Below are 144,179 nucleotides of genomic sequence, written 5' to 3' on the forward strand. Positions count from 1 at the left end.
AGATCAGGCTGCACAGAATTTTATCCTAAAATGTCCCCCTTAAATTGGGGTGTGTGTTATACTCCTGTGCATGTTATATACTGATATAGTATATATATATATATATATATATATATATATATATATATACATGGGCATCCGCAGAACTTTTTCTAAGGGGGGGCATCATTTCAAGGCCACTCATGCTCCGCCCCTTTTCGACAATCTCATGAAAATCTTTACACTGGTAATACATATGTGTTATATAACAGATAATTCATCTTCACTTTGTATTGGAAGTGACTCTGGCGGCTGTGTTCCATGCCCATATAGCCTAGAGAATGTACATCTTTTTACATTGCAATACATCTGTTGTGGCCATATTTTGATCTCATACTGTCACTGTATAGGCTGTTTTCATCAAGATAAAAATATGGCCACAACAGATGTATTGCAATGTAAAAAGATGTACATTCTCTAGGCTATATGGGCATGGTACGCAGCCACCTGAGTAACCTTGCGGACGCCCATGCTTTCAAAAACCAGCCCTGGAAAAAATTTCATACCAGCCTCACAGCATTATTATACCAGCCCAACAGCATAACGTCATTATTTTCTTGTTCATGAAAGGGAAAAACCATGCATTTTAAAGCACATTTGATGAAGAGAGTATTAGATATAGATATGAAATCACATAGGGCTTATATATATATATATATATATTCAAATTCCAGTTAATAGTGGTAAGTGATCAATCATCAAGGGGGACCCCAGAAACTCTGAACGTGGGGGGGGGAACCACCTTCTGCAGAAAGAATACTCTAAGGTAAGGGGGGTGGGTTACTAATATAAGGAGGAAACCCTTTATATCAGTGCCCCTTAAATTATCGTATTCACTCCCCCCTTACATCAGGGACCCCCGACTGGCCTGGCGGTGCTTTCACTGACCTCCTCTCAGGTGCACTGTGCAGGGCTCAGTCAGTTGGCTCCAGCTTGGAGGTCTTATCCTATAGTCTCCTATCCACAGTCCACACAAATCTGACTTCTCCCATGACCCCCATCCCGGCGGTGCTCCCACTTTTGACTCCTCTCCAGACTCCCTCAGAGACTTCAGACATGCTACAGGAGATGGACAGAGACTGCAGACTTGATGCAAGAGCTCAATGCAGCCTCACCAGTGCCCATCAAATTCAGCCTCACTGTGCCCACCAAATGCAGCCTCACTGTGCCCATCAAATTCAGCCTCACTGTGCCCACCAAATGCAGCCTCACTGTGCCCATCAAATGCAGCCTCACTGTGCCCATCAAATGCAGCCTCACTGTGCCCATCAAATGCAGCCTCACTGTGCCCACCAAATGCAGCCTCACTGTGTCCATCAAATGCAGCCTCACCGTGTCTATAAAATGCAGCTTTACTGTGCCGTGAATGCAGTCTCACTGTGCACATCATTGCAGCCCCTCCTGTGCCCCATGTCCCAGTCTGCAGTCCCTGTCTGTGGGAAGGTGTGTTGTTTATGCTCGGTACAGTACCTTGCATGCCAGCAGGATATCCATGACGGCCAGCAGCAGGCAGGGTCTGTTCTCGTTTTGGATGGGGACGGTGCTCCTTCCAGAGGATCTGTCTGCTGTGAGATGGAGTGGTCCCTGGCCACCTGCACCTTCAGCCGTCCTCATTTTCTGGCCCCAGTCTGCCTGCCCTCTGGTCCTGGGGAAGTGGAGTGAAGTGGAGAGCACTGAGTGGGAGTTGGAGAGAAGGGGGAGCAAAGAGTTGGAGAGAAGGGGGAGCAAAGAGTACTGGCGGGGTTGGAGAACACATGGGTGGGGGCAAAGAGTGAGGGGGAGTGGAGATCACAGGGGTGGGGAGCGGAGAGCGCTTGGGGGGGAACTTGAGAGCACTGGAGGGGCCAACAAGAACAGGGGTAGAGAGCACGGTAGGCTGAGAGCACTGGGGGGGCTAAGAGTGTGGGGTGGTGAAGAGCACTGGGGGGGGGGGGGAACAAAGAGCAGGGGTGAGTGGAGAGCAATGGGGGGGAGCTTGAGAGCACCAGTGGGGGCCAGAAAGAACAGGGGTGGAAAGCACGGAGGACTGGAGAGCACTATGGGGGGTGGAGAGCACATGGGTGTGCGCAAAATGCAGGGGGAGAGGAGAGTACAGGGGTGGGGAGTGGAGGGTGCTAAGGGGGAGCCAAAAAGGACGGGGGACTGGAGAGCATGGAGGGTAGAGAGCACTGGGGGGGGGGCTGGAGAGCACCAGGGGGGCAGATAGAACAGGGGTGGGGAGTAAGGAGGGCTGGAGAGCACTGGGGTGGGGGCTAGAGAGTGATGGAGAGAGCTGAAGAGCACTGGGGGGGGAAAGAACAGGGGGGAGCATTGGGGGGAGGAGAGAGCACTGAGGAGAGAGCACTGGAGGGGAAAGAACAGGGGGAGAGAGGAGAGCACTGGGGGGAGTGGAGGGCACGGGGGGGGAGAGTACTGGGGGGAACAGGGGCGGAGAGCACTGGGGATGGTGGCTAGAGAAGGATGGGGAGAGCTGGAGAGCAGCAAGAACAGGGGAGGAGAGCACTAGAGGGGGTGGCAGGAGAGGGTGGTGGTGATGGAGACCACTGGGGGGGGCAGGAGAGCGTGGCGGTGGAGAAGAGCACTGGGGGGAGGCAGGAGAGTGTGGTGGTGGATGAGAGCACTGGAGGGGGTGGCAGGAGAGTGTGGTGGTGGAGGAGAGCACTGGAGGGGGTGGCAGGAGAGTGTGGTGGTAGAGGAGACCACTGGGGGGGGGGAAGGAGAGTGCGGTGGTGGAGGAGAGCACTGGGGGGGCAGGAGAGTGCAGTGGTGGAAGAGAAGAGCACTGGGGGGGGCAGGAGAGTGCGGTGGTGGAAGAGAGCACAGTGGTGGAAGAGAGCATGGGGGGCAGGAGAGTGCGGTGGTGGAGGAGAGCACTGGGGGGGCAGGAGAGTGCGGTGGTGGAGGAGAGCACTGGGGGGGCAGGAGAGTGCGGTGGTGGAAGAGAAGAGCACTGGGGGGGGCAGGAGAGTGCAGTGGTGGAGGAGAGCATGGGGGGGCAGGAGAGTGCAGTGGTGGAGGAGAGCACTGGGGGGGCAGGAGAGTGCGGTGGTGGAAGAGAAGAGCACTGGGGGGGGCAGGAGAGTGCGGTGGTGGAGGAGAGCACTGGGGGGGCAGGAGAGTGCGGTGGTGGAAGAGAGCACTGGGGGGGCAGGAGAGTGTGGTGGTGGAGGAGAGCACGGGGGGCAGGAGAGTGCGGTGGTGGAGGAGAGCACTGGGGGGGGGGGGCAGGAGAGTGTGGTGGTGGAGAGCACGGGGGGCAGGAGAGTGCAGTGGTGGAGGAGAGCATTGGGGGGGGGGGTCAGGAGAGTGCGGTGGTGGAGGAGAGCACTGGGGGGGCAGGAGAGTGCGGTGGTGGAAGAGAAGAGCACTGGGGGGGCAGGAGAGTGCGGTGGTGGAGGAGAGCACTGGGGGGGGCAGGAGAGTGCAGTGGTGGAGGAGAGCACTGGGGGGGCAGGAGAGTGCGGTGGTGGAAGAGAAGAGCACTGGGGGGGGCAGGAGAGTGCGGTGGTGGAAGAGAGCACGGGGGGGCAGGAGAGTGTGGTGGTGGAGGAGAGCACGGGGGGCAGGAGAGTGCGGTGGTGGAGGAGAGGAGCACTGGGGGGGGGGCAGGAGAGTGCGGTGGTGGATGAGAGGAGGACTGGGGGGCAGGAGAGTGCGGTGGTGGAGGAGAGGAGCACTGGGGGGGGCAGGAGAGTGCGGTGGTGGAAGAGAAGAGCGGGGGGGGGCAGGAGAGTGCGGTGGTGGAAGAGAGCACGGGGGGGCAGGAGAGTGTGGTGGTGGAGGAGAGCACGGGGGGGCAGGAGAGTGCGGTGGTGGAGGAGAGCACGGGGGCAGGAGAGTGCGGTGGTGGAGGAGAGGAGCACTGGGGGGGGCAGGAGAGTGCGGTGGTGGAGGAGCGCACTGGGGGGGGGCAGGAGAGTGCAGTGGTGGAAGAGAGCACTGGGGGGGGGTCAGGAGAGTGTGGTGGTGGAGGAGAGCACGGGGGTCAGGAGAGTGCGGTGGTGGAAGAGAAGAGCAGGGGGGGGGCAGGAGAGTGCGGTGGTGGAGGAGAGCACTGGGGGGGGTCAGGAGAGTGTGGTGGTGGAGGAGAGGAGGACTGGGAGGGCAGGAGAGTGCGGTGGTGGAGGAGAGGAGCACTGGGGGGGTCAGGAGAGTGCGGTGGTGGATGAGAGGAGGACTGGGGGGGCAGGAGAGTGCGGTGGTGGAGGAGAGCACGGGGGGCAGGAGAGTGCGGTGGTGGAGAAGAGGAGCACTGGGGGGGGGCAGGAGAGTGCGGTGGTGGAGGAGCGCACTGGGGGGGGGGGCAGGAGAGTGCAGTGGTGGAAGAGAGCACTGGGGGGGGTCAGGAGAGTGTGGTGGTGGAGGAGAGCACGGGGGTCAGGAGAGTACGGTGGTGGAAGAGAAGAGCAGGGGGGGCAGGAGAGTGCGGTGGTGGAGGAGAGCACTGGGGGGGGGGTCAGGAAAGTGTGGTGGTGGAGGAGAGGAGGACTGGGGGGGGCAGGAGAGTGCGGTGGTGGAGGAGAGGAGCACTGGGGGGGTCAGGAGAGTGCGGTGGTGGAAGAGAAGAGCGGGGGGCAGGAGAGTGTGGTGGTGGAAGAGAGCACGGGGGGGGCAGGAGAGTGCGGTGGTGGAAGAGAGCACGGGGGGGCAGGAGAGTGTGGTGGTGGAGGAGAGCACGGGGGCAGGAGAGTGCGGTGGTGGAGGAGAGGAGCACTGGGGGGGGCAGGAGAGTGCGGTGGTGGAGGAGCGCACTGGGGGGGGGGGCAGGAGAGTGCAGTGGTGGAAGAGAGCACGGGGGGGGGGGTCAGGAGAGTGTGGTGGTGGAGGAGAGCACGGGGGTCAGGAGAGTGCGGTGGTGGAAGAGAAGAGCAGGGGGGGGGGCAGGAGAGTGCGGTGGTGGAAGAGAAGAGCAGGGGGGGGCAGGAGAGTGCGGTGGTGGAAGAGAAGAGCAGGGGGGGGGGGGCAGGAGAGTGCGGTGGTGGAGGAGAGCACTGGGGGGGGGGTCAGGAAAGTGTGGTGGTGGAGGAGAGGAGGACTGGGGGGGGCAGGAGAGTGCGGTGGTGGAGGAGAGGAGCACTGGGGGGGTCAGGAGAGTGCGGTGGTGGAAGAGAAGAGCGGGGGGCAGGAGAGTGTGGTGGTGGAAGAGAGCACGGGGGGGGCAGGAGAGTGCGGTGGTGGAAGAGAGCACGGGGGGGCAGGAGAGTGTGGTGGTGGAGGAGAGCACGGGGGCAGGAGAGTGCGGTGGTGGAGGAGAGGAGCACTGGGGGGGGGCAGGAGAGTGCGGTGGTGGAGGAGCGCACTGGGGGGGGGGGGCAGGAGAGTGCAGTGGTGGAAGAGAGCACGGGGGGGGGGGTCAGGAGAGTGTGGTGGTGGAGGAGAGCACGGGGGTCAGGAGAGTGCGGTGGTGGAAGAGAAGAGCAGGGGGGGGGGCAGGAGAGTGCGGTGGTGGAAGAGAAGAGCAGGGGGGGGCAGGAGAGTGCGGTGGTGGAAGAGAAGAGCAGGGGGGGGGGGGCAGGAGAGTGCGGTGGTGGAGGAGAGCACTGCAGCCCCCCTCCCCCCCTCGATCCTCCTATCCAGGCACTTTAGCACGGATCATGGGCATCTACTCCTGTGTATCACAGCGCTGGATGGCTGTGTTCGACGGCCGCTCTGTAACACAGTCCCGCCCCCCCCAGACCGGCTCATGTGATAGGCGGAGCGTTGATTCTCTCTACTATCACACGAGATGGTCTGGGGGGGCGGGACTGTGTTACAGAGCGGCCGCCGAACCCAGCCATCCAGCGCTGTGATACACAGGAGAGAGCGGACTCAGAAAAAAAAATAATGCAGCATGGCAGCGGCGGCGGCAGTGGCAACACCTTGGGGATTCCAGGGGGGGCACTTGACCCCCCTTGCCCCCTGCTGCGGATGTCCATGTATATATATATATACAGTTGTGCTCAGAAGTTTGCATACCCTGGCAGATATTTGGCATTTATGTTGAAAATATGACTAATCATTCCAAAAAACTGTCTTTGATTCAAGGCTAGTGATCACATGAAGTCATTTATTATCACATATGTTTCTGGCTCCTTTTAAAATCATAATGATAACAGAAATCCCCCAAATGGCCCTGATAAAAAGTTTACATACCCTGGAATGTTTGGCCTTGGTATAGACACAGAAGGTGGCACACACAGGTTAAAATTACTATTAAAGGTTCATTTCCCACATTTGTGACTTTTTAAATCACAAGTAGTGTCTGTGTATAAATAGTCAATGAGTTTGTTAGCTCTCACATGGATGCACTATGCAGGCTAGATACTAAGCCATGAGGAGCAGAAAAAAAAGTCAAAAGACCTGCGTAACAAGGTAATGAGACTTTACTAAGATGGAAAATTATATAAAAAGATATCAAAAGCCTTGAATATGCCAGTCAGTACTTTTGAATCATTTAATAAGAAGTGGAAAATTTAGGGATCTCTTGATACCAAGCCAAGGTCAGGTAGATCAAGAAAGATTTCAGTCACAACTGACACATGAATTGTTCGGGATACAAAGAAAAACTCGCAGGTAACCTCAGGGGAAATACAAGTAAAAATAAAAAATCCAAAGCGCCAAAAGAATCTAACTATTGGTATGAATAAGTGATACCATATAAATTAACAGCTACAATGAATAAGACCTTGCAAGTGCAAAATGATACTAATAATAAAAATAAATATACCGCGCAAAGTGCCACAAATGTTAAATAAATATCACATTTGAAAACTGATGCGACTTTGAAAAATCGCTAAAAAGTCCCATGCAGATAATTTACTCTGAGTGCCACAAAGATTAGATAGATATCACATTTGAAACCTGGTGCGTTTTTAAAAAAGTCGCTAAAAAGTCCCATACAGAAGATTTGTTGCAAACATCAGTAAACTTGAAGCAAAAAAAAGTTCCAAATCCCAATTAAATCGTGCTCTACAAAGTGGATACAAATCCATGCTTGATAAGTGTTCACAGGACAGTCCCCCACCTGGATGTGAACTCACCCCTCCAAATGGACCAACTATTTCTAGTTTGGTCAAACACGAATGTGGGGCAGTCCCCGTGGATTTTCTATGGACTGATGTGGTTCGGGATTGATACTTCCTCATATGACTGGATATGATAAAGAGGGCTTCATTCCTCTATATACTAGCGTTGTTTGGCATAGATGTCCCTTATGCAAATGACAGAAAAAGCCTCATTGTGCAGCAACGTTTTTAAAACATTTATTCAGTATAAAAAACATAGTAATTCAACTCACATGTAAGGGTGCCTGTAAACCCAGTGTGAAGAGCAGGTAAGCTCCGAGCGGAATCTGCCCAAATGCAGTGGTATGCTGCCCCCACTGCGGTATACCGGTTGATTTCCGGGAATTGTGTCACGATGACACAGTGCTGTGGACTGACCTCTACGTGTGTTTCAGCCGATTAAACAGGCCATCTTCAGGAAGTTTTATTATCAGGGGAAATACAGGCTGCTCTGGAAAAAGATAGTGTGGTTGTTTTTAAGGAGCACAATACGATGAAACTTAAACAAAAAAGAGCTGCATGGTCAAGTTGCCAGAAAGAAGCCTTTACTGCAAAAAAAAAAAAAAAAGCCTGGTTACAATATGGCCAATAATACCTTGACATGCCTAATTAGGCTTTTTTGTGCCATCGGTGCGGTAATGGCTTCCTTCTGGCAGCTCAAACATGGAGGTCTTTTTTGTTCAGTATTGTTGAATTGTGCTCCTTGAAAACAACCACACCGTCTTTTTGGAGAGCAACCTATTTCCCCTGAGACTACCTGTTGGTTTTTCTTTATATCCTGTGCAATTCTTCCACCAGTTGCGGCTTCTTGATCTACCTGACCAAGGCTGACCAAAGAGCCCCAAATTTTCTACTTCCTAAAAAGGGATTAAACAGTACTGACTGGCCTATTCAAGGCTTTGGGTATCTTTTTATATCCTTTTCCATCTTTATAAAGTGCAATTACTTTGTTATGCAGGTCTTTTGACTGTTCTTTTCTACCTTTTCATGGCTCAGTGTCTAACCTGCTTAGGGCATCCAAGTGAGAGCTAACAAACTCATTGACTATTTATACACAGACACTAATTGTGATTTAAATGTGTTAAGTACAATGTAAAAATGCACTTTCACCCAGTGGCAGTGCAGTTTGTCATCTTGGATGGACGGGAGTCCATTGTGCATGCGCACTCCCATTGGTAGCTGACGCCTAGGTGTTGGCTTACCAATCCATCCTGGCATGGCGTTGGGAGTGGAGTGGACCGGACCTCTAAGCCCTTGTACACATGGTCGGAGATTCTGACAACCAAATCCGTTGGATTTTGTCCTAAACTGTTGCATACACACACGGTTGGACAAAGTTGTCGGAAAATCCGACGTGATTACGTTATTCTGTTACGATGGGACTACATTCACGCTAGTAGCCAATAGCTTTGGTGTAGGAATTTGATCTGAGCATGCGTGGCACTTTGTCCGATCGGAATTCTCTACACATGATCGGAGTATGTCCGATCGGAGCCTTTTGTCTGAAGGGACCAGATGGCTTGCGCCCGAGGGTACTTGGGGAACTCAGTGAAGTAGTTGCCCAACCATTGTTCCTAATTTTTACTCACAGTTTACTGCTGGAATGGTACCAGCTAATTGGAGAAAAGCCAATGTAACACCCTTATTTAAAAAGGGCCCAAAATACATCCCTGGGAATGACAGACCAGTTAGCCTAACATCAATAGTATGTAAACTCTTGGAGGGGATGATAAGGGACTATATACAAGATTTTAGTAATGAGAGCTGTATTAGTAGCGGTAATAAGCATGGATTCATGAAGAATTGTTCTTGCCAAAACAATCTACTAACCTTCTATGAGGAGGTGAGTTGTCAGCTAGATAAAGGAAGACCTGTAGACTTGGTGTATCTGGACTTTCCAAAAGCATTTGACACAGTTCCCCATAAACATTTACTGTACAAAATAAGATCCGTTGGCATGGACCATAGGGTGAGTACATGGATTGAAAACTGACTACAAGGGCGATAAATGGGGAGTACTCGGAATGGTCAGGGGTGGGTAGTGGGGTCACCCAGGGTTCTGTGCTGGGACCAATCCTATTTAATTTGTTCATAAACGACCTGGAGGATGGGGTAAACAGCTCAATCTCTGTATTTGCGGATGATACTAAGCTAAGCAGGGCAACTTCTCCGCAGGAGGTGGAAACCTTGCAAAAAGATCGGAACAAATAGATGGGATGGGCAACTACATGGCAAATGAGGTTCAATAATGCATTTGGGTGGCAAAAATAGGAATGCAATCTATACACTGGGGGGAGAACCTCTGGGGGAATCTAGGATGGAAAAGGACCTGGGGGTCCTAGTAGATGATAGGCTCAGCAATGGCATGCAATGCCAAGCTGCTGCTAACAAAGCAAACAGAATATTGGCATGCATTAAAAAGGGGATCAACTCCAGAGATAAAACGATAATTCTCCCACTCTACAAGACTCTGGTCCGGCCGCACCTGGAGTATGCTGTCCAGTTCTGGGCATTAGTCCGCAGGAAGGATGTACTGGAAATGTCGCGAGTACAAAGAATGGCAATAAAGCTGATAAAGTGTCTGGCGGAAATTAGTTATGAGGAAAGTTTGCGAGCACTGAACTTATTCTCTCTGGAGAAGAGATGTTTAAGAGGGGATATGATTTCAATATACAAATACCATACTGGTGACCCCACAATAGGGATAAAACTTTTTCTCAAAAGGGAGTTTAACAAGACTTGTGGCGACTCATTCAAATTAGAAGAAAAAACCTTAAACTACATAGAGGGTTCTTTACTGTAAGAGCGGCAAGGATAGTTTCATAGTTTCATAGTTAGTAAGGTTGAATAAAGACATCAGTCCATCCAGTTCAGCCTGAGTGAGTGTCTACCCCTATCCCTGTACATTGCACACTCACATTAGTCCCTACCCTCAAGGAGCCCACAATCTAAGGTCCCCATTCATATACTAGGGCCAATTTTGGACAGAAGCCAATTAACCTACCTGCATGTCTTTGGAGGCACCTTTTGCCTTTTGATGTGGAATTCCCTTCCACAGGTGGTGGTCTCAGCGAGGGGCATTGATAGTTTCAAGAAACTATTAGATAAGCACCTGAACTACCAAAACATACAGGGATATACAATGTAATACTGACATATAATCACACACATAGGTTGGACTAGCCGGGTGCGCACTGCAGATGTGAGAGTCACGCTGCATGTCATGAATGGCCGGGCAATCTTTTGGGACCTGTGACATTTCCCCGAAGATTACAGGGAGGTAGAGGCTGCCTAGGCAGCCCAAGCGGAAGTGGGAGCTGGGTACTTGTCAAAACTAGGTAGCCGCTCCCCCCCTCCAAAAAAATGTCCTTAAAATGGAAGTTACAATTTTGGGTGGAACTCTGCTTTTTAAGGCCTCTTGTACTGAGCTTTCACTGATCTCCGCTTCCATACCAGACACTTTCCCCCCTTCCTGCCCAGGACAATTTTTAGCTTTCAGCACTGTTGCACTTTGAATGACAATTGCGTGATCGTGCAAAACTATACCCAAACTAAATTTTTATCTTTTTCTTCCCACAAATAGAGTTTTCTTTTGGTGGTATTTGATCACCTCTGTGGTTTTAATTTTTTGCGCTATAAACGAAAAAAAACAAAAAACTGATGGGCACTGATAGGCGGCACTGACAGCACTTATAGGTGGCATTGATGAAGAGCTGCTGACAGGCATTACTGAGTGGCACTTTGATGGGGCACTGACAGGGATTACTGATGGGGCATTGATCAGCACTGTTATGGGCACTGACAGGCATTTATTATTTGGACAGGCTGGCAGGTGTTGGGCACTGATTGACAGCTGATAGGCACCTTTTGCCTTTTGATGGGGGCTTTGCTGATAATCAATGTGCTGATTATCAGCACAGACCCCCCCCTCTGACCGGGAGAGCTGCCGATCGTGCCGATCGGCTCTCCCTGTCAGCTTGAACCGAAGAAAGCCGTTTACTGGCACTTCCTGGTTCACGCGATGATCAGCTGTGATTGGTCACAGCTGATCACATGGTAAGAAGCCTGGTTCAGAGGCTTCATTGCACGACTGGAGTTGCAGTGTGTCGGACTGACTGATAAATCCTTGCCACCGTCATTCTGCTATATGGCGGGCAGCAAGTGAATATATATATATATATATATATATATATATATATAATTTTAAGTAATTTTTTTTTATTCTTAGATGAATGCACTTTTCTACTTTGCAAAATTATCCTACAAAAGTACAAAGAGGGAAAGGATGATTGGCAGATTTCAGTAATAAAGTTTACATTTTACCAGGGAGAAAACAGCGATAGTTACAACTGATCTAGTGGAATGTTTAGGAGGAAATACTATGAATGAATCATAATGAAGAAAGTAGCTAAAGGACAAAACATAAGGAGGCATCATTTTTATAAATGTTAGAAGCTTTATTTGGTTTTGAACAATCCACCGTAACACATTTCTAATTCAGGAAGTGCTTACAAATTTATGATGTTAAACTGTTTTATTTCAATCTTTATTTTTTTTAACCAGAAATAGAAGCAAATCTTGTTTATGTCCAAAACAAAACAATACAAAAAAAAAAAAAAAAAAAAAAGCGGCAGTTTAGGGATGACAGTTACAGAATAAAAGTAATATAATACAATTTTAAAATAATAATAATAAAAAAAAAACAGCATTGAACCATCAGATGTCGAAAACAGAGCTGAAATCACATCTTAAAAAGAAAAAAGAAGGGGGGGGGGGCATTTCAGTGTACTACTTAAATTAAAAAAATTCACACAATATATATATATATATATATATATATATATATATATATATATATATATATATATATATATATATATATATATATATATATATTTTTCATAGCTCTGATTTTAAAGCAACAGTATCAGCATTTATGTGTATACAGTTATCAGACTGAACAGTAGAAGTAATATGATTCGCAAGCTGGAAAAGTTACTAGGAAAAACATACACAAACTATTCTTATTTAGCAGTAAAATAGATTTATTTATATAGCATACCATTTTCCAGAGTTACTTTGTTCAATACAAATCAGTTTACTACAGCTAATATTTTCATACAAAATGTCCTTGTTGCTGTCATAATGCTCACCACTTCTGGCCATAACAACCATAAAAAATGAGCATCATGCAAACCGTGTACTAGAAAACAAATTAAGATATTACCAACTGATAGCTGAATTAAGCAGGGTACTGTTGCATTAAAATATTTAATGAAATCTGCTATTATGTGTTAGGAGAGGGTGATGAATTTCAGTCATATAACTAGTTCAATGCACTTTACAGTGTTTTTAATACAACAGGTTGCAACTATCTGTAAAGCCCTGGGAAAGAAAATATAGACTGTAAAAGCAAGTTAAAAAAATAGATGGAAAAATAGATTTCCATGTACAAATTGTTATATTAAAATAGATCAGTAAACCTCTCATGACCAGCATCTGGCTTCCAAGTGAAGTATATGTGGTGGTGAGAGGGTTAAATGTGCAAGGAATTTAATAAACAGCTGAAGATTTGTTGATTTAAATTTTTTCACCTTTCTTTTATATCTCTATTCTTCACTCAGGAAGGTTAGCATTATATAAAGGCTGCAAATGTATGTACAAACACACTGATATATATAATTATATACATGCTGAGTTTTGGGGATGGGGAAAATTCATTCTTTCTTTTTGGCAACTGTCAGTTCTAGCTTTGGCAGGCGGACACCTGCCTTAGTTGCACTGTCGTTGCTTGAGGAAGAAGAGACTCTAGACTTTCGGGAGGAAAGCGATGCACCGCTTCCTTGGACGTTTTCATCGTCACTTAATGTGACCTCATAAGAACCCTTTGACTTGGACCCCAAGCCGCCAAAAGTGCCAAATTTTATTTTTGATTGCTTTCCCTTCTTTTTGCCCCCCTCAGCAGATAAAGAACTGCCAGCCTCTAATGTACCACTTGGTGAGGAGTGTGTTGATTCATCTTTCTCTTCACTGAAGGAAGATGATCTCTGTCTTGTCTTTTTGCTTGTAAACAGAGAAAACTCATATTTTGGAGCCTTTTCCATGTCTAAGTTTGTGGATACCAGACCACCTTCAGCTGACCCTAAACTAGCTTTCGGACTTTTGAGGTCCCCTTTTGAACCAGAAACTGAGACATTCGAAAGGCTAGCATCTTCTTTTGCTTTAGACTTGAAGTTCAGTTTTGGCATTTTTATCTTGGATTTCTTTATTTTAATCTCACTTTCATCAATTTCCAAGCCAGTCTCACCAGACTTCTTCACCAGTACATCTGCAGAAGGAAAGTCTACATCAACTCCCACCTCTCTTCCTGCCAAATCTGGTCCAGATGATGTAAATTTGGGCATTAAAAGTCGTGGGAAAGTAATTTTAACGTCCGAACTTTCTAGATTTCCACCTATTCCTTGAACATCCAAACTTCCTTTTACTTTGGGTCCAGTCATCCCACCTTTCATTTTTGACCCTACTTCAAAACCTTCTGACCCCTGCATATCTCCTGACAGATTTATATTTTGTCCTAATGAAATGCCTTCCTTTATCTTGGAATCTTTCAGAGAAATGTTGATGCCTGGAGCTGAACCTTTAACTGCAGCTGATGACTGAAAAGAAGGTCCTTTTATACTCAAGTCTGCATTCTCAATTTTGCCAGAAACATTAGCAAGACCAACATCTGGCCCAGAGAGAGAAATGTCCCCTTTCGGCAACTTAGGCCCTTGCAGGTGTGAACCAGATAGATCTAAAGAAGGTACTGTAATGTGAGTATCTAAACTTTTTGTACCAATAGATGGCAACGCAGTGCGTATGCTTGGCTTCACTCCACCAGAAATGTCCACATCACTTTCAATCTTTGGTCCTTTTAAATTAATATCAAACTCTGAATCAGAGGCTTTTGGGGAAGATATATCAACTGTTGGCAATTTAATTTTCCCTCCTGACCCTGGAATTCCTACCTTAGGAGCTTGAAACTGAATACTTCCTGAAGTAAGCATATCACTTTCGATTTTTGGTCCTTTCAAATTAACATCTATCCCTGGTACAGATGTCTTAGCTGCAAGAGCAGGTACTTCACTGCTAATATTAATTGTACCATGGGTCACATCTACGCTAGGAACTTTTATATCTGTGGCAATTTTGGGGCCAGACAGATCCGTTTCTACCTTAGGAAGTGAAACACCAATATCAGGAGCTGTTGCTTCAACTTTTGGACCTGACATACTAAAATTAGGAAGTTTGAATTTCGGCTTCTTGACCTTTAGATCGGGGCCTTCAATACTAACCCTAGAAGATGTTAATTCAGCTTCAGGTGTCTTAAATCCACCACTGATGTCTAAATCTGGAGTCTTTAGTTCTGCACTAGGGCTCTGCAGTGAAGTTTCTCCTTTTAGCTTTGGAGATTTGAGGTCAAACTCAACATCAGGGAAATTAATTTTGCCAAAGAGTGGCTTTCTTGTTTTAGGTGCTTTTATACCAAGATTTGTGGAAACTGCTACATCCCCACCTCCAACATTTAAGTCTGCATCTGGAGCATTAAGATTTATGTCACTGTCTACTTCAGGTGCACTTACATCAAAACCCCCTTTTTTGCCTTTTATTTTTGGACCACTCATATGAATTTTGGGCATTTTAAATTTCCCCTTTTTTCCTTTACCCCCAACACCTAACTCAGGTACTTCAGAATCAAATTTTACATCAGGAGCGTTAACATCTACAGAAGGTGATTTGATATCTGCTTTAGGTGACTTAATGCCAAAGCCAAACTTTGGTTTCTTTACCTTGGGTAGTTTTAAATTACCTTCGGGGCCTTCAATATCTAAGGTGGGAGTTTTTACTGTGAGGTCTGGAGATTCCACATTGACACCACCTGTTGACAAGTCAATTCCTGGGCCTTCAAGTTTACCTTCTAATTTAGGGGCACGGATGTCTCCTTTGAAGTGGGGAGCCTTAAAACCCAAATCTGCTTCCAATTTTGAAGTGGAAAGATCTGCCTCTCCTTTAATTTTGGGGCTTTTCACATTTATATCTGGCATTGACACTTTTGGTAAATGGACATCAGTTGATGGCATGCTAACTTTAAAGCCTTTTAGCTTACCCTCAGGATCTTCAATGTTTACATTTGGACCTGATATATCAATACTTCCTTTGGGAAGACTAGCATCAATGTCTGGACCTTCCATTTTTGGACCAGAAACACCAAATGTAGGCATTTTAAATTTGGGCATTTTAAATTTTCCTTCGGGGCCTTTCAGATTGACATCTGGGGCATCTATTTCCACTCCTGGAACCTCAACATCTAGATCTGGGGCCTTTATGTCAGCTTTGGGGCCTTTGAAACCTCCTAACTTAGGACCTTTCAAATTAAGGTCAATATCGGGCATTGACATTTCTGGCATATGTAATGAAGGTAGCTTAAATGTGGGTCCTGTTACTTTACCATCAATATCTACATCTGGAGCTTCAAGATCAACTTCTGGGCCTTTGATGTTACCTTTCGGACCTTTAAAATCTCCTTCTACTTTAGGACCTTTCAAATTTAAGTCAAAATCGGGCATTGACATTTTTGGCATTGAAGGTAACTTGAACTTGGAACCTTTAACTTTACCATCAATATCTACATCTGGAGCCTCAAGGTCAACTTTTGGGCCTTTGAGGTTTACTTCGGGACCTTTCAAATCTCCTTCTAACTTTGGACCTTTCAGATTTAGATCAGCACCAGGCATTGAAACTTTTGGTAGACCAATATTCATTGAGGGCATTTTAAATTTGGAGCCTTTCAATTTGCCCTCTGGTCCCTCAATGTCAACATCAGGAGCCTGGATATCAACACTGGGACCTGATATATCAACACTTCCTTTGGGTAAACTGGCATCAATATCTGGACCTTCAATTTTTGGACCAGAAACACCAAAAGTAGGCATTTTAAATTTGGGCATTTTCAATTTGCCTTCTGGGCCCTTCAGATTGACATCTGGGGCATCTATTTCCACTCCTGGAACATCGACATCTAGATCTCTGGCCTTTATGTCAACTTTAGGACCTTTAAAATCTCCCATTTTAGGCCCTTTCAAATTAAGGTCAATGTTGGGCATTGATAATTCTGGCATTTGCATTGAAGGCAGCTTAAACTTGGGACCTTTCATTTTACCATCAATATCTACATCTGGAGCGACAATGTTCGGGTCTTTCAACTCTCCTTCCAATTTTGGACCTTTTAGATTCAGATCAATATCAGGCTTTGTGAATTTTGGTAGATTGATATTCAATGAGGGCATCTCAAATTTAGGACCTTTAAGTTTGCCCTCTGGTCCCTCTATATTTAAATCAGGAGTCTGAATATCTACATTGGGGACAGATATATCAATACTTCCTTTTGGCAAGCTAGCATCAAATTCTGGGCCTTCAACTTTTGGACCAGAAATGCCAAATTTTGGCATTTTAAATGTGGGCATTTTAAGTTTTCCTTCTGGGCCTTTTAGATTTACATCTGGGGCTTCAAATTCCACTCCTGGAGTTTCAGTATCTAACTGTGGGGCCTTTATGTCAACTTTAGGACCCTTCAAATTCAGATCAATATCAGGCATTGACATTTTTGGCATTGAAGGTAACTTGAACTTGGGACCTTTTACTTTTCCATCAATATCTACATCAGGAGCCTCAAGGTCAACTTCTGGGCATTTGATGTTACCATCAGGACCTTTCAAATCTCCTTCTATTTTAGGACCTTTAAAGTTTAGGTCAAAATCAGGCATTGACATTTTTGGCATTGAAGGTAACTTGAACTTGGGACCTTTTACTTTTCCATCAATATCTACATCAGGAGCCTCAAGGTCAACTTCTGGGCATTTGATGTTACCATCAGGACCTTTCAAATCTCCTTCTATTTTAGGACCTTTAAAGTTTAGGTCAAAATCAGGCATTGACATTTTTGGCATTGAAGGTAACTTGAACTTGGGACCTTTTACGTTTCCATCAATATCTACATCTGGAGCCTCAAGGTCAAGTTTTGGGCCTTTAATGTCAACTTTGTGACCTTTTAAATCTCCTTCCATTTTGGGACCTTTCAAATTCAGATCGAAATCAGGCTTTGTGACCTTTGGTAGATTGATATTCATTGAGGGTAATTCAAATTTGGGGCCCTTTAATTTGCCCTCTGGTGCCTCGATGTCTATATCAGGAGCCTGAATATCTACATTTGGGCCTGATACATCAATACTTCCTTTTGGAAGGCTAGCATCAATATCTAGGCCTTCCCCTTTTGGGCCAGAAAAGCCAAATTTGGGCATTTTAAATTTGGGCATTTTAAGTTTTCCTTCTGGGCCTTTTAGATTGACATCTGGGGCTTCAATATCTAACTCCGGGGCCTCAACTTTGGGACCTTTCAAATCTCCTTCTATTTTAGGACCTTTAAAATTTAGGTCAAAATCAGGCATTGACATTTTTGGCATTGAAGGTAAGTTGAACTTGGGACCTTTTACGTTTCCATCAATATCTACATCAGGAGCCTCAAGGTCAACTTGTGGGCATTTGATGTCCACTTTGTGACCTTTCAAATCTCCTTCTATTTTAGGACCTTTCAAATTTAGGTCAAAATCAGGCATTGACATTTTTGGCATTGAAGGTAACTTGAACTTGGGACCTTTTACGTTTCCGTCAATATCTACATCTGGAGCCTCAAGGTCAAGTTTTGGGCCTTTGATGTCAACTTTGTGACCTTTTAAATCTCCTTCTATTTTGGGACCTTTCAAATTCAGATCGAAATCTGGCTTTGTGACCTTTGGTAGATTGATATTCATTGAGGGTAATTCAAATTTGGGGCCCTTTAATTTGCCCTCTGGTCCCTCAATGTCTACATCAGGAGCCTGAATATCTACATTTGGGCCTGATACATCAATACTTCCTTTTGGAAGGCTAGCATCAAAATCTAGGCCTTCCCCTTTTGGGCCAGAAATGCCAAATTTGGGCATTTTAAATTTTGGCATTTTAAGTTTTCCTTCTGGGCCTTTTAGATTGACATCTGGGGCTTCAATATCTAACTCTGGGGCCTCAACTTTGGGGCCTTTCAGCTCTCCTCCTATCTTAGGACCTTTCAAATTAAGGTCAAAGTCAGGCATTGACATTTCTGGCATATGCACTGAAGGTAGCTTAAACTTGGGACCTTTTATTTTACCATCAATATCTACATTAACTTCTGGGTGTTTTAGGTCTAAGTTGGGATCTTTTAAGTCTCCTTCGAGCTTAGGACCTTTAAGATTTAGGTCAACATCTGGCAAAGACATCTTTGGTAGGTTGACATTCATAGAAGGCATCTTCATTTTGGAACCCTTAAGTTTTCCTTCTGGTCCTTCAATATCCATATCTGGAGTTTCAATATTTACATCTGCAGTACCTATTTTAACTTCGGGTTTTTGATATTTTAGATCAATATCTGGAGCATCTAGTTTGGGACCAGAAAATCCAAATTTAGGCATACTAAATTTTGGCATTTTAAGCTTTCCTTTGCCTTCTGGACCATCTAAAGAAACATCTGGTGTCTCCAGGTCTATGTCAGGTGTTTTAATATCAAGCTTGGGGCCATGTAATTCACCTTCAACCTTTGGAACAGACACATCCATATCTCCTTTTAATTTTGGTCCTTTCATATTTAATTCAACATCTGGCATCGACACTTTGGGACTTGTTATGTTTAATGAAGGCATTTTAAATTTATGACTTTTACCTTTTACCTCCAGATTTGGCATTTCTACATCAGGACCACTGACTTCAATATCTGCTTTTGGAGCTTTTACTTCAACACTGGGTGTGTGTACCTTGGGACCTGAGAAATTAAATTTGGGCAGCCTAAATTTTGATTTTTTAGTTTTTGTTTCTGGTATGTCAATGTCTGCTTCTGGCAAACCTATGCCTAATTCTGGGCCTTTAAGACTACCACCCTTTGATGCATCAATGTCACCTTTAACCTTTCCACCTTTCACATTAATATCTAGCTCTGGCATAGATACACTTGGCTTTGAAAATCCCCATGATGGCAATTTAAATTTGGGACCTTTAACTTTGCCTTCAGGTAGTTCTGCAGATAGAGATGGGCTGTGTACATCAAAACCAGGACCTTTAATATCAGCTTTTGGAGCCTTTATATCAGCCTCCAGATTTCCCTCAGGTATGTCCACGCTCCCTTTTAGTTTGGGGGCTTTTAAACCAAGATCTATATCAGGCATAGATACATGTGGCAAATTCATGTTCATTGATGGCATCTTAATTTTCTGACCTTTTACCTTCCCCCCTGGAAGTTCAGCATCTAATCCAGCTTTAATATCTACATTTGGTCCAGAAAGATCAACATCTGCTTGTGGAAGCTTAATTTCTGGGCCCTTGATGCTTCCTTCTGCATTTGGCATGGATAGGTCTCCTCCTGCCTTAAGCTTTGGACCTTTTAAATTAAGATCAACATCAGGCATTGAAATCTTGGGCATATTAATATCCAAAGAGGGCATCTTAAATTTGGGGCCTTTAACCTTGCCATCAGGACCCTCAATATCCAATTCAGGTGTTTTTATATCACCTTCCACTCCTTCAATATTGGGCCCTGAAAACCCAAACTTTGGCATTTTAAATTTAGGCATTTTAATTTTACCTTCAGGGTACTCTATAGCAATATCGGATGTCTCTAAATCAAGTTGTGGGCCCTTTAGGTCAACATTAGGTGTCTTAATTTCTCCTTCTATCTTGGGTAAAGAAACATCTGCATCTCCTTTCCAGTTAGGACCTTTGACATTCAAATCAAAGTCAGGTAGACTTGGAAGATTTACTGTTGGCATCTTGAATCTTGGACCCTTTACTTTTCCATCAAGGTCCAAATCAGGAGCCTTAATGTCCACCTCAGGTGCCTTAACATCAACATTAGGCCCTTTCACATCTCCTTCTACTTTGGGACCTTTCATATTTAAATCAAAATCTGGCATAGATACCTTGGGCATATTAAAATTCATTGAGGGCATCTTAAATTTGGGACCTTTAACTTTACCTTCTGGCCCCTCAATATCTAATCCTGGCCCTGAGACATCAAGATCAGCATCAATGCTCGGGCCCTCTAACTTGCCTTCTACTTTAGGGAGAGAAACATCAGCCCCTCCTTTCAAGTTTGGAGCTTTTAAATTCAAATCAATATTGGGCATAGACACATTAGGGAGATTTACTGATGGCATTTTGAATTTCGGTCCCTTAACTTTTCCGTCAACATCTACATTAGGAATTTCAAGATCCACCTCAGGTTTTTTAATGTCAACTTCAGGACCTTTGATATCTCCTAATTTTGGGCCTTTCATACTCAGATCAATATCAGGCATAGTTACATTAGGGAAATGAATGTTCATTGATGGCATCTTAAATTTAGAACCTTTCAGTTTACCTTCAGGTCCCTCAATGTCCACATCTGGGCCAGAGAGATTAAGGTTTGCTTTTGGAAGGTTAACATCCACTTCAGAGCCTTCAACATTGGGTCCTGAAAACCCAAACTTTGGAATTTTGAATTTAGGTATTTTCAGTTTTCCCTCTGGGCCCTCCACATCAAGTCCTGTGTCAACATCCAGCTCTGGACCTTCCAGTTCAATATTAGGACCTTTCAATTCTGTTTCTACATTTGGGAGATCAACATCTACCCCTCCTTTCCATTTAGGCCCTTTTACATTTAGATCGACATCTATATTAGGACCTTCAACTTTTGGTCTGGACATACCAAACTTTGGCATTTTAAACTTGGGCATTTTATATTTTCCTTCTGGGCCTTTGAGATTTACATCAGGAACTTCTAAATCAATATCAGGTGTTTCAACATTGAGCTCTGGCATTTTAACATCAGCTTTGGAGCCTTTCAAATCTCCTTCAACTTTAGGGCCCTTCAGACTAAGATCAACATCAGGCATTTTTGGAAAATGTACTGTAGGCATTTTAAATCTGGGACTTTTTAGTTTACCATCCACATCTATATCTGGGGCCTCAAGGTCAACTTTTGGGCCTTTGATGTCAACTTTAGGACCTTTTCCATCCTTATCCAATTTGGGACCTTTCAGATTTAGATCAAAATTAGGCATTGATACGTCTGGTAAATTAAAATTCATAGAGGGCATTTCAAATTTAGGGCCCTTAAATTTACCATCAATGTCTACATCAGGAGCCTTAACATCTACATTTGGACCTGATATATCGATACTTCCTTTGGGAACACTGGCATCAATGTCTGGACCTTCAATTTTTGGACCAGAACCCCCAAATTTAGGCATTTTAAATTTAGGCATTTTAAATTTTCCTTCTGGACCTGTCAGATTGACATCTGGTGCTTCTAATTCCAATCCTGGGGTCTCAACATTTAGCTCTGGGGCCTTTAGGTCAGCTTTAGGGCCTTTGAAACCTCCAATCTTAGGACCTTTCAAATTAAGGTCAATATCGGGCATTGACATTTCTGGCATATGCACTGAAGGTAATTTAAACTTGGAACCTTTAACTTTACCATCAATATCTACATCTGGAGCCTCAAGGTCAACTTTTGGGCCCTTGATGTTTACTTCGGGACCTTTCAAATCTCCTTCTAACTTTGGTCCTTTCAGATTTAGATCAGCACCAGGCATTGAAACTTTTGGTAGACCAATATTCATTGAGGGCATTTTAAATTTTGTACCTTTTAATTTGCCCTCTGGTCCTTCAATGTCTACATCAGGGGCCTTAACATCTACATCTGGACAAGATATATCAACACTTGCTTTGGGAAGGCTAACATCAATATCTGGACCCTCCACTTTTGGACCAGAAACACCAAATTTGGGCATTTTAAATTTGGGCATTTTAAATTTGCCTTCCGGTCCTTTTAGATTGATATCTGGTGCATCTAATTCTACTCCTGGAGCTTCAACATCAAGCTCTGGGGCTTTAATGTCAACTTGAGGGCCTTTCAAATCTCCTTCTATTTTAGGACCTTTCATATTAAAGTCAATATCAGGCATTGACATTTTTGGCATTGAAGGTAACTTGAACTTGGAACCTTTAACTTTACCATCAATATCTACATCTGGAGCCTCAAGGTCAAATTCTGGGCCTTTGATTTCAACTTCCGGACCTTTTAAATCTCCTTCTAACTTTGGACCTTTCAGATTTAGATCAAAATCAGGCATTGTTACCTTTGGTAAACCAATATTCATTGAGGGCATTTTGAATTTGGGGCCTTTCAATTTGCCCTCTGGTCCCTCAATGTCTACATCAGGAGCCTGAATATCTACATTTGGACCTAATATATCAATACTTCCTTTGGGAAGAATGGCATCAATGTCTGGACCTTCCATTTTTGGACCAGAAACACCAAATGAAGGCATTTTAAATTTGGGCATTTTGAATTTTCCTTCTGGGCCCTTTAAATTAACATCTGGAACATCTATTTCCACTCCTGGAGCCTCAACATTTAGCTCTGGGGTCTTTATGTCAGCTTTTGGGCCTTTGAAACCTCCTATCTTAGGACCTTTCAAATTAAGGTCAATATCGGGCATTGACATTTCTGGCATATGCACTGAAGGTAATTTGAACTTGGATCCTTTTACTTTACCATCAATATCTACATCTGGAGCTTCAAGGTCAACTTCTGGGCCTTTGATGTTACCTTCGGGACCTTTCCAATCTCCTTCTATTTTAGGACCTTTCAAATTTAAGTCAAAATCAGGCATTGACATTTTTGGCATTGACGGTAACTTGAACTTGGAACCTTTAACTTTACCATCAATATCTACATCTGGAGCCTCAAGGTCAACTTTGGGGCCTTTGATGTTTACTTCAGGACCTTTCAAATCTCCTTCTAACTTTGGACCTTTCAGATTTAGATCAAAATCAGGCATTGTTACCTTTGGTAAACCAATATTCATTGAGGGCATTTTGAATTTGGGGCCTTTCAATTTGCCCTCTGGTCCCTCAATGTCTACATCAGGAGCCTGAATATCTACACTTGGACCCGATATATCAATACTTCCTTTGGGAAGACTGGCATCAATGTCTGGACCTTCCATTTTTGGACCAGAAGCACCAAATGTAGGCATTTTAAATTTGGGCATTTTAAATTTTCCTTCAGGGCCTTTTAAATTAACATCTGGAGCATCTATTTCCACTCCTGGAGCCTCAACATTTAGCTCTGGGGCCTTTATGTCCGCTTTAGGGCCTTTGAAACCTCCAATCTTAGGACCTTTAAAATTAAGGTCAATATCGGGCATTGACATTTCTGGCATATGCACTGAAGGTAACTTGAACTTGGAACCTTTAACTTTACCATCAATATCTACATCTGGAGCCTCAAGGTCAACTTTTGGGCCTTTGATGTTTACTTCGGGACCTTTCAAATCTCCTTCTAACTTTGGTCCTTTCAGATTTAGATCAGCACCAGGCATTGAAACTTTTGGTAGACCAATATTCATTGAGGGCATTTTAAATTTTGTACCTTTTAATTTGCCCTCTGGTCCTTCAATGTCTACATCAGGGGCCTTAACATTTACATCTGGACAAGCAATATCAATACTTCCTTTGGGAAGGCTAACATCAATATCTGGACCCTCCACTTTTGGACCAGAAACACCAAATTTGGGCATTTTGAATTTGGGCATTTTAAATTTTCCTTCTGGGCCTTTCAGATTGAAATCTGGTGCATCTAATTCTACTCCTGGAGCTTCAACATCAAGCTCTGGGGCTTTAATGTCAACTTGAGGACCTTTCAAATCTCCTTCTATTTTAGGACCTTTCATATTAAAGTCAATATCAGGCATCGACATTTTTGGCATTGAAGGTAACTTGAACTTGGGACCTTTTACTTTTCCATCAATATCTACATCTGGAGCCTCAAGGTCAACTTTTGGGCCTTTTAAATCTCCTTCTATTTTAGGACCTTTCATATTAAAGTCAATATCAGGCATCGACATTTTTGGCATTGAAGGTAACTTGAATTTGGGACCTTTAACTTTACCATCAATATCTACATCTGGAGCCTCAAGGTCAATTTCTGGGCCTTTGATTTCAACTTCCGGACCTTTCAAATCTCCTTCTAACTTGGGACCTTTCAGATTTAGATCAAAGTCCGGCATGGTTACCTTTGGTAAATCAATATTCATTGAGGGCATTTTGAATTTGGGGCCTTTCAATTTGCCCTCTGGTCCCTCAATGTCTACATCAGGAGCCTGAATGTCTACATTTGGACCTGATATATTAATACTTCCTTTGGGAAGACTGGCATCAATATCTGGACCTTCCATTTTTGGACCAGAAACGCCGAATGAAGGCATTTTAAATTTGGGCATTTTAAATTTTCCTTCAGGGCCCTTTAAATTAACATCTGGAGCATCTATTTCCACTCCTGGAGCCTCAACATTTAGCTCTGGGGCCTTTATGTCACCTTTAGGGCCTTTGAAACCTCCTATCTTAGGGCCTTTCAAATTAAGGTCAATGTCAGGCATTGATATATCTGGCATATGCAATGAAGGTAGCGTAAACTTGGATCCTTTTACTTTACCATCAATATCTACATCTGGAGCTTCAAGGTCAACTTCTAGGCCTTTGATGTTACCTTCGGGACCTTTCAAATCTCCTCCTATTTTAAGACCTTTCAAATTTAAGTCAAAATCAGGCATTGACATTTTTGGCATCGAAGGTAACTTGAATTTGGAACCTTTAACTTTACCATCAATATCTACATCTGGGGCCTCAAGATCAACTTCCGGACCTTTCAAATCTCCTTCTAACTTTGGACCTTTCAGATTTAGATCAAAATCAGGCATTGTTACCTTTGGTAAACCAATATTCATGGAGGGCATTTTGAATTTGGGGCCTTTCAATTTGCCCTCTGGTCCCTCAATGTCTACATCAGGAGCCTGAATATCTACATTTGGACCTGATATATCAATACTTCCTTTGGGAAGACTGGCATCAATATCTGGACTCTCCACTTTTGGACCAGAAACACCAAATTTGGGCATTTTAAATTTGGGCATTTTAAATTTTCCTTCGGGGCCTTTCAGATTGAGATCTGGTGCTTCTAATTCTACTCCTGGAGCTTCAACATCAAGCTCTGGGGCTTTAATGTCAACATGAGGGCCTTTCAAATCTCCTTCCATTTTAGGACCTTTCATATTAAAGTCAATATCAGGCATTGACATTTTTGGCATTGACGGTAACTTGAACTTGGGACCTTTTACTTTTCCATCAATATCTACATCTGGAGCCTCAAGGTCAACTTTTGGGCCTTTTAAATCCCCTTCTATTTTAGGACCTTTCATATTAAAGTCAATATCAGGCATTGACATTTTTGGCATTGAAGGTAACTTGAACTTGGGACCTTTTACTTTTCCATCAATATCTACATCTGGAGCCTCAAGGTCAACTTTTGGGCATGTGATGTCAACTTTGGGACCTTTTAAATCTCCTTCTATTTTAGGACCTTTCAGACTTAGATCAGCATCAGGCATTGATACCTTTGGCAAGCCTATATTCATTGAGGGCATTTTAAATTTCGGGCTCTTTAATTTGCCCTCTGGTCCCTCAAGGTCTACATTGGGAGCCTGAATATCCATACTTGGACCAGATATATCGATACTTCCTTTAGGAAGGCTGGCATCAATATCTGGACCCTCAACTGTTGGACCAGAGACACCAAATTTGGGCATTTTAAATTTGGGCATTTTAAATTTTCCTTCTGGGCCTTTCAGATTGATATCTGGTGCTTCTAATTCTACTCCTGGAGCTTCAACATCAAACTCTGGGGCTTTAATGTCAACTTGAGGGCCTTTCAAATCTCCTTCTATTTTAGGACCTTTCATATTAAAGTCAATATCAGGCATAGACATTTTTGGCATTGAAGGTAACTTGAACTTGGGACCTTTTACTTTTCCATCAATATCTACATCTGGAGCCTCAAGGTCAACTTTTGGGCCTTTCAAATCTCCTTCTATTTTAGGACCTTTCATATTAAAGTCAATATCAGGCATTGACATTTTTGGCATTGAAGGTAACTTGAACTTGGAACCTTTAACTTTACCATCAATATCTACATCTGGAGCCTCAAGGTCAAATTCTGGGCCTTTGATTTCAACTTCCGGACCTTTTAAATCTCCTTCTAACTTTGGACCTTTCAGATTTAGATCAAAATCAGGCATTGTTACCTTTGGTAAACCAATATTCATTGAGGGCATTTTGAATTTGGGGCCTTTCAATTTGCCCTCTGGTCCCTCAATGTCTACATCAGGAGCCTGAATATCTACATTTGTACCTGATATATCAATACTTCCTTTGGGAAGACTGGCATCAATATCTGGACCCTCCACTTTTGGACCAGAAACACCAAATTTGGGCATTTTAAATTTGGGCATTTTAAATTTTCCTTCGGGGCCTTTCAGATTTAGATCTGGTGCTTCTAATTCTACTCCTGGAGCCTCAACATCAAGCTCTGGGGCTTTAATGTCAACATGAGGGCCTTTCAAATCTCCTTCCATTTTAGGACCTTTCATATTAAAGTCAATATCAGGCATTGACATTTTTGGCATTGACGGTAACTTGAACTTGGGACCTTTTACTTTTCCATCAATATCTACATCTGGAGCCTCAAGGTCAACTTTTGGGCCTTTTAAATCTCCTTCTATTTTAGGACCTTTCATATTAAAGTCAATATCAGGCATTGACATTTTTGGCATTGACGGTAACTTGAATTTGGGACCTTTTACTTTTCCATCAATATCTACATCTGGAGCCTCGAGGTCAACTTTTGGGCATGTGATGTCAACTTTGGGACCTTTTAAATCTCCTTCTATTTTAGGACCTTTCAGACTTAGATCAGCATCAGGCATTGATACCTTTGGTAAGCCTATATTCATTGAGGGCATTTTCAATTTCGGGCTCTTTAATTTGCCCTCTGGTCCCTCAAGGTCTACATTGGGAGCCTGAATATCCATACTTGGACCAGATATATCGATACTTCCTTTAGGAAGGCTAGCATCAATATCTGGACCCTCAACTGTTGGACCAGAGACACCAAATTTGGGCATTTTAAATTTGGGCATTTTAAATTTTCCTTCTGGGCCTTTCAGATTGATATCTGGTGCTTCTAATTCTACTCCTGGAGCTTCAACATCAAACTCTGGGGCTTTAATGTCAACTTGAGGGCCTTTCAAATCTCCTTCTATTTTAGGACCTTTCATATTAAAGTCAATATCAGGCATCGACATTTTTGGCATTGAAGGTAACTTGAACTTGGGACCTTTTACTTTTCCATCAATATCTACATCTGGAGCCTCAAGGTCAACTTTTGGGCCTTTCAAATCTCCTTCTATTTTAGGACCTTTCATATTAAAGTCAATATCAGGCATTGACATTTTTGGCATTGAAGGTAACTTGAACTTGGAACCTTTAACTTTACCATCAATATCTACATCTGGAGCCTCAAGGTCAACTTCGGGACCTTTCAAATCTCCGTCTAACTTTGGACCTTTCAGATTTAGATCAAAATCAGGCATTGTTACCTTTGGTAAACCAATATTCATTGAAGGCATTTTGAATTTGGGGTCTTTCAATTTGCCCTCTGGTCCCTCAATGTCTACATCAGGAGCCTGAATGTCTACATTTGTACCTGATATATCAATACTTCCTTTGGGAAGACTGGCATCAATATCTGGACCCTCCACTTTTGGACCAGAAACACCAAATTTGGGCATTTTAAATTTGGGCATTTTAAATTTTCCTTCGGGGCCTTTCAGATTGAGATCTGGTGCTTCTAATTCTACTCCTGGAGCTTCAACATCAAGCTCTGGGGCTTTAATGTCAACATGAGGGCCTTTCAAATCTCCTTCTATTTTTGGACCTTTCATATTAAAGTCAATATCAGGCATCGACATTTTTGGCATTGAAGGTAACTTGAACTTGGGACCTTTTACTTTTCCATCAATATCTACATCTGGAGCCTCAAGGTCAACTTTTGGGCACGTGATGTCAACTTTGGGACCTTTTAAATCTCCTTCTATTTTAGGACCTTTCAGACTTAGATCAGCATCAGGCATTGATACCTTTGGCAAGCCTATATTCATTGAGGGCATTTTAAATTTCGGGCTCTTAAATTTACCCTCTGGTCCTTCAAGGTCTACATTGGGAGCCTGAATATCCATACTTGGACCAGATATATCGATACTTCCTTTAGGAAGGCTAGCATCAATATCTGGACCCTCAACTGTTGGACCAGAGACACCAAATTTGGGCATTTTAAATTTGGGCATTTTGAGTTTGCCTTCTGGGCCTTTCAGATTTACATCTGGTGCTTCTAATTCTACTCGTGGAGCTTCAATGTCTAGTTCTGGGGCTTTAATGTTAGCTTTGGGACCTTTCCAATCTCCTTCTATTTTAGGACCTTTCAAATTAAAGTCAATATCAGGTGTTGACATTTTTGGCATTGACGGTAACTTGAACTTGGGACCTTTTACTTTTCCATCAATATCTACATCTGGAGCCTCAAGGTCAACTTTTGGGCATGTGATGTCAACTTTGGGACCTTTTAAATCTCCTTCTATTTTAGGACCTTTCAGACTCAGATCAGCATCAGGCATTGATACCTTTGGCAAGCCTATATTCATTGAGGGCATTTTAAATTTCGGGGTCTTTAGTTTGCCCTCTGGTCCCTCAAGGTCTACACTGGGAGCCTGAATATCCATACTTGGACCAGATATATCGACACTTCCTTTAGGAAGGCTAGCATCAATATCTGGACTCTCAACTGTTGGACCAGAGACACCAAATTTGGGCATTTTAAATGTGGGCATTTTCAGTTTGCCTTCTGGGCCTTTCAGATTTACATCAGGTGCTTCTAATTCTACTCGTGGAGCTTCAATGTCTAGTTCTGGGGCTTTAATGTTAGCTTTGGGACCTTTCCAATCTCCTTCTATTTTAGGACCTTTCATATTAAAGTCAATATCAGGCGTGGACATTTTTGGCATTGAAGGTAACTTGAACTTGGAACCTTTTACTTTTCCATCAATATCTACATCTGGAGCCTCAAGGTCAACTTTTGGGCCTTTGCCATCAATTTTGGGACCTTTTAAATCTCCTTCTATTTTAGGACCTTTCAAATTAAAGTCAATATCAGGCATTGACATTTTTGGCATTGAGGGTAAATTGAACTTGGGACCTTTTACTTTTCCATCAATATCTACATCTGGAGCCTCAAGGTCAACTTTTGGGCATGTGATGTCAACTTTGGGACCTTTTAAATCTCCTTCTATTTTAGGACCTTTCAGACTCAGATCAGCATCAGGCATTGATACCTTTGGCAAGCCTATATTCATTGAGGGCATTTTAAATTTCGGGGTCTTTAGTTTGCCCTCTGGTCCCTCAAGGTCTACACTGGGAGCCTGAATATCCATACTTGGACCAGATATATCGATACTTCCTTTAGGAAGGCTAGCATCAATATGTGGACCCTCAACTGTTGGACCAGAGACACCAAATTTGGGCATTTTAAATTTGGGCATTTTCAGTTTGCCTTCTGGGCCTTTCAGATTTACATCTGGTGCTTCTAATTCTACTCGTGGAGCTTCAATGTCTAGTTCTGGGGCTTTAATGTTAGCTTTGGGACCTTTCCAATCTCCTTCTATTTTAGGACCTTTCATATTAAAGTCAATATCAGGCGTGGACATTTTTGGCATTGAAGGTAACTTGAACTTGGAACCTTTTACTTTTCCATCAATATCTACATCTGGAGCCTCAAGGTCAACCTTTAGACCTTTGGAACTTTTCAAATCTCCCTCCAACTTTGGACCTTTCACGTGCAGATCAGCATCAGCCACAGATACGTTTGGTAAACCTATATCCAATGAAGGCATTTCATATTTTGGACCTTTCAATTTCCCTTCTGGATCCTTGATGTTAAACTCAGGAACTTTGATGTCTATATTTGCACCTACATTTGGGCCTTCCACTTGTGGCTTAGAAATACCAAACTTTGGCATTTTAAACTTTGGCATTTTAATTTTTCCTTCCAAACCAACATCAGAAGCATCTAAATTAACATCAGGAATATGAGCATCTAGTTCTGGACCCTTTATATTAAAATCATGTTCTTTCAAATCACTTTCTCGTTTTGATCCTTTTAGATCAATTTCTGGCACAGACATGTTTGAAAGTTGCACTGAAGGCACCCCAAACTTGGAACCTCCCATTTTACCATCAACATCTATACCTTGACCCTGAAGCTTGATATTTGGGCCTTTGACATCTACTCTGGCATCTTTTAAATCTCCCTCCGCTTTTGAATGTTTAAAACGGAGATCAACATCTGGCATTGACACTTTTGGTAAGTTTATATCGACTTGGGGTTTTTCAAATTTAGGACCTTTTAGTTTCCCTTCTGACCCCTCAATGACTCCTATTTTAGGACCTTTGATATTAGCACCAATATCTGGCACTGACACTTTTGGCAAGTTGGACTTTATTGATTCTATTTTCAGACTTGGGCCTTTTAAATCACCACCATCACCAATATTCATATCGATGTCTGTACTGGATAGATCAATGTTTTGTTTGGCAATGTTCACATCTACACCAGGACCTTGCAAATTGGATTCTGCAATTCCAAATTTTGGCATTTTAAATCTGGGTATTGTTATATTTACCTCTGAACCTTTCAAAACATTGTCTGACAAGGCACCTTTAAACTCCGAGGACTCATTTGGCAAGTTCACAGTTTCCTGTAAACCTAAATGAGGACCTTTAATATTTATGTTGGTAGATGCAGCTTGTGAATTTGTGATACCAACTGCAGAACCTTGGAAATCTTTTTCTAGCTTAAATCCATCTACACCAGGTGTTTTAACACTAGTCTTACCCTCTGTTGTGTATGTGTAAACAGATTTTCCAGGAAGTTCAATAGCAGTGTCTGATATCCCTTCATTTGTTCCCAGGACACCAAACTTTGGCATTTTAAATGATGGTATGTGTATCTTTCCCACAGAACTGTCTACATTAACATCTGTTCCTTTTACATCTAGACTGGGCACATTCAGGTCTATTTTTGTGGTAGTGGCTTCTCTTTCAACTGATGGTGGAATGAGGTTCAACTGTGGTTTTTCATGGATATTCCCATCTTGAATCAAGGTTGTCTGAGTATATGTTCTGTCAAGCTTTGTTTCCAATGAACCAGACTTTGGCATCTGAAACGATGGAAGTCCTATATTCACTGACCCACAACTGGTGTCCAAAGGAAGTCGATTTTTTTCATGTTTCTTAATATCTCCAGTTATAGTTGAAGAGTGGGTTTCTTTTATTGTAATATTTGATGGTATTTCACTAAGGTCTGCAGCTTCCATTTTAACGTCTGCTTTCTTAATGTCAAATTGAGGACCCCTGATCTTCACACCAGATGACTGGAAGTCAAGTTTAGAGGTTATTGATGTTGTGTCCTGTTTGGGCACCCTAGCAATGTTAGGGTTTGTTAGGCCAATGTCTACAGAGGAACTTCCACCCATATTGAGGCCTTTAAACCTATCATCATGCGCGGTTTCAAATCTAGATGTCCTCATCTCAAATTTCTTTTCATAGCTTTGGAATTTTGGAGCTGAAACATTTGCACCAGGCAAATTGATGCTTAATGAAGAAGTGCTGCCAGTTTGGACACTTCCAGCAGCATCACTGTAGCCTTCAGGAAACTCAAACTGTCCTTTGCCCTGTTCATGGTACCTCACAGTGGTACTGTGTACGTTGACAGAGTCACTTGGCAGGTATTCTCTTCCTGCCTGATTTTTACTGGACACATCAATACCAGGAATTCGGATAACCGTTTTACCCTCATCTGTCTGCACACTGGTTTTAGATATCTCAGTAATTTCATGACGAGGAATCTTGATTTTATATTCAGGACTGCTTATGTCAATTTCTTTTGAGTCTTTTGCTCCTGTCACATCAACAGTGTATGCGGTCACTTTCCTTGTAACTGTGATGGTCCTTGTCTGAGTCTCTGGTTCCAGAGTCTCATCCGACTTCAGACGTGGTTTAATCTTTTTTGCATAAATTCGTCTGTATTCCTCATCATCCCCACTCTAAAAAAAACAATACATTGACAGATTGTTGAAAAAATGCCTTAAATCATTACTGATATAAAATTATAAATATTAGAAACTAACTGTAAAAACAAATTAGGATGATAATTACATTTCTGAGCTATTAAATTGCATATAAATTTGCAATAAGCATGAAGCCATTTTTTGTTCTGGGCACAGATAAGGTAAGGTTAGAACCTTTGTCAGGTTGTTTTTTCGGTCTGCATAGTAAGAGGAATTCCCAGAACACGTACCTCCATTGGAAAATTTCCTTGCAACCTCTGTTCTGTTTAGAACTTTTAATTTCTTGTTAAATTTTAAGTCCAAGACTGGTTCGACAAGTGCCACTGGTGTGAGAGCACAAGTCACATTACATTTCAAATTAAATGATTCCCTATGAGACCCTTCTTAACTGATCTGACACAAGTCTCTCTAACTTTAAAAAAAAGGTATCTGCACTATTTTGGTCTGAGTTTGATATGACTTCAATGTCATAGAGTGTAAAAAGTCACATTAAGTTGGATCAAAGTCGGACTGAAGTTGCAGGGCAAAGCTGGATCAGAAGTCGCATGTCCTGGTTCACATTGGAGCAATTTGGCATCCGATTTGACATGTCGTATGCCAATATGCCAATTCGGTAGCAATGGCACTGTCTGAATCAGGGCAATGCCACACTGATTCCCAAAAGTAGTTTCTGTACATTTGGTGACTTCGGGTACGATTTCCATTGACATCTGTGCAGGAAACCGCACAGACGTCTCTGAAATTTAACCCCCCCCCCCCTGTCGGACTGAAGTTCAGCTGAACTCGCATTTCATTCCCGCTGTCAGTGTGAACCTGGGATAAATGTCAGAGCAGTGTGAACCTGGGCTACATGGTAGCCTTACAGAATTTTGCGCCTGTATCAAAATGAAAAGCATGCAGGACACAATTATTCTTGTGTGGGTAGAATGTCCTGGTTGTTGCCCATCTTCCCACATTAAACTAGAGATGATAGTAGTTTAAAATGAAGCAATATAAATCTCATTTGTTCTTTCAAGTTAAGATCTGTGCTTGTGCTACTGCTGGGAGATGATACCAGTTTTGGGAATTTACATGACAAGGCTTTGTTCTTGTATTATGCCTCAATAGTTCCATCATCAGCCCCACTTGGGAAATACATTTTTTAAGGACAAGCATGCAGACTGCTTTGTAAATTGGGCACATGTATATCAATTAAAGCTAGTAAAACATATTGCCATCTGGATATACAATCTCCTTGAGATCTGCTAATAATTATTCACTGAGTTTGCCTACCCGATTGATCTAAATTTAATGGATTGCTATTGTATAATCTTGCACTGTAGAGCTGTTGGTGTAGGTACATAAATTAAAAAACCTGACAGATTCTAACCTTTCTGCACTGTATTAATATAAGAAAAAAAAATAGCACTACAGCCAATACTCTGACACTACTGTTCACAATGACTTTTTTTTTTTTTTTTTACATTTATGGGCTGGAATAATAAATACAGTACAGACAAGGCCATACCAAACTACTAGAAATTATTTTTAAAGTTGTACATGCAGTATAAAAGGATTATTTTGACTTCCAGAGGACCTGTAGTTCTATGCAACCAATATTTTACAGCAGGCACTGTTGCCAGACAGCACGTAGCTTGGTCAAGAACACTGGGACAAAGAAACCTCCAACTTCCTGATTGGACAATTAAATCATGACACCCTGATGAGGCCCATGTCTCTGTTTACTCTGCTCTCCCCTTCTGTTAGCATGATGTCTGACAGCCCATTTGTGTTGTAGCAGAGCCAGACTGGTTCAATACTGCCCTGCCTTCTCCAAGTCTAAAGGCTTCTTATGCACAGAAGCCTACAAAAAGGCTCATACATTTATGTATTTGCCCTAGCTGCATTTAAACTACATTTAATTTTATTTATTTTTTTACAAATATCTATCCATGTTATTACTCCAATTGGAGTTAAATTGCATGCATTCTTACTCCATTATACTATTATCCATTAGACTGTTATAGCCCACTATACTAGGAACGTTTATTACTAGTCTTTCAATAGGCTTACCAAAACTTCTGAATGATTTCTGAATATGGTTCATAAGCTGACCAATGGGGCAATCTACTTTAGTCTGGGTTCACTTCAGAAATGCATGAATTAAAACATACCTAATGCTCAAACTCCCTTTTACCTCATTTTGTATAGATTTGGTTATTGTGAAAAACCTGTCAGTTTTCTGCCCCAGAGGCTATCACTGCCATACTTTTTCACCGTACCACAATTGTACACAACTGCAATCAGGTGAATGGGTTGCATTTAGCAGGTGGCCACCAAGTGCAACAAGGGGGACTATTTTTACATGCTGTGACACAAAGCATTGTGGCTTAGGCATGTATGAAGTCAGAGCCTCTGTCAGGGTACCCTGAGGGCTCCCTGAGAGGACTAATGGAGTCTGTAAGGCTACATTCACATTGTCTATTGGGTCAGTGCGAATAGTAGTGGTAGGAATCAGAGATCAGAGATTCCTGCTGCAGCTTTCAGCAGCTAGGTGCGACCACCGGTCCCGTTCACTAACACTGGCGGCTGTAGCTATTTGTGGCTTCCTGCACAGCCAGGGATTACCTGCAGTGATCGCTGCTGGACGCAGTTTGTATGACTGTAGCCTTGGGGGAAAATTCCCTTAACAAAACCTGTGTTCAAATGTGACAATGACACAGTGCCCTCTATAGGTAGGAGGAATACGTGCACCTCCCTACATGTGTACACCAACGTCCACTGTAGTATTAGTGCACCAGTAATAAAAGAAAATGAAATAACTTTGCTCACCAGAACAACATCTGGGCTTTTCACGCTGAAGACGTCATGTGAAAAGGTTGCGCCGGGCAGAGGGGATCGGTCACCTTTCCTCTGTAGCTTGAGACCTACTGTGTGATGCCCGACGGTCGCCAGCACCTTCTGTATGTCCTCCGATGACATATTGTCAAAATAGACTGTTGCACCCACAATCTGATCACCTAAACATATGGAAATAAAAACAAGTGTTAGGCTGGACATAGAAAGTTAGTTGTGTTTCATTCCTCCCTCCAGCAGGCAAGCAAGGTGAATGAACAACCCCCCAAATAATACATAGATTTGCAGAGTTTGTCAGCATGTCTGTTTAACAGAAGTAGATTTAACAAATCAAGTTCTGTTGAACAGGCAGGGCCACACACATCAAAATTCTGCTGGTCTCTGCTGAGTCTGCCAAATTTTGATCCAGCTTTAGGCTCACCACATACTATACATCCGATTGTGCAATTTCCTTTAGATCTACCAACAAGTATGTAGTACAAGGGCCTGTCTGATTGGATACAAATTAATTGGATAGCTTAGGCAAGTTCTCATATTACATACAATTGGTAAATATATAGTTGTGTATAGACTGTATGACCAGATTGTAACGTAAAGGTGATCCCAAGTCTGCAGGAACTCAGCTTTTATTACGTAGTTAAAAACTACGGTACTTCAGGCGTGAAGAATCACTTTATCTCCAGCCTTCTAGATTTAAGGTCTATGGGCGCTTAACTCATAAGCAACACAACAGTAATAGACTGTAAAGGGAAATTATAGAAAATAGATTTGTTAATGAAATAAAAAAATAAAAAAAAACTCAAACAAGACTCCATGCACATATCAGCACTAAAATGTTAATAAGTGGTACCAGTTAGGTACTAATACCATGTGTGCATTTACTAAATAAGATTTTTAAACAAAAGGGTATATTGTTTTATCCATTTTTTCCTTAAACATTTTGAAGACTAACATGTTAAAAGGAGAACTATAAGCAAAGCTTGTTTGGCTGGACTTCTCCTATGGAATGAACCTATGAAATTTGTTTTGCACTCGTGTGACCCGTTTTCAGCAGAGAGTGGACTGAAGTCCTTTCTCTGCAGACGTCACCAATGTCTGTCCAGGCACCACGTCATCCCAACAACAGAGTCTGGATCTGCCAGGTGCTTGGACTAAGACCCATTTCAGCCTCTCAGTGAGCTGAGAGGTTAAGACGGCTACTCCACCCCCTCCACAGCCCAGCGCTCCAATGAGCGAGGAGGGAGAAGAGAGCTGTGATTGACCGTCTGCAGCTCTCTGCTCACAGAGCTGTGAAAACCGAGCTATCTGCCATGTTCGATCGCTCGGTTTTCAGTGTAGAGACGCTGGGGGGTCAGATGCAGCACCCACCTAGGTAAGTAATAATCAGAGGAAAAAAATGTTTCCTTTACTTTTCTTTTAATGATTACTTTTAAAGGCATTTTTTTTTTTTTTTGTCAAGTGTAGTTAAATATATCAAATATATTTAAAATAGAAGTTTAGTGAAAGAAAAAAAATATATATTTTTACCATAAATGAGGAGTGTCCTTTGTGCTTGTAGCTGCTATGTTCAATTCAAATCTGATGTCCTCCCCCCCAATAACCCCACATCGGTGATCTTTAAGTGCCACAGGGGTAATGAGCGGCTGCAGCTGTGACAAGCACTCAATAAATGCTTCCTAAGCTTGCCCTTTCTGCTCCCATTCATACAAACCAAACTAGCGGTTTCCACAATGAAAAGCATTCTGTGATTGGAGGAAGCAAACCTTTCATTCATCCACCTGTCCTATATTCATAGACTGCTTTTCACTGTGGGAATAGATGGTAAGGCTTCAATGAATGGCATACAGCGGTTCAAAAAAGGCAGGCTACATGGCACTTGATGAAATCAAACCTGTCATGGGTGCACCCCCTCATATACTGCCATAGCACCAGAAGATCACCGCTGCAGGGATATTGGGGGGCAGGGGACTTTGTAATCAAATACAGCAACCATCAGTACACAGGCACGCTTCATTCATAATCAGCACCATCCCATGCGTTTTTTTCTAAATTTTCACAAAATTTCAGTTTTAATATTCATCTATTTGCAGCCAACAAGTGGATCTCAGGGCACACAGCTATTCGTAGGCCTGTTGATAGCATTCAAAATAACTCGGAGTTATGCACACGATCCGAAATTCGGACGACAAATCGTCCGACTTTTTTTGTTTATTAGTCGCAAGTAGAAATTGAATAGGTTACTGAAGTCAAGAAAATTCTCGTATGACAGAAAAAAAAAATTGGAAGTGATGTCATATGTTGTAGTGTATTTGTATTGTATTTCTGTACAACAACTCTATTGACTAAACGAAAATCGTACAATCTGGTATTGTACGAGGAAAATTTTCATACTTGTCAGATCGAATAATATCGGATGAACTGTCGTGATCGGCTCTCGAAAGCACTGTACTAACGATCTGATTATCGTACGATTGTATTGAAAGAGGTCTTTTTGTCCGATTGTCAGATCATGTGTACGGGCCACTAGTCATAAGAGATACTCATTTCCCTCCCTAATGATTTCAGGGTGGCCCATAATGTAAGCAAGTAAAATAGTTTAGGTACAGATTATGTTCCCTGATACCTGCATCACAGGTATTACATGTTGATTTGTAAAAAAAAAAAAAAAAAAAAATGGTTTATGAATAGCAAAAATAAGACATAAAACATCAATAAAATAAAAAAAAAGGAAACCTAAAGTGTTTGTAAACCGTCACATATATCCAGTGATGTGGACTGGCCTCAGATGATACACAGAAATGAACATATCACAAATTGGGGTTTGATTTGCTAAAACTGGAAAATGCAAAATCTGGTGCAGCTCTGCATAGAAACCAATCAGTTCTTTTTTTACTATGGCATCCTTATTTACCAAAAGATACATTGATTATTTAAGCAATGAAATGTTGGGGTTCATTTTTTTATTTTATCTATCAGTAGTCTATTGTCAGATACAATTATGGTTTTATTTAGCGTAATCCTTCCCCTGACTTTGAAGCACTTACCTTCTTTTACAACTCCCGTTTTGGCAGCCGGTGAGTTCTCCACCAATTGTTTTACAAACACTCCTTCGTCATTCTGGTCTAGGGTCAGGCCCATAGACCCGCTGCCTTTCCAGTTAGGTAGCAAAACTTCTCGTGTATCCTCCTCCTCCATCTTTAAAAAAAAGGAAGGAATCATAGCTTTAGCACTAATTATACAATAATAAGTATACAAGTGTCATCTTTATGCACCTATCAACATCTATGAGCTTCAGCATCAGAACAAAACTGCTATACCCAGCACCCCATTCACACAATCATTCGGCATGTCTAGAATATGCTAGAGCTGGAATGAATGGGTAGCCAGGAGGGGGGCTCAGCATACAGTCCTGGGTGTTCCCTCCTGCTTTTGCATCTTTCAGGACCTCTTGTTAAAGTCTCTAAAATATAAAACAAAAAACACAGACCCACAACAGCAAAAAGGAAATTACTTTCCAAAAAACAGGGGACTTTAAAGGCATCATATTGAGACTAATGACATAACTGAATAAACCAATATTTATTACATCCTGTTAAAAGAAACAGTGGAGTAATACACAACCATCAAATAGGAGGTACAGACATATAACACATGAAATTAATAGCAGTACAAATGCATATAGCCAGCTTGTCTGTGCTGACGCATTTCACAGTCCAGAAACGGCTTCATCAGGGATAATGCGGAAGCATTTGAAAAGTTGAAGAACATTTTAACAGTATAAAACATCATCATTCTTTAGAATACAGTGTATCGCCATATGTGTTCATAGGCTTACCACAGCATTTGTCACCCATATAATATCCACTGACACATGGGGGGATGCCGCAACCAAGGTCTAAACACCAATCCCTCACTATACTGCTTTTAATTCTATGTATTTTAGGTTCGTAACTCATATATAGTGGTATTTTGTTAATTACTCTACTGTTTCTTTTAGCGGGAAATAAATTATGTTTTATTCAACTGTATCATAAGTCTTTAAAGCCCCTATTTTTTGGAAAGCAATTTTTGTTGTTCTGGTAAAAATTGGGATGTGGCATCGTACGCCCCTTCCATTAGATATTTTCTGTTCTTATCAAATGCTAGTCATAATCCTGCACACAATCCCTACCCAATCCCTAATCCCTAATCCTCTGCACTGTATCTGACAGCAGCCGTATTATATAGAGCATTGAAGAATCAGATAGCATGGTGTTCAATCATGTGATCACTAAAATAACAATGATCACATGGCATTATTTACAAATAAGCTGGCTAAACTGTCATTGAGCCTCACATGGAGAGAGTCACTTTGGCAGTCAGCAAGCTCCAGCTATTAAAGTGAAGTGCAAACTTGGGGGGGGGGGGGGGGACACCAAAATAGTTAGGTTAAAAAAGTCCATCTTGTTCATCCAAAAAAAAAAAACAACATACAATCCCAGATACACAATTCTATACCCACAGTTGATCCAGAGGAAGGCAAAAAAACAGCAAAGAATGATCCACTTTGCTACAGCAGGGAAAAAAAATTCCTTCCTGATCCCCCCGAGAGGCAATCGGATCAACTTTACCTATAAATGTAAGTACCCAGTTATATTATGTACACTTAAAAAATAATCCAGGCCTTTTTAAACCACTTAACCACTTCCCACCCGGCCAATGCATATATACGGCCGGGTGGGAGCCGTCTATTCCTGACAGGCCGTTCAGGAACGTCCTTCAGGAATAGCGGGATCGCGCGCGCTCGCGCAGCGGCGCGATCCCGATGTGCTCGTGTCACCCGGACACGGCACATCTCAGATCGGCAGGAGGGCTCTGTGATTGGCCCTCCTGATCACATGACGGCCGTGTCCAATCACGGCCGTCATGTGATGTAAACAAACAGCCGGTTGCTAGGCAATCGGCTCTCCTCTCCTCACACGGAAGTCACCGCTGAGGAGAGGAGAGCAGAACGCTGCAGCCGGCTGATGATCAGTGAGTATGGGCTGCTTTTTACAGCTTTTTACTCACTGATCATCAGTGTAGTGTCAACACACAACACACCACACAGTCCCCACACATGTCCCCAAAACACACATGTCCCCAAAACATACATGTCCCCAAATAATAAAAACACATGTCCCTAATAATAAAAACATGTCCCCCACATATGTCCCACTAAAATCACATGTCCCAATGATTATCTGCACACATATGTACGTGATCACCTGCACACATATGTACATGATCATTTGCGTACATATGTCCGTGATCACACAAACCAATTATTATACACTTAACGGAATTTTTTTTACCAAAAACATGTAGCAGAATACATTTTGGCTTAAATTTATGACAAAATTTGATTTTATTGGATTTCTTTTCAAATAGAAAAAAGAAAATATTGTTTTTTTTCCAAATTTCCGCTATTTTTGCGCTTATATCGCAAAAAAAAAAAAAACGGAGTCGTGAATAAATAACACCAAAATAAAGCTCTATTTGTGCGAACAAAATGATAACAATTTCATTTGGGTACAGTGTAGCATGACCGCGCAATTGTCACTGAAAGCGCTAGAGCGCTGAAAGCTGAAAATTGGGCTGGGAAGGAAGGGGGTGAAAGTGCCCTGTATTGTAGTGGTTAAGGACCGTAAGGATTGGCCCCCTTAATGACCTGGCCATTTTTTGCGATACGGCACAGTGTCGCTTTAACTGACAATTGTGTGGTCATGCAACGCTGTACCTAAACGCATCCTTTTTTTCCCACAAATACAGTTTTCTGTTGGTGGTATTTGATCACCTCTGCATTTTTTTTTTCTTGCACTATAAACAAAAAAACAGAGCGACAATTTTGAAGAAGAAAACTTTTTTGCTATAATAAGACCCCTTTTACACCGAGTCGCTTTACAGGCGCTACAGTCCTAAAAATATTGCCTACATAGTGACTGTAAAGGGCCGCTCCTGTCTCTCCAGTGTGAAAGCCCGAGTGCTTTCACAATGTAGTGGTGCGGGTAAGTGCTGGGCCGGCAGCGGGCAGGGGTCACAGTGGCTGCATTTGATGGGCACAGTGGCAGCATTTGATGGGCACAGTGGCTGCATTTGATGGGGCACAGTGGCTGCATTTGATGAGGCAACAGTGGCTGCATTTGATGGGGCAACAGTGGCTGCATTTGATGGGCAACAGTGGCTGCATTTGATGGGCAACAGTGTCTGCATTTGATGGGTAACAGTGTCTGCATTTGATGGGGCACAGTGGCTGCATTTGATGAGGCACAGTGGCTGCATTTGATGGGGCAACAGTGGCTGCATTTGATGGGCAACAGTGGCTGCATTTGATGGGCAACAGTGTCTGCATTTGATGGGTAACAGTGTCTGCATTTGATGGCCACAGTGGCTTCATTTGATGGGCACAGTGGCTGCATTTGATGGGCACAGTGGCTGCATTTGATGGGCACAGTGGCTGCATTTGATGGGCACAGTGAGGTTGCAATTGATGTTTTTTTTTTTTTGTATTTTTCTGAATTTTTCAGTTTGTTTGCACCCCCCCCCCCCCCCAAAAAAAAAATAATAATAATAATTGAGCACCAGCTGCCACTGGTTTTGTCTGTATTTACTTATTTAGATGGTGTAAATGTGGATGGACATACTGCTTGTACACCCTTTGCATTCTCACAGGAGCCCTAAGCCAGCAGAGGTACTATCAGAGGTGTATGGAGGCTCTTCTGCAGTGCTGGAGAGGGAACCTGGAAGGAGTCCATATCCTTCCAAATCTTTTTTTTAGTTTTGGATAGAATGTGGAATTAGAACCTCCTTTACAATTCTTTTATTGACATCTAGGATTCGCTATTTGTTTTGTTGATAATTGCTTCTGGTACAGAAAGAGATAGGAACATTTTTGGAATCTTAAAAATTCTACAAGGGAGAAACACATACTAGGGGGAACTGCTCAGAGCTGGCCATATACTGATCGAAGCAAGAACCAAATTTCGATGAGTATGTGGGCTCGACATAAGTCAATTGTTTAATTGACTTTTCCCAAAGAGACATATTCCATTTTTGCCTCGTTTTAGTAGATAAATTAATCTGTTAAAAAAAAAAAAATTGTATGGCCAGTTTAAGAGGCAATATATTCTTGCTTTAGAGCTTATTTGCACCAGCCAGGTCCATTGTGGTGCTTTTAACTCGTGTCAAGGTGCAATGATGATTACTAGCACTGCATGACACACACAATAGAAGCTAGAAAACAAATCAAATGCTTAAACTGAGAAAATGTACCATCTTAAAGCGGGAGTCCACCGGGACTCCGCGTTTTTTTTTTTTTTTTTAAAGCCAGCAGCTACAAATACTGCAGCTGCTGACTTTTAAAATAGTGACACTTACCTGTCCAGCGCGCCCGCGATGTCGGCACCCGAAGCCGATCGCTAGGTCGTCTGTCGGGTCCTGCCGCCGCCATCTTGGGTATGGGAATCAGGAAATGGAGCCTTTCGGCTTCATTTCCCGGTTCCCTACTGCGCATGCGCGAGCCGCGCGGCGCAATCCGGACGGTCCCCGCTGCCCCTGGGAACTGTGTGTTTCCCAGCAGGCAGCGGGTCACTTGCGCAAAGGGGCGGGCAGTTGCGGAAAGGGGCGTAATCTATGCCCCTTTCCGCAGACAGCTATCCCGGAAGTGGGTGCAGTTACCTGGATTATCCAGGTAACTGCACCCCCCTCCCCCCTGAAAGGTGCCAATTGTGGCGCCGGAGGGGGGGGGATTCCGATGAGCGGAGGTCCATTTTAGGGTGGACCTCCGCTTTAAGAAAAAAAATAAGGTAGTTTTGAAATGAATGGCAGCAACACGTCTCAAAAAAGTTGGGAAAGGGCCATGTTTACCATGGTGTAGCATACCCTCTTTTTTAACACTCTGTAAATGTCTGGGAACTGAGAAGACCAGTTGTTGGAGTTTTGGGAGAGGAATTTTGTCCCATTCTTTCCTGAGATAGGATGCTAAATGCTTAACAATCCTGGGTCTACTTCGTTGTATTTTTTTTGTTTTGAAATGCACCAAATATTTTCAATTGGTGAATAGTCTGGACTGCATGCAGGCCAGTTAACTGCTTGCCGACCCCCTCATGCCGATATATGTCGGCAAAAGGGCTCGTACAGGCAAACTAACGTACTTGTACGTGGCCCGTGCCCGTCCGCGGCACGCTCCGTGAGTCGGGTCGCGGGTCCTGCAGACTCGATGTCCACGGGGATACCAGCGATTGCCTCACGGGGAGGAAGAATGGGGAGATGCTAATATAAACAAGCATCTCCCCATTCTGCCTAGTGACAGTGTCACCGATCTCTGCTCCCTGTGATCGGGAGCAAAGATCAATGATGTGTCACACGTTGCCACGCCCCCTAGAGTTAGAAACACCCCCAGGGCACACTCAACCCATACACTCCCCCTAGTGGTTAACCTGTTCACTGCCAGTGTCATTTACACAGGAATCAGTGCATTTGTATAGCACTGATTGCTGTATAATATACAATGGTCCCAAAAATGTGTCAAAAATGTCCGATGTGTCCACCATAATGGTGCAGTCACAATAAAAAAAATCGCTGATCGCCACCATTACTAGTAAAAAAATTTTTTATAAAATTAATAAAAATGCCATAAAACTATCCTCTATTTTATAAAGGCTATAACTTTTGCGCAAACCAATCAATACACGCTTACTGCGATTTTTTTTTTACCAAAGATATGTAGAAGAATACGTATCGGTGTAAACTGAGTAAAAAAAAAAAAAATGATATATTATTTGGGGATATTTATTATAGCAAAATGTAAAAAATAATGTGCTTTTTTCAAAATTGTCGCTCTTTTTTTGTTTATAGCGCAAAAAAAAAATACTGCAGGGGTGATCAAATACCACCAAAAGAAAGCTCTATTTGTGGAGAAAATAATTTTTGTTTGGGAGCCACGTCGCACGACCGTGCAATTGTCAGTTAAATCAACGCAGTGCCGTATCGCAAGAAGTGCTCTGGTTAGGAAGGGGGTAAATTCTTCCGGGGCTGAAATGGTTAAAGTGGAACTTCACTCTCCCAATCAACATTGATTTTTTTTAGGCCTCATGTTGTAAAGCGCTGCGCAAACTGTCGACGCTATATAAAACTTGTATAATAAATAATAATAATACATCCACTGAGTTTTCAGGAGAAGAGCAGGGGTTTTCTCAGCTAAGCACTCCTGCATGCATGCCTGATCTAAGAGAGGATGGATTCCAGGAAGTACATGCTACATGAATCATCTGCCCTTTCTCTAAGCTGGAAGGCCCTCACCGGTTTAAATCCGGAGGACGTGAAGTTCACGGTTGCCAAAAATGTTAAATTTCAATTTGTCTGACCACAGAACAGATTTTTACTTGCAACATACCATTTTAAATGAGCTTTAGCTCAGAGAAGACAGTGGCGCTTCTGGATTATGTTCAGATATGGCTTCTTTTTTGCATGTTAGAGTTTTACCTTACATTTTGGATCGCACGGCCAACTTTGTTCACAGGCAGTGACTCAGAAGTATTCCTGAGCCAATGCAGGAGTGTCCATCACAGAATCATTCCGGTTTATAATACATTGCTGTCTAGGCACCCCAAAGAATACAGGCATGCAACATTGCGTTCCGGCCTTGTCCCTTGCGCACAGAGATTTCTCAAGATTCTTGGAATATTTTGATGATATATTTGAATTCTTTCCAATTTTACATTACATATTCAACAATTTTCAGATGCAGATTCTCACAGATTGGTAAACCTCTGAGACACTCTGGGGGTTATTTACGAAAGGCAAATTCACTTTGCACTACAAGTGAATTTGCCTTTTGTAACTAACCCCCAGAGTGTCTCAGAAGTAAAGATGGGCAGAGGTTTACCAATCTGTGAGAATCTTCATCTAAAAATTGTTGCACTTGAAACTGCAGTGAAAGTGCACTTGGAAGTGCAGTCGCTGTAAATCTGAGGGTAGATCTGAAATGAGGGGGAGCTCTGCTGATTTTATCATCCAATCATGTGCAAGCTAAAATGCTTTTTTTTTATTTTCCTTGCATGTTCTCTTCGGATCTACAGAGACTGCACTTCCAAGTGCACTTTCAGTGCAATTTCAAGTGCACTTTGCACTTGTAGTGCAAAGTGGATTTGCCTTTCGTAAATAACCCCCTCTGACTCTCTAAGCTGCTCTCTTTTATACTCTATCATGTTACTGACATGTTGCCAATTAACCCAATAAGTTGCAAAATGTTCTTTCAGTTCCTTGTTAGTATCACTTACTTTGCCATCTTTTTTGTTGCGCTGCCCCAACGTGTTGCTGGCATTAATTTCAATAATTTACCTTATATTTTTCTTAAAATGGTACATTTTCTGAGTTTAAACATTTGATATGTTTTCTAATGTGAATAAAATATGTACAGATTTGCAAATCATTACATTCTGTTTTTAAGTAGATTTTACACAGTGTCCCAACTTTTTTGGAATTGGGCTGATAGACAGACAGAGCTTATTACATTAAACTGCTTTGAAATATAAGAAGACATGTACCAGTGCTCTCACTACTGCAATTCTCTATTGCTTCATGTTAATTAAATTTATTGCATCATGCCTCACACTGTTCCTGGCATAAATGTTATACCAACTATACAAACCACTATGAAGCAGTGAAATAATTGGCACCACTCAAAAACAAAAATAGTATCATAGTCAGCCAGTAGAGGGAGCACCAAGCAAATAATCCACAGCAGAGGCTACACATATACACAGACACATGGCACAGCCACATGTGCAAGCTATTCAAGATACAAAATGGAGGCTAGCAGACTGAGTCATACCCAGCAATTTTGTGAATAACAGAAATAGACAGAATTAACTAGAACATTGGTTCTAATATTATGATCATTAAATAACTTTTTTTTTAATTATATTAGTTTGCAACACTAAAAAAGGCAAAGCATGTTCAACACAAGAACTTTTGGAAAGATCAGATACTTCACCAGCATGAAAGTACATATTTTGTTTCAGGGATCGGTCATATCTTGGCACATGGACTGTAAGGATCTGGCACAGAATACTTTTTGGGGTCAATAAGATAAATATTCTGATTTGATAAAAATAATTAATAAAATTATGTTTATTGTCCAAGGGTTTTGCATTCAATTGGACAAAGAACCTTAGCTTATAACTTATGGACAGCTTATAGTTTATGGATTCTAACACAAGCTTAGATAGAAATGTGGTAGAGCTGGTCTCGAGCAATGATGCCTTAGACCACGGTTGTCAATCACTGCTTGTTAAGTATTTGTCTCCTACAGAGCAGTGTGGTCAGACAGTGGTGGAGGCAGGTGGGGAGCTCTGTAGACTACGCTAGCTCTGGATCTACTGTACCAATACAAATTGGCAAAGTGCTAAGCACTATCCTGGGAGACAGGATAAAGAAAATACTGTATATGAGGTGAAACTTCATCTTTAAAGTGACACTAAAGGTAATTTTTAATTTTTCTTTTAACAACAAACATATCATACCTCTACTGTGCAGCTTGTTTTGACCCCTGGTCTTCTGGGGTCCCTCGGCGGCTGTCTTGGCTCCTCCCCACATCAGATAACCCCCTGGGAGAAGTGCTCTCCCGAGGGGTAACCTTGCGGCCATGCTCCCAAGTCCAGCATTCGGCCATAGACGCCGAATGCAGGATTCGGCCCCGTCCCTTGGTGGCTACGTCATTTGGTTTGATTGACAGCAGTGGGAGCCAATGGCTACGCTGCTATGAATTTATCCAATCAACAGCCTAGAACCCCCTAACAGACAGAAGACAAGTTCGAGGGTTCAGGTAAGTAAAATGGGTGGGGCTGGGGGCCAGTCACTGACAGGTGCTTTTTCACCTCCATACATAGGATGCATTAAGGTGAAAAAACACTTACCTTTACAACCCCTTTAACTCCTTGCTCGCGTAATCATCTCACACCAGGATGCAGTGGCGACCCATCCATACAGAGCCCGGGGCACCGCCCCCCCACCCCCACCCCCCCCCCCGCAATCCAAGTGCAGGTGCACAGATTCAAATTCTTTTTTTTTAAGCACATGATTAGAGCCCAAGGCTCCAATTGGCTTCAAAAAGGGTGGGCTTGGGGTGTTCTTCCTGATTCTTCTCCCGGCCAATCAGAAAGCAGTTGTGGGTCCTGAGACCTGATTGGCCAGGGGGTCTCAGGCCCCACTTCCTGTTTTTCCTGTTTGACCATGAGGAGAAGGAACGGCCCTGGAGCGAGGTCTCCATGGACAGCTCACCCGCAGCCACATCCAGCACTCTGGCTCAGACAATGGAGAGAGGAGGAGGGGCGATCACAGTGTCATCCCGGCTGGAGTCCACATCTACCTTCTAAGGTAAGGAGGCCCTCACCTTCCCGTCCATCCATCCCCCGCCGAGGATGTTTGTCCCCCCCCCCTCAAAATATTGAGCACCAGCCAACACTGCCAGGATGATATGATATTTCCTCTGCACCCAAGACAAACTCCATGGCTGAAAAATCCCAATTGCCGAAATCCTTGCATTGCAATCTACTGCTTCATTAACATTTTAGCTGCCTGTCTGTTTTGGAGACTCTTTAAGTGCATGAATAGAATGCATACCTCATTTACTCATTGATACTTCTCTGGGATCTATCGGTGCATAAGAAAGCTTCTGTTTGTCACTCTAAGATATATCTAATGATAGCCCAGCACACGGTCATAAGTTCCAAAATATATTAATAGATAGTACAGAAAGTTAATTAATGCGTTTCAGCCCCCCAAAGTCTTAAGCCATAGCCCATGACTAGGTGTGCAGGACTATTACAACATTTATCTTTGATGATGCTTTAGTGCTGATACAGGGGTAGGCAAGCTTTGAGAAGTGGAGAATCTTCCTGAACCACATAAAAGATATCAAAGATTAATGAGGCGTGGCACTTTTTTCTTTTTTTTTTATATCCAACTTCTTTTCAAGTATTAGGGCCGGTTCACACAGCGATCCGCGGCGAGGCGTCTCCGACTTGCCTCGCCGCGACCTGCGGGGACCTCAGCGGCGACTTGCAGAGGACTTCTGTATAGAAGTCAATGCAAGTTGCCCCCGAAGTCGCCCCGAAGTAGTACAGGAACCTTTTTTCTGAGTCGGAGCGACTCGAGTCGCTCCTCTCAGAACGGTTCCATTGTACAGAACGGGGGCGACTTGCGGGAGCGAGGCGAGCCGTGTCGCCTCGCATCGCCTCGCTGTGTGAACCGGCCCTTAGGGGTCGGCAAGGAAGGGACGCAATCTACTGATCATCTTCCCACAATCAACGGGTTGCGTACTCTCTCATACATTTTCAATTATGCGAGAAAAGAGGGCGCACCAGCCTTGTGCATTATCCTTTAGGTACGTATTTATTGAAGGCATAAAAAGAAAACTACTCACAAACAATCGTATAAAATCTTGCAGTAAGACAATAAGAGTAGTCATCCAGTAGCAGCATTTAGTACCAAACAAACAGGACTCTCCAGAGGTCACAAAGAAACTCACACCACTCACTAAGTGTAGTAAGAGTAGTTTTCTTTTTATGTCTTCAATAAATACGTACCTAAAGGATAATGCACAAGGCTGGTGCGTCCTCTTTTCTCTCTTTGATTTCTAGGGTTCCCCACCCTTGAGGGCAGCAAGGCCAGTGTGTGCTTTTTCGTGGCCGATCTGGTGGTCCGCTATGCGCAGGAGTGCTTTTGTTTTGTTTTTGTAATAATTTTCAATTATGTGCTTGCAGAATCAATAATTCAAAACATTGAAGCCAGAAGGTTAAAATGACTGTCAGGCAATCAGCATTTTCAGAAAGGGAGGGTAGCATTGGCAACTTTAATTTGTCTCTTATGATAGGTGTTTTTTGACTTCAGTTATTTCATTTTATATTTTAGAAGAAGTATCCACATAGAATTACCACCCAAAGAAAACAAAAAAAAAACCTAAAAGCTTAAAGAGGAAGTAAACCCTGATGCGTTTTACTTCCTTTCTTTTACTCTGCAAAGTAAAAGCACAATGTGCTTGTATGCATCGCATACTAGCACATTATGTGACACTTACCTGCAAACAAAGCCTGTGCTGTCCCCGCTGCAGGCCGAAGGCCGGTTCTGTGACTGGCTGGAGCCACGTGATTTCACTCCAATCACGGCACATTCGTCTGAACAAACGGCGGGGGGGGGGGGGGGCGCTTATTCACAGCACTTGCACCAATGACATCGGTGCAGTATACAGTAAATATCTCCTAAACGGCACACGTTTAGAAGATATTTACAGTACCTATAGGTAGGCATTATTCTAGGCTTATCTATAGGTACAACTCGCAAAGGGAGGTTTACAACTTCTTTAAAACAGTTTGGATTTAGGTGGACCATGGACCACTAAAAAAAAAAAAAAAAAAAAAATCGGTTCTTATTCAGGCTTATCAAATGAGATCCTTGCAATTCTCCACTCTTTTTTTCTGTTGAACCTTGACTTCTGGCTAGCAAAATAAAAACTGTTCTACCTCACTACAGATTTATTCTTTCTGCCAATTTAGAGGGAATCTTGATTGATTTGCAAGTAATAAGCACTAACAAGCGAGGCCCACTTTCTTTTCCCCAAATCCTATACACTTATTGTTGACACTTTATACTAGGAAGTGAAAATTGTATTACAATTGTAAGTACATTGAGATAAAATGGAAGTGTTACCTTGGCTTGTTGCGTTAGCTACTTTCTACAAGACCTTGCTGGCTCGGTCTGCACGGATGTTTGCATGAGGACTGTAAGACAAAAGAAAAAACAAAAAATGTCAAAATAAACTCAAGAATGCTTGTGATAACAGCTTGCTAAGTTTTCAACGTGACAAGATTGACATTGTGCATATATTTAGGGAAATACTTTCATGCTAGGGTATACAATGAAATCCTCAAATATTCTGCATACATAAACAAACACAGACACACATACAGAAGGGTGTGGGCTTTTATAAAACGTGGATATCCATAAAAGCCATGTGATATTAAACAAACCTCCCTGTGTAAATATTATACAATTGAAGACAGCGTCTCCCTCTCCCATGACTTTGGCCACAGATCAACCAACCATGAGACCCAAATTAACCAGACACTAAAGCTCTGTATGAAGACAACCTGAATCTGCCCTCCCCTAAATCCTGAAACAAATGGATTAAAATGCTTGATGCGCACAAGCTTGTCACCAGTTTAAACCTGGAGAGTGAAAAGTGCACACCCTGGGGCTGTTAAAAGCATTAACTGCTAATTTATCTCTAGGGGAACTGGGTATAACTATTTTAACTTACCTGATCCTCTGCTACCGCAGGCTAATCTTCACTGCTAGACTGGTTCCTGCAGCTTCTTCAACCCTAGGCTCCGGCAGTCTAAGGACCTCTGACGTCATTAAGATGGGTAGTTGTGTACTGGATGTGAGGATGTCGAGGGACAACCAACTTGCCAGAGCATAGGGGGAGCGCTGTCTGCTATGAGGCAGAGGATTTGGTAAATAAAACTGCTTTTCCTGTCCCCTAGATATGAACAATTAGTTAACCCTTTCAATGTGTGGGGTCAACCTCACTACAAGGGTGGACTTTTACCTTTCCTGGAGTTGAACCTTATACCAAACCAACCAAGTCACAGAAATGGGTGGTTATCACCTGCTTAGCAATTGGCGTTTGGAATGTATGCCATCCCACTGTGCGTTGCGGTATTTCTCAGAAGAAGGTGCATCAGGATGTTGATGACCAACACACACTCAGTCTAAATCCTCAATCTACTCTCCAATTTAAAGCATCTACTCTCCAGTTTAAAGCAACCAAGCTGGTTACACTGGTAAGAATAAAATGTATTTCTTACAAGTACAGAAAGAACTATGCAAAATAGTTTGAGATATTTTCCTAGCGTTGGTTATCCCCCAAAACTCCCATTACCCCTCTAGACTTTTCCTCAACATTATTATTTTTTTAATCTTCTTTCTATAGAAAGAATCACTCATTACTTTCTATGACATTACCAGACTTTTACCAAAATTCTTGCAGTGGCAGCTGCTAGGAACAGAACTGCCATCTTCCAAGCACCCTTTCCCCACATATAATGTGTAGCCAGGCTTTAGGGAGTCAGGGCAGCATTCTATTTTGCCTGTCTAAAAGTACACATCATCTGAAGTGTCTCACAACAGGGTCAAGTAAAAAATTATGGAGGAAACGCTTGCTATGAAGATAAAAAGATTTGATTCCTACCAATATTTTGATACAATGATCTTAGACAGTTTAAAGAGGTTGTAAACCCTATAAAAAGAAAAAAAACTGTAAGACAAAAGGCATAGTGAGCTAGCATGCATCGCATACTAGCTCATTATGAAATGCTTACCTTAGAATAAAGCTCTCTCGGCCACACATCACTAAAATGGCTGACATTTTCCCCGGAGTTTCTTCCGGGGAAAGAACTTGGAAGAAACATCACAGAAGATGTCACTCCCATGCATGCCCATGCATGCGCGTGGGAGCCGCCGGTCACAGCGAAAGGGGTGATAAGAAATGGCACGGGCAGCCGTTTCTTCAGAGCACATGCGCCAATCACGTTGGCGTATATAGTAAATATCTCCTAAACGGTTCAAGTTTAGGAGATATTTACAGTACCTACAGGTAACCCTTATTATAGGCTTACCTGTAGGTACAACTAAAAAGGAAGACTTTACTTCCTCTTTAAGGGCCAGTTCACACCACATGCAGTCCAGTGCATTTTTTTCTGCATCAAAAATGCATGGAAAGTAGATTATATGGTTTCAAATGGCATAGTTTACACCAGTGTGATCAATTCCAGGGGGTCCTGCACTGGACTGTACTGGAAAGTGGTAAAAACACATCAAAAATTCACCAGACCCCAGTACAGTAAAAAAAATAAAAAATAAAAAATTATATAGGGGGAAAAAACTGCCTTATTAATAATAATAATAATAATAATTATAATAATAATAAGGAAAAAAGCATTGGAATGCAACCGGAAATGCACCAATAACCCACTGTAAGGCGTTAACACGCATATGCATCAACGCATTCTGAATAGATCTGGAGTGCGTTTCTTTGTAGTGTGAACAAGCCCTAAGGCCTTTCTGATACATCATTGGGAACTGACATCATTGCTGTCCAACCCTCCTTCACCGCACAGTGAAAATCCTTCCCAAAACTTGTCATCCCCTGATTCCTCCCTATAGTCCAATCTTTCCACTGTCCTGTCAAATAAAATCAAGCAGAGCAACAGAAAGGCATTTTCTCAGTCACTATGATTGAATACAACTACTGGTGAGCATATATCCATTTTCATGTTACCTAACACATTTTGAAGCTTGAAAACCGAGCTTGAAAAGGCCATTGTACAGAGATATACCGTTACAATACAGTCATGGTGCCTGCTAAAATGTGTTTCTGTTACATCACTGAAAAGACGAACTCATTCATGTTGATATATGCAGATCAGTAGGACAAACATATGAAACTTTGTATTCCGATCAACTCTTTTTTTCTTAAACTTCCTAAGAAGGAGGGTTGTACAGCTCATTCTGGTGACCTCAATCCCCCAAAAGGCAATTAGGGGCAGCGGGCAGACTAGGCTGCTTGTGGCCATGTAGTGTTTGAGATTCTCCTAGATTTGTACAACATAAAAATTTTCTGTATAGTCTAATGTAGGCCCATCTATGAAAGTGTAAAAAGTTTTGAACTTTAGCCTTACTTTAAATTGTAATTACTTTCACCTTCAATATTGTAACTGATATAAACATAACATAAAACCCAGTTCTCACAAATTTGACAATGTTCTTGGATAATTTGGCCATCCATCACAAAGGTAGAAACGGGAGCCATAAACTGTACAGGGGGTAAGCTCATGTTGGGCCAAATGAAATTAACTGAAGCCTGCCTAAAAATCAATATAGCATACTGCTGTGGCCATTAGCCATCTCAATAGTCTATTCTGTTCAGGATAATCCTTTAGTGGTCATTCTGTCTTACCAATTCAAGAAATGTCAATCAAACGCCAGAGCAGCACTGTGGCTTTTAAGTTAACACTTGTGAAAGGCAGCATTGGGTCCCCATTTAAAATCATGATCAGGACACTATCTGCATCGAATCTCCCTGTGCTTATACGGGTTTCCACCCACATTCCAATACATTGTGGTAGGTTTCCTGGCTCCTTTCCAAATTGGCCTTAGGGTGTGTTTGTATATGCATGCAAGATAGGATCCCTAGATTGTAAGCTCCTTGAGGGCAGGGGCTGATGTAAATGTATAGTATGTAAATAATGGTAAGTGCTATATATGTAATAAATAACAAAAATAGAGTTGTCAACTTAACCATTAAAAAAAAATAAAAAATGTTACACCAAATATGAGCAGTAAACACGTGATTCTTGTACAGATTCCATACTTCTGTTATTCCTGCTTGGGGATTATAGGCAGAAGGACCGGAAAAACATTTTACAGACTATAAGGATCACTGCTTCTCCCCTAATGAGGGACAGATGCGGACTCTAGTCACAAGTGATTATACTAAAAGCCTTCTAAGATATCATGACACTTCAAGGCCAGTAAATGACTGGATTGTGTCATTTATAGTGTCAAAGATTGGTGACCTCATTATATATAAGAATACCATGGACCAATGGATCATATAAAAGCATATGGGAAATACACTGTTATGCCGCATACACACGATCGGAATTTTGGTCGGAAAAAGTTCTGATGGTTTTCCCGATGGAATTCCAACGGGATTTCACTCAGCTGTCTTGCATACACACAGTCACACCAAATTCCGACTGTCAAGAACGCAGTGATGTACAACATGTACCACGGGACTAGATAAAGCAAGTTCAATACCCAGTAGCCAATAAATTCCATCTTGCAGTTGAATCTAAGCATTCATGAGTTTTTGCGCGTCGGAATTGCATACACACGATTGTAATTTCCGATAGAAAGTTTTTCCTTTGGGAAGATCGAGAACATGCTCTCAAATTTTTGCTGGCAGAAATTCCAATGGAGCATACACACGGTTGCATTTTCTGATGAAAAGCTCTCATCGGTCTTTTGCTGGCCAAAATTTCCGATTCAGCATCTTAGTGGATTTATTTGATGGCATTTTACTAGCACCGGTGCACCAAATTACTTCTAAATTACTTCTAAATTAAATGCATGCAACAATAGGATTTCCAACAAAGGTACTAGGAAATTGGTATTGTAAGGTTTTACACACAGGGTTTTTTTAACCATAAAAAAAACTATTGAATATAATTTGCCCTAACTGTAAGATGTGATCTTTTTCTGTAGAAACCAAAAAAAAACTGTGTCTCAACTACAGGCATAAACTGTTGCTCCATTGTACTTCGAAGCATGTCTATACAGCACCCAAAGTATAGCATCCACCCAATTTAATCACTGTTTTCATAAACCAGGTAGTCTACCAAGTGTGGATCAATCTCAGGGTTTTCAAGTATGCAGACAAAATATAGTTTAATGACAAAAAAGGACAGTCTTTCATTGCACAAACAACTGATATATTGTATAAAGTAAAAAAAAAAATGATTGGCATCTGGAGACAAGTTCCAATACCTGGGCATAGCTAACTGACCAATGATTTCAGTAGAAGCACAGCTAAACATTAGGCAACGCACTGTAAAAAAAAAAAATTTTAAATTGATAAACTGTACACACGATTAATGATAATACATTGTGCTTCGTAAAATAAGTACATTTCCTTGTCAACGGTTTCCATCTTTCCATTTTTGTTGCAACCCATAAATGTTGTGTATCCACGGATACAAAAGCTTCTGCAATACTTCCCCAAACTACAGATAGGAAAAAATGAAATCTGACTTTTGAGTGGACTGGATTAAGGAGGGGCTGTCAAGACGTGCAGAGAAAAGGGTGTGTGTAAAAGGGGCGAGGGAATGAGAAAAAAAAAAAAAAGCGTTTGGCAGCAACTCCACAGCAACTTAAAAAAAATATGGGGTTATTAAAAAAGGGAGAAGATCGAGTTTAGAAACAAAGCAAGATTGTTGTGTTCTGAGAACAGAGGAGCTTTGAGGTGCAGGAATGCAGGGAGGCCATGCAGAGACATGTAAAGGAGATTGTGTGATCTAGCAGAGCTGGTTTATCCATGTATAATGCCACATATACCTCTTCAATTACACACAGAGGAGGGAGAGGAGAGAATTTGCCCTAAAATACATTTACAATATCTGCAGCTGAAAAACTTTCTTCCTCATATCCCACACTTTAATAGAAGGAAAATATTTCCCGGATTAGAAATCTTCATTTAGATCTTCTTTCTTGGAATTAAAAATTGCCAAACCCTCAACGGTCTTAAATCATGCCTCCAAGAAACCAATTTTTAGGGGAAAAAAAAAAGAGGTTACCATAACATTAGTTTTGCCTGCTTGCAGTGTGGGATTTATTTTATATTTATATTTATATTTTTTATATTTATATTTTTTATATTTTGTGTTTTTTTGCACCAGAACTGGCTTGAAAACCTGGTCAGTGGTAAATCATGAGCACAGAAATGATCTCCAATATATTAAAGTGATTATAAAGGCTTTTTTTTAACATAACAAACGTAAAACTTCACAACACAAGCAGATTGGGCGCTACAAGACTGTCTCCCCATCATAGTATCATAATGAAATTAGATACTATTAGGCACAAAAAAGCAGGGTGCCCACAAAGTGTCCCCTAGGAATGGTGGGGAAAGAAATTTTACACAACCAAACCACTGCCAGGCACTCATGCTATAATGAATCAGAATATAAACTGTCCATGGGCCATATGTGTGGGGCTAATGATAGTGATGATTGGAAGTCCAGAGCCCAGTAGAACATAAGTAGCTGGGAAGTCAAATAAAACAGCAACAATAAAAACAGCAAGAAGCCTGAGCTGAATGTGGAACAGCATTACAAGAGGTTGATTCGATCCCGTCCTGCAGCAGCAGAGGATAACAAGGGGAAACCTGCGTATACTGGGAGATCTGGATGGATCTTGTGTAAGAAAGCTGCCCACCGCGGCCAAACAACAGGGAGCAACGTGGAAGCTGAACAAACAGGAACACACATGCATAGCTCCCAACTGTCCCTGATTTTGAGGGGCTATCCCTGATTTGGAGCAATGTCCCTCAGTCCCTCTTTCCTCCTAATTTGTACCTCATTTTTGTCTGAACTTTATATTGTATATAAAATGCACTTTTTATCTATCAAAAAGTATTTCCCAGTGCTTAACCTTTCATCCAATTTCTAAATTGCTGCATTTGTAAATTCCAAAAGCCAGTATAAAGGAATGGTAGTGGTAAAAAAACAATTGTGGGTTTAACCAATATTTTTTTTATACAATTCTCTTTTAAGGGGGCGTGCAGGGGGGGGGGACCTATGTCTACATACTTTTGCTAATAGGTGTCCCTCATCTCCATCTCAAAAAGTTGGGAGGTATGCACATGTATTCCTGGCAACCAACTTCACTTCCTGTTTGTTCAGCTTCCTGTTGGTGAACCGCTGATCTCTGTGTTCCAGCCACACTGTTTCCGGTGACTAGTGCTTCCCCGCTGTTTGGCCATGGCGAGCGGCTTTCTCATATGGGATCTGCCCTCCATCCAGATCTCCTGGTATACGCAGTTTTGTCCTCGTCATCCTCTGCTGCTGCAGGCTGGGATGGATCCACCTCTGGTAATGCTGTTCCACATTCAGATCAGGCTTCTCACTGTTTTTATTGCTGTCTTTTGTTAAGACTTCCGGCTACTTATTACTTGGCTCTGGACTTCCAATCATCACTTTCATGACTTCCAATCATCATTAGCCCAACACATATGGCCCGTGGACAGTTAACATTCTGATGCATTATAGCACGAGCGCCTGGCAGTGGTTTGGTTCTGTACAAACATGTAATACCTGCTCTCTGCAATGGATTTGCACAGAGCAGCCCCAAACCTCTTCTTCTGTGTTTGCCCCCATAGCAAGTGGCTTAATTTGGGGGCTGATGTGCAGACTAACCCCCTTCCCCACTTCTGAGCCGGGCTGTGTGCATCTATAGATACAGAGTGCCTCTAACCACCCACCCACAGGATTTGATTGAAAACAGCAGGAGACAATGGCTTCTTGGCATTCTTTTACTGGGACATGTTTTACCTTAATGCAGGGAATGCATTAAGGTAAAAATGCTATGACCTTAGAACCATTTTAGGTTTTATATATATATATATATATATATATATATATATATATATATATATATATATATATATATACACCCCCCCATGTTTTAGATGTGCCCCTCCAGGTTTCAGAATACGTCCACTGATCCATGAGCCAGTCTGATGCTGTCTTGATTAATGGGTGCACTGATGGGGACACCTATTGTAAGAGGGCATGCTGATGCAAACACCTGATGTAAAGGATCACTATGATGTGGATAATTGGTCATATGTAAGGGAAACTCTGATGGGGACACCAGATTTAAAGGGGCATACGGATGGGGACCCAGATGTAAGGGAGAACTCGAATGGAGACCCTGATGTAAAGGAGGACTCAGATAGAGACATCTGATATAAGGGGGCACAGGTTCTGTTTAATCACCCTAATTTAATGACAGGCTACTACATACTAGTGTTTCCCAGGTTGTGACACTGGGTGACAGACTGTCAGTGACACAGTGCTGACATTATGCCCCCTGACTAATTTGTTTTACTGCACCCCCAGATCAGATAGACTAGATCCAGCCCTGGTTTTCATAGCTATAAAACATTATTTTGCGGTTAAAATCTAGTTTCTAGAGTAGCCTCTCTTAGCCAAGGCTCTTCCTGAGGTTATTAGTGAATTCTTGAGCTGTGTACAGTGTTGACTTGATCTCGCACCAACACTGATCACCAATACAAGGGTGCAATTTTCCACAGACTACCAATGTAAGGAAAGGGGTCACTAAATCTTACACTCTTCACATTTAATTTCATATCATTAGTCGTTTAAAGATTATTAGTAAAAATATATATTGTATATAGCAGGTGATGTTAAAAAATATTTGACCTGTATACACCATATTTTTTAATCACTTCCAGAACCTGAAAACTATTTCATGGATTCATTTGTGGTAAAAAGGTAAAAAAAAAAAAAAAAAACTGTTTTTGGAGTGATCTTCCAAAGAAACCTACAAGAACATGGATGATCATGCCCAGAGCGTTCTTAGCAGAATTAACATCAGGTTCCCAGGGGTTCAAGGAAGCAGCGCCAACCATAAAGTTTCCATTGTAAAAAAAAACTGACTACTTTTGAAAGCAATGTAAATAAGTGAAAATATTGGTTTAGCACAATATCAGTATAAAAAAGTATTCACACTTTTACAGCCTAAACATGAATGCGTTTAAATTCTATTGTCCTTGAAAAGTGCTTATAAGCACTTCTACAGACCACCACCTACACCATTTTAGAGCTAGAGCTGCTGTGACCAGTAATCTACTTGGCTGGTAACCTTACCATGCCCATCAATCCTCTGCTTAGCCTATCTCCCTCCTCCTCTCTGTTTTAAAGTACTGCCTTATGGAGTTACACAATTAAAAACACACACATACTGTGTTTTGTTTTATACACATTTTTTGTTGCTTATATATCTGAAATTGGCCATTGCAGGTCAATGTAATAGACAGAAATAGCCCTTGCAATCCAATGTTTTTGAAATTCTGCCAACTGGCTGTAGCAGTGTACATTATGTTTACTTTTTTGATAAGCCTTGGTAATTGCACACAAAATTGCCAAATTTCAATAATCCAATTTGTCAAAGAAACGCAAACATCATCCACACAGCAACACACTGTACAGTTATCTGCACTTATTCTCCCCATAATGCAAGGGGGTCAATATGATCAATGGCATAGAAAGTCTATTTAAAGGATGCCCACACCTGTTCAGCCTGCACCAGCCTACAAGCAGATGTTGCTTGCTTTAGGAAGCAATAGGTTAACAATTGAGATGGAAAATTAAAACAGTCATGACAGTGATGGGAGAAATGTGAATGAGGCCATTAGCAGGCAATATTTTTGTTCATCTGGGACAGAAGTGGTTGCAAATATCACGTAAATACATGAAGTAAAAAGGGTCACAGGAGCCATGTGGCACAAGGTGCCCGGATCCTGTTGAGGAACAGGCTGAAAACAAATCATCAGATGTAGGATCTATATTATCTCCTTACATTCATCTAGACCAGTTCTTTACTAATATTTACCTATTTATATTGATTTAAGGGATCCTGGCTGTCGCTCCCTTCCTGCTCGCCTTGGTGCCTGCCCAAGGGGTGTCCTATACGTTTATGCGACACTCGCATAGCCTAAAGATTGGAGTACTAAATTATTATTATTTTTTTTTTGTAAAATTTTTACAAAATTTTTTGTTTATTATAATATGATATTACATTTTTCTTGTTCGAGTGCAATTCTCTTCTATTTGACTTGAAGAAGCATCAAAAAAAAAAAAACCTCAACTACTTATGAGGACTGATTTCCACTGAACACTTCGATTAGTGTGATTAGCAATTTACTCAAGTACAGTTTTTTGCTGCGGCAGATAAAACGCAGTGGGCGGTTGCTGTTGTGTACAGACATTGGTTTGATGGCCTATAAAATAGGTCTTTGATGAAATCTTTGTAATAAAATGCCGTGTAGGATTTTACATTGTACCATGCATGCTCCTTCATGTGCCAGTAAAGTCAGATTTTTTTTCTATAGTTTTGGTGAACGGGCTGGAAACCGGTATTTTTACAGAAACAATTTACTGTTAAGGAGTTTTCAAATCAAATAAAATGCTTCTTCAGGCTTGCTGGTTTTATGCTGAATTTCATAATGTGTCCTATTCAAATATTCAAACTGCAATAAACGTTCATAAAAACCAACAGTGTGATTAAAATGCCATACGTATGACTTTGCACTTTCCGACGACTAAGTTTTTATTCATGCATAGACAAGTGGAAAATGGTAGGCATAATAAAATGTCTGCCAAAGCTAAAACGCATCATGATCCAATCTATAAAAAGTGCCTTCATGATTACCGACAGGCTAGACAAAAAATGTATATTGTACAGTTTATCAGAGTTGTGTTGGTTACACACAGATTGTTTTTCAGGTTTAATCTGCCAGATCAACAAAATTTACAGCACAGTTGAGGGCAGTTTGGGTATAGCTTTAGTGGCTTGTCTCAGCAGACTCTCATACTATACAGCTGTCAGCTGGTTTAAAAAGATCACAAAATCATCCGATTCTCTAGGCTGATAAAGCAAATATGTAATTGTGTAAAAGAACGTATATTTGAAAACCAAGAATCCCAAATGTCTATAAGACACCACTCCAAACCTAAATCTCTTAACGTATTTTACATATTTTTTTTATAAATTATACTATTTAGAACTGATGTTACAATGTTTTGCATGGTGTAGAGTTTGGGCACAAACCAAGGGCATCACTAAGAACAGAACTGCAGATTTAATAGTGCCCGAAGTCAGCTAATTGCATTTAAACCCAGTAGTCAATGCTTATTGTGAGACCAGCCATCACAGTGAATGTACCAACTCAAAGATCGTGTACATACTAGAACAAGGTCAACTGGACTTTCCATTTAATTTTCATAATATACTGTTATGACGATATCAAAGATCTCACATATGCAGGGCTTTTCATCTAATGCTGGTCATTTGTATAATCATAAATCATAAATTCTACTGTTCAAATTGCGTTTCTCTTTGGAAAAAAGATGTTCTACACAAAGATATTATGAATTCGTTTGAAATAGATGGGATTTTCTACCAGAGCCTATGATTAGTTTCCAATAAAAAAAAAAAATGAAACGTTATATTAAGGCCCCTTGAACACTGCTGCCTGAGAATGCTCGGCACTGCACCCCCGAGCCCACCCAGTTGTGCGACAATAGTGAATATTTGCTATGGTCTTCCTGATTCTCCTCCCAGCCAATCAGGAAGCAGGACCTTAGACCCGATTGGCCAGGGAGTCTTAGGACCCACTTCCTGTTCAGATGAGAAGCAAGGGCCCTGGCGCAAGGAGCAGTAGCCCTACCTGGATCCTCCTCATCTGCCTCCTAAAATAATTAGGCCTCTAAACCCCATCTTCCCATTGGGGAGGGTGAGAAAATCGCTGCCTCCCCGTCAGTCTCCCGCACAGTGGGAAATTGCTACCATCTCCCACACGCTGGGGGGATATCTACCTTCCCGTCCGTGTCCTACAGAAGTGGGGAAAATGGCTACCTTCCTTTGGGGGGAATCCCTACCTTCCTGTCTGTGTCTCGCGCGGGGGAGCTTTAATCACTGCCTTCCTGGCCATTTCCCGCACAGGGGGGAGAAATCGCTGCCTTCCCATCCATCTCTCGCAGGGGGTGGCATTGGTTTGCTGCTCCCCTCCCCCAAAATATTGAGCACCAGCAGCCACTGGAGAGCTTGGCCCAAGATACAGATCTAAATTGGATTAGTAGGTTTCAACATGCAATTAAATGATGATCTGACATGGGTATCACATGGCTTCACTTATAATTACTAAAAGGTACACACAGATCTAAGGTTGTTTCCTACTGTTAACCGTAATAGTCAGACATGGAAAGGTCCACAATCTCTACAATCATCCTTGTAACAACAGATCGGCTGGCTTATATTTTCCTGGTCATACACTACTGTTCCCCATTTTTCCCAGATATGCCAGTGTTATGGATGTTCTTCTGCTCTCCACTACCTGCTCCAAAGGCCTATAGAGGCACTCTCCGCAATATAGAGGTATATTGCATTCGACCATGTTGAGCTTTTTTTGAGTGATTTTCACCACTGGAAAAGCTTCTTAGTGTGCATATTACAAATGTAGATGCAGAAATGACTAAAGATCTTTAATAAAGCAGCCTACAAGTTCAGCTGGCCTTGCAAGTAAAGGACCGATTGCGGAAACTCAGTAGCTTTCACCATCCATGTTAATGTGAACGGACAAATCTCCCACTGCCAGCTGTTTTATTATGGCTGCCAGAATACCCAAAAAGTGATTGCAGCTGATTGGCTGCAGACTCTGTTCAATTGATTCTCTTGCCTGGCTCCTTTGATTTCTCACTGAAAATGTGTCGAGCCCGGTGGTGTTGGCAAGACCAACCAAGGTTTGTATTTCAGCTGATTCACGAGAATCAGATGAAATTTGCATCCATGTAAGCTTAATACAGGATGAAAACGCATGTTTGCACCTATCGGAGGAGGAGCACAATCCCATCTTATTTCAGGAGGAAAACAATAGCTCTGCCAAGGGACATCACGGTAGATCTACATTTCTTATTGTACATTAACAGTGAATATGTTCTTATTAATCCTTATTCTTGAAATTAACACAAATAAAAACTAGTTTTCACTCTACAAATTTGCCACTAGGTGGTTATTTAAAAAGGTATAATGGATGGGACTAGATAAAAGGATCTTTAGTAGAGTAGATTGTGTAACAACCTCTCTCTGAATGTCGTAGCTGGATTCCAGGTAATGTGAGAGGTGGAATACTCCATGGAATGTTTTGACGCTATTTTCATCTTTGTCACATGTGTCAGGGCACAGGGGCAACTGGGATCATGTGTCTACAAGACATTCAAGGGACATCAAGTCATAAACGTCTACCTTATTCAGGCAGCACAGCCCTGTCTAGAGGGGTTCTTCTTTTTTTGAATTTGTCATTGAGAAATGTATGCTATACTACACAGCATTTCATGCCTCAAATCTTCAGGATCACACACTTTTCATTTAAAAAGCTAACGAGCATCAAATCCTTGTTTTATTTTTTGGCTTAGTTTAGAAACACATTCCCAATCCAGGAATGGGTGGAACAACTAGCATACCAAAACCAACTGCACTATTAATTACTTTTTGATCGGTAATGTCGGAATCTACACTACTTGCACAGTGCCTTTCCATTCATGCATAGAGCGGAGCATAGCCTGTGTTTCAGCATACAGGCAGCGTAAAGCAATCAAATAGGCCTGCAAAATACAGTTCATCGTCTCAAAAAAGCCTTAGTCATAGGCAGTAGATGATCACTCACTGCCACTCCCAAATATTAATCATGGACATACAATTCTCTTGCAGCTGCTGTTTAACAGCCTGGCAGCAAGTAAATATGTGTATTCCTGAGACTTCACTAGTATGAATGAGGCATGCCCTTCCTTTTATTTTCTTATACAGGAATAAGCTGGCACAGAAAAGATAATGGTGGCCAGAAAAGTTCAAAGTGGACAATACAATCATTTTTCACAAGTTTTTAATGTCTCATAAAAGGAGAGATTTGGAACATTAAGGCCAAGTTTACATAGGGTTGACATTTTAAAGCAGCTTTTAACACGTAAAAAACAACACTATGGCACTAATGAGTAAACTAGTTGCAAAGGGATTCAAGCCGCAATCAGCGCACTCCTTAAATGCCCTATACGATTTTTTATTTTATCTTTTATAGGGCTTCTTCTTTAAGCACCACGGGCACATTTACTACGCTAATGTTGCTGTGTGTACACCTCTTATCTGCTCCCTGTTTTAAGAATTGGTAGTGATGCTGATAGGAGGTCAGGAAATGGTAAAAACATGACCCAACTGATAGTAGGCATTTCTACTGCTGGCCACCCTCTGTCCAACCTGCCCTGGACCACGAGTACTCGGGAACGCAACACCAACCGGCTATTTTCAATGCCTGTGTGAATGAGGCCCAATATGGACAGGTTCATGTACGTTATACAAAGAATTATTGCAAAGATCTAACAAGATTGCATTTGGCTAATAAGCAAGCAATTTTGTACAAATATATATGTATTCAGAAATATAAAAACACAGACCAACACTAAGAGGTTGTAACCCAAAAAAAAAAAAAAAAAAGCAAGGAGGAGGATCCTGTTCCTTTAAAACATGGTAAACAGCACAGTGCCTGTGATTTTTTTCCCCTTGCATGCTGTAAAAAACCTGGTTGACCCTGCCGATTCCTGTGTTCCTGTGCATGCTGACCACGGTACTTATGGCATCTGGGCCCTGATACCATGGCCAGGTTATGTGCCTCTGTCAGCCCACATTCTCCCTCTCTCCCTGCCTGTCAGCTCCTGTGTGTGAGCTGCCCCTCCCCTCATTTCTGGTCCCTCTGTTATAACAAGATATACAACCCAGCGTTTTTTTTTGTTTGTTTGTTTTTTATTCTAATCCTAAATACCTTAATCCACATCGCCGATGTGCGGTCACGTCAGACATCAGAGGGAGATTGTGACATCAGAGGGATATCTCAGCTCCTCTCACTGTAGTCCTTAGGTTGGGGAAGGAGAGCTGCGGGCGGTCGGGTGACCGCACATCAGCAATGTGGATTAAGGTATTTACGATTAGAAGTTTTAAAAACACATAAACAGTTTATACATCTTGTTAGAACAGAGGGGCTGCCGGTAATTGAGAACACGGACTTAACCACTTTAAGTCTAATGCATTTAGTAGGTCTGTAAGGTTTAAGGAGACTTTTGAACAATACTAAGTTGAAACTGCGATATTCTATCCTAAGCACTGCAAAACATTATCTAGGTTATCCAGGTTATATAGACTGCAACTGTGACAGTGTTGGGCCCCGGAGGGGAACTTCTCACCTTGATGTTCTGAGCCAGGTGAACCACATTCCTCAGCTACTGCTAGGAGTGGTGTACTGGCAGCTTAGAGCAATTCTCCTCTTAGAGCAAAGTCCCAACCCCACCTATTTCACCAGGGTATACTGATGGCAAGCTGGGGCATGTACGCCCAAAAAGCAAAGCCATGCAAGCAGTTCAGAAGTTACATCAACAAAAAAAAAAACAAAGAAGCCTTAATGATACCACTAATTAAGGCTAAATATTATACACATAATTACAGTGTCAATGTAATGACAGTGTCTGGGGATGTTGAACACTCCTGTTCAGATGGTTGCAAGATATCTTACAGGTCTAACAAACCATAAAATCAAACACCTTATATGATTACATCAGAGAAGGATTTCTTTTGGATGTGAATATTCTATTGCATTCTGTTCTGTTCGGATCTTTCAAGAAGTATGTATGTGCATTGTAGTGGCTGCAAGTGGTCACCTCCAGGCAGTGACAAGATGCCACGTCAAACTATAGACGAGGATTTTTTTTTTTTTACTACAGGAGTTACATATCTCGGTTAAATCTTCTCTGGGATAACAATACAATTGCAATACCCATAACACCACAAGTTCCGTTTTTTTTTTTTTTTTTAAATACGGGCATGAAAAAAAAGCTGAGCTTTGGAATAAGGATATATTGTCTAAATAAGAGGCATGCGTATTCTGAATTGAATCTTGGTGTGCATTGTGTATGTTTTCCAGATCTGTGAATTAATCCAACGTTAAACTTTCCCTTTGTGCAGGGGGTTCCTGTAATGAAGACGGGTAACTGCTGCTCTCTCAACTTCTGCAGAAGAACTGGTTTTCTATCCATCCCTTCATGCTTTCTACAGGCAGCCTGTAGTGGGTGGTGCCTGTTGGGTATCTCCCACAGATTTGCTCTCTGCACAGGCTATGTACAGCACCATGATGATGTCACCTCTACATGGTAATAATTAGGTTTGCAAACATAACTGGAGCTCAAAAAGTACATATATATCCTTTGAGGCTATTATGTAATATATTCAAAATGAAAGTTTTTCTGCTTGAAGTCAAGCAAAAATTATTGTAATATTTTATTTGCTTTAGAAACCATTGCAGATTTCCAGAACTTATAATAGATGACTCATAATTTCCTTAAAGTGGCTGTAAAGACAGAAGGTTTTTCCCTTTATGTATGCAGTATGTTAAAAAAAAACCTTCTGCATGCAGCTTCCCCCACAGCCCCCCAAAAAACATACCAGAGCCGGATCTCGTTCCAGTGATGTACATGAGAGCTGAGGCTCTCTAGGCTCTCACTCTTCTTATTGGCACAGGTACAGCAGTGTGAGCCATTGGCTCCCGCTGCTGTCAATCAGAGTCTGTAATGCGGGAGAGAGGGGTGTGGCAAAACACACATAGCACAGCTTGGGAGGGAGCACGCACAAGTGCCCCTATAGTAAGCGGGTTGCTATGTGGACACTCAGTGGGGGAAGGAGCCGGGAGCACCAGCAAGAAGCCCAAGAGGAGGAGGATCTAGGTTGCTCTGTGCAAAATCACTGCACAGAGCACGTAAGTATAGGTTTAGGATTGCAGTTGTAGTTCCGCAACAGGTGGAGGGCCACAGGTTGAGACCCCGTGGTCTAAACTGACAACTCATTGCTTCCTCCAACAAACATAGGGCCATCTATAATGTAAAAGTTGATGTAAAGCCTAACTAAATGGTATTTAGTTTGCCAAAGCACTGTGCGTTATAACAGTGGTCATCAACCCTGTCCTCAGGGCCCACTAACAGGCCAGGTTTTATGTATTACCTTGGGAAGATGCAGACTAGAATACTGCAATCACTGAGCAGCAAATGATATCACCTGTGATGTATTTCAGTTATCTTGCAAACCTGGCCTATTAGTGGGCCCTGAGGATAGGGTTGATGACCACTGCGTTATAAAACAACTGCCATTTATCTTTTCATTGAATTCTTGCTTTCACCCTTTTTTTGTAGTTAAAGTGGTTGTAAACCCTTACAAACCACTTTGACCTACAGGTAAGCCTAGATTAAGGCTTACCTGTAGGTCCAAGAAATATCTTCTAAACCTATACGGTTTAGGAGATATTTACCCGAAGACAGCCACAGCTGTCTACGGCACATGCGCCGTAGACAGCGGCGCTCAGGCGTACTGGGCAGGCCGCAGGTCGCGGCGATATGCCGCGAGTGTCGGCTCCCGTGCGCATGCGCGGGAGTGACATCATCACTGCTCCGGCGAATCCCAGTGCTGGAGCAGCAAGACCCGGAAGTCACTCCGGGATCCCTGGCAGCAGCACACATGAAGACGGAGGACCGCTTTGGGGGCTTCGTTCTCAGGTAAGTTATTCATAATGAGCTAGTATGCTATGCATACTAGCTCATTATGCCTTTGCCTTGCAGGTTGCTCCCCCCTCCCATGGGTTTACAACCACTTTAAAGCTGATCTACAGCCTCCTTGAAGCCGCTTTCTCTGTATATGCAAGTACTGCTGGCTGTAAGGTGACAACGGTGACCCATGCGTACACAATGCCTGGTAAAATGACCACTTAAAACAGCCATAGATGGATCAAAATTCAGCAAGTTCAGCAGTAACCAGTCAATCCATCATTCAACTTCAGTACAACCAGCCTGTCTTTTTTTTTTTTTTTTGCCCAATCATTTCTAGCAGCTATAGCAGCCAGGAAAGGCTCCCACACGCTCCCAGCCTGCAGAACACAATAGCGCTGCAGGAGGGATCCCCCCCCCCCATTAATAGTAGTAGAAATTGGTTAAAACCTCTGTCTGTTTTTTCTGCTTATATATAGGTACTTAGTGAAAAGTGTCAAACTAGGTGTGCAGTGTGTTGAATAAAGTATTAAAAATTGCAAGCACAGAAATAAGTGTCCCCATTAGAAGATGTCCACTCTATTCTAGTTCTGGTGACAACGCAAAGGGTTGCTAACTGTTACTTGCTCTAACCACAATTTTAAAAGTCTTGCATTTAGATACACTTTCAGGCCTGATTCACACCGAATGCATTTTTAGTGCTTTTTTTTTTTAGTGCAAATCTGCAAAATGCAAAAAGCACTAAAAATGCATAGGTGTGAATCAGGCCTAAGTGGGTTGCCTTCCCCTGGAAAAACAAACAAACTGCCAGGGTGTTCAAGAAGCCGTACTGGATCAACATTTGTCTTTAGTCAACCTAAACAACTATATAAACAAAAACCAAAAATTATACATAAAATAATTATATATATATTATATATATATATATATATATATATATATATATATATATATATATATATATATATATATATACATATACATACATACACACACACACACATATCTATCTATATATCTATATATATATATATATACACACACATATCTATCTATATATATATATCTATATCTCTATATCTATATATATATATATATCTATATCTCTCTATATCTATATATATATAATTTTTTATATAGCACCAACAGTTTATGAAGCGCTTTACAATGTATGGGGGGGGGGGGGGACACAATTACAGTGCAGTATATTATTTTATATATATGTTTCCTTTAAATTAGTTTGAAAGCCAAATGTGGTTCTCCGACCTAGATCAATCGCTAGAATTATTTTGAACAAGAACCCTTAGTATCATCTTACCTGCTTAACAATATATTTCTCTACAACCCCGTGCTACACCCCCAACACACACACACACAAGCTGCATGTTTATAATGGACTTACTGTAACTTTCACATGTTACCAGGTCACACAGTCACAACAAAGGTGCATTGCCTAAGGCCAGACACACCTAGAGACGTATACACAGAATAAAATGCAGAAATACATAGATACCCGGCTGTATACATTACAATATAACTCATTGTAAGGAGGCATACAATTGCTGTATCATGCCATAAAATACATCTAGATATGCCTCAAAGACCTGCAGCACAGTCAATATAACAGAACAGAAAAAAAGTCCGTTCTCAGATTTAAACAGAAGTTGGCCAGCTTGAAACCTTTTGCATTATCTGCAAACCCAGAGTCTGCTTTTTCCTAGAAAAGTTCCCCAGCAGTGTGTTAAAGTATACAGAGGGTTAACTGTAACCCGCCAATATAGAAGTCACTGCTAGGTTGTGTTAGCAGGACCCATGGCAGGACTCAGGGCGTTGGAGGCTGAGAGAATGAAGAAGGGAACCTGGGAGGGATTTTGTGTGACCCAACCGGAATGATTTCCAGATGTTCCAAGCAGCACGCAATATTCTTTGATAACAAACTGCCTCAAGAGGAGACCTATAATGAATTTTTTGATTTGTTCCATCAACAGATCCTTTAACTCTACATGTTCTTCCTTCTACAAATGGCTTATACAATAAAGCACACCTTGGGTATTCAGACCTATTAATGGCTAGTTCACGAATCACACCACCGTGCATGGCATATAATACATGGGCACTGCCATGTGGTGTGAAGGTGCACGTTGCAATGCTCTTTTTTTCCTTCCTTTCAAACTGTATGTCTACCCAAACCTTTTTAGTTTTGCTTTGGGTAGAAGAAGAGGGAAGGATAAAACCCAAGCCAGTTTATTATTTGTAGTCTGGGTCAAATTGGGAAGAGTTACGTTAACTTCCTGTAATGTAGATGGAACAGGAAGTGAGTTCATATTTATTAAATTATGGGAATTCCCCTTGTAGACAGTTCTCTCCATTGAAACATTTTCCCCCTATTCCTGTTCTGGTGACAGCTATAAAAGGTTCCATAATTTTCTATGTCAGTGACAATAGCCAACGGGACAAATAGGTTGAATTATTTACAGTGGGACACAGAACACAGACAGCAATGAAAACCTGACATGGGTTCTAGCTCCCCTTGAAAAAGTTTTGGCTGTACATACACTGTAACTTTAAAGTGTTACAATACCCAGGACCCTCTCAACCAATACACACTAAACTGAGCATGTGCAGCCTGACTCCAGTAACTCTGTCTTATCTGGACATGTTTTGGAGACAATGCAAGAAGGGGATGATCTGTCCATACAGTATCAATCAGCCTTCTTACACAATGCAAAGGATTAACCCCTTAGGTTCCACAAGGAGTATAACAAGCATGCTTTACTGCATATATAGACAGATTTTACTGTTTTGGGTTTAGTAACACTTTAACTATGACAATTCTACATGCTGCAGCTCATTGGGACATGTATGCTTTGATGTGGATGGGCCCCAAACAATCTTTGCATTGGATTAAGCTTTACAGTGCTGCCCATCACAGCTTGTCTGACCTGCCCTTGCTGTTCCTCTAGCACACTTCCCGGGTAAGCACCTCATATCCAAAAATAGTGCCCAGTTCATTCAACAGTATAGAAATGGTACACCAACACAAAAGGCAAATAGTAGTATGCCAAGTGCAGCTTTGAGAAATAGTCTGTCACTGATCAGCCTACAGTATGGTGAATTCCAAAATGATCATTGATACTATACTTTGCACGTCAATGCTATACTCTGCACTTAAAAATCACAACTGTATTGTTTTGTTTTTTTACGCAAGTTTGTTGGTCTGCTAAACTATCGCCAAAACGCATGAAATCCTCCGCGTTACACGCAGTTATTATTATCTCCCAACATTGACGCTGAAATAGGAACTCAAACTGTTTCTGCGACCACACCCAGGCACAAAGCCTGCCAGCAGAGCCGCGCAGCTTGGCTGCTGAATGACACATGGTATGTTGTTCCTCTTCCAGCTTTTTTATAACAGACCACAGAGAGTTGTTCGATATAATTTCAGGGAACCCCCGAGACATACAGCAGCTTCTGCAACATACCAATAGTACTGATTATCTTTTAGTCACCAGAAAACACTGAAATTGCTTTTATGACTGCGCCACTACTTGTGTTTTGCTTTTAAATACAGTCGGCAGCCTATTTTGTGGTTGGCAGGCTGCAGAGCTAAGATCATAGAGACAGAGAGGGAGATTTACTAAAACTGGTGCACTCAGAATCTGATGCATCTGTACATGGTAGCCAATCAGCGTCTAACTTCATCTTGTTCAAATAAAGCTTTGACAATATATCCTGGGAGCTGATTGGTTTCTATGCAGAGCTGCGCCAGATTTTGCACTCTCCAGTTTTAGTAACTAACCCGCACTGTTTTAAATTAGAAGACTTTTCTTTGTTTAATCTAATTTATAGAAAGATGGCTACAAATGTACACATTCCATTACTGATTTGGTACACCCATGGTCTAACCTAAGGATGGCTATATATTGATCAGTTTTTTTTCGATCAGCCAGTGGGCTGATCTAACAAAACAGAGCAGGTTCCCCCATTCACACAAGTGAGGTGTATGGGGGAGCATCCTCATTGTCTTATTGTATTCTGACAATGGGGACTCCGTTGTCAGAATATACTGGTCAGCGCTTAAAGGGGTTGTAAACCCTCTTGGTGAAGTCTATGCATTAAGGTGAAAAACCTTCTATAATGCAGCACCCCCCTTTACTCACCTGAGCCTGGTCTTCCAGCGCCGAGAATTAGCACATTAGCGCTAGTCTCGGATTGGATAGATTGATGGCAGCTCAGCCATTGGGTCCTGCGCTGCTGTCAATCAAATCAAATAACACGGGAGCCAGGGAGCGGGGCCAAGTCCTGCTGTCTGTGTCAAAAGACGCAGCAGCAGGGCACGGGAGCGTGCCCACACAAATCCCCCAGGTGAGAGCGCTTCTCCAATGGGGCACTCGAGAAGAGGAGCCAGGTGCGCCGTTGAGGGACTGCAGAAGAGGAGGAACGGGCCACTTTGTGCAAAACCAACTGCATAGGTGGAGGTAAGTATGCCATCTTTGTTATTTAAAAAAAAACAAAGGTTTAGTTATCCTTTAAGCAAATTGGCTACAGCAATGATAACGATAACAGACTGGATGGAGGGAGGGATCTCTACTGATGGCTACTGTATTCTGATTGGTGTGGCTGTGAGAATGCCCTCACAGTGGCTGCATCTGATTAAATATGGCTGCTGTTTGGCATGCTGACACGTTGACTTTTAGGGCACTTTCACACTGGGGTGTGTGTCGGCTGTAAAGCGCAGCTACAAATAGCGGCGCTTTACAGTAGTTTTGTGGCGCTTTTCAGCTGCTGGTGGGCGATTTTAACCCCCGCTAATGGCTGAAAAAGGGTTAAAAGTTCCTGCAATGCACTTTTCCAGCGCTGCCCATTGATTTCAATTGGTAGGGGAGCTTTAGGAGCGGTGTGTACACCACTCCTAAAGTGCCTCAAAGATGCTGCTTGCAGGGGACTTTTTTTTAGCATCCTGCCAGCGCACCGCTCCAGTGTGAATGAAGGCTTTCACACTGGAGAGGAGAGGCACTTTACAGGTGCTATTTTTAGCGCTATAGCGCCTGTAAAGCACCTCAATGTGAAAGTAGACTTAGATTGACGGATGTTGGGTGGGGGGGGGGGCGTGCCAACAGGGCTACCCATGGCATAAATTTCAAATGGTTCATCAGGAACCATTCAAAACACTCTCTGTGTATGGTTACATTCACTATACGCAATCCAAAGTTTCGTTTCCACCAACTGTCTTTTAAAGTGGATCTAAATGCAGCTCTGTAATCATTAGTACATTATTAAAATGTATTTTTTGAATGTAAGCAGTACAAGTACCAGAATTTGACTCGGTATCCACCTCTTGAAATATTATCGTCTGTACAACAGAGCTCAAAGAAGGGGCAGAGAAGCACCATCCTGAGCAAATCTGGTGTGCTGCAGTGCAAGGAGCATGCTGCTGATAGAGGACAGGGGAGATAATGGACTCAATTGGCAGAAAACAGGGTGGCGGTAGGGAGGACACATGTATGTGAAAACAACACTGCAGCAAATAAAAATCAGGTCCCAATCCCTGCTCCATAGGGCTGACCTGTGGGGAAGAGCTGTGTAAATCTCAGTACTGGATAGACAGAACTACAAATCCTTTGGTAGATAAAACAGGTATCATATAGCTACTTCATCTATGTATTCAACTATTTGCCTGGTGTTCAGTTATAAAGCCTAGTCTGCACAAATGTTAACCCAGGTCTTGCCAGGGAGATTGAAGACTGTTTGCAAATATTTATACAGATCCTAATGTTCCCACAACTTGCCATTACCAAGGAACCACATATTGGGGGTTATTTACTGAAGGAAACTCCACTTTGCACTGAAAGTGCACTTGGAAATAAAGTGGCTGTAGATCCGAGGGGGTACATGCAAGGAAAATAAAAAAGCATTTTAGCTTGCATACGATTGGATGATAAAATCAGCAGAGCTTCCACTCATTTCAGATCTATCCATAAGATTTCGAGCGACTGCACTTTCAAGTGCACTTGCAGTGCAAAGGGGATTCGCCTTTCGTAAATAACCCCCATAGAGTTCCCTAAAAAAAAAAAACAACTGGATCAGTAACCTGTGGGCTAATGATGTCAGTAGCAGATCCGTAACAGCTGCAACTCGGCCACACAAAGCAAGTAGAGATTTTGTCAAGGCTGGCTTTGTGTGGTCAAGTCAGATGTTTTGGGCATTGGGGAGGATACTGCTTTTCGACTGTGGCATCTTTCTGTCTAGTTAATAACGGGACGTCTGTTAGGTGTTGGGAAAAAAGACAAAAAAAAAAAAAAAACACACCGCCTATAGATAGAATTTTATCCTAAAAAATGTCCTATTGAGATAAGCTGGTGAAACTTGTACAAAGGATATCTGTAAATGTTGACAAGAGTCTTGTGGGTTCTGTGTAATGTCCTTGGATAACAGCATACATACAGAGCACATTTCACCACATTCGTCAAGCTATAGACTACAGCTTGTGAGGTTTCCACTTTGAAACCACAAAGCCAAGAAAAAAGGCAGAAGGGCATGAACAGCAACAAGGTTTAATTGTTTTCCCAAACATCCTATATATACATAAGTATAGAAAGCCTCCAAAATAATTAATGAGTCCTGGTATCTGGTGTGTTTGCAATCACAAACCATGAAACCATACATTAAGATATGATGATGGGACCATTCTCTGTGCCCATTACTGCCTTTGAAAATCTGTTTTATCAATGAGAAGCCCAGAACATTTTTGAATGCGTACTTAAAATATCATACAGTGATAGGCTGTAGACATGCAGATTCATTTGTAGTAGACTACAGAAAACAAGATAGCAAGGCATGTAATGTGTTTTCATTCAATCTTATTTTATTGAGATAGAAAAATTGTACAATAGACATATATGTCATTCAATATCACCTAAACAGATATACATCCTTGCAACATTGGTGTCATACCGTCTCATGGTTTAGATCATTTGTGAGCTTTGATTGATTTAGTGTGGTATATAAGCCTGTATACCTACAGCGTCTAACCTGACTTATTAAGGGTAGGTGAGCACCACTATCTACCCAACGAGTGGTGCCCACTCATTACAGGTAGGCTAGGGCTTTTGTTGCTGTGCTGAAAGGGTTTTCTCTGAGGGGGAAGCTCTTTGTGTGCCACCGTTCCGGTCTGATGAGACTAGAGATTATGAATTAGGTGATCGTGTAATACTGCAACATTTAAAGGGAAAGGAGAAAAAGCGAGAGAGAGTGGGGATAGAGGGGTCAAGGCAGTAAGGAATGTAGAAATTAAGAGAGAGACATTCCACTCTGGCTACACAGGTGCGTCGGTGGAGTCCTCTGTGGCCCATGGAATAAATTCTGGTCTGATGAGACTAGAGATTATGAATTAGGTGATCGTGTAATACTGCAACATTTAAAGGGAAAGGAGAAAAAGCGAGAGAGAGTGGGGATAGAGGGGTCAAAGCAGTAAGGAATGTAGAAATTAAGAGAGAGACATTCCACTCTGGCTACATAGGTGCGTCGGTGGAGTCCACTGTGGCCCATGGAATAAATTCTGAGGAGTATCGAAACATAGACGACAAGGTCCAGGTCTTGGAGAATTGCTCCTCTTTACCCATTTTTCCTGTGACAACATTCGTTCCAAACTATTGATTTGGTCCACTTCAATTGCCCAATTCCCCCAGGGAAGGGCATGTAATGTGTTTTGCAGTAAAGAGTGCCTTAGTATGAACGAGCTCTTATGGTTTTGGGGACAACAGGAAGGCAAAGTTTGCAAAGCTGACCCAGCGTTCTATCATACATTTTTTTTTTTTGTGTTGCTATTGGAGAGTTCACTTCCATACCTGCGTGGTAACAAGGTTGTCACCAGGACAAGAAATAGGGGGAAAGCTCTTTTATGTAGCCTCCAATGACAATAAAACTCAACATGAGTTTTAATCCTTCTCCACTCCATCCACAGCTAAACTAAAGGCTACAAATACATTTTATTACTGTAAATCTATATACCAAGAAATCAGGGTACATGCATGATAAATAGAATGAGACAACTGTGGGTCAGTTTGCTGCAAAAAAAGCCATCCCGAAAACGAAGACCTTATCTTAGGCATGTATTGGTGAAAGATTGACTCCATTGGCAGCAAACAGGGGAGGAATGCGTGTGATGGGGGCTGGGTGGAAACAAAATTCTCCAGTTTCTGGAATCAGCTGGACTATATTACCTCCTTAAGAAGTTTAAGAAAAAAAAAAAGGAATAACAAGATTGAAGCTGAACCCCTCCCTTCCATACCACACACAGCTCACCTTCCTGTGCTGGAGGAATACAGATTGTTGGAATTGCAGTGCAGGGCGTGGACATACAAGAAAGGGTCATCTTTGTTTGTGTAGTTCTGGAGATTTAAATCAGGTTTTTGATTTTTACGCTGGACAACAGTTTTTATGGATAAAAATCTACAAAATGTATACATCAAAAGCACACGATTCATCAGAATTGGAACCCATAGGAGAAAAAATTTTTTGTAGCCCAAACAACCAGGTTTTTGATTAAAATCAAGATTTCAATTATGACGCTGCTATGAAGAATTTCTCTTTTGATTTGCATAGGATTTATATCTTTCAGCCCCACTTGTTTTTTACAATAGTCATTTGCAAAAGAAGTTGTGCACACGCAAATAAAACAGATGATTAACTTGTTGTTTCTGTTCTAAGTTTTGGAAGTCGTAATTGAAAGTCTTCACTGGCTTTGTTCTCTTGGCTTTCCAGCTCCGCATATTAGAATGGGTAACGTGGAGGATAGATGGACAAATTAGATAGGAAAATGTGCACTTGAAAAGATGGTGGGAAGTGTTTCAAATATAAACAAACATAAGAGAGGAGTTCCTGCCCCAAGAGCTACAGCCTACATGTCTGTTTGTCTTGCAGCATAGCCCATTTATAAAACCTGGAGGAAAGAAAACACACAGACACATGAAAACATTCCTTTAAAGTGGAGAACCTCCTTTTTTGTAACTAATCAAATACCTTTAATGTTCCCAGAATATATAAACTGGAACCGATTAGGTGTCAAAATCAGGATTCTACATATGTGCATTTTTTTTTCTCCAGTGTTTTATAACTAGGGTCCAAATGCTGGACGGTGATGGAGGACATTTTCTCAAAGAATAGCCATTCCCAACAATAAGTCAATGACATTTCCTAGATACTAGTCACTTTTTCTGAATATTTGTAAAGGAATAGGGCTTGCATTAAATTATTTCAGGGGAGTCTCCACCTATTTCCCAACAATGCAATCATCTCAACACCTTTACAATGGAAATGTAAAGGTTAAATGTCCAGTCATGATGAGCAACCGACATATAGGGGGTCAAATACCCCCCCACCAGGTCAAAATGAGCAAGTGTTGGAAGTGCTTGTTATTTCACACAGATATTTTTCCATTGTGATCATCTGGCAAAGTTTCCCATTTCTTCAAAGAGAAGGAAACAGTCCCTATCACTGGGTAGGTATCACATGGCTCTGTACTTGGACCAATATACAGATGACACACACATTCTTTAGCTCCTGATCACACTTCCCTTAAGCCGGGCCATACAGAATAAATTTATTTTCGTTCAATCACCAGGCTGAACAAAAAATAAAAAAACCAATGAGCCAGTTCCCCTTACCACACATTCGATGTGATGGGGAAATTTTTCCCGCTGACCTATTGTATTCTGATAGCAAGAAAAACTTCCAGCCAGTGTTGCTGGTGGCATTGATCATTCGGCAAATGACCAACCAGCCTGCCCACACAGGATTCCAGTAGTGACCGGCCGAATTTCAATCCATACATGGTCAGCTTTACACTCAAGATCAGTAAACAGAACTGGTCATTCTAATTAGACCATTGAAGCAACAGCATGCACCACGGGCAAAAGAAAAACTGCAGGCAGAGACATCATGACCATATGTGTCAAAAATGACATCACCCAGGATCCCCTACACTGTGTTTACATTACCAGGGAATCTGACATTTTTGCCAGGAAGCATTGTTGGGCAGAAGGTCAGTGTGACTGATAGTTTTACAACAAAACAACTTTAGAAATGTCAGTGGTGGTGAGTCTATAAGGGCGCATGGGTCAGCCCCCTCTCTCCAGCCATCCCCCTGGTGATCATGAATCTATTCATGACCGCTGTTCAGGTGTCCGACCCCTTTTCAGTCACTGGGCGCCTGAATTATAGTGGCGGGGGGGGGGGGGGGTGTTTGATGCACCTTATTAGAGCCATATGCTCTAATAGTCTTAAAAAAAGGTGAACTGTGAGCACAAAGCAATGCACTTGCAGTACACCCAGGTGGGTTAGCAAAGCAAATGAATATTTGCTTTGCTAACACGACACCTAACGGAACGGAAGAGAGCAGGGGAACGGAATGGGAGAGGACAGAGGGCCAAGGAGGACACAGGAGCTCGCTGCTGTCACCTGCTGCATGTCCCACAGCTCGCCGCCATCACCCGCCACCAGGATGGGGTAAGTGTGTGCTTGTCAGACAGTGAGCGTGGGGAGTCACAGAAGCTGCATATGGTAGGCACACAGGCTACATATGATGGGTCACAGAGGCTGCATATAATGGGCACAGGTGCTGCATATGATGGCCACACAGGCTACATATGATGGGCACAAGCTGCATATGATGGGCACACAGGCTGCATATGATGGGCACATAGGCTGCATATGATGGGCACAGGCACTGCAATTGATGGGTACAGGCACTGCAATTGATGGGCACAGGCACTGCAATCGATGGGCACAATGGCTGCAATTGATGGGCACAATGGCTGCAATTGATGGGCACAATGGCTACATTTGATGTTTTTTTTTCAATATTTTTCAGAATTTTTCAATCTGCTTGTCCCTCCCTCCCCTTGTGAGGGCTGCATATGGGGATAAGGTGCCAAGGTGCTTTGTGCCACCCCCCCCCCCCCCCCCACACACAGCAACACGAATGTTGAAAGGCATTCTACGGGAAGAAGGGACCTTTGCATTAATGGATGAGGGTTTGGAATGAATATCTAAGAGAACCTCACACTTTTTTCTTTTTTTTTTTTTACATAGATTTTTTAATTTGTCACTTTTAAAAGGACTACCTCTAGCTGTTCCGTAACCTGCATGCAGCTTTAAGGCAACCCCCAGGCAAGGTATGTAAAGGATTATTTTAAATGTTGCATTTTAAGTTCCTCTCCTTGCTGAACAGCATTTTTTAAATTTTTCTTTTTGCATTGGAACATGTTCCCTATGGCGGTGCCCAATTACCCATATCCTTTTTAACAATAACTTGGATTTTATCTTTAAAAATGCCCAAAAAAAAAAAAGCTATCTACTATGAATTAAATTGGGTTCACTGCAAATTTCAGAGTTTGGGGATTTCTAACTGCGTCACTGAACCTCCTGCGAACCAATCCCAGCCCTGTTTGCACATCTCTAGTTCTAACCTATATACAACAAACATGATGCTTATCTTGCAATAAGCGTGTAAAAGGCCAATAAAGTCTATAGCACTGCATGTTTGAAAACATCTGAAAAAAAAAAGCAATTCATTATGGGACCAGGAGCAACCATTTACTTGGTGGCTGGGGGCAGTTCCTGTTTTTTTTATGACACTCTGCCAAAGTATGACCAGCTATCACATGTTTGACACACATCAGTAAACACTTTTTTTTTTTAATAGACATGCGATAGGAAAGGGCATCTAAAGTATGGAACAGTTAATCAGTAGAATAGATTCCCCCCTACATTCCTCTTTCTTTGATAAATGTACACATAATAATAAATTCAAATAGCATGATTTGTTGCTACATTGGGGGAGGGGGGCACTAATCTCTCCAATACCCTCTCTGACCCAGCCTTAGGCCGGCCATTGGCAGATCGAATCGCCGCCAGTTCAGCAGGAACCAGCTGAGATTTGAACAGTGTATGGGCAGGTTGAAGGTACCAAGTTGATCAATCAACTTGGGTTCAACCAACCTGCCAGATTTTACTTGCGTTTATCGCTGTAGCCGCTAGAAACAGTCACTGTTTTCCACTGGGAGCAAACAATGTCTTGGCGGGTGAGATTCTCATGTCAGTACTGCCCCATGGCCGCAGGAAAGAAATTCGCACTGTCTATGGCCTGTCTTATGCCTTGTACACACAGTCGGACATTCCGACCACAAAATCCGTTGGAATTTTTCCGATGGATTTTGTCCTAAACTGGTGTTGCATACACACGGTCCGACAAAGTTTTCAGAAAATCCGATTGTTCGGAACGTGATGACGTTCGTTCGTTCGTTACGACGGGACTACGTTGAGGCTAGTAGCCAATAGCTTTGGTCTCATAATTTGATCTGAGCACGCGTGGCACTTTGTCCGATCGGATTTCTCTAACAAACAATCGGAAAAAGTCCGATCTGATTTTTTTGTCGGAAAATTTGAGATCCTGCTCTCAATTTTTTCCCTCGGAATTTCCAATGGAAAAAAGTCCAATAGAGCCCACACACGATCTGATTTTCCGACAATATAATCCGATCTGACCTTTTCCGACCATGTGTACAGGGCTGTAGTTTTAAAACATTTTTTTCACAATGTATGTATTTTGCACAAATTGGAAATACACACAATCCTTTTCCTTTTGTTTGTAGGCCACTACATGATTGTACACAACTACTATGTTCTTACAAGCTCCCACAGTTAAAATGTCAATTTATACAAAAATTGGTTAGCAGGGATTTGTACACACACACACACACACACACACACAGTGCTGCGTAGGCGTGAATACAGAATTGGAGGGTGTTGGTCATCAGGGAGTCAAGAGGGCGTGCTAATATTTGTACAATTCCGTAATACACACATTAGTAAGAGATACATTATCGGATGCATTTATCAGCACTCTCGCTGTATACACAGCTCTCACCTCTAAACTTTCACAACTCAAGGTATTTCCTTTTCACACATTGCCGCATATATTATGCCAACACATTTGTTTCACCAATGTAAATCACATTTGGTCTAACTTTCCCTGTTATATATAGCTAGAATCAGATCATTGTCCACAGAGGTCGCACTAAAGTTCCCATTTATACTCTTCTTTTCCAAGTTCTGGACAGTTTAGAAAAGGAATCCAGCCCACATGATTAAAATGTATTAATGTATACTGATAGTAGCTCTTCTAAAACAGTTAGGTACTGTTACATAAAGTGTAGTCGGAATTGAACAATGATTTTGTATTATTTACTCTATTTTGGGCTGTGATATATGCCACTGAAAGTGGTTTGCTATATCTGTTTGATAAAAGTACAAAAAAAATAAACATTCCGTGCTGCACTGCCATCAGTTACATTGTTTCCAGCTATCTCTGGACTACAACAAACAAATGCAGCCACCACATCTAAGGACTGATAAGCTGCAATATATAACATTCTTTGACCGTAAATGAATGTAGCAGATAACCTTATATAAAGAGAGGTTGAAGTAGGATGGTTGTTCTTTGCTTGCTGTCGAACGCTGGCCATTTAGTATACAATTTTCCTGTGCAGTTTTCCTTTAGACTTACCAGGACCATTCAGTCGAAGACACATCACCCAAAAAGGTCTGCCGACCGGTGTTCTGCCAAAAACTGTTCCCCCATCGGATAGTGTCCGCCCCGTACTGCGCAGGAGGACAAGGAGACTCCGAAAAGTCTCTGAAGATAAACGGTGCCTGCGCACTGAGTCCAGGTTGAAGCCCCACCATCCAAGTGGACATGCGGTAGTAGTAGTAAGACAGCCCATCGCGGGCTCGCTTTTCTCTCGCCACACTTCGGGCATGGCCTCGCTTCGCTCTGCAATTTTTTTATTCTAACTCTATGTCTACTTGGATGGTGGGGCTTGAACCTGGACTCAGTGCGCAGGCGCCGTTCATATTTGGAGACGTTCGGCATCTCCTTGTCTTCCGTATTGCACAAGCACATTACAGGGTGGACACTATCCGACGGGGGACAGTATTTGACAAAACAGCGGCTCCCGATCTGCGCTCTCAGCCAATGGCTGAGATTGTTGACCAGAGTGTTCTGGCGGGGGGCAGCACCCCCCCCCCCCTGTCAGAACACAATAGCTCAACAGGGGGAGATCCCTGTACTAACATAGGATTGTTAGTACAGTGGCTCCGACCTGAGCTGCTGGGTTGAACAAAAAAGAAAAAAATAATAGTGTGTACAAGGCCTTTAGCTGCCATTGGGGGTTATTTACTAAAGGCAAATCCACTTTGCACTACAAGTGCAAATTACAAGTGCAACGTGTACTTGAAATTGCACTGAAAGTGCACTTGGAAGTGCAATCGCTGTAGATCCGAGGGGGACGTGCAAGGAAAATAAAAAACAGCATTTTAGCTTGCACATGATTGGATAATAAAATCAGAGCTTCCTGTCATTTCAGATCTACCCCTTAGATTTACAGCGACTGCACTTCCAAGTGCACTTTTAGTGCAATTTCAAGTGCACTTTGGATTTGCCTTTTGTAAATAACCCCCATTGTCTACTTTGTAAGAATATCTTTATGTAAAATAACATTTTAAAATGGTTTGGGTGGTCATTAGAATATTCAATTTTGATAAATACCCACACCATATGTAATATAGTAGAAAAGTAGGACAAAAAGGGAATAGGAAAACAAGGAAGAGAAGTATGGCAGTTTATATGTACGAGGAATAGAAAGCTTGGGTTTCATTGCAACTTTCAGCATGCACAGACACAAAACACCATTTTCTTTTTTTTTATAGTTGTTGACTGACAATGTTACTCTGAAAATGACAGATTTAAAACCGTAAAGCTCTGCTCGAAGAAATCGGACCCCGTATTGCAAAACAGGGGCCTCAAAATGACTGCCAGGCTGCACCCAGTCCCTGGAATTCATGACCACGTACTGTCTGACTTTTTAACATTCTCTCAAAACTCTTCCAAGAAGTATATCCTCCAAGACCCGGCCCCTCTTCAATCACAAGGAGAGCCAACTTTGCTACTAGCTAGAGTTTCTTAATAACGGGTTTCTATCTGACCAAGGCTCTCCACAATCTTCCACTAGCCTTGTTTACCATCTACAATACAAGAAGCTTTTATATGAGTGGGTACACATAATGCTAAAAATTCTATTCTGCCAGATGTATTCCAGTTTCCTAGCAAATACAACAACTTCTGGAATTTTTCAGAAAATATATAATGGGGGGAAACACTACCCTGTTAACACTTTAGCCTTTATATACATATGAAGCCTGAGGAAATGGAAACTGGGTAACTCGTAGTAAACATGATTGTGATTTTCTGATCAATTGAAAAATAATGGCTGGGATACTGCTGGTCGCTTTGAACACCAGCACTACTCAACTTCTGAACAGATCAACATATGATCAGGGCACATAGAAAACAATTGTGCCCTGCTCACACCATACATGTACACCTCAACTGTTATAGTATCAACAAGACCAAAGGGGCATATCATAGCAGTTGAGCTACGTTTTTCTGATATGATGTGGACGGACCTGTAAGTTTGATACCCAAAGAAACAAATGGCTAAATGGCTAGAATTGAGTCATTTAGGGCTACGCTTGTGAGCAGTTCCGATGACTGTTTGTTATGGCTCATAAAAAGAAACCTTCTTCTCCATGTGAGGAGGAAATGAAGGTGTGAACCACATGCACACTTCATTCTGTCAAGTTCCACAATTACCAGCAGTAGATTGAGACATTACACATAAAAGGTTCAACTCACTAAGCTATGATGATCATTGTTCTCCATAACAACTGTTATTTTGAGCAACGAGAGCTAACATAAAAAAAAAAAAATAAATCACATGGCTCAGAATAACAGTTGTTATAGCAAAAACACATGTTATAGCTTAGTGAATTGAGTCTTACTGGAAGGTAAACTATCTCCCTGGCTATTGTTCTTGCAGGAAAAACACCCAGCCCACCTATGGCTTGCCTAACCTTCTGAAGGCCTAAAATGTAGCACCAGCCCTGTATTGGCCCACTCTTGATCTTCATTTTAATATATCTCACAGATACAGGAGAAATATTGTTTTCGTTTTTTACTTACTAACCATCAAGCTGGCCAAACGTGTCCTGAATTTTGGTCAATTTCTGCTTAATCAACTAATATTTGACTAATGGGTGGCCCTGTTGGCACCCAGCTTGGCAAATGTTGATTTCAACATTAAGGCTGGGTTCACACTGCAGCGGTTTATGAGAACGGATGTGATTCGCACCGCACTGCAGTGCAAATCACATCCGATCTCTGTGCGATGCGAGTTCAGCCATACAGATAGTATGGCTGAATTCGCATCGCACACAGCCCAAACTCGCACAGGACCCTTTTTTTGGTCCGCAGCAGAATCGGATCACATGGGTGTTCACACCATGCGATCCGATTCCTGTCCGAGTTTGCAGATTGCACTGCGATATGCGAACTGATCTGGGGGTGTCATTAAAGTTTCACTGACACTCCCAGCAGTTCGCATAGGGCAGTGTGAACTGCCGCTGGGAGGTATGCGATGCGGGAACCCGCCCCGGATTCGCGGCGTTCCTGCATCGCTGCAATGTGAACCCAGCCTGAAGGAGTCCGTTTCTATATTTTCAGCTGAAGAAGTGATTGCATCCAAGCAGATGCAGTCACTGTTTGGGTATTCAAGCAGCTGTGGGAGCTGCTGATCTCGGAATAAAATAGCAGCAGTGTAGATTCCTCCATCCACGCTGTGGATGGAGGAAATGTTTTTTTATTTATCTTGTTCAGTTCATGGGGCCAAATGAGAGACATCTATGCATGTGTATGGCTGGCTTTATAGTAATGTTTCTCATTCAGAGATCCAGTCAACAGCTGCAGTTTTGGGGAACTTTAATAGCACCACCTGCAGTAATTTCAGGGGCAATATGTACATTATAGACCTGTTTAAAGGTTACATTAAAGTCTATGTTCTAATCCCACAAAATTAAATTAAAGTAAATAAAATAAAAAAAGTAAACAAATTTTTAATTATGCAAATTAATGGTTTGACACTTCTAATGATGTTGCATTTGGTGATTGAAGTACATCACATAGCCAGTCAAATGGATAGGCCTTGCTTGCATTAAAAAATAATCTAAAAAGCTATTCCTTGGTAATATTCAGTAGTTAAGAATGGCATCCTTATTGGAACAGCAAAAATTTCTACAAAAAGTGTAGATGAATAAACTCCCTTATAAATAGCAAAATAAATAAAAAATCCTAAAAAGGATAGGTGCACTTTCAGTATCTTACCCTCCTCCACTGAATGTAGATGGCTATAGAAGTCTATGAAGACCTAATAGGTCAGAGCCAATAAAGATTTGATCTAAAGAATGTAAAGACTGCAGCGGGCCACAGCTTTCAGATTCAAGTACAGATAGCCATACATGGATCGAAATTCATCCGGTTTAGCAAAGACCAGGCGAATTTTCATACATGTGTAGCCACTGTGGTTAAACAGCAGTCTACTGATAAACTTCTGTTCAACCACCTTGCTTGGATGTTTTCGCTCAATCAGCACCACAGGCAATAGGCTGCAGTACTGATCTGTGTATTCTGAGGGCAAGGGAGTCTCCCTGCTGTCACAATACAATGACACAGTTGGGAGGATTCCCACATCCACATCAAAATGTGTAGATGAGGGAATCAGGTCAGTTTTTTTTTCAACTCGCTGATCTATGGCCAGCTTAAAGGGGTTGTAAACCCTCATGTTTTTTCACCTTAATGCATCCTATGCATTAAGGTGAAAAAACACTTGGCAGTGACTGGTCCCCCTATTTTATTTACCTGAGCCCTGGAATTTCACCCGGTGGGAACGTGCTGTCCCTCTGCCCGGGGTTCGCAGCTCTTGATTGGATAGATTGATAGCAGAACAGCCACTGGCTCCCACTGCTGTCAATTAAATCCAGTGACGTGTGCACCGGGGGCGGGGCGGGGCCGAGTCATATATTCGGCGGGTATAAACTTTGCATTTTTTTTATATATACTGCGATTCTGTGCTTGCCAAATATACTGTAGAAATCTCTCTCCCCTGAGTCTGGCTGCATCCATTTTAACTGCGGACAACTGAAGCTGCTGCCTGTTCACTTCCTGGATTTACGCAGACACACCTCCAGCTCTGTAGCTCTCATTGGTCCTCTTATGACTCATCTCCCCTCCCTTCCTGGCAAACTCTTATGAGAGTTACAGAGAGAGAGCTGTGCATGATGTCATAAGCCTAGGCTTTTTATCAGACAAGAAACACAAAGTGGGCTGTATAAGGTATTTACTGGCAGAAAAAATATGTTTTAAGTTAAAACAACAAGGGCAGAGGATGTAATAGATGGAAAGATGAAAAAAATGAATGAAGCTCCGCTTTAATAAATAAATCCAAAACACGTGTGCACTAGCAGTAAAGAAACCATTTTGGGACATGTTAGAGTTTGCAGGCTTCTGAGAAATTCTACAAGTCAGGACAGTGTTAAGTAACATGTATTAGCTCATGGCCTAATGTTTATTGCTGCTGTATAACAGCAAATGTGGCTACATCTGTTAACTCTCACAGCCATTACTGTAACCGAGTTCTAGGAGGAGATGGGATTTCTAACGCACTAGGAGAGATTTACTAAAGGCAATTTGGCTTAGTATATGTGGTAAAATAAACAAAAAAAAAACTGTATTTTTGCTTGCACATGATCGTAAAAAAGCACACTAGTGCATTCTAATGCAAATACTGTAAGTATAAATGGGATACCCTCTAGTCTGCTAAATACACCATAGAAAATGTTTTATGTCTGTTTGATGAGTGCAAAAAATACCTGTTGAGTTTGCCTAAAATCTTTGTAAGATGATAACTTCCAGTCCTCTCTGCTTGTACACAAGGATGTTTTTTTGGGAATGGGGTGAGATGAGGAGAGGTCTGTGTTCTTTGTAATCCATCAGAAATTGGGAAGATGGATCTGACAACATGTGCTTAGAAACTCAGTGCTATGTTGTCATGCCAAAAAGAAGGAACACACTATATTTTTGACACACAATTTTTTTTTTAGTACACATTCCAGTATGTTTTAAGGGATAAAATGTAAAAAAAAAATATATCGGAAAGCGTCTATGTATTCCAGATGTGTAGTAAATAGGTTTTTGGGTTGTTTTTGCATTGACATACATTTGAAGAGGTGACATTTATAACCAGCATAATCTCAAGCTTTATCTTGTGAATGTGTTAATTTCCTGTAACGCATCTTCATTTGTTGTTTATAAGATGTATGTTTTCTTCAAAAATAAAATATTGAAGTGCATTCCTCATATCTCCATGCAGCTCTTCTGTCCTTCGAATTCCAAGAGAGGTCTAAAGATTACAGGTTATTTACTTCACACTTCTTTAGACTTATGGGGGTTATTTACAAAAGGCAAATCCACTTTACACTACAAGTGCACTGAAAGTGCACTAGATCTTAGGGGAAGATCTGAAATGAGGGGAAGCTCTGCTGATTTTAATCATCCAATCATGTGCGAGCTAAAATGCTGTTTTTTATTTTCCTTGCATGTCCCCCTCGGATCGACAGCAACTTCAATTTCGAGTGCACTGAAAGTGCACTTGTAGTGCAAAGTGGATTTGTCTTTGGTAAATAACCCCCAGTGGGTAGACAGAGTCATGGAAAACACTTAAAGTGGAAGTAAACCCTTCTATCCTTTTCGACCAAGGAAGCTGCCATCTTAGCCTCTGTTTAATGTTCAACTGCCATGGAGCTGCACATGTGATCAGTTATGACACCAGCCATTTGATGGTTTGACAGTTTGGTTGGCAGCACATCCAATGTGACAGTTACATTCCTGGTATGTGCTGGAAATTGAACTGTTTTTTTGAAAGTGTCAAATCTTTGGGTTTACTTCTGCTTTAATAAAGCCCAACAGTAACACCTAACCAACAAGCACTTTATAAGAAATACGGTCTCTGGACTTTAATCCATCTTGGAGTTTTCAAGTCCTGTTGTGGGATACTGTACTCTTCTTCAAAAAGAAAGCCCTTTAGTTCTTTAAGGGATAGAGGTGTGAATTTACTTTGCTCACCAAAACTTTGAGTTCAATACTATTTGGACCAGGTGGGTAGAGAGGCCATGGAATGGCATTCTGGTTTAAAACACCACTTTCAAATTAGTTTTTTCTTGTGTATTTGGGTGCTATATTACTTTTCCATTATATGACCATGTAGAGCAGGGGTGTCAAACTGGCGGCTCACCAGCTGTTGCAGAACTACAAGTCCCATTATGCCTCTGCCTGTGGGAGTCATGCTTGTAACTGTCAGCCTTCCAATGCTTCATGGAACTTGTAGTTCTGCCACCAGTTTGACACCTGTCAAACTGAGCATTCAACATAATGACTTCTATAAGATGACCACTCATGATATTATGGGATACTCACCACCATGTTTAACAGCTGAAAAGATATTCAGGGCTTTAACTGCTCTATAACATGAATTCTTCCTAAAGTAGGAGACATAGTCCGAGGAATTTTTTTTGTTCACCCGATTACACTTTTCTATTCTTATGGGGATCCAGGTTTTGTTCTCTGTACACCAGGTTATTTCTCCATGTGTATTGACCTTGGATACAAAACATTTCTGAATAGGAAGCCCTACCATATATATTTGCTCTGTGAAAGCTCATGATGTGCAGTCTTAGTTGAGCCTGGGTTACATTAGTGCTGATTTAATTGTGTACTCATTTTAGAGGCTGTCTTCTCTTGCATTTAACAATCATCCTATTAAGTGTTCATTCTTCACCATCTGTGACCGTAAAGCAAGGTTATTTTTTCCAATGCACTTTGTCCGTCTTTGCATAAGCTGTCATTTTATAGACTGCTCCCATATGCACATTAGGGTGGAACTCTAGATAAACAGCAAAATGCATATCTGAAATGCATGTGTGTGTAAAGCCTTAACTACAAAAAGCTTTGTAAATCTTTTCCACCACATACATACCTGTGGCACACAGCATAGTCAAGACGGAGACATCCGTTTCAGTGTAGCTTTTTTATGTCAACTTCCTTTTTATTCTTCTGATCATTGGATCAATGAATCGAACATCATGAGCTCTGTCTAATGAACAGCAAGGTGACCCAAGAAGAACTAAAATTAACTTACGCTGCAATGTAGATCATAAGAACACTACCCAGGATTGTAATCTATTTACAGGTAAACATTATATATCAATTTCAACGAAGTATTTATCTATAAATAAATGAAACTATCTAATTGTGCTTGAGCAGAAAGTTATAAAATGAAAATGAAAAATAAGCATCTACCACAAATTTTGAGTTTTATAAAGTATTTAGCTGGGTGATGGAAGATACAAATTCAGAACTTTTTGCACCAATACAGAAACTGATTGGTCTCCCTTTAAGCGCTACAATTTGCCTCATAAAGCTTACAAACCTTGTATAACAACATTTTAATTGACACACCTATTTGCTAGTTGACATGCACTGCTTTACTTACAATGTACCAAATTAATATGACTTTCACAGTTGTAATTGTGATATTGTTACTTCAAAGCCGAAATCCTTTTTTTCATGTTGCCATTTCCATTATTCTGTCCACCCACTGTATTCTTGGCAGCACTTTACATAAAACATACAGTCTCTGCCAGATGAAAGGTGACTTGAGTACCAGCCAACCAGAAGAAAAGGAACTTTTCCTGAACTATGTAAATGAAAAGGATATAAAGGCAAACAAGCTTCCAGTTGCACCACAAATGTGAATGTCAACATCAGGCCACTAAACAAAAGTTATTAAATATTGCCAGGTCTACTCCTAAAAAATAAAAGGTAGCCATTATTAGGTGACCATAGTCTAGTTGGTACTCAACGGTGGACTACTAGTTTGCCTTGCCGTCCTCAGAAGATGTCCTAGGATGATGGAACACAAGGGTTGAACTTTGAGTGGAAAGACTCAAACTACCCTACAATAAGAGCAGCATTAGAGTATTGGAGGTGTAGAGAAATATATAGTTAGATGATACAGTCATCTACTTTACTTCTTTGTGTTCCTCAAGAAGGAAAACAAGTATATGGCTGGGTCACGTTTAGGTTACTTTACACCAACTATGAAAAACTGGTCTGATATCTACAATTTGCATAATAGTCACTTCTGAAACGAACATCCTTTCAGCTCAAACAAGGACAACAGCAGTAATCTTATACCACAGTATTGTCAGATGCGTTTGTCCATCAATGGCAGACGATACCTTGACGTGCCCATCTCTGGAGAATTTACATGGTATGATTCAAGCAGTTGGGAAAGTCATATGTTTCCCTTACATGGATCTAAAACAACATGGATCATTTTATTCAAACTCAAAGCAGTTGTAAGAACCTAAAGACACAAAATGACATTTGCTTTAAGGTGAAAAATCCCTTTAAATTAAGTTTGCACTGTATATTATAAAGCAACAATTGCCTATTACAGATGGATGCAAGAATGGCTTTTATGTCTACATCAATCAACCAGCAAACACTGAATGAATAAGTAAAATATATGGATTAGGCAGCACCTATTGTGTTTATCAAGGGTGAGGTAGCACAATACTCTAGTTCCAGCAGGTCTTATCCATTGTCTTAGCCACACAGTGATTCACTGATAACTGTATAAACAAATTAATGACTGAAAACTATTGCAAAAGGTACACCTTTATTGCTGTCTGGATGGTTTTCTATAGGTAAACTGGTCATGGAAAAACATTATTAAGTTACCATTGCCGAGGTTTACATTGAGATAGCACATATTCTTGTAATGACTAATTTTAAAGGCTAAGGTCATGAAAGACATATAGGGTTGCCATTACTGACCTAGATTTTTCTCTCCCTTTGAACTACACTTTTCACCAATTGATATATGGTAATACACAATTTATAGGGATTAAATATTTTTACAATTAAGATGTCCAGCTTCTTAAAAATCCTTTAGTCCAATCTTACATTAACACTCAATTGCTACCTATTCTTTGAAAATTAGCCAGTGGCTGAATGTAAGGCTGATGTGATGTGGGGGGGGGGGGGGGTGATGTGAAGGAGACAGATGAGACAATGGAGGGGGGATAGAGGGGCATAGGACATAGGATGGGGGGGGGGGCAAAGGATACTACAATGGAGGGGGGCAGAGAGCACTGCTATTGGGGGCAAAGGACACTACGTTGGGGGGAGATGTGAAGGGGGAAGAGGCCACTGCTTTGGGGAGGTGGGGGAGGGGTACAGGGCACTACTGTGAGGGGAGAGGGGCAACGGGCATCACAGTGGAAGGGGTGATGTGAAGAACAGAGAGAACACTGCATTGGGGGGGGGGGGGGGCAGAAAACTACTATGGGGGCAGAGGACACTACGGGGGGGGGGGGTTGAAGGGGGCTAAGGACACTACTGTGGGGGGGTGAAGGGGGGCAGAGGACACTACTGTGACACACTTTGGGGTTGATTTACTAAAGGCAAGTGCACCTGCAAGTGTAGTTGCTCTAGATCTGAGGGGACATGCAAGGAAAATAAAAAAAAAAACAGCATTTTTGCTTGTACATGATGGGATGATAGAAATCAGCAGAGCTTTCCCTCATTCCAGAGCTTCCCTCATATCTAGCAAACTGCATTTGCAGTGCACAGTATATTTGCCTTTAGTAAATCAACTTTTATGTGTTCTTCCTGATGCCTTTTTATTGTAAGCTTGATATCTTTTTAAAGGGCACCGCCTAGCCCCCTCCCACCCCCGGATCTTTAATTTCCTCCATGTTGTCCAGGTAGATCTCAACCTCTGAAAGGTTGCCTACCCATGCTGTAAAGAAATTGAATTCTATAAAAATGTAACAGTTGTCCCAGTCATTTTCCTGTCCAGTAAATAATACAATAAGATACAGCAAGGACTTCTTATTTATGCAGCCATTAGCAGATCAGAACAACTTTTTGTCAATTCCCACAGTCTAATATCGAATTATATGTTTATGAAGAGAAGTCAATTGTTTGTGCATAGAAGGGGATGGTCAGAGTACTATTGTCCAGCCTTGCAGCTGTAGACTATTTGACACGTTATACCAACAATACAAGTTTCTTTGTACAATTGACATGATTGCTCAATTTCAGCTCAACTATTGAAGGAACCACACCCTGAATCTTTCCTTTAGCACTGTAGATTATCAGATTAGTAGGATGTATACTATACGGGTCCTTTGGTCCTCCTTGCAGGCTGATCATATTCTGTCTTTTTTTTTTACCCCTATCTAATATCTAACCCCTATCTAATAAACTAACATTCCAGGTTAGACCTTGTGAACATTCTGTAGATGTTTTCGTGATGGTCATGGGAAGACTTTTTTTATTGCACAACCCCTAGAACTATGCACAGCTAAAAACAGCTTCAAAAGTTCAACAGGTTTTTTTTTGAGGGGCTAAATAAAGCTCAACTACCAGAGCTTACTAAACTATGCAAACCTTGGGCATACACTAAAGACAAACCAGCTCAGTCTACAATATACAACAATGCTCAAATAAAAGCAGCCACGTACCACAAAAGTCTAAAATCCTTGCATATTCAATTTATAATTGTGTGTCCCCAAATATCCAGACTCCCCTAAGGTATTAAATTGCATACACTTTAGTAAGAGTTTGGACAATATATGCATGCCATCTCCCAAATCTGTCACTGGCAGGAATTTATACGTTTCCTACAGTGTCGTAAACCTGCAAGTACATGCTTTTATCCTTGCTTCCTGCAATGTCTTGTCATCTCCCAAGGCTGAAGCCACCACCCACATTCTGTGCTGCTGCCAAAGCCAATGAACCAAATCAGTTCCCACAATTCTTTAAGCAGTTATGCATTCTTATTTAGGTTTGGGCCCCTAAACAATGAAGGAAAATATTCTCTGTGGAAGTCAATGCCACCTCCATCCCATTAATTGACCACTGTATTATTTTGGGTCACTTTAACACCACTCCAACCATTGTCAACATGGCATTTAGTGATCTTTCAGAGATAGCAGTTTATGAATAGATAGCAGTTTATGAATGTCTTGGGATACCTTAACTACATTTTAATACAAATAAATTAAAGCAAAGCAAAATTTAGTCACGGTTATGCAATGCCAGAGGGTGTTAAAAACAGTCATTGCCATGGTGAAGAAATGATGTAGCGTTATAGCAATGTATAGATGGGGATGGGTGGGGAATGTATGGCAAGAAATAGGCAAAGCAAACCCATTCCACGTACACACGACCGGACTTTTTGACAGCAACGGTCCGACGGAACGAGTCCATCGGACAATTCGAACTTGTGTGGGCTCCATCGGACCTTTGCTTGCCAAAAATCTGGCGGACTTTAGAAATAGAACATGTTTTAGATTTTTCCACCAGAACTCCACCGGACCCAGTTCCTACCAAGAAATCCGCTCGTGTGTATCCTAGTCCGACGGACAAAAACCGACGCGAGGGCAGCTATTGGCTACTGGCTATGAACTTCCTTATTCTAGTCTGGTCATACGTCATCACGTTCAAATCCGTCGGACTTTGGTGTGATTGTGTGTGGCCAAGTCTGTTCATTCGGGAAAATCCATCAGAACTCCGTCAGAACTCCACCGAAAGTCCGTTGGACCTACTCCCTCGAAAAGTCCGGTCAAGTGTACGCGGCATAAGCCTTGGTGGAAGTTTTTGTATAATACTGAATGCCGGGAAAATTCCTCCTATGAAATTCCATTTTTAAATGTGTCTGCATAATCGCATATTGGCATATTTCACTGATACCAAAATGTGATTTTAAGCGTACCACTCCCTTTCTATGGCTCCATAAGGGCACTTTAAAATGCTCTACGTGAGAGTAAAGATAAGCGGAAAGAATGAATTCCTCTGGAGAGTCCAGGGAAGACTGGCAGGGGCACAGAGCAAAAGAGAACCTTAGACTAACAAGCAATGCAAGCTCATCACAAGACAGATGCAGCTATATATTTACACCTATAGTAACACACGTGTGCTAGTGAAGAGTGGGTTCCCCAGTGTGCATTCCTGCTGGTCGTCCCTCCTTCTCTCCCTCCTCCCCTTCTCAGACTACAGAACTGCTGTGAGTCACTCTGCTCCCAAACCAACATTCCTGAAGGATTCTGGATAGAGGCCAGTACTTCCAGACACACCCAGAGCACAGCAATATACAGACAAGGGCCATAATATACAGAGTAGCAAGGAAACCAATACACAAGCAGAGCTTTTAGTCCCATCAGAAACAGAGAAATATACAGAGAAGAGAGAACTGTGGTCACAAGGCACCTACTCCCTCTACACATCCCCCCCAGTTTCAAAGAGCTTGAGTTGCCAAGAAGTTTTATGAGGGTGATGGAATGTTTCCAGTGCAAATGTGTCCCCTTTCAGGCTTCCATCAGCCTCAGCCCAGATTCGTTTTCTTTTTTAGGCCAGACATTTTCCAACATCTGTCTTTAAGAAAACCGCTAAAAGGAGAAAAGTCATTGATTTTTCCACATTTTTTTGCAACAGAGAATCAGTTCACCTTGGTGATGACCTAAAACACCCAAGATCTGATCCATGCATTAATTTCTGTGAAATAACCGCTTTCCTAAAAACTTTTGGATTGGACCTTCTCCGGTCTAAATCATCAGCTTTTAACGATTTGATATGTTTTCCAACAAGATTATGTTCTAGATCACAACTTTTCCAAAACCAGGTGAAAGAAAAACTTCCTCGGGCACTTTTCATGTGGGCACCGCACCCTTCCTCTGATTACAGCTCTTCACGCCTAGAACTATAAGGGTGACGTTTCTCCGAATCAGAACGAGATCAGCCTCTCCCCTCCAAGAGCAAATCATAAGTGCACCCCAAAATGTGTATTATGACACCACTGTATACATTACATAGCAAACTGCTGCATGGCTTAGATTAGAGCACATATGTGCACAACTGGGTAAATATACTACTACAAAAAAAAAAAAAAAAATGCTACAATTCCTGGCAAAAAATGACTACTAATCAAAATGTTGGAAATAAGTGCAAATAACAGACCTTTGTTTTTTCAGCAGAACAGTTACACTGTAGCTGTTTGACAAATGATGAAAACATAAACACTCTCTAGATAATAATATTACTATATAGCAACTAGAAATAAATACAAAGTTAACACATCTATGGGCAGACCTTAACTTGCATAATAAATAGTAGCACTAGTTCAACCAGTATTTATTCTATTAGTATATCAAACAGCTGCCCACCTTCCTCCTTATCATAAAGTATTTAAATACGTAATATACATATACACGCTCTCCATAGAAACAGTTAATGCAATACTTTCAGATAAGGAAGAGGCTGGAAAAGTGTTTAACACTCAAAATAATGTATATAAATATAAGGAGAGTGTGTGCGTCCTGCCATACACATACAGTGCTTCTCCACATGCCCATTTGATCAACAAGTGGCCTCTCATTCCAAAATCTCCAGCAGGAGAGGGTGTGGTGCCTGTGTTGTAGTAGCCAGGGAATTCCATCCAAAGCAAACAGCGATCATTGCAAAACCTGAAATGTCTAATACTACATACAATAAAAGGGAGAGGAAGAGAATATACACCTATATGAACATGCACCTACTTATACACTACTTATATAAGCTGAGCACAGTAGAGGCAATGTATACACACCCACAAGAGTTTTGCATACCTGGTTAAACATGCCTATGCAAACCTAGCAGATACTACTTCTAGTGAAGAACACTGGCTGTGCACAGAGGAGGAATCATATTGAATGTACACATAAGTGATCACACATGCTTTGTACTGAGGATATCACACTGGCTGTACACAAAGTGACCACACTAGCTATGCACAAAAGTGATCATACATACTGTTTATGTACAGAGCAGACCATACTGGCTGTACACATAAAGTGATCATAGTGGCTATGCACAGAGGGTACTGGGTATACACATAAGTGGTCAAACAAGCTATGCACAGATGTGATCATGCAGGGTGTACACATAAGTGATCACACTGGTAGTACACATAAAGTGATCACACTTTCCATACACAGTCACCGTACTTTCCATTCACAGAGGTGATCACACTGGTAGTATATACAAAGTGATCCTACTTTCCATACACAGAGGTGATCACACTGGTAGTACATACAAAGTGATCCTACTTTCCATACTTAGAGGTGATCACACTGGTAGTACATACAAAGTGATCCTACTTTCCATACACAGAGGTGATCACACTGGTAGTACATACAAAGTGTCCCTACTTTCCATACACAGAGGTGATCACACTGGTAGTACATACAAAGTGACCCTACTTTCCATACACAGAGGTGATCACACTGGTAGTACATACAAAGTGACCCTACTTTCCATACACAGAGGTGATCACACTGGTAGTACATACAAAGTGACCCTACTTTCCATACACAGAGGTGATCACACTGGTAGTACATACAAAGTGACCCTACTTTCCATACACAGAGGTGATCACACTGGTAGTACATACAAAGTGATCACACTTTCCATACACAGAGGTGATCACACTGGCTGGGAAGCTGTATACGTGTTGCGCTACAGGCTCATAGAACGTGTCTCTGCACATCATGAATGATCGGCATTAGAAGAACATCAATAATCAGCCCTACTAGTCATTTACAACATCTAGAACAACTCCTGGCCCCCATAGTAATATAAACGAAATAACAACCTCCAAAACAGCCAAGCCCCCCCTGAGTACCAAGTATTACGCACAAGAAAAGTTTGCCAAGTCGATGTAAACTGGCACAAGCCATGGCGGAGTTGTGACTATTGTATAGAGAAGACGATGTGTGCATGCAGAAGTGTCTATAGAAGGAAGGAAGGGGTTACCTGTGTGGTCCTGTGCTGGCACAACGTGTGCAGGGAGCCAGCAGCTCTGGTCTGCCTTGGGTAAGCAGAGCTAAGTGATCAGCACTAGCAGGGTAGGGCTGCTATACAGAACTCTATGGGTGTGTCCGTGTCCAATCCTGGAGAGTAGGCTGAACCTGCCCTGCCCTGGGCTAGGACTGTGCTGCCTGCCTGTGTATACACTCTGCTCTTCGTACACAGCATGCAGCCTGCCTACCTGATTGTCTGCCTTATCTCAGGCCCTGTATACAAAGGGGGGGAGTGATGTATGGAGATCGAGTGATACCAAGGACTGTGCATACCTTCTACATCACAGCTCACACCGCTTCTCTGACTTTCTGTTTACCTACAGCTTCATTATATTTACTAATAGTCTCCTTTCTTCTGTTTACCAAGTGCCCAATGTCTGCAACAATGGCATCAGTAAACTATTCCACATACCTTTAGTGGTGGATGGAGGTGACCCTTTATTCTTTAAACTTTTTCATTTTAAATCCCTGAAATATCTTTCTGATTAATTCTTTTCATAAGCATGCATGCTTGGATCAGCTGTGTTTATGCCACTGGAGGAGAAAGGTGAGTGGGCAAAAGGCAGCCATGACATTGACTAAAGCCCCATATACACACAGGGCTGGAGCAATGATTTTTGACACCCTAGGCGAAACCTCATTTTACCGCACCCCCATTGGCTCCGCTCCTGACTCCATCCCCTCCCCTGCCCATGTATACCCCACCTTTTTAATGAAACACCCATCAAATGCAGCCTCACCAGTGCCCATCCAATGCAGCCTCACCAGCGCCCATCGAATGCAGCCCCACCAGCGCCCATCAAATTCAGCCTCCCCAGCACCCATCAAATGCAGCCTCACCAGCGCCCATCAAATGCAGCCTCATCAGCACCCAACAAATGCAGCCTCACCAGCACGCATCCAATGCAGCCTCACCAGCACCCAACAAATGCAGCCTCACCAGCACCCATCGAATGCAGCCTCACCAGCACCCAACAAATGCAGCCTCACCAGCGCCCATCAAATGCAGCCTCACCAGCGCCCATCAAAGCAGCCTCACCAGCACCCATCAAACGCAGCCTCACCAGTGACCATCAAACACAGCCTCACCAGCACCCTTCAAATGCAGCCTCACCAGCACCCATCAAATGCAGCCTCACCATCACCCATCAAATCCAGCCTCACCAGCGCCCATCAAAATCAGCCTCACCAGCACCCAACAAATGCAGCCTCACCAGCACCCATCCAATGCAGCCTCACCAGCACCCAACAAATGCAGCCTCACCAGCACCCATCCAATGCAGCCTCACCAGCACCCAACAAATTCAGCCTCACCAGCGCCCATCAAATGCAGCCTCACCAGCACCCATCAAACGCAGCCTCACCAGTGACCATCAAACGCAGCCTCACCAGCGCCCATCAAATTCAGCCTCACCAGCGCCCTTCAAATGCAGCCTCACCAGCACCCATCAAATGCAGCCTCACTAGCACCCATCAAATGCAGCCTCACCAGCGCCCATCAAATGCAGCCTCACCAGCGCCCCTCAAATGCAGCCTCACCAGCGCCCATCAATGAATGTTTGCTTGCTTCCATTCATTTGGGAGTCGGCACACAGACACAGTCCTCCGTCGCCACTGCGCCTCTGACACTATGTGCGAATGCCTGCTGATGCTGATACTTAGTTGTTTGTTGCAGAGAGAAAAGAGTAGGAAGGAACACCAGTGGTTGGGCACCCCTAGCAGCAGTGCGCCCTAGGCGGCTGCCTATTTTGACTAGTGGTAGTACCGACCCTGTATACACGGGCTTAATGTCGGGAGGCAACGGCCAGCTTAAAGAAAAAAAATGTCCAACATTCGACCCATGTGTATGTTGGTCACTTCTGTTGGACGAGCATGCTGGAAAATCAGCAGCCCACCGACTCCCGATCAGCACTCTTAGCCAATGGCAGAGAGCGTTGATTGGAGTGTTCTGGTGGGGGGCCATCCCTCTGTCAGGAGGGGGGGATCACTGAACTAATCTTGCATGGTTAGTACAGCTGCTTCGACAAGAGCTTTCAGGTGTTTTCTTTTGGTGAAACTGTTAGTGTGTAACTGGCTTTGCTAAAAAAACACCTATGCCAATAAGGGACATCTGTTGATAAGAGCAAACTGTGCAGCTTTGACCAAAATTGAATAATGCCCTTGCTATAGGTGTAGGCCATTTAGATAACTCATGAAGCTTCACTAGAATACTTCTAGGACATTGCTAAGACAAGCCTAGTGTTAAGCCCTGTATACACTGGCCTAATGTTGGCCAGTAACGGCTGGTTCAATAGAAACCAGCTGACATTCGGCCTGTGTACTGCAACCAGTCCATTCAGCCGTCTTATTTCAAAGGGGTGTGACTGAAAAAGGTCTGCCGATTGGCTCTCAATCAGTGCTCTCAGTCAATGACTGAGAGTGCTGACCGGAGTGTTGTGGCAGGGGTGTCTCGTCCCCCTGTCATAACACACGACAGAGCAGGGGAGATCGCTGTACTAACATTGCATGGTTAGTACAGCAGCTCCCCGGAGCTATCAGTCCTGTTTTTGTTGAGCCCTGCTGGTTTGAATAAAAAAAAAAATATCAGCACGCACCAGGCTTTAGGGTATGTCCACACCACATGTGGTGGGACTGTGTTGGGTGGCTATTTCAGCACAATCTCACTGCATGAACAAGGTAAAATGCATATCTATCTATATGCATATCATAATCTATTACTCCTACAATATAGCTAGGAGTCAATTTTACTAATCCCTCCACTTAATATAGGGTCATTAATTGTAAACTTGTTGCAGGTGTTGATTCTCTTGTTCTCTCCTCTATCCTAGCCGGTGTCCTTTGTGTGGCTTCCAGTAAGCCCATCGGGTTGGGCCTTCTCCTTCTGGGGAGGTGGGGGCAGCCATGTGGCCCTCCGAATCGTTTTTACGTTCTTTTAACATGCCATCACCCACTCCACAACTAAGCGGTAAATATACTATCCTGTTATACCCTATTGTAATGTAGGATGATATGTTTTAAAATTTTGAAGATAATTTATATGTCTCATAGAGTCTACAATCCCCCTGAAGATGACCACTTTATGGACGAAACGCGTTGGAGATATAACACCTCGTAGCTTTTGCTATGCAACCATGTTTAACATTTTTGTATACGTTGTTTGCATGTTATGTTGTGGAATTTGTAGTATGTCATTTGGACATATTTACATACATTGTATTCTAACTACATTGTGACTTTTAATAATCTTTGAATAAATAATTTCCTATATATTGATTATAATGTCCACACTGCTGTCCAAACCCCCATTGGGGAAACTGCTCCTTTTTTATCTTAAGGTAAAATGCATTATCTTCTATGTAGGGATGGGCTCAGGCATGTTCGGATACTAGTCCCAACTCACCTGAGCAATCCCACAAGGAAGCTGTCACTGCACACAGCCAATCATGAACAGCCTAGTCAGGGTGTGTGTCTGGAAATGCCTCACTGCCTAGGATTTGCAGTGTGCAGTGACAGCTTCCTGGCAGGATTGCTCTGGTGGGTTGGGACTAGGAGCCAAACATGCCTGAGCCAATCCCTACTCCTATGTGTAGGGACTGTGTTGTGGTGGTGTGCAGGCACAGTGCACTGAACAAAAAATACTGCATGCCGTACTTTTTTTTCAATTCAGTGCGAAGCAATCCACTGCCTAGCAATGCATGGCCGGCAATTGAATTTTATGAGATGTCTGTGTTTGTTTAATAAGAAAAAGGAAAAAGTGTGATGCACCAAGCTCAGCTCCTCATCACTGTGCTGATCTCGGCCACACGGCACACCAGTCATTGTAATGTAATGCGGCGGTTGGTGTGAATAACTAAAGCGGTTGTAAACCCACAATAATTTTTTATTTTAAAAACCTGCAAAACAAAGGCATAATGAGCTAGTGTGCATAGCATACTAGCTCATTATGAAATACTCACCTTAGATCGAAAGCCCCCGTCACGGTCCCAGTACACAGCACCGGCTTGCGACATCGCTTCCAGAGGTACTTCTGGGTATCGCAGAGTCCCGCTGTCAGTGTGAAGTCACGCTGTGACAAAGGTCCCACCCTCCTCCTAGACCAGCTTGTGTTCTGTCTACCACATGAGCTGGTCTAGGAGGAGGACGGGACTTTTGTCGCAGAGCGACTTCACACTGAGCTCCGTGACACAGCGTGAGATGCTCGCTGTGCCTGTACGTAATCCACTGGCACTAACTGGTGAGGTGGCAATGATTGGCATGGTAAGACAGCAATGATGGGAACAGTAAGGGTACATTGATTGGCACAGTGAGACGACAATGATTAGCACAGTGATGCAGCAATGATTGGCACGGTAAGGCGGCAATGATGGGTATGGTAAGGCTGCAATGACTGGCACAGTGAGGCTACATTGATTGGCACATTGAGGCGGCAATGATGGGCACAGTAAGGCTGCATTGATTTGCAAGGTGAGGCTACATTGATTGGCACGGTAAGGCACCAATGATTGGCACGGTGAGGTGGCAATGAGGGGCACAGTAAGGCTGCAATGATTGGCACGGTGAGGCTACATTGATTGGCGCAGTGAGGCGGCAATGAGGGGCACAGTAAGGCTGTAATGATGGGCACGGTGAGTCGGCAATGATGGGCATGGTGAGATGGAAATGATTGGCACAGGGAGGCGGCAATGATGGGCAGAGTAAGGCTGCAATGACTAAGCACCGTGTTTGCTGTGAAACATGTCAGCAGCTGTGCAGTTAGTCTGTACATTAGCCTAGATGCCATGATTTTAATCATATTTTTGCAATAAAATTGAATACTTTGGAGTGCGGCTATCCAGCTAAATTTTTCTCACAAGGCTGCAATGATGGGCATGGTGAGGCAGCAATGATGGGCACAGTAAGGCTGCAATGGTGGGCACGGTGATGCGGCAATGATGGGCATGGTGAGGCGACAATGATTGTCATGGTAAGAAGGCAATGATGGGCAAAGTAAGATTGCAATGATGGGCACGGTGAGGCTACATTGATTGGCATGGTGAGGAGGCACTGATTGGCACAGTAAGGTGGCAATGATGGGCAAAGTAAGGCTGCAATGATGGGCATGGTGAGGCTACATTGATTGGTATGGTGACTTGGCAATGATTGGCACGGTAAGGTGGCAAGGATGAGCACAGTGAGGCTGCATGGATGGGCACAATGAGGCTGCATTGATGGGCACGATGAGGCTATATTGATGGGCACAGTGAGGCTGCATTGATGGGCAATGGTGAGGCTGCACTGATCTCTTGTACCATGTCTGCAGTCTCTCACCATCTCCTGTATCATGTCTACATTCTCTTACCATCTTTAGTATCATGTCCTCAGTCTCTAATCATCTTCTGTACCATGCCCACAGCCTCTGACCATCAACTGTATTATGCCTGCAGCCTCTAACCATCTCTTGTATCATGTCCGCAACCTCTGATCTTCTCTTGTCTTATATCATGTCTGCAGTATCTGCAGTATCTGAGGGAGTCTGAAGAGGAGTCAAGAGTGGGAGCACTGCTGGTATGGAGGTCATGGGAGAAGTCAGATGTGTGGAGAGGAGACTATATGATAAAACCATAGCAACCGAGCTGGAGCCAACTGACTGAGCCCTGCACTGTGCCCCTGAGAGGAGGTCAGTGACAGCACCACCAGGCCAGTCTGAGGGAGGGGGGGGTCACTGATGTAAGGGGGAAGTGAATACAGTAATGTAAAGGGGCACTGATATAAAGGTTTCCCCCTTATATCAGTACCCCCCCTTACCTTAGTGTATTCTTTCTGCGGAAGGTGGTCTCTGGTTATCAGAGCCCCCCCCCACATTCCCAGAGTCCCAGTTGTCCCCCTTGATGATTCCCCCACTTTTACTACTTTTAGCTGCAATTTTCTGTTTTGTGTGTGTGTATATATATATATATATATATATATATATATATATACATACATATATGAAGCCCTATGTGCTTTCATATCTGTCTTATTTATATATAATACGCTCTTCAAATGTGCTTTAAAATGCATGGATTTCCCTTTTATGAACAAGAAAATAATGACGCTATATTGTTGGGCTGATATAATAATGCTATGGGGCTGGTATGAAATTATTTCCAGGGTTGGTTTTTATTCCCAGTCTGGCCCTGTTTGGGGGACTGCAAAAAGCACTTTTACTAATCCTCCACTCCTGCAGGCTCCCTCTAGGCTGCAAGACCGGTTCCTTCAGCCTGTTTTCCCTGATGCTCCAGCAGTTCAAGTCCTCTGACGTCCACTGGACATAAGGATGCAAAGGAACAGTCCACTGCTGGAGTGCAGGTAAGTAAAGGAGAGTTCTGGTTGTCGAGTGAGCATGGGTCTGGGTAGGCAAATTTGCTGCTTCCAGACACCTAGACCTTGAACCCACTACAAGGGTTGATTTTGTCTAATCCCTGGAACTTTACCTTGAGTGAAAGTAATGGCAATCATTGGCAAAATCCAACACAAACGGGTTGATTTACTAAAACTGGAAGTGTAAAGTCTGGTACAGCTATGCATGGTAGCCAATCAGCTTCTAACTTCAGTTCCTTCAATTAAGCTTTGACAATAAAACCTGGAAGCTGATTGGTTTCTATGCAGAGCTGCACCCGATTTTCCACTGTCCAGTTATAGTAAATCAACCCCAATGATTTTACTGAGGAAGGGTCAACCAGTAGATGCCTGGAGGGACTGGAGTTATTATATCCCAGTCTGTCTGTATGTTGGAACCTTAATACACAAATTGTCAATATAGCTTATTTTATAAGAAATTATCAACCATTTTACATTAACATATTTATTCTGCTGCAGTTTATCAAATGAGTAGGCATGATGGGTTGATAGGAGCAACTGCCATGTTTTCTAATCTCCTCAGTTGATATGTTAGCCTGTGTCTTTATAGTCTACTAACAAATGCAGTGCACATGGGGTCCATCCAGAACAAAGGGATTTGACACCCAGTGTTCAGTGGCATTCAGTTAAGTACAGGGGTTATATGGTGGAAAAATGGAAAAAGGACGGCCGCACTCAATCAGAGACACAGGACGCATTTCGCACTGTTGAGCTATGATTTGGCATCATTGACTGTGTGAAATACGTCAGTTATCATCTGGACCTATGTCTCTGATTGATGTATGGATCAAGCTTTATTCAATAAAGGCATTATTTTGGAGTGCGGCCGCACTTTTTCCATTTTTTCTGCCATTTGACTTTGCTGAGCCAGCACCCTTCATCTCCTATATACTAGGACGGTGTGAACACAAGCAATACCACCTGGAGCGGTAATTACCTTGATTAAGTACAGGGGTTATGTTTAGGGGTACATTTTAATTTTGATTTAAATTTTTGGGTTAAAAAGAAACTGAACTCTGGAAGCTGTGCCCAAGTAAACTCAGAGGACAAAAAAAGAAGTTGCCAGGATGGCCTGTGGTCTTCCTTCACCTGATCTTTCCCCATTACTGACTTACTTTGGCTTGTTCTACACTGTTTCTCTGTGAAGACCACTACCTTGATAGAAGCAGGAATTTACTTCCTCATGTCAGAGCCCCCAGTAAGGAGAATTATAAGTAATATGGTAATGACATCCCCAATTCTCACTTGAAACCTTCTGACACTCCTGTCAAAGGCAGCGTGCAGATATACCAGCTGCAGGTACAGGCATGCCTAGGCACCTTACATAAATAACAAAATATACCACACTGTCTACACAATAGAAGCCAGCACAAAAGTGTAAAATAAACAGAAATATATATGTAAAATGTGCAGCGCTAAGCAAATAGTGATCAATATCAAAAATAAAATTGATATATGAAAAAATGCAATATAAATAGTGACACATGTTCCATGAGGAATTAATGTCCAAGGTGTAAACAAAAAAAAGTGGACACAGTCAAGTCCCAAATGTATTCCAAAAAGGTGAAGTTCAAAACATAAATGGGTAACAGTCACAAAAATCCTGAATGAACATCCAAAATGTGACAGAGGTAACATAGAAGATCCGCCACCAAAAGCACCAGTCGCTTACCAGAAAAGATAGACTCATACAGGTGTACACCTGATAGGTCAACAGGCTTTACAGGATGACCAGGGAAGTCAGGCTCACTATGTGGATACGGTCTTCAGGCAAACACTCCAAAACGATGGATAAAGCAGGTAAAACAAATGGGCAAATAAGCAAAACCATAAAGAGAAAAGAGAAGAAGAACAGGGCACATAGCGTAATTCAGTAAGGAATAATTATTGTTGTAAACATAAGAGTTGCACTTACATTTTCCAGAGTAAAAACAAGCGCTTCAAAATAGACAGTAACCAGGGGATCAGCTTAACAACCCAACGCGTTTCATCTAAATAGGCATCATCTGGGGTGCTGTAAGAGCACTGATATTTTTCAGAAGGAATTTAAGACAAAAAGTCAAAATTTCAGGGTATTGCTTAGGAACACTTAGTAAAAACCACAAAAAAAAACAGTCAGCGCAGATCCAACATAAACTTCATGGATTGTAAAGCAGTCTGTGTTGATAGATCACATAATAGGGGTTGCAGCTTCCTTTAATATCTACTGGGAAATTGACTGGAATCTGTAGAAAATAGAGGAAAGACGAGCACACAGCCACCCTAGTGTAGTAACGTTTAATGGGAACATTAAAACCAATAAAGTTGCACTCACAGCAGAAGACTTGGTGTTCACATGATGGACAGAATTATGCCTGTCCCTTGGGATATCACCCGATGGTGTGGGGGAACGAGTGGGGGAATGAAAGCCAGAGAGTCCTAGCTGCAGTGTCCCGCTGAACAGCTGTGGGAGCCACGCCTGCACCAGCGTGATATCTGCCAGAAGGGTTGCTAGGACAACATGTTTCAGAGGTACGGCCTCCTTCTTCAGGTCCTCAGTCATTAGGAACAATTAACATTTCTAGATGCTGCCTATGCTAAAGCAAATCTTTACCTTTTTGAGTTCTCATCCACTTTAAAGGCTTGTTCACACACAGGGCGGTGACTGGTATTTTTCTGCACTGGATATACGCCAGTCACTGTTAAGGCACATAGAAAACAATTGTTTTCTAAGTGCCCCATTCACACTGCAATGCAGCCCGGAGGTGCGGTGCAATATGCTGTGGTAAAATGCAGATATGTAGCACTTTACTGCAGCACACACGTAGGCACCACATGTCACTGCACTGCAGTGTGGAAAAATGTATGAAGTATTATTTTGTGCATTTCAAATAGTTACAAAACAGCAATCACACTGCCCCTCAGCGTGGGTCACTGCAGATGAAAACGGAAAGCTTACCCCCACGCTAACACAGAGCGTTTAGCGCGTAGGCAGTGTGAACAGGCCCGTAATGTCAGGTCAAAGTAAACTCGCTGTGCCCATACAATTTGAAAACTTGTAAACATATTTTAAAAAAATTACATCAAATTATTCTAGTTTCTCTTTAAAATGAAAGCTAGTCCACAATGCTTCCCCTACACCTTCACTAGGTTTTATTTTTTATTTTTGGTCCTGCATGTCTAGTGACTGCAGACGGGGGAAAAAAACGCATAAAACATTACTATATACTTATGTTATAGCTTCTGTGGAATTAGAGACAATAATGCCCTGTACACGCGGTCGGACTTTCTGACAGAAAATGTGTGATCGGATTGTGTTGTCGGAAAATCCGATCGTGTGTGGGCTCCATCGGACTTTTTCCGTCGGAAAAAGTTTGAGAGCAGGATCTAAAATTTTCCCACAACAAAATCCGACCATTTAAATTCCGATCGTGTGTAGACAATTCCGACGGACAAAGTGCCACACATACTCAGAATAAATTACGAGAGGAAAGCTATTGGCTACTGCACTCTTTATAGTCCCGACGTACTTCTTGTACGTCACCTCGTTCTGAACGATTGGATTGTCCGACAACTTTTTGCGACCGTGTGTATGCAAGACAAGTTTGGGCCAAAATCCGTCTGAAAAAATCCAATGGATTTTGTTGTCGGAATGTCCGATCGTGTGTATGGGGCATTAGAGTGGTTCTAAAGGCTCAAGTTTTTTTTTTACCTTAATGCATTCTATCTATCTCGATCCAGCAATGTGCACATTGCATGAGAGCAGCGGCTCTCCCAGTTCTCTCTCTCCTCATTGGCTCACACAGCAGTTTTCACGTGGTACTGTTATTAAATATTCAGCTAGTTTACAGCATGTTGGTCATTGTTTTATGAGTTTTAAATCTGTTATTCCTTTATGCTGAAAGATTCTCATTAGCTACATTAGGAACCTGAATATGTAGAAACCTGGCTGACATCCCAGAATCAAACTACATTATATGTGGTGTATATGACACAAAATATACTGTTATCTGATTTCTAAATTGTACTTTCCAGATTGGTTTCTTTTCATCTGGTGTTCTAAATGGGTCTATACCTGTCTAGAGTATTCTGATTTCACTGTCCACAGGATGTACTTCTATTACGATCCCATTAGAACCATTTTCTTATTTGTGGATATTGCTTTTCCAGCTGCATATCTTAATATAATTGGCATTCTATTACTGTTTACTATGCTCTACAGTACAAATGATTGTCTTCTATAAAAAATTCAAAATCATTGGTGCCTTTGAGTACTGTTATTCTGATTTTCTCTCTTGCAGCCTCTTCACTATGCCTGTTAGAATACAATCAGTTCACAATATATATTAATAAAAATTGCAATTGCTAGGTGCTTCTGTGTTTTTTTTTTTTTTTTTACAGTAATGCAATGCTGCAATGTTAATGTAGATGAAAATATTTAATTCATTTTAGTTTTTTCCATTTACACAAGGAAAATCACAGCTTTTGATAAGTTGCCTCTGAGCATTGCTCTGTTAACAAGTTTTTGGGTACTTAGGCAATTTGGAAGATTAAAATGTAAATTCACTAATTCAGAAAAAATGAAAAAGTGAACTAAAATCCTATTTGGTTTCCGATGTACTTACCTCCGTGTTGATGAGCTGCCAGTGCTCATGCATTTGGTCCAGGGATTTAAAATCCCTCCTCTTCTCAGTGCAGTACTTTTAGGATGGATCAGATCAGTTCTGATTGGTCAGGGCTGGCACAGAACATGTGGAGCTGTATGCTGCTGTGAGGGATGGAGGGGGTCTGTACTGGAGAGAGGAGTCCTGTACTGGTGGGGAAGGGGGGGTCTGTACTGGAGGGAGTAGGTCTGTACTGGTGGGGAAGGGGGGGTCTGCACTGGAGGGAGTAGGTCTGTACTGGTGGGGAAGGGGGGGCCTGTACTGAAGGGAGTAGGTCTGTACTGGTGGGGAAGGGGGGGTCTGTACTGAAGGGAGTAGGTCTGTACTGGTGGGGAAGGGGGGGTCTGTACTGGAGGGAGTAGGTCTGTACTGATGGGGAAGGGGGGGGTCTGTACTGGAGGGAGTAGGTCTGTACTGATGGGGAAGGGGGGTCTGTACTGGAGGTAGACTCATTACTAGAGGGAGATTCTGTGCTAGCGGGGAAGGAGAGGGTCTGTAAGGTGGTGCGCTCTGTTCCATATGGGTGGGGAGGGAAGGGGGTCTGTACTGAAGGGGCTCTCTACCTGAGGGGGATCTGTACTGGTGGTTAGGGAGGGGGTCTGTACTGGTGTGAGGATCTGTACTGGATCTGTACTGGTGTTTGAAGTGTAATTTGTGTATATTACTATATTTCCTGCAAGAGCTTTTAGGTTGCTGCACTATCATTGGACTACACTAAAAGTCCACTAGCTTAAAGCGGTGTTCCAGACAGTTTTTTTTATTTCTTTAAAGTCAGCAACTACAAACACTGTAGCTGCTGACTTTTAATAAGGGAACTTATCTGTCCAGCGAGCCCACGATTTCGCCCCCCCCCCCCCAAGGCCGTTCCGTCCATCGGATGGTGTGCTGGCACCGCCATACTAACTAAGGGAAACAGGCAGTGGAGCCTTGCCTTCCTACTGCCTGTTTCCGAGAGTCACACGGCACATTGTGAATGGCCCTGAAGACAACGGGGTAGCTCGCCGAAGAGGAGGAAGTGACAGAACAGCGCCATGGAATAGGTAGAGGCAGATTAGGAAGACTGCCTACCAACAGGGGTTTCTAGTGATAGCGAAAAAACATTTTTTTTTGTTCAAATTTTTTTCTATATTTGTTTGAAGAATGTTAATGTCATTTTTTATTTTAGGGTGGACCTTCACTTTAACAAATGCCTTGGGAACGCACTTCCGCCGCTAGGTACTCTGGGACTTGTAGGCCCTACTATACTCCGTGCACATGCGCAGCACTACTTCCTTGTCCGCTCTCACTCGGTGATTATGTCATCACGCTGATTGAGTGGGGGATAAATAAGACACCCACATCGCAAGCCTGTGCTGGCTTTGCGAGAACGCTGCTGTATGGAAACTATCGGACTGAGGTTAGTGAAGGGAATTAGCTTGGACTGATCCACACTTTCCACGCTTTTCCCTATGTTTGGATTATCTAACTTGGTGGTTATGTCCCCCTTATATCTTGTTCCAATAGAATTTGTCCAGTCTGACACAGTGTTCAGCGGCACACTCCATACTGTGTTCAGCTCTTCAGCTGCACAGTGTGTTACGCTCCGTGTGGATGTTCATGTTATACTCTCAACTACTGTTGGGACTAGTTAAGCCCATTTGTAACATTAATGTAATACAAAGCATAATGCTATCTTATAATTTCTACTTATTCAAAAAGGAAAGGATTTTTTACACTTTAATCTTCAACATGGGACTTTGCTATGTTTGGTACACACAGGTTGGCTGACACCACTCTCTTTGGGGCTTTACTTTCTCCAACAGCGACGTCCTGTTTCATGACTAAACCTACTATAGCACTGCAACTAGGGTATGTATTTAAGGATACCAAGCCTCTCTAATACATTGTAGTCTTTGTTCCATTATGGGCTACACAGGGCTCTCTATATTCAAGGGCCAGTGGGTAATCGGCCATCTTATTTATCCCCTGCAGTCACCTGTGGCAGTATTTATGGTCGGATTGCTTTTGTCTCAGGAAAGATCTCCCAATCGGTTGCTGCGGTGGGTTGTAGGCCAGGGGTAGGTATCTGACTATTAATTTATTCCTTCTCTTTCTACAAATTGGTATTTAGAATTTGAAATGGGGGGGACCTAGCTGCATCACATTATGAGTTCTGTCTTATAGTTATGCTATTTTTTCTTGTTATGTTTATAGTTAACTTTGTTGAATTCTCTTGGTGTTGAATACTGGCTCCCCTGAAGAAGCCTTTGTAAAGGCGAAACATGTTGGGACATTTTCGAACCAGCCAACACAACTCTGACCAAGCAGAATAAAAACATATGAATTTTAATGTATAAATCTACCAATGTGGTCTGTGTGTCATCTTGACTACATTTTTATGAATTGTATAAACAAATAAAACTTTTTTCTTTTTACTATATGGTATTTTTTTCTTTTTCTCTCTGTACTCTACAATGCCGATTTAATCTTCAACAACAATACTTACCCCTTCTTGTCTGTTAAATTGATAGGCACCGTAATAATCCCATTCCTTCTACCTTCCTTTTTTCCAATTTACCAACCCTGGGGTGAGGTGCTTTTTAGTATTTGATCTCCCCGCCTGATTTCCTTCTTTGTTTCCACATAAATAATTGTATTATTGAACAATGCCTTCTTGAATGTGTTCTGTGTCATTATGCAAAATTTTCCATCTATGTTTCTGACATTATGGCTGTGAGTTATACATGAGAGGAATATGGGGGACACCCTTGCTGATTTATTTTTAAAATGTCTAGTTGTCTGGCTGTTGTGTTGACCCACAAGTTATAATCCAAGTCACCAATGTGGGTGTATGCAGATTGGGAAAATCAGAGAAAACACTCCTTGCTGATTCATGTACTCATTGACCCTGGTGTAAAAATGTCAGTAATATAAAGCTTCCAACCCACCAATCAGAATCAAACCTGCCTCGGAAGATTAAATATGTGTTGGGGGAGTGCTAATTTTGCTAAACTACTTAATCACTCCCACTTTTAGAGCTCTGTGATATAAATGGTATTTATTCTGTAGTCTAAGATAAGAACTAGTAGGGCTTTTTGAGATAACATGGGCAGACAATGCAGGATGCACAGGACAGCTCTGAATCAACAGTTCTTTTGTACACTTTTTAAACAGAAATAGAAATTGCTTCCATTGGTATATTTAAGAAACCAAAAGGGAGATGATCATTATTAAGGCTCATACACATGAAGTGAACCTTATTTTAGCACAGTTGCTCAGTTTACTGGATAGCTTTGAATGTTTTCACTTACCTTGAAATGTTCTGGGCAAGTTATATTCCAATAGCTGGTTCATTAATTGCACTTCAGAATAGAAATCTCAGGTTGGTAGGTTTGTTACAAGTAAGGCCGCGTACACACGCGGGGACTGTTCGCCCAACTTTGTCCGTCAAACAGTTTCGGCAAACAGTCCGCTCAAAATTAGCATGGACGGACATGGCCACACACGACGAACGAACAGTTTGCTGAAACCGTGCGCGATGACGTGAACGGCACGTACGACGGGACGAAAAATACGACGTCCTATACACTGCATTATAACTTTCGGCGTGTAAATCCTTTCTGAGCATGCGCGGAACTTAGTTTGACGAACAAGCCTACACACGGGCGGACTGTTCGCTCAAACAAGGTTTCAGCGGACAGTTTTACGGAATTTCCGAAAAACCTTGTTCGTCAAACTGTCCGCTGAAACTGTCCGCTGAAAGCCCACACACGAGCGGACTGTCCGCCCAAACACTGTTCAGCGGACAAAGTTGGGCGAACAGTCCGCGCGTGTGTACGCGGCCTAACACTACTTTGTTCAACTCCTCTTCTTTTCATACATGTGCTTTGTAACCCTATTAGCATTGTACAGATATAAGACCAGAAGGATGTGTATTACCTAATGGGTGTGTTTCTGCTAAGTACAAAACTATCTGGCACAATTAAGTAGTATTCGGAACCCTGGGACATAATCAATCCATGTGCTTCTACTTGTTATATTTGTTTTATAAATCCCCAGCTGAATGTTATTCAACTTTAATATAATGTAGTGAACACTTTTGAGTTCACACTTTTCATTGAACTAAACAGTGAGATCCACATAGAATTAGTTTTAGTATGTCTGGACAATTGCTCTAAAAAAAAATTGTTCATTTTCATTTTAATAATGCAGATGGTGCTGGGTTTAAGGCCTCATTCATACTCTGTATAGCCGTGGATAGGAAGGCTTGAAATTCAAAGCAATGAGAGGGGGACCAGCCATTCGCGGCCATTTGCATGTAATCGAACATGCAGAGTTCTAAAGTTCAGTCACTAGCTAGTTTCTTATATCTCAAGTGTCATCCAGTTGAAAGATCTCCCTGCAATTGTTCTAGGAGTTCTTGCTTTCCCCAATGGGCTTTGGGTGTTCCAACCCACTTTGAAATATTGCTTCTACTGTTTCATTCTGGATAAAATAAATTAAAAATTCATCAGGGAGATTGGAAGCTCTGTACAACAAGTTTACACTTGCTGTGGGAAGTTTTAAAGATCTGGTCATGAAAATTCCCCAAGAGAGTTAAGATACTGCTTGGACTATCCAGCATCTACTAAAAACAGAAATATCAGTTTTTGGTAAATTGACCCTTTAGGTCAATGGTCATCAAACCTGTCCTCAGGGCCCACTAACAGGCCAGGTTTTATGTATTACCTTGGGGAGATGTAGACTAGGATACTGCAATCACTGAACAGCAAATTATATCACCTGTGATGCATTTCCGTTATCTTGCAAACCTGGCCTGTTAGTGGGCCCTGAGGACAGGAGTTGATGACCACTGCTTTAGGTCAAATAACTCTTTATACAAAGAATTTCACAGTACAAAGCATAGTGAGAGCAGACAAAATATACATTTCATTACTAATTATAAAGGAGTTATCATAAGTGAAAGAAACATGAAACATACCATTGAAAAAAGGCAGAGAGACCGGAAAACTGAGGATCTTACAAGCACAACTAATTCAATGGAAGAACGAGTGAGAAGGAAAGATGGGTAGAGAGAAAGGAGGAGTAGGAAAAGGAACTGGGTGAAATATCAGGAGTATGGTGTAATCAGAAAGAGGAATTGTGGGTTTACCCTGTCTTTAAAATCGCCGATATTGTATGATGCCTTACTTGATTTCAAAGAAGGACCCAGGAATCATCAACAAGAGGGAACCTTGGGAGACACCCAGATGTCAGAGATACACATGGAATTGTAAGAAGTAAATGCTTTTTGCCAAAACTTTGGAATCAGACGACAGCCCCACCAAATATGAAGGAGTGGTAAACTGAGTGGTTTCATTATTTAGCTGCAGTTATCTTTGGTTTTCAGTCCTGCCTTCTCTCAAAACAGTTGTAAATTGTTTATTGACAACAAATTCCACAGTAAAATGAACAGATTTTCTCAACTTTTTCTTGTGCTGTGATTTCTTCATGGGCAACGGTCAAGGAAGCAACAACCAACCAGTCAGGAAGCAACAAGATTACAGACTGAGGTACTCTTCTTTTCCATTGGCAACTTGCTTGAAAATAAAAAAACAAATCTAAAGCTGGGGTACCTAAATAGCAAAAATGAAAAATAAATTTATATCCACAACATTGTCAAAGGTCCTCATATATTTCAGGGCAACAATTGATGTTCCCAGACCAAACACTTCGCCCATCTTGAATCTGCAGTTGGTCTGGTCAGTTTCCATGAATTACATATATCAGCTAGGGCAATCCTTTTTCTTTTTTCCATTTTACATGTAACGGAGAATGGTTAAAGCCACTGTCAAGCCTTTTTTTGTCATCTCTGTACCTTTTGCAAAATATCCCTTCACTTCCTGTTCTGTAGAATCACCAGGATGTGAGAGAAATGTATTTAATAAAGGTATTTATATATCGCTAATAATTTATGCAACCCTTTACATACTGTGCCTTCATATCGGTCCCTGCCCTTGTGCAAGGGCTTATGCCCATACACACGATCAGGCTCTCCAACAACAAAACCGTGGAATTTTGTTTGAAGGTTGTTGGCTCCAACTTGTCTTGCATACACACGGTCACACAAATGTTGGCCAACAGTTACGAATGTGGGAATGTGGTGATGTACAAGACGTATGACGAGTCGATAAAAAGGAAGTTCAATAGTCATGTGATATCTCCATTATGAATGCTAGTTTTACAAGACTGAGCGCTTCCGGTTCGTACTTGATTCCTAGCATGCGTGAACTTTTGTGTGACAGACTTGAGTACACACAATCAGAAAGTCCAACAAAAAAGTTTTGTTGTCGGAAAAATTGAGAACCTGCTAGCAAACATTTGTTGGTGGAGAAAGTCTGACAACAAATGTTCGATGGAGCATACACGCGGTTAGACTTTCCGCCAACATGCTCACATCCAACATTTCCCGTTGTAAAGTCAGACTGTGTGTAGGCGGTATTACAGTCTAGGGTTCCTATCTCACATGCATTCAGTGATAGGCAGCCCATAGACCGTGAAAATGGGGGCGGACGTGGGAAGCCGTCCCTGCCGGGGGGAAGACAGTGATTATCGCTAGCGGCTATAGTAGCCGCTTCTGATAATCAGAAGTGAATCCGGCAGGCTGGTTGCACCCAAGTTGATCGCTCAATCAACTTAATACATTCAGCCTGCCCATTAATGGTTCCAATATCGGTCGGTTCCTGCTGAACCGGCCAAGTATCGAACAGTGTATGCATTCATAAATACACGCACACACATACTAGGGCCAATATGATCCGGAGCCATTAAACCTGCAAGCAAGTCTTTGGAATGAGGACGGAAGGTACCAGGAGGAAACCCATGCAAGCACAGGGAGATCACGTAGGCTCTATGCACATATTGTTCTGAGTGGAGAAAGATCTATTTAACCTACAAGCAAGTTTTTAGAATGAGGAAGAAAACCAGAGCACCAGGAGGAAACCCATGCAAGCACAGGGAGATCATGTAGTGTCCTGATTGAGGAAAGTTCCCTATTATGCCGCGTACACACGATCGTAATTCTCGTCGGAAAAAGCTCTGATGGTTTTTCCGACGGAATTCGGCTCAAGCTGTCTTGCCTACACATGGTCACATCAAATTCCAATAATTTATAACACGGCGACGTTCAACACGTACGACGTGACTAGAAAAAGGAAGTTCAATAGCCAGTAGCCAATAGCTTCTGTCTCGTAGTTGAATCTGAGCATGCGTGATTTTTGGCGTGTCGGAATTGCATACACACGATCGGAATTACCGATAGAAAGTTTTTCCGTCAGGAAAATTGAGAACATGCTATCAATTTTTGGCTGGCGGAAATTCGGACAGCTAAATTCCAATGGAGCATACACACGGTCACATTTTCCGATGAAAAGCTCTCATCGGTCTTTTTCTGGCCGGAATTCTGATCGTGTGTACGCGGCATTAGACAACTGACATTGGAATAAGTGTCCTCATTGGAAGAATTCCCCTTTATCTGCTTTGGAGACACAGACAGCACTAAAAACCTGACAGAGGTTTCAACCTCCACTAAAGAGAAACATTTTGGCTTTACATACACTTTAACAAGTCTAAGCCCTTGTACACACGGTCGGAGAATCTGTCGGAATGAGTCTTATCGGACCGTGTCGTCAGATAATCCGACTGTGTGTGGTATGCATCGGACTGATTCCGTCCGAATCTCCGTCCGACCCAATTTTCCAACATGTTAGAAATATTTCCCGACCAACTGGGCCGGACGGACCTAATCCGATCATGTGTAGAGCATTTTCATCGGACCAAGTGCCACGCATGCTCAGATCAAATTCCTACATCAAAGCTATTGGCTACTAGCCTGAATGTAGTCCCATCGTAACGAAATTACGTCATCACGTTCTGAAAGATCGGATTTTTCGCCAAGTTGGCCCGACCATGTGTATGCAACAGTTTCGGACACCATCCGTCGGACTAAATCCGACGGGCTAAATCCGATGGATTTGGTTGGCAAAATCTCCGACCGTGTGTACGTGGGCTTATAGTTTGTTCAAAACATACACAGAATTCAAATCTAACAAAATGTGAAAGTCTTGCATTCCATACTACTTCTCCCTGTTTCACATCTAGATTTCATTATACCTCTGTTTTTTGCTCTACCATCCCAAATATTCCAGCATTTGCTCCTCTTTGGCCATATGCCCCAGCAATGACAATATAAAGAATGCAAAAAGAAAAAGGTAAAGTGACAAGTGTTATGATGGTGCATCTTATATTACATAAAACATTGAGTTAACGCTAGAACGTTAACAACATAAATAAGAAAAAAAGTTGACATGATCTGTGAAATTGCCTCCTCCTGACTTGCCCCACCATTATTCACAAGCTCTCTTTAGCAACAATTGGTCTATTATTCCACTAAACATGCTGTTGGAAACATTCAGAGGGAAAGTACAAATCCAAATACTGTTTTATGCGCCCTTAGAACAGCATGTGCAATCGCTGGAATGTATGTAAGCAGCTACTGCTGCTTTCACACTCTCTGTCTCCCTGTGGCAGCACCGTGAGATTAAACATCCAAGAAAAGTGGTGCTGACAGATAGAAGGATCTGCCTGTGATTGTTGGAGTAGTCTACCGATTTTACAATCCTTACGTTTTTTCCATGTTCATAATGGGCAATGCACTTATACATAGCTCCCAACTATCCCTGATTTCGAGGCACTGTCCCTGATTTGGTACAAAGTCCTTCTGTCCCTCTTTCCTCCTAATTTGTCCCTCATTTTGGTCTGATCTATATAGTTGTATATAAAAAGCAATTTTTATCTTTCAAAAAGTGTTTCCCAGTGCTAAACCTTTCATCCAATTTCTAAATTACTGCATTTGTAAATTTTAAAAGCCAGTATAAAGGAATAGTAGTGGTAAAAAAAAAGCACTTGTGGGTTTAACCAATATTTTTTTTGTATAATTCTCTTTTAAGGTGGCGTAGCAGGGGGTGTGTCCTATGCCTACATACTTTTGCTAATAGGTGTCCCTTGTTCCCATCTCAAAATGTTGAGAGGTATGCTTATAAGAGTCACAGCATACACTTAATTTTATAACATCAACATTGTAATAGCAATACAAACAATTGTCATTATTAAATAGGGTTTTGTTCCAAGAGAAACAGCAACCATATGAATTACACACATTGATAAGATGTGCGGGGTGGCCAGTGCAACAGAAGGCCACCATGCTTGTTCTCCTGTAGGTTTTAAAGTGATATTAAAAGCAGAGTTATTTTTGTCTCAGCCAATGAGGAGGGAGAGTCCATGGAGAGCCAAGGCTCTCGTGCCCATCACCGGATCGCAATGGGGCTCACAGAAAGTTTATTACCCTAACGCATATACTGTAATGCATGAAGGTAAAAAAACATGAGCCTTTAGAACCACTCTAAGTACTCTGCAATCAAGATAATAAACACGCCACATATCACTGGTCATTACAGATAGTTATATAATTGAAGTTAATCAATTACAAAATAATATACCCTTGGTTGAATAATTGTACATGCCCACCATCATACCTTCCAACTTTTTGAGATGGGAACGAGGGACACCTACTAGCAAAAGTATGTAGGTATAGGACACACCCCATCACGCCCTTAAAGGAGAATTTTATACTCTGGTGATGGCACCTAATGTAAGGGGACACACTGATGTGAGAAACCAGATATAAGGGGGACCTTCTGATGAAGAAACTTTTACAGAGTATTACCAGAGTGTATGGAGGAAACCATAAGAAAATTGCTGATTGCGCCAAAAAAAGGAAAGAAGTCTTTCATGGCACAGACCTGTGGTTCGATCCTCGGTCGGAAATTCTTTTTAGTGACCAGACCTCCTTGAATTTTATTTCACTACCCCGCCCTAGGAAATAAAATGGTGGTTGTTGCAACTTTTTATGTTACACAGTATGTGCGCAGCAATTTTTCAAACACTTTTTTTTGGAAAAAACAGTTTCATGAATAAAAAACAAAACAAAACTGAATTTATGGTAGCGCGGGGGGGGGGGGGGGGGTAGCCTTTAAAGTGGTTGTAAAACCTGGAGGTTTTTTACCATCATGCATTCTATGCATCAAAGGTGGCAGTCTTATGAAACATTTGATGGACATGGTGGGCGTGTACAATTTGGTAATTAGTTAACTACGATTATATAACTATCTCTAAAGACCAATGATATGTGGTTGGTTATCTTGATTGCAGAGTACCTAAAGGGGTTGTAAAGGCTTGTGTTTTTTCACCTTAATACAGCCTATGCATTAAGATGAAAAAACACCTTGCAGTCACCGGCCCCTTAGCCCCCCATTTTACTTACCGGAGCCCTGAATTTCCATCTGCGTGTCCCGGCCGTCCCTCTCACCACAGGTTCCCGGCTCTTGAATGGATAGATTGATAGCAGTGCAGCCATTGGCTCCCACTGCCGTCAATCAAATCCAATGATGTGGGCACCAGGGGGTGGGGGCAGGGCCAGTTCCTGCATTCGGCTTCTACGGACGCTCAATGCTGGACTCAGGAGCGCGCCCGCAAGGTAACCCCCTTGGGAGATCGCTTTTCCAAGGAGGTTATTTAATGCGGGGAGGAGCCGCAAGAGCCACCGAGGGACTCCAGAAATGGATGTTCGGGCCACTCTGTGCAAAATGAGCTGCACAGTGGAGGTAAGTATGACACGTTTGTTATTTAAAAAAAAAAAAAAAGATCCTTTAGTATCACTTTAAACTGGTTCTAAAGGCTCAAGGTTTTTTGCCTTCATGCAATATTACCTGTAAAAAACTTTCTTTGTGCAGCAAGCCCCCCCCCCTCCCAGCCCACCTAAAACTTACCTGAGCCCCATCACGATCCGGCGATGTGCACAGGACTCTCTCTCCTCATTGGCTAAGACAGCAGCAGGAACCATTGGCTGCCGCTGCTGTCAATCACAGCCAGTGAGCCAATGAAGAGAGAGAAAGGCGTGGCAGAGCCAAGCCGATCAACACAGTTGACACTGCCAGCTGCTACAGAGAGATAGCGGGGGACCCCATCAGAGTTTTGTTATGGGGCCCAATATTTTATAGTTATACCCCAACTCAGATGGTTTGACTGGTGGACAGGCCCTGTATTGTTCAGTATGATGGTATAGCTTTAAAGTTAAAAATGTTCTATTACTGACTACATGACACCTTTTGTCTAAGTCACAAGTAACACAAATATGTATGTTAAAGCGATTGCGTCACTATAGTTAATATTATAAATAGGCATGGCTGTAAAAGAAGTCTATAAATACTTAGGCTTCCTGCTGCCCACACATGTGAACTTTGCTCTGTTTCTTGTAAAGTCTACACTGAAACTGGCATATTCAATGGAGTGTTACTCTCATGGATCCCTGCAGGTCTCAGGTGGGTCTTCCTGCTGACCTCCATGTCAGTACTGTATCCTGTAATAAGTGGAGGTCAGCAGAAGGAACCACTGAAAGCTTCAGGTGACCCATGAGATTGTAGACTTCAGTAAAAGATTTCTCAGTATCAAAGTGGAGTGTAGCGGTGTCGCCAGCAGTAAAGTTACATTTTTACAGTCTTCCTTTATAGGTATGTGGTCATTTCAATTATTCACAATACCTGTAAAGCAACTTCAATGACAATATGAATGGTGGAGTCATGCATTGCCTGCAGGATATCAGTACAATGTATGTGCTGGTGGTGCTTGTCAACAACTAACATTCTGCTAGAAAAAGGTTTAATTTGAGATGATTTTACCTGAAGTATTATTAATCATGTCATGTCATGACTGATGTACTGCTACCATACGTCCCACCTTATATAAATAAGACACAATCACCTTAGAATGGATTTTAAACGGCCATAGCAGCCTTTTTATTAACAAAACACAATTCAACAAATACATCTTTTATTACATTCCATGAAAGATAAACTTTACCCACTAATGTATAATACCGACTCTCTTAAATCCAGGTATTTGGAGGCAAGCATGGTCTACCAAATCGGCTGTTTCAAGCACCAAGTGCCTTACCACGCCCCCAGCCGCAATTATCCAGACTCTGGGACAATTATTTACCACATTACCACCCAATACAGCCCCAATACCGATATCGCTAGACTGACGTCACATCTACGGTAAGGTACACATACGAAAGTGGGGCCCAACCCCTCCACAGACAATTCTGACCATGCCCAGCTTCAAAAGCCTGAAACACCTGCCCCCTGCTATGGCTCCACCATACTCACATGCCAACAGTGTGGCTAATGGAACACACCCACTAGGGCCATCTTTAATATTGATTGGACCCTGGGCAAAACTTTTCTTGGGGCCCCCCATGCAGTTTCGCTCTCCGCCTGCTCTGAGACATACAATAAATAGCAGCTAGACTCAAAATCAGTTTACTCAATCATATCAGGCAGCTATTGCGATTGGTTGCCAGAGGTTACAGTGCATCATTACCACTCACTGACTGGTTGCTAGAGGGTACAGCACACATTACGGCTCACTGATTAGTTGCTAAAGCTTACAGCACATGATTTCTGCTTATTGATTGGCTGCTAGAGATTACTGTGGATATGACCTCAGGGGGGCAAGATATACATATCAATGCCGCCGCTATTTAAATATGAATGCCGGTAATTTACATGTAAACACAGGGTCTGCAGGTGAGTCATCTGTAGACAACAAAAGGGTAGAGCTGGGCAGCATTAGTAGCAGCACTTCACACTGAGATATTGGGACACAGTACGGGACTAAAACCTCAAGGGATGATGGAATTTAATCCAAGATAGTTAGCAAGTATGAGGCAGTTGCTTTGGGCCCCACAACAATGACAGGGCCCAGGGCAGCTGCCCCTTTTGCCCTGCCTTAAAAACAGCCCTGACCCACACGCGCCAAAACGGCAACAGGGAAAGAAACAAGAGAAAGGGAACATCATGCAACAGTAACAATTAGGGGAGGGAAGAAGGGAAAAGTTTCTCCTTGGCTGTCCAAACTCTGACTGACCCTTGTTCAAAACAGCCTCGTTTCAAGACCCCTAATGACACACCCAACCACATCCTGGTCCCATCCAAACAGGTAAGGCTCTTAACCTGCCTAGCTACAGCCTAGACTGCAAACCCAGTCATGTAGGCCCTCCTCTTAAATGCTAGGCATCCTGCTCTTTTATGAAAACTTACATGTATTGAAAGAAACAGGGCTCATGCACACAAACACATTTTGGCATAAACTCACAGAATTCAGTGCAAGTCTGTGCCCGGGGGTCACAAATTTGGCATAGTGCTGCACCATCTTTCTGCCTATTATTGATTTGTATAAGCTGCTGGCTGCAGATGTACGCCAACACTTGTGACACTGGGACGCACAAATATCCTGAATTCTGGCAGTGAATGCCTGAATGCATCCATATGCAAGACCTCATACGACGGCTGCCATTCCTGACATCATTCTTAAAATACTACTTGCTAAATAAACATAACATAACTGGATGCTAACATTTATAGTTAATATTGCCAGGGATTGTTCATCCAGGGAATATCTGGATTCTGAGGGTCCAGGAAACAATACATTTTTCCTCCACTAGAGCAAATTGCACCATGCCCATGTGTCCTCTCCCGACTCCTCCGCCCGCCTGGCCAACAATGTCTTCCTATCAAGAAAGCAGGGGGAAGAGTTGCAATGATCAGAATGGAGAGCTTCTCCCTACACCTGCTCTGCTCATAGGATGACATTGTGAGCTGGATGGGTGGGGGAGCTGGTGTTCTATCAAAAACTGCCCGGCCATCGGATAGTGCCCACCCTGTACTGCGCAGGCACAGCGCTTGTGCAGTTTGGAGGAGAAGGAGACTCTGAAAGTCTCCCTATGAAGAATGGCTCCTGCGCACTGAGTACAGGTGCAAGCCCCACCATCCAAGTGGACATACGGTAGCACATAGTTACAGCGCGCTTCGCTCGCCACACTTTGGGCACGGCCTCGCTTCGCTCAGCTATATTTTATTCTGACTCTATGTCCACTTGGATGGTGGGGCTTGAACCTGGACTCACGGCACAGGCGCCGTTCATCTTCAGAGACTTTCGGAATCTCCTTGTCCTCCGTACTGAACAAATGCAGTACAGGGCGGACACTATCCAATGGGGGACACTATTCGACATATCACCAACAGTGGACACACGTCCTGAACAGGGGAGGTAGAGATTTGAAAGGGGAAGTGTCATGTTAGAGGAGAAAGGGGGGGGGCAGACTACAGGGGTGCTGTAAATGCTAGGGGCACTGTAATATAAAGGGGACTGCACTGTAAAGGAGCACTGTAATCATCATTGCAGTGCAATCCCCTTTATATTACAGTTCCCCCTTTAAAGCAGTCCCACAGTGTCCTCACTTCCCCTTTACATTTCAGTGCCCCTTTACATTAATGCGAAGGGGCACTGTGACGTAAAGGGGACTGCACTGTAAAGGGGCACTGCAATGTAAACTGGAACTGAGAACACTGTGGGACTGCTTTAAAGGGGGAACTGTGATGTTAAGGGGGACTGTGGACAAAGTGGCCCATTATGACAATATTTAATAATTTGACAATTAGATCATGCATAGGAATGAATGGAGAATTTGATGGCGATAGAAAGATGGAATCTGCCAGCGCTGTCTTGTTTCTGAAAGTGCCTGCTTCATGCCATTATCAGGGGCGTAACTATAGGGGGTGCAGCAGCTGGGACCTGTGATACAGGGGGCCCATGCAGCCCCCTCTACATATGGCCAGCAGCAGCATAGGCAGCTAGGGGTAGCAGTGCACCATGCACACGGGTGGCTGGAGGTGGAGGGTGACTAGCAGAGCTCCATGCTTGACTATTGCACTGGCTGCTCTTTAGTTGTGCATTCCCCGCATGGCCTGTGTCCTCGGCTGGCTCCTCAGAGTACCCCTCTCCTGCTCCATGCATTGCCGCTCAGTCCGATGTCTGTTCTCTCCAGCCAGAGTCCCGCCCCCCCCCCAGTCCGGCCCACACTGCACTGCATACTTCTCCCGGGTAAACAAACTTTAAGCACACAGATGCAGTGCAGCCCTATGAGAGCCGGCTCCCGGAGGACACTGCAGGCTTTTCTGCCAGCCCCCTCCTCCCCCGTCATACACAGATGATGAAAGGCCCAGGCCAACATGGATGAGTGCGCGGCCTGCAGCTTGGTCATGGTGAGTGAGAGGACCCCATCCCCCACACACCATTACATACCCCCTCCATCTCCCCCTGGGGACAGGGACCCCTTCTCACGTGGGGACAGGGACCCCCATCTCCCCTGGGAACAGGGACCCCTTCTCACCTGGGGGCAGTAACTTCATCTGCCCTGGAGAAAAGGACCTCATTTCTTCTGGGAACAGGGACCCCACCCTGCCTAGAGACAGTCCCCCAATGGGGCACCTAAAAATGTAAAAAATAATAATAAAAAAAAACTACTGATACCAGTGGTGGAACTACAGGGCTCACAAAGGTCATACCTGTGACCACGCCCTGAAATTCCACCGCCAGGCTCAGAAGGAAAGGCCCTGGCTTGGGTTCAGGGGGCCCTTCATGGTTTCTTGCATCGGGGCCCTGAAGGTTCTAGTTACGCCACTGGCCATTATCCTTATCCTTGCTTTAATCCTTAAGCTAGCCATATAGTGATCAAAATGCAGCTGGTCACTGGAATTTTAATCAGTGTGTGTCTCAACTGAAGTCAATTATTTAATCGACTTCTGTCTAAGGCTCGGTTCACACAGGGGCAACACGACTTTTGGAGGCAACTTGGACGTGGCTTGACGTGACTTGACCAGACGTGACTTGATGTGACTTGTGACTTGACGTCAATCAGAGAATGAGCTCTCAGGGGGGAACTCCTTTTGAGAGCTGATAATTCTCTGAGAGTCGCCTCTGTATAGACAGAGATCCTACTTGGAGGCGACCTCCATTGAAATCAATGGGTACCAGTCTCCTACAAGTCAGATTGAAGTAGTACAGGAACCTTTTCTGAAGTCGGAGCGACTTCAGTAGCGTGCATTAAGACGGCTCTCATTCACTTACATTGATTTCTACATGTTGTGCGACCTGAGGTGACTTGAAGTTGGATCTGAGTCGCCCCTGTGTGAACTGGCACTTAGGAACATGTTGGAAAATGTTTGGACGATCAGCGGCTGCAGTCAATCATCTGAACCCACAGCTAAGTGTATTCTCATAGCACCAAGGCCACTGTCAGAATACATTGTCCCAGCAAGGGGGGATTTCACCATCCACCTTGATTGCTTGGATTGAAGAACAAGTGGACCAAATGAAAATAAAAACAAATAAATAATAGTGTATGGCCAGCCTTAGTCACTTACCCGGGGCAAGGATGTGCATATCAGATTTGTCCACACTTCACTGATGACTTGCTCCATCTGGGTCAATGACTAAAGGCCCGTACACAGGACACAAAAATTGGAAGTAAAATTTAGTCTGACAAATGATCTGCTGATTTTTGGATCATTAGTATAGTGCTTTCGACAGCCGATTCCGGTTTTTCGTTTGACAAAAGCTGGATATACAGACTATAAAATTTTTGGCGTACGTTAACTCAATGTCCAATTTTCGTTTAATTAGTACAGTTTTCGTACGAAAAGAATTGTAAAAGTAAGAATACGCATGCTCAGGGACGAAAGAATAAATATAAAACTAGTCAACACATTACATCACATCTGAAGTTGTATTTGAGAAGTTGTATATGAGAATTTTCATATGGTGAGTAACCTCTTCACTTTCGACAGGAGACCAGCAAGCAACAAAAAATGGACGAACAGTCGTCCAAAAATCTGAATGTGTGTATGAGGCTTTAGGTCTCATGCACACACTGGATATTTTCCTATCTCTAATAGACACTTTTCCCACTGCCAGCAGTGTTTTAGCAAAAAAACGATTGACGCCTGTATTTGGGTGTAACACATTTAGGCATGTCAAGGGCCTGGGCGTTAATTCATTTAATTGGGCTAACTCTTTACTTTTTAATGCATGAACGTTTTTTCTCCAAAAAAAAAAACGTTTTGAAAAAAAAAATGTTTGAAAAATTACTGCGGTAATACCGTGCGAAAGTAGTTAAAAAGTTGCAATAACCACCATTTTATTCCCTAGGGTCTCTGCTAAAAAATAAAAAAAAACATATAGAATGTTCGAGGGGGGTTCTGAGTAACTTTCTAGTAAAAAAAAAATATGATTTTTATATGTAGTGGTTAAATCAATGCATATTATTACTGATGTCTTAGAGATATGTAAACCACCAACATGAATACTGAAAGATCAGCATACAGCCATCACAATATTTTTTTGGTGTAATCTGGTTTAGGTGGTTCCTGTGCAGACACCACAGTCACCATTCCACTTTCACATCTATAACTCTTCTAAGTACACAAAAGCTGTACTGTCAACTCATCAGACGTGTCTGGTAAGTTCATTTCTTTCTGCCCTCACAATGGCAGTTACAGGTCGTTCTGATCCCTGAGGCTCATCATTACACATGAGGATGAGCAATTTAAATCTTCCCCAGTGAGACGCCCTCTTTGACACTTGGATACATATAAAGGGGTTGGAATAATATGTTTGGAGATGTGTCACGCTGACACCTAACCTAAACTAATATAGCTATTACAAGAAGGAGCAGATGAAAAAAAATAAAAAATAAATATTTCTGAGAACTGAATTTTAAAAAATGTTGATCTCACAATAGGCTATGATATGTATAAATATATTTTAGTCCTTTATTTTGGATTAATACATTCTTTGACATGATGTGCATGAAATAAATTAAGTCTATTTAGAGTTATGAGTGCAGCATATACAGTCGAGGATGACCATCCGTTTACGTACCGCCCACCCATAGACATACATTTTAGTTCACTCTGGATCCATGTGAAAAACTGACAGAGGTATCTAGACTGAACACCTCGGTAAAAGCCCTTTACATCTAGGTTCACATCTATGCGGCTGCGTTTGATGCATTTTTCAGACACATTCAGACACAGTTTTTAACCACTTACAGACTGGACCATTTTGCTGGTCAAAGACCAGACCACTTTTTGCGATTCGGCACTGCGTCGCTTTAACTGACAATTGCGCGGTTGTACAGCGTGGCTCCCAAACAAAATTGACGTCCTTTTTTTCCTACAAATAGAGCTTTCTTTTGGTGGTATTTGATCACCCCTGCGGTTTTTATTTTTTGCGCTATAAACAAAAATAGAGCGACAATTTTGAAAAAAACGCATTATTTTTTACTTTTTGTTATAATAAATATCCCCAAAAATATATAAAAAAACATTTTTTTCCCTCAGTTTAGGCCAAAACATATTCTTCTACATATTTTTGGTAAAAAAAACGCAATAAGCGATTATTGATTGGTTTGCACAAAAGTTATAGCGTTTACAAAATAGGGATAGTTGTATGGCATTTTTATTAATAATTTTTTATTATTATTTTTTTACTAGTAATGGCGGCGATCAGCGATTTTTATTGTGACTGCGACATTATGGCAGACACATCGGACATTTTTGGGACCATTGTCAGTTATACAGCAATCACTGCTATATAAATGCAGTGATTCCTGTGTAAGTGACACTGGCAGTGAAGGGGTTAACCAGTGGGTGGCAGTGTAGGGGTTAAGTGTTCTTAGGGGTGTGTTACTAACTGTGGGGGGCTGGGCTTTCATTTAGTGAACACTGATCTCTGCTCCAATCACATGGAGCAGAGATTAGCATCACTAGTTGCTAGGCAGAATGGAGAAATGCTGTTTACAACGGCATTTCTCCATTCAGCCGTCCCGTGAGATGACCGCGGGTATGCCCGCGGCGATCGAGTCCGCAGGACCGGCGACCGGACACACGAGGGTCCCGAGTGGCACGCAAGCGCGCCGCCGGCAGGGCGGCATTGAAGATTGGACGTACCTGTACGCCAATATGCCTGCCCGTGCCATTCTGTCGATGTACATCGGCGTGCGCTGGTCAGGAACCGGTAAAACCCTCGTTTCTTATGCATTTTTGCATGCAGTTTTCATGCATTTTACATTTTTGTTTTCTTTAAACACACTGTAAACAGACGTTGCTAAGGAGCGGGCAGGAAAGCCTGCCGCTGCATCTTTAACAACCGATGAGTCATCAGCTGTCAGCAGGATTTCCCTCTGACAGCTGAATGTAAAAAAAAATTGTTGTCAAAAAACAAAATAGTGAAACAAAACGTTGTGAGGTCCCCCCTCCAGGTCCATACCAGGCCCTTTGGACCTAGTATGGATTTGGAGGGGAGCCCCCAACACCAAAATGTTTTTAAAAATGGAGTGGGCCCCCCCAAAAATCCATACCAGACCCTGATCAGAGCATGTAGCCTGGTAGGTCAAGAAAGGGAGGGGACAAGCACGTGCCCCCCCCCCCTTCCTGAACCATGCCAGGCCACATGGCCTAAGCACCTTGCCCCCATGTTGATGTCCGACTTCTGTCGGACAGACTAACATACACACGGGCTGAATGTTGGCTTTTTTTTTTTTTAACCGGCTGTTGTCTTCCAAAATTCAGTCCACGTGTACCTGGCTTAAGGCTAAGCAAACACATATAGACTTCTCTTATTCAGCCTACAGGCTGATTGCAAAAAATCTAATGGAGCCAATTATCCACAGTACGAATAAAGAAATCTTCCCTGACTGATGTAATATGACAGTCAGCACCCGCAGCTGTCTAAAATACCCAAATAACAGTGGCTGGGTCTTATCGGATGTAGTCATTATTCATCTTAAAGCGAGAGTCCGCCGTTTTTTTTTTTAAAAGCCAGCAGCTACAAATACTGCAGCTGCTGACTTTTAAAATAATGACACTTACCCGCCCAGCGCGCCCGCGATGTCGGCACCCGAAGCCGATCTCTCTCAATCGTCTCTCGGGTGCTGCCGCCGCCATCTTGGGTATGGGAATCAGGAAGTGGAGCCTTTCGGCTTCATTTCCCAGTTCCCTTCCGCGCTGCGCAATAAGGATGGTCCCCGCTGTCTCTGGGATCCGTGTGTTTCCCAGCAGGCAGCGGGGGACCTTCGGAAATGGGCGTAGATTCTGCGGAAAGGGGCGTACCTTCTGCAGAATCTACGCCGGAAGTGGGTGCAGATACTTGTACTGTACAGGTACCTGCACCCCCCTCCCCCCTGAAAGGTGCCAATTGTGGCGCCGGAGGGGGGGAGGGTACCAATGAGCGGAAGGTCCACTTTAGGGTGGACCTCCGCTTTAAAGTTTTCCACCTGGCTCCTTCTATAAAATTTGATCACCTTTTGTCTAGATGGGTGATGCCATCAAGGCCACCAATGGCTCAAATTTGGGTTTATTTAGCAGGAATTGGCTTATATTAAAGCCGTGCATGGTAGGCTTAATAGATATAGGAAACTATTATGCCTCGTACACATGATCGGACTATCCGGCAGACTTGGTCCGGCGGACCAGAATCCGTGTGTGGGCTCCAGCTGACTTTTTTTCCCCAAAAGTCAGACGGACCTAGAAATAAAACATGTTTCAGATCTATCCGACAAACTAAAAATGGGGGAGAACCGTTTGTCTGTGTGCTAGTCCGACGGACTAAATACGACGCAAGGGCAGCTATTGGCTATTCAACTTCCTTGTTTAGTCTCGTTTACATCATCACATTCAAAACGAACGGACTTTCGAACAGACTTAGTCTGGTCATTTGCGGCCAAGTCCGTTCATTCAGAAAGTCCGTCGGACCTCCTCCGAAAAGTCTGTCGAAAAGTCCAGTCGTGTGTATGCGGCATATGGTGTTGTAAATCTGGGGCTGGGTCCACATATGTGCGAATTGGAATGTGGGTTTCCCCCCATCCAATTCGCATGACATGCAAGTGTGCCCGAGTCACAATGGAGCCAGGTCTGGTGTGGCTGCGGTCCACATTCCAAAAGGGTCCTGTGCGTCTTTGGGTCTGGTTCACGTGTAAATTCAGGCAAAAATTTGGGCCTGATTTGCACCCTAACTGGTGAACAGGGACGCACCAGACCCCATGCTGGGAAACGCGGACGCACATATGTGAACTCAGCCTTAAGCATCTACCAAAAATGAAAACATTAGCTTTGGGTGAACTGGCCCATTAATAGCAATAATTGTACGATTGATTATTATATTATATATTTTTTGTCTACATCGCTTTAGAAATGTCTCGTGTGCCTGAACTCCACAAAAAAGATTTGGGATTTATTGCTCTTTAAACGACATTGTTACTGATTCTCATTTTAAAGGCACTGCGCGTGGCTGTATGTATACACAGGAAATAGTGGCACTTGTAAATGTTTATCAGCATGCAAGATAGAGATACTGAAATACAAATGGTGATGAGGGCCCCACTTTAATAAATCATCTAGTCTTTTTTATGGACATGAGATAAGGCCAGGCATGAACTGTGATAGAGCACTGTAAACAAGTACTAACATTTGATTGAAGATTACCAGTTCTGTTGTTTTTAGCTGACACTGATTAGATTTGGAACACAGAAATTCTTCAGTGATATCATTCAAACAACAGTTCAAAAAACCTTTCCAAAATTGCAGTTTGGTGTTGAATCACCTAATAATTCCCCATATGATTCAAATGATGAGAACCTCTGGGCATGGGCGTCTGCAGGTAGGGGCAAGGGGGGTCAAGTGCCCCCCCCTGGAATCAGGGATGAGATCTTAAATTCAACACAGTTCCATTGCTATCAGGGTGCGGGCAGCCCACACCCGTGTGCCTGTAGTGTGACTGCGGGCTCTTTTCCCTACTCAGTCCAGCAGAGAACTTGGCGGCGCTGGGACAGGAGAAAGGTGAGCTGCAGGCTATCGGGTTTCTCCCAGTCACTCCCCCTTTCTCCTGTCAGGTAGAAGAGACGATGGCTCTCACCAGGTTCCTCACCCAGCCTCCTGCCTGCTCCATTCCTTCCCTATTGGCCATAACTGTGGGCCAATCAAAGAAGACTAGGAGAAGAGAGCATCATGGAACATGTAGTCCCAAAGATTGGTGGCCCCATTTTCCACAGGGAGGAGGATACAGCTCGATAAAGAGAGAGATTGAGAGACTGCAGCCTGGAAAAAAAGATGAGGGAGAGAGTGCTACAGGAAAAAGAACAAGGAGTGTGCTGGGCAGAAGCCAGAGAGAGAGAGCCACGCTGCCCAGCGTCACCAGAGAGAGAACTACAATGCCCCGCGCAACCAGAGAGAGCTATGCTGCCCAGCACCGCCAGAGAGAGAAAGAATAAGCCACTGCCAGGGTACAAACATGCTACACTACTGACCACAGTAGCCCCCGGGGCAAGTGAGCGATCGCCCAGCTCACTGCTCTAGTTTCGCTGGGTCTGGTAAGAGGGCCTGTTGGCCATTATCCATTACTTATCCTAGGGATTGTACTACGTCTTTAAATTATGCCTCCCCCTGAAAAAAGTTCTGCGGACGCCCATGGCTCTGAGGGAATCTAGGATGGAAAAGGACCTGGGGGTCCTAGTAGATGATAGGCTCAGCAATGGCATGCAATGTCAAGCTGCTGCTAACAAAGCAAACATTGGCATGCATTAAAAAGGGATCAACTACAGAGATAAAGCGATAATTCTCCCGCTCTACAAGACTCTGGTCCGGCCACACCTGGAGTATGCTGTCCAGTTCTGGGCACCAGTCCTCAGGAAGGATGTACTGGAAATGGAGCGAGTACAAAGAAGAACAACAAGGCTAATAAAGGGTCTGGAGGATATTAGTTATGAGGAAAGGTTGCGAGCACTAAACTTATTCTCTCTCGAGAAGAGATGCTTGAGAGGGGATATGATTTCAGTATACAAATACCGTACTGGTGACCTCACAATAGGGATAAAACTTTTTCGCAAAAGGGAGTTTAACAAGACTCGTGGCAACTCATTAAAATTAGAAGAAAAGAGGTTTAACCTTAAACTACGTAGAGGGTTCTTTGCTGTAAGAGCGGTCTCAGTGAGGGGGCATTGATAGTTTCAAGAAACTATTAGATAAGCACCCGAACGACCGCAACATACAGGGATATACAATGTAATACTGACATATAATCACACACATAGGTTGGACTTGATGGTCTTTTTTCAACCTCACCTACTATGTAACTATGTCGTTGGCCCAGAGACCTGCAAACCTGCCATTGCCATTATGAAGGGTTCCCACTTAAGTTGCAGAGTGTATTATAATTTTACTATAATATAGAAGGCAACAGGGGCAGTGGGAGCATTGGGGTTGATTTAGTAAAGGCAAAACGACTGTGCACTTTGCAAAGTTTCTCCAGAGTTTAGTAAATGAGGTAAAGCTTCGCTTTGCAAAGAATACCCAATCATGAGCAAGGAAAAAAAACAAAAAAAAACAGCATTTTGCTTGCACATGATTGGATGATGGAAGTCAGCAGAGCTTCTGCTCATTTACTAAGCTCTGGAGCAGCTGCTCTTGCAGAATTTATTTGCTTATACTAATCAACTCCATTGCACACCAAGAACAATAGCAGGGAGATCAGGAGATACCTTGGGCATTCCCAAAAGATATAAGACGTCAGGGATACATTTTGCACCCCCCCCCCCCCGTCTTAATTTATAATTGAAATATCACTGTTTGGTGGATCGAACATTTAGAACCCATTTAGACTTTGTAGATTCATTGACGGTGTTGCGTTAAGGCAGCCTATTGAAATTAATAGTCTGCCAATACACCTTCACATGCCAAAAAGTGGATGTGCTCCTTTTCATGCCACAACAAACCACAACACCTTCCTGCTCGTTACTGTGTATTGCGTTGTACTACAACATGGGGTGCACTTCCTAGTGCCATAAAAATTTAATAAAATAACATTCTATGTCCAATGGCAATGGGCACTGATGGGCACTGATAAATGGTACTGATGGGCACTGATAGGCGGCACGCAAGGGCATTGATAGGTGGCATTGATAGGCAGCACTGATGGACATTGATAGGTGGCACTAATGGGCACTGATAGGCAGAACTAATGGGCACTGATAGGTGGGACTGATGAGGAGGTCCTGTTTGGCAGCACTAATGAGCACTGGTAGGCAGCACTGGTGGGCACCGTTAATTAGGATACTGATAATAAGCGCCCTGATAATGAGTGTAGATGTTCCTTTCACACAAGCCGTTTATTGTCTCTCCTCTCCTCATGCTGTGAGCCCAAGGAAAGGAATGCTGATAACCGGCTTGTGTTTACATTATTATCAGCTGTCATTGGACACAGCTGATCACGAGCTAAGGGGCCACTGTGATTGGCCCTTTACCCCTATCTATGATCAGCTGTGTCCTGAGGACATAGCGATCACACAGCATGCCGCCCACGTGCCGCAGGGGTGGGGTCACACAGTAACATCACTGGGTATCCCCACCTCTTAATCATTAAAGATCTGTCAGGCAGAGGAGCTGTCAGATGGTGGGAGTGGACTTTTTTTTTTGACGGTTGGCGCTGGCGATGGGCATCACGATGATAGATGGATGTATAGCAGGGGACTTTTTAAATAAAGGTCTTGTTAAAAACTGCCTACTGTAATTTTTTACACTACACTTTTTTCTTGGTGAATGAGTAGGGGTACTATGTATCCCTACTCATTTACATAAAGGGGGCTTCCATATTTCAATAAGTCTCCTGCCCGCAGACCCCCACAACCACCAGCCAGGGTTGCGTGGAAGAGGCCCTGTTTTCTTGTTAATCTTTATTTCCGGCATTTTTTTGCTGACAGCTGATAACTCATTGGTTGTTAAGGACACGACAGCCACCTGCTCCTTAACAACCATGAGAGTTACTGGTTGTCAGTAACTGCTCTAAATAACCACATGCTTTAATTGCTAAAATACTACATAACTTCATAAAATAACTAATGCATTTTTTGTAGCTTTTTTTAGTGAATGCTAAAAAACTTTTTGAAAAATGCTTTGTGGCAGCTTACTGCATACTCGGATATAGTAAGATACTGCTTTGTGAATGGAGCCTACTATTTTTTTTTTATCAAGTTGTTATGGGTAAAGTTCCACTTTAACAGTTTAAAAAAACAGTTACATTCCTGGAATGCCGCGATTGCCATTTGCTTATGTCCTCAACCAGTCAAACCATCAAATGACTGGTGTCATAACTGATTACGTGTGCAGCACCATGGCAGTTACAGGTCGTCAGATAGGAGGGTTAGGATAGTTACATAGTTACATAGTTAGTCAGGTTGAAAAAAGACACAAGTCCATCCAGTTCAACCTTAAAAACAAATAAATAAAATAAAAAATAATCGTGCAATCCAATATACCCAATTTTATGCCCACAATTGATCCAGAGGAAGGCAAAATAAACCCCAGCAGAGCATGCTCCAATTTGCTACAGCAGGGGAAAAAACATTCCTTCCTGATCCCCCAAGAGGCAATCGGATTTTCCCTGGATCAACTTATGTTAGTAGTACCCAGTTATATTATGTACATTCAGGAAAGTATCCAGGCCTTTCTTAAAGCAATCTACTGAGCTGGCCAGAACCACCTCTGGCGGGAGTCTATTCCACATTTTCACAGCTCTAACTGTGAAGAAACCTTTCCGTACTTGAAGTTGAAATCTCTTTTCCTCTAGACGTAAAGAGTGCCCCCATGTCCTCTGGGTTGACCGTACAGAGAATAACTCAACACCAAGTTCAATATATGGATCCCTAATATATTTGAACATGTTGATCATATCCCCCCTTATTCTCCTCTTCTCAAGAGTGAATAAATTTAGTTCCTCTAATCTCTCCTCATAGCTGAGCTCCTCCATGCTTCTTATCAGTTTGGCTGCCCTTCTCTGCGCTTTCTCCAGTTCCCCGATATCCTTTTTGAGAACTGGTGCCCAAAACTAAACTGCATATTCCAGGTGAGGTCTTACTAATGACTTGTACAGGGGCAAAATTATATCTCTCTCTCCGGAGTCCATACCTCTCTTAATACAAGAAAGGACTTTGCTCGCTTTGGAAACAGCAGCTTGGCATTGCATGTTGTTATTGAGCTTATTATCTACCAAAATCCCCAGATCCTTCTCCACTATGGATTCCCCCAGTTGTACTCCCCCTAGCATGTATGATGCATGAATAGTCTTAACCCCCAAGTGCATAACTTTACATTGAAGAAGGGTTTAATGCCACTTTAAGGTCATTAGCAGATCTGCCTCTACAAAAAAATCGACCTCTTAGCAGTGCCTAAAAATGCCTAAAATGGGAGAGCAACTGAGCATGTGCAGAGCAGGGTGAGACAGTGTATTACTGGATTTTAAACAGTATAGGAACTTAATGTTTTACATAGCAATACCTGCCAAATGGGCCAGCCTGAAATGATCTAGCAGGGTTTAATTTTCTGACTAAAGTTCCACTTTAAGGATCATACCTTCTTGTTGGTCCTAGTCATGCATAATGGTGTAATTTTTTGACCAGACTACATTTATATACTACTAAACCTAATAAAACGTTTTAATCTGATTTAATTCAACTCAAATTGTTTTTTATCCCATAGAGCCACGTGTATCTTTCCGGATTGTAGTCCCTATCACATCGATAATAATCCAAGTTACTTATTAAAGAATAATTTCACCCAAACCGGAATTTTCAGTTTACATTATCACTGAAGCAAAACACTAGTGTAACCTTTATAGTCTATTTCAATTGTAACAAGGTCTGAATGGCTGTCCCTGAAAGGACAGCATGGACTTTTTAACATGATGTGTGGTTTAAAACACATGAACACACGGTCAAATTATAAAATCTCATATGTGATATAAACTGCCATCAACAAGATCAACAATATTCATCATCAATATCAATCTGACTTGGCTTTGTGACTTTCTAATTACCGCCTGGAACATTTTGTAAATACTTGTTGACTCTGTCAGTAGATTAGATTTGATTATGCACCTCATTCATACTACTGAGGAAGCGGAACGTGTTTCTATGAAGCGCGTCAAGTTGAGAATCATTACCACTTCCAATTGAATGGTTCACTAATATCGTATATCATATGATTGAGTATCTTAATATATACCAAACATGGTTTATGATGTGTAAATATAATAATTGGGTGAAGTTTTGAACACTCTTCCTTCTGGAATTAGAACCGTGCAGAATTGTCAGCAATGTTAGTGCTGTAGCTGCTAGTAGTTTGGAGAGGAGACACCTGAATGCTGCATGTTGGATGGAAGCTGCTAAAAATGGTTCAGTTGGGACTGTCCTGCCACGTAATTGGGGAACCAACCCAATGGAGAAAGCTGACCAGGGGCTTATGCATTACTCTGATTGGAGTACTGAGTGCAGGGCTTTTTTTCAGCGGGAACGCGGGGGAACGCAGTTCCGGCACCTCCAGCACTGACTGTATGTAATTGTAAGGGGTGCTGGGGTGTGCTGTAGGGTCTATTGATGCTGGCTGCTGAGAGATCTATTCTACCTGGAGGGGATCTATTTTTGCAGGGGGGTCTATTCTTACTGGTGGGGGACCTATTGTTGCTGGGGGTGGGTCTTATATCGCTGAGGGGTCAGTTATGGCTGGGAGAGATCTACTGTTGAGGGAGGGGACTATTGTTGCTGGCTGCTGGAGAGTCTATTGATGCTGGCTTTGAGGAGATCTGTTGTTGCTACCGGGGGATTTTGTTTAGGATGAATCATTGTTAATGGGGGATCTATTGTTACTGGCTGCAGGGGATCTTTTTTACTGCTTTTCTTGTTATCATTAACAAATTCCATACAAATTACTTACCACCACAAAATTATACTTGATTCTGTATTCTCTAAAAGGGCAATAATGGGAGGTAGTTAGAGGGTGCTCAGAGGTGGGGAAAAGGGGTGACTCAGAAAGGGGGAGTTCCTGCACCTATTCTGTGAGAAAAAAAGCCCTGACTGAGTGTTGTTTGCTGATTGGAAATGAGAGGCAACTATTTGCGATGAGTGAGGTGGCATGAGGGGAGTGAGCCACACCTTTTGCACAAGTGGGGATTTAGCCTAGGTTCACACTAGATGCGGTGCGAATTCACAGCAAATTTGTATCTAGTCCATGCAAACTAATTAAGAAGTACATGTCAACGACACCCCGCAATCGGTTTGCAAAACGCAGTGCTTTTTTCAGAATTGGATTGCATGGGCATGAACACCCATGCAATCCAATTCTGGTGCGGACAAAAAAGGGTCCTGCACCAGTTTGGTGCATATGCGGTGCGATTTGAGCCATACAAATCCACAGAGACACCACATGTAATTTGCACAGGAATGTGCTGCGATTCTTGTGCGAATTACATGCAGTGTCTGAACCGCAGCAGTGTGAACCCAGGCTTAAGGTGGACTACATGCAATATTTTATAATATTTTATAGACTTTTTTTTATCATTGTTGAATGAAATTATTGCTTTATATCTTTATAGTATTCACTTTTGTCACTGGGAGATAGATAGATAGATAGATAGATAGATAGATAGACTTTATTGTCATTGTATACATACAGCACAATTTTCACATCAGGAAAAACAGAAAATACCTGTTGATCTGCCAGAAATGCACTCAGCTCTTAAGTTCTATGTGGGCTGACAACACATAACATTTTGTGCTTGTTGTCAGTCCTGCATTGTTTTTCTTACCCCTGTGATTCCTGTGCGTGTTCCCGCATCGCATCTGAATCGCAGGCAGTTCACACTGACATCTTCGAACCGCTGCGGATATCAATGTAAAGTTAATGACACCCCCAAATCTGTTCGCAGAACGCAGTGCAAACTGTGAAACTGAATCACATGGGTCTGAACACCCATGCGATCCAGTTCCAACGTGGACCAAAAATATGGCCCTGCACCATTTTGGTGCGAATGCGATTTCAGCCATACAAACTGTATGGCTGAATTTGAACAAGCAAGCTATCGCTTGTGAAACGCGTCAACTGCTTGTCTTGAGTTTGTCTGATACACTTGTGGCAATAAAGTTACATCAAGCAAGTCTTGGAAATCTTAGAGTAAGACCATTTCTTTGTTTCAATTAAGGGATGTTTATAAATGCAGCTACACGTGGATCCAGAGCCTGCCAAAATGCACCAAAGCTGTTGCTGGGAGAGAACTTAATTTGCAGAATTCAATAGTAACCTGGAGTAAGTAGAAGGAGGGGAGGGAAGAGAGTACCCTTTGCACAAACCCATGGGGTACCCACTGAATACTAGAGACCCAGTCATTCTGTGGTCCCAAGATGAGAACTGGGAGAGCTAATTACACTCATTGAGACAACACAGGAAGTGTCTAAAGGATACAGAACAGCTCTGAATTTCTGACACAATTAACAGATTTTTTTTGTGCTCATCAAACAGATAGAACGTAGCACCTTCAATGTTATATTTGAGAAATAGCAAATAAAAGAAGTTCATTACTGTATTGTTAGGGTTTACATACACTTTAGGATCCTTTATATTAAATGGGAACTGTACACCAAATACATTAAAGTGGTTGTAAACCCTTACAACACACTTTGACCTACAGGTAAGCCTAGATTAAGGCTTAGCTGTAGGTCCAAGAAATAGTAGACAGCGGCGCGCAGGCGCACTGAGCACGGCATTTTCAACGACGGAGCTGCCGCACGTGTCGGCTCCCGTGCGCATGCGTGGGAGTGACGTCATCGCGGCTTCGCCGAATGACAGCGGCGGAGCTGCGAGACCCCACCGAGAAGATGGATGCGCCAGACTACAGGGGACAGCGGTGACTTCGCTGGCTCCTGTGTCAGGTAAGTGACACATAATGGGCTACTATGCGATGCATAGTAGTCCATTATGCTTTGCCTTTGCAGGGAATGAAAGAGGAAGTAAACTCATCAGGGTTTACTTCCTCTTTAAATTAATAAATAAAGGAACTGACATAAGTTACAACATTTTTAACATAAGTTATTGAAAAATAATCAATAGTGTAAAGAAAACTTTATTTAAAATACCATAGTTTAAAACTCACAGTTTGATTTGTTGTTGCACCCAACACTCATCCAATCATACATGTTTTGTTGTAACAGGATTCTAACTACTTTTTTTTTAACTTGTCTTTATTGGTAATTGAGTTATTAGGGAGAATGACTGCATACAAAGTGCTCATGAATCAACGGACAGCAGTCTCAGCCTTACAACAGTCATTTGGTAGGATGAGTTCTGAGCTAATCCCCCCCCCCACCATTACTTACAATTTCATAGTTAGAATTCCTTTTCAATATTCATGAAAATAATTCATGATTTATTGTTGTATACTCTTTATTTGTTTTCTCACATACAAATCATCATGTGCATATTACATTTACATTCATTATTTTAATACCCATGTTCATGTACCCCCCCCTCCCAAAAAAAAAAAAAAAAAAAAAAAAAAAAAAAAAAAAAAAAAAAAAAAAGAAAAGAGAGGGGGATGCAAAGCCCCCAGTCCCCCGTTTCACTCCCCTCGTTCCTCTCCTTCCCTACTCAGCCATATGTGTTACTCTTTTTCCAAATATGCTCCCCATTGTTGCCATTTGCTTGCATGTTTTTGGCCTATGTCCCCAAGTCTTTGTATGGATTCCTCCATTACCCTTATATGTTCAACTTTCCGGGTCCACTCTAAAACTGTCGGTACTTGCACAGACTTCCAATGACACGGAATCAGGGATTTGGCCACATTCAATAAGACTGGGGTCAATGTGCTTCTGTATTGCCCGATCCCTTTCTTTGTATCGTGGAACAGGCATTCCCATGGAGAGTTTCCCACCGTTTCCCCTGTCACTAAAAATATCAATTCTCTTATTTGTTCCCAAAAAGGGGTTATTTTGGGGCACTCCCACCATATATGCTTAAAAGAACCTAGTCCCCCACATTCCCTCCAGCATAGCTTCTGATTATCCTCACTGAACCTCTGTAGTCTCTGTGGCGTCAAGTGCCACCTCGCTATTAATTTAAATGACATTTCGATCGTCTGCATATCTTTTGCCAGGGCGTGCGTCATTTTAATTATTTTGCTCCTCTGCTCCTGACTTCTCAAGGGCCCTATTTCTTCCTCCCATTTCCTTAAGTAGTCTGGGAGCTCCACGTCTCCTTCTTGCTTTAATATTTTATATATTTTAGAGATCCTTTTCTGTAAACATTGTGGTTCTTTAAATAATTTTTCAAGTGGGTAAAGTTGTGTCTTTCCTCTTAATGGTTGTGGTAACATTTGTATGAAGTGCACCATTTGCGTGTATCTCCAATAGTCGAGTGGCTTACGCCCCCATTCTTGTGAAATTTCCCTAAAAGTGCTTATCCTATTCCCTTTCATTACTTCTAAAAGTGTTATGTCTTCCCTTTTTGCCCACCTACTAAAGTATAAGCGTTCTTCTTTCCCTGGGGGGAAGTAATTTGTGTCCAAGAGTGACATTAAAGGTGAATTGAAGTGCCATTTGTGTCTTTTATTTATTTTATCCCAAATTTTTAACGTATGCCTAGTTAAAGTGCAAGTGCTCGTCCCTAAATCCCTATATTGAGAGGGGATCCATATCATTTTAGCTAACTCTGTGTTGCTTAGTGTAACTTCCAAATCTACCCAACTCTTCCCTTGTTTGTTATGACGCCAGTCCGCTACCCTTGAAATTATTATCGCCTCATAGTATTTAGTGAGATCCGGTAGAGCTACCCCACCCCTCTCTTTCTCCTTCACCAAGATATTATAAGCTATTCTCGGCCTCTTTCGAGCCCATATAAACGATAAAATCATTGATTTAACCTTTCCCAGGTAGCTTACGGGCAAGGGGATAGGGATCATTTGAAGCGTGTACATTACTAGTGGTAGTATAAATGTCTTTATTGTATTTATCCTCCCCATCCACGTGAGGGCTTTATGTCTCATTTTATTTAACTTATCCTTGATATTGTTCAATAAAGGTAGGTAGTTCGCCCCGTAGAGATTGTCCATTTGTGTCGTCAATTTTATACCCAGGTAGGATAACTCTCCTTTGCACCATTTAAATGGTAGCTGGGAACTTAGCGCTGTCTGTTCGGCCTGCGTTAAGTTTATATTTAAAATTTCCGACTTGGTCGCATTTATTTTAAAGTTTGAGAAGTGGCCAAACTTTTCGAACTCTTTAAGGAGGGGTGGGATTGTTGTGATTGGGTTAACCATGTATACCAGTACATCATCCGCAAATGCAGAGATTTTATATTCCCTCCCACCGACCCGGAGGCCCCGTATGTCCTGGTTCCTCCTTATTGCAACCAGTAGTGGTTCCAAAGCAATCACAAACATGATCGGTGAAAGGGGGCATCCCTGCCTAGTCCCATTAAACAATTGTAGGGGGCTAGACAGGGATCCGTTTACTCTGATTCTCGCTGTGGGTTGCCAGTATAGGGATTTAATCCATCTCAGCATCTTTTCTCCTAGTCCTAGATGTTCTAATACCCTGTCCATAAACTCCCACTCCACTCTGTCGAAGGCCTTTTCGGCATCTACTGACAGCAGTACTGTGGGAGTTTTTCGCCTGCTCGCTTCCTGAATTAATGCTATGGACTTTATGGAATTGTCTCTCCCTTCTCGCCCCTGGACAAACCCCACCTGATCCGGGTGGATCCAATCCGGGAGGAGGGTTTTTAGTCTTTCTGCAAGTATTTTCGAAAAGATTTTTATGTCCGTGTTTAATAGGGAGATCGGTCGGTAACTCTCTACGGCTGCTGGGTCCTTCCCCTCTTTCAAAATCAAGGTTATATGTGCGCACAGGGCTTCCTCCCTAAACCTCTCTCCTACTCCCACTGCATTGAAATAGTCGCAGAGTTTTGGGATTAGGAACTTCTGAAACTTCTTATAGTAGAGAATCGAGTATCCGTCGGGACCTGGACTCCCCCCGAGTGCTGTATTATTAACTACTCTACTCACTTCCTCCGGTGTTATCGGAGATTCTAATATCTGCATCTCCTCTTTTACTCCTCTGGGGAAGTCCATGTCCCGAAGATATTCCTCTATTCTTCCTTTCCTCCTCTCCTTATCTCCCCCTTTCCCTCTTATGTTGTACAACTCACTATAGTACCTATGGAAATTTTCTGCAATTTTTGGAGTGGAATATTGGGACTCTCCTCTTTTATCTTTAATCATTGAAATATGGGTCCTATTCTTATGGTCCTTGACTCTTTTTGCTATCCATTTTCCCGACCAATTCCCCCATTGATATCTCTCTCTGTTTATTTTATGGAATACCGATTCCCTTTCTTGTTCCAGAATTTTTTCCAGATCTCTTTTTTTTCCCCTCAACTCCTTTCTCTCCCTTAGTCCCTTTGGTCTAGTGTCCTGTTCTAATTTATTAATCTCCCTGTAAAGGTAAGTTTTTTGTTGTTCCCTTTCCTTTTTCTTCCATGCTCCAATCCCAATCAAGGCCCCTCTAATAACTACTTTGTGTGTTTCCCAAAGGGTAGCTCTCGTTATACCCGATGTGTCGTTTAATTCATAGAAACTAATCAGTTCCTGTTCTATCTTGGCTGAGACTTCCGGGTCATGTAAAAGAGAATTATTTAATTTCCACGTCCTCCCTGCTCCACTCTCTCCCTGTACTTCCAACTGGATTACTACTGGGGCGTGGTCGGAGAGGGTGATTGCTTTAATTTCTGCTTTTTTCAGATTTGGGATTAGTTGATGATCAAGTAGAATATAATCTAATCTTGCGAAGGAGTTATGTGGAGCTGAATAATGGGTATAGTCTCTATCTTTTGGGTGGGAAATTCTCCATGCGTCTATAATCTGTGCATTGGCTAAGGTGCTTTTTAAAGATCTGTATCTCCCCTCAGCCGTCCTACTACCACCCCCCGAGTTGTCCATCTTAGGATTTAGGGTCCAATTCAGGTCTCCTGCTATGATTACTTTGCCCACTTTGAAACCCTCCAGCGTCTCAAGAACAGTCTTTAAGAATCTGTCTGGGTTTCTGTTGGGTGCGTATACATTCACTATAGTACATTTCAAACCAAACAATTTGCCCCTGAGAAACAAATATCTACCCTCCGGATCAGCCAGTCGCTCCTCTATTTCAAATCTGGTTGTTCTGTCGAACCCCGTAGCTACGCCTCTGGAATGGGCTGAGGGTGCGTCCCCGTAAAACCATAATGGAAATTGAAATGATGCCAGCTTTACAGGGGATTCATTAGTAATAAATGTCTCTTGAAGGCAGACCACATTCCCCCCTATTAATTGGAGTTCTTTATCTATCTTAAATCTTTTTTCTTTTATATTTAATCCCCTTACGTTGTATGATATTATATTAATTGCAACCATCGAGTATTTGCAGTGTGTGTCGGAGTCTCACATAGGCTGATCCGGGGGCACAGCCCCTTTGAAACACCGGGGGGTAAACCTTTGGGGAAAAAAAAAAAAAAAAAAAAAAAAAAAAAAAAACTGGGGGGGACTCTAACCCCAAACCAACAAATCCCTCCCTCCCCCCTCTCTCCTCCCTCCTCCCCTCTCTTCCCTCCCCCTCTCCGCAACAATGCCCCTGACAAGGGTGGTCGGAGTTCCCCCCACATTTTGTTGTTCATATGGGTTAGATACCTTACTAGAAGGAACCTTCTTTTACCCATATATACCCAAGGGCTCCCACCAGAGACTCCCCGAAACCCTCCTCCCTCCTACCCTCCCTTTACCCTCCCAACTCTACCATCCTCTCGCTTCCCCCTTCACGCCCTCTTTAAGTTTTTACTGTACTCTAGGCTCGACTCCTCTCGTTCCTCTCCATCTAGGGATCCTTGGGGTGCGTACTGTTTTTTCTTCCACCTCCCACCCTGGTAACCGGGGAGGGGGGATATCCAACCTTTCGCAGAACCCCTGTAGATCTTCGGGGAATCGTAGGACTGCGGAGCGGCCGTCTTTTTTCCCAATTAAACACGCGGGAAATCCCCACTGATAGGGTATGCCCAAGGCCATCATCTGTTGTGTGAGGGGCTTCAACAGCCTCCTTCTCACTAATGTTTCTACGGCAAGGTCCGGGAAGACCTGCAGTTCTACCCCCTCGAAGATCAATCCTGCTGCTGTTCTCAATTTCTCCATAATGAGTCCCCTCTCCTCTACGTAGTGAAACCTCACTATTACATCTCTGGGTTGCTCTTCCCTTAACCCTGTCCGTTTTGCTATCCTATGAGCTCTGTCTATCCTAAGGGTGTCCCCAGGGTCTCTACCTAGTAGGGGGTTAAATACCTGCTTTATTATACTGCCCAAATCCTTGTTGCTATGTTTTTCTGGGAGGCCCTTGATGCGCACATTTTTCCTTCTCCCCCGGTTATCCTGGTCCTCCAATTTATATTGGAGGCTTCTATTCGCTAACTGAAGGGATGTAATTTGTTCTGATATCTCATCTAGTCTTTGGTCCTGGTTGTCTAATCTCCCCTCTATCTCTTCCACCCTCCCAAGTACTAAACCTATGTCTGACCTTACTCCTGCTATTTCCACTTTTAGTGAATCTTCCATTTTTGTGAACATTTCTGTTAGCATCTCCCTAATTGGGGGTCCTTCACTTTCCTGGGGTGTTACTGGAACGATACCTCCTCCCCTAGTGCCCTCCATCTCCTGTCCTATTTCCTCCCTCACATTTCCTTCCTTTGGGGGCCCCTTATTAGCTCCATTTTCCATTCCCCCTTTACCCTCCTCTAATATCCTTTGCTTATTTGGCCCAGATCTCCGTGTTGCTACAGATTTTGGGCTACCGGATCCTTCCTCTGTTATACTAGAGTTGCTTGCCATGTAACGCTGGATTCCCCCTGGGCTAGAAGTCAGTGGGGTTTTTTTTCCTGTTTTTACCTTCCCCTTCATCTTCCCGTATCGGTAAGGTCCCCTTGTTTTTAATCCTTTCTTGGAGACCCACTAACAAGTAGAGAGAAAGGGTGGGGAGACTCTCTGTGTCACAGTCCTTCTCCCTGACCCCAGGAGCTACTCTTCTCTCCTCTCCCTTCCCCACCTACCCGGGGATTTTTACTTAATTATAATACAGTACCACCCCTGCCCAGATACGGAACCCCAACCGAAATCTACAGGTCTGCAAGCTGTAATCACACTATCAGTTCCAATCAGTATTAATACAATCTTTATACAGTCTCTTTATCAGGTTTTGTCTTAAAATCTTCTTCTTCTTTTACTTTACTTCCTGGCCAACGCCTACTCCGTATGGTTAGGGCTCTTTAAGATTGACTCAAGGTTGGGCCCAGCTTAATTGGTCAAATATAACTTCCTCAGAGAACGGTGGTCTCGGTTCTTGAACGCACCTCTAAATACCCCCTCTTCTCTGTGTTGCGTACAAAAAGGAAAACAATGTCACATTCTGTGGGTAGGGTGAGGGGAATACCAGTATAAGCCCTCAAAACTTATATGTTCTCTCCCTTGCCCGGCTGTGCTCCTTGCCCAGGGGGCCACCCTGGAGGGCCCTTAACACGTGGCCAAGGGGTATATATAGTCTATTACTTCTTTATAAGCCAGTCTCCTCCCAATCTTCTTAGAAAGATGAGGGCACAACAACCGGAAAACAGCAATAAAGAGAAAGAGGGGTGGGGGGGGGGGGGGGGTGGGGAAGCCGGCGGGGGCAGAACAGACGTTTTGTGATCTGTGGGAAGCTCTTTGCTTATCTGCACCGGCCCCCTCCTCCTGCTTGTAAGGGGTTCAGGGGGTTACTAGGGGGGCGTCCTGCAGGATCTGAGGTGGAGAGCCACAACGTCAACAGCGCAAGTGAGCCCAGCCTTAGCAGTTTTCAGCGTGTATCTCTTTATGTCACAGTTTTCCCAAGGCTCAGTGAACAGCTCTGTCCTGGCAAATCACATTTCATCATTAACTGCTACTTAGTGTTTGATGTACTGTACCGCGCTCCAGTGATCATGGCCGGGGGATTCTTCCGCTATGCTGTGCTCTGATGAAGCGGTGAGCTCTCTGATGTTGGCTGGCGGCTGTACATCCGTGGTTCGAAGCTCCCGCCGAGACCGGCGTCTCCTTCTTTCCCCCGTCAGGGTTCACTTCCGGTCTGCGGCAGGTCACGGGGGTCGAGCGACCGTGTCAGTGGGCGGATGAAGCCGTTTCTAAGCCGCGTCAGGCTGCGGGGAAAGCCGAGGCGGGCCGGCTCTATTCAGGCTGTCAGCATGCCTGATCGAATCTCCGCTCTGCTCTCGCCATGCGGTGAAGGGGGATGGAGAGCGCCGTCAGAGTTCCTAGTGGAGA

The 144,179-nt window shown here is 42.6% G+C and overlaps 1 protein-coding gene across 1 annotated transcript; it reads right to left on the reverse strand.

The window, feature by feature from the left end:
• Window positions 1-11,977: 11,977 nt before the first annotated feature.
• Window positions 11,978-96,105, reverse strand: AHNAK (AHNAK nucleoprotein). The gene is made up of 5 exons (XM_077455843.1): window positions 95,960-96,105; window positions 49,805-49,875; window positions 38,122-38,272; window positions 35,054-35,241; window positions 11,978-32,218 (listed from the first exon to the last, which is right to left on the reverse strand). The coding sequence occupies exons 3-5, from the start codon at window positions 38,270-38,272 to the stop codon at window positions 12,800-12,802; spliced, it is 19,758 nt and encodes a 6,585-aa protein (XP_077311969.1). The 5' UTR covers window positions 49,805-49,875; window positions 95,960-96,105; the 3' UTR covers window positions 11,978-12,799.
• Between the last annotated feature and the right edge of the window lie 48,074 nt (window positions 96,106-144,179).

This window comes from Lithobates pipiens, unplaced genomic scaffold (assembly GCF_037356315.1).
Source record: "Lithobates pipiens isolate NorthernLeopardFrog02 unplaced genomic scaffold, aLitPip1_a1.2 Scaffold_10, whole genome shotgun sequence".
Lineage (NCBI taxonomy): Eukaryota > Metazoa > Chordata > Amphibia > Anura > Ranidae > Lithobates > Lithobates pipiens.

Excerpts from the sequence above, each read along its gene's own strand:
- AHNAK (XM_077455843.1), bottom strand. The coding sequence starts at position 38,272 with ATGGAGGAGGAGGATACACGAGAAGTTTTGCTACCTAACTGGAAAGGC. Across the intron at positions 35,242-38,121 it reads AACGGGAGTTGTAAAAGAAG|GTGATCAGATTGTGGGTGCA; the intron begins GTAAGTGCTTCA and ends CCATATGTTTAG. Across the intron at positions 32,219-35,053 it reads AAAGCCCAGATGTTGTTCTG|AGTGGGGATGATGAGGAATA; the intron begins GTGAGCAAAGTT and ends TGTTTTTTTTAG.